We start from the raw sequence: 131,274 nt of genomic DNA on the forward strand, positions 1-131,274 counted from the left end.
TGGGTGGGCAGGCTTGACCTCTGGCCAGAGCTTGCCCAATTTGCAATCGAACTGTTGGCTTGCCCCTCATCCAGTGTCCTGTCCGAAAGGACGTTCAGCGCAGCAGGGGGGATTGTGACCGATAAGCGTACTCGCCTAGCTCACCACAGTGTTAACTACCTCACATTTCTAAAAATGAATGAGGCATGGATCTCGGAGGAATTCAACACATGTGATCAGTAGACCATGTATATGTCTATAAACAATTTTTGGAATCAAGCACACAGACCTTCTTAATTCATTTGGCTCACTTCCCTGACCCAAAAAAGCACACCGTACTATATGCCCCTACCCTCCTCTTTGAAGAGGTTGAGCGGTGTCATATTTCTACTGGGGCTGCTTATGATATCCCTGTGCTGTGCTGACTTCCTCCTGGGGGTTCTTATTATGAAGGGATCACACTATCCCTGTGCTGTGCTGACTTCCTCCTGGGGGTTCTTATTATGAGGGGATCACACCATCCCTGTGCTGTGCTGACTTCCTCCTGGGGCTGCTTACGGTGCTGCTGTCAGTGCTGTATGTCACGGTGCTGCTGTCAGCGCTGTATGTCACGGTGCTGCTGTCAGCGCTGTATGTCACGGTGCTGCTGTCAGCGCTGTATGTCACGGTGCTGCTGTCAGCGCTGTATGTCACGGTGCTGCTGTCAGCGCTGTATGTCACGGTGCTGCTGTCAGCGCTGTATGTCACGGTGCTGCTGTCAGCGCTGTATGTCACGGTGCTGCTGTCAGCGCTGTATGTCACGGTGCTGCTGTCAGCGCTGTATGTCACGGTGCTGCTGTCAGCGCTGTATGTCACGGTGCTGCTGTCAGTGCTCTGTATTACGGTGCTGCTGTCAGATGCCTCTATCACGGTGCATGTGTCATTCCGGTATGTCACGCTGCTGGTGATCATCTCCTGCACCCTCTTCTTTGCCTACCCTGGTCCCTGACCTTCCCTCTCCTCCATTGCCTTCATTAGCTCCATAGTCCTGAATTGTTAGAACAATTTCCCAAATAAAATAAAAATGCTTGTAGTTATCGATCCCAAATTCACCTCATACATGTATTATGTCATTGTCCAGATGGTGGGACTACGTTTTACCCCCTAATAATTACCACGTGGCCGCAAATTCGACATGAAGGTTTGCAAAGTTCGCCTCCCATTGAAGTCAATGGGGCCCGCGGCGAACGTTCGGTTTCGCGAACGTTTGGGTCCGTTCGCATTTCGCTTTCGCGAAACGTCCCGTCGGAAGTTCGTCCATCACTATTGGTAACTTGCTGGGCCATAAAAAGAAAAGGGGTTCATGAAGAGGCATTTACTGTCCCATTATCCTGGGGCCCATCGATGTTGATCAGACTCATCCCACTATTGCTACCTCAAAAATCCGCTGACAGGTTATCTTGCCAGAAAAAAGTACAGTATGACTTGTCTACAAGAGGCAAGAGGGAGGAGCCATGCCTCTAGTCCTTCTTTGTTAGATGCACTAGGTCTCTTGCACAAAAATGAATCAGCATTAAATCTGCTGAGCAATAATAAGGCTACATAGTGAGCACCTACTGATTTTATGCTAGTTACCCTAATAGTTGCCACCTTCAATGGAGCATGAACCATCATCACAGTAATTGAAGTGCACGTTTCTTAGCCCGCTTACCTCCCTTCATACTCAGAGACCTTTCACGCTTCAATGTTGTTAATTCCTCTTTCATAGAAATCTCTGACACCTCACCTGAAGAACTCTCACCCTCCTCCTTTAGAAATCACCTCAAACCTATCCACCCTCGCCAACTCTGGAACACTGACATGCAGGCCCAGACTGGCCATAGGGCACACGGGCACTTGGGGGAGCCCAGCTGCCTGGGGCACATGGCAGCTGGGCTGCTCTTTGAACCCATGCCGCTCACTTGGCCTCTCCGCCGCCTGCCAGCAGTTCAGTTCAGCCTTCGGGGTGGAAAGAGGAAGGGGCTGGAGGAAATGCATGACGGCTGCATATAGAAGAATCAATCTGTCCATTTTCCTCCTGCAGCCTCTGAAAGCCCACTTCTACTCTTCCCCCACCCACAGGCATTCAGAGGCTGCAAGAGGACAGATTGATTCTTCTAAATGCAGCCGCCCTTGCTGCTGCTTCTATCCAGCTTCCTTCTGCTGCCCTCCATGGGCTCTCTGGCCCCCTTGTGCACTGCGCCCCCCTTGTGCTTTCCAGCCCCCCCCCCCCCAGCACTCTCAGTTTCCCCTCAGTGCTCTCTGGCCTTCCAGGCTCTTCGGCCACCCCTGTGCTCTCCACCCCCCATGCTCTCCACCCCCCCAGTGCTCTCTGGCCCCCCCAGTGCTCTTCGCCCCTTGTGCTTTCCGGCCCCCCCACTGTGCTCTCAGGCTCCCCCCAGTGCTTTCTGGCCACCCCTGCGTGCTTCAGCCCCCCAGTGCTCTCAGACTCCCCCCTGTGCTCTCCACCCCCCAGTGCTCTTTGGACACCTTTGTGCTCTCTGCCCCCCCGTACTCTCCGCCCCCAGTGCTCTCCGGCCACAGGCTACCCACAGTGCTCTCCGGCCCCCTTAGTGCTCTCCGCCCACCTGTGCTCTCAGACCCCTTCATGGTCTCTTGTCCCCCCTGTTCTCTCTGGCCCCTCAGTGCTTTCCAGCCCCCCTGTGATCTTCAGTGACCCCTGTGCTCTCAGGCTCCCCCAATGCCCCCCCCCCCAGTGCTTTCTGCCACACCTGTGCTCTCTTTCCCCATGCTCTCCACCCCCCCGGACTCTCTGGTCTCTCTCGTACTCTCCGGCCACCCCTGTTCTTTCAGGCTCCCCCCAGTGCTCTCTGGCCCCCCTGTGCTCTCTGATCCCCCTGTGCTTTCCAGCCCCCCTGTGCTCTCCAGTCCTCCTGTTCTCTCAGGCTCTCCCTTGTGCTCTCCACCCACCCCCCATGCTCTCCGGCCACCCATGGGCTCTCTGCCTCCCCATGTTCTCTGTTCCCCCTAGTACTCTCCAGCCCTCCAGTGCTTTCTGGCCACTCCTGTTCTCTCAGGCTCCCCACAGTGCTTCCTGCCCCACAGTGCTTCACTCAACATGTGATATTCTAAGGGACTGCCTGTAATGGTCTGATACTGAACTGACAAGGAGCCTGTCAGGGAATTCCTGTGAGATGCTTTGCGCATAGATGTGCACAAGCGTATAGTCATTGCCATAGAAAGGCTAACAGGCGCGCACGTGCGCGGGGGTTGGCGTGCACGCGCACAAGAGCACGCACACGGCCCTAATTCCCCTTGGCGCCAGATGGCCTATTTGAAGGGGGTCTTGTCTCCAACATCTTGCTGACTGATCTTCAGCTGTTCTGTACCCATACCCTGTGACTTCTGCCTGCCTGATTGATACCCGTTGCTGAACCCCTGGCTTTCCTTGACCTTGCTCCTGGACTTCTTCATATCTCTGACTACTGGTTCCTGATTCCGGCTTCCTATTTGACTCTGCTGCTGTCTGATGATTTGGTGCCGCACTGCTGACGAACCTGGCTATCCCTGAGACTCTGCTCCTGTCTAAGTCCCTGGCTTCAGTTAAATCCCGGTTACCTGCCTGGCTGCCCTTTGTTACTGCTCTGCACACCGCAGCTTGTTCTAGACTGCTGGATCCTGGCAAGCAGTCCATCCGGGACCATCCTCTTCAGGCATTTATGTCCCTCTTGTCCTTCGGCTTCCCCTGTTTCACCTTCAGCAGAGCCAGGACAGGAGATATAAGAGAGGCCGACCTTGTCAACTCAGTGTCCTATCTGATCCCTGACAGTATCACTCAGCCAGCAATTGACTCTGAAAGGGAGGCCTCTCCACCTGAGGAATTTTTCCACCGATCACTGCACTAACACAGATCGTACAAAGACTGCAAGTGGATCTAAGTCGCATGGAACATCGATTGCCAGCCAGCACAGAGACTTTGCCATTTCCGGGTATTTCTGTTACTACAGACATTGCTACTCAGACAGAAGTCTACACATCCAGTGGAACCTGTCTCCCCCCTGAACCCCGAGTGCTTATCCCCGAACGCTTCTCCGGTGACCGCAGGAAGTTCAGGACTTTTCAAAACGCATGTGAACTTTATTTCTCGCTCTTGCCACAAACCTTTTCTATGCAAGATGTCAGGGTGGGATTCATTATCTCCCTCCTTCTTGATGAGCCCCAATCCTTTCAACTTCGTGAACAGCTTGACCCAGCCCTAGCCTCTATGGACTCTTTTTTTCTTTTCTGTCTTCTCAGTGACAAGACTAGGTCACCCGGGGTTCCTTGCCGGAAGTGTTTCTTGAGACCCTCTCTGTCTACAGCCGAACGCCTCCGTCGTCAGCACTCTGACCTCTGCCTCTACTGTGGTGACGCCGGTCACTATCTGCGAACCTGTCCTGTAAGGCCTTGTAAGTCTCCTAACTGGATCCACACAATGCACCCATCTGGGACTGATCGGGTTCACCTAACCCTTCCTTGTCACTTACAACTTGCTGGAAGAACCATCCTAGTTTCCGCAATCATAGACTCTGGTGCTTGCAGCTGCTTTGTGGACTCTAGTTTCGCAGGCCAGCACAACTTCCCTCTTTGTACTAAGAAGCAAGGGTTTGTGGTACATCTCGCTGATGGTTCTGGTATCAAGTCTGGCCCAGTAACACAGGAAATGGTTCCCATCCTTTGCCTTTCTTCTACTGGCCATCGAGAGTTCTTACGCCTAGATGTCATCTCATCACCCATGTTCCCCATCATCCTGGGTATGCCCTGGCTGAAGGCACACAACCCCAGCATCAATTGGCTTACGGGGGAGGTCCTTTTTTCTTCTCCCTACTGCCTGCCACATTGTGCTCCACAAGAGGTATGCCCCGCTACCCCTCTCCTGGCCATACAGTCTGATCCAGAAGTCTCAAAACTCGTTCCTGCGGTATATCACGAATTTCTTGATGTCTTCAATAAAAAGAATGCGGACTCTCTTCCCCCTCACCGGGCCTATGATTGCCCCATTGAATTGCTGCCCGGGGCTGAGATACCGTTTGGCCGTATCTATCCTCTTTCTGAACTGGAATTAGAAGCTCTCCATCACTCTATCGATGAAAGTTTGGAGAAGGGCTTCATCCGACCATCCACGTCCCCAGCAGGGGCCGGCATCTTCTTTGTCTAAAAAAAAAATCACACCCTCAGACCTTGTGTGGATTATCGAGATCTTAACAAAATAACGGTTAAGAACCGCTACCCACTCCCTCTGATTTTTCCAAAGGTTGCGAGGGGCACCAATTTCCTCTAAACATGATTTAAGGGGTGCATACAACTTAGTCAGAATTCATGATGGAGACGAATGGAAGACTGTATTCCAAACACGCATTGGTCATTATGAATATCTTTTCATGCCATTCAGCCTCTGCAACGCCCCTGCCACATTTCAGCATCTGGTCAATGATGTATTTCGGGACTATTTAGATTTATTTATTATCGTCTATATGGACGACATCCTTATATTCTCCAGTTCTCTTGATCTTCACAGAAAGCATGTAAAGAAAGTACTTGATAGACTTCGACAGCACCATCTCTACGCTAAGGCTGAAAAATGCGAATTCGAGAGATCATCTATCCAATTCTTGGGACTTATAATTTCTGCGTGGGGCATCTCTATGGATCCGCAGAAGGTCGCTGCTGTACTTTTTTTCAAGGTATCAGTACTTCAGGTATTTCTCCCATCTGTCCTGTAGCATTTCCATTTCCGGACACTAAGGGGTGTCATTGTAGCGGTTTGCATAATATGTACTTGTCTTTTATGTATTAGTATATATTCAGCTGGGCTGGTTTACACCCAAGCCTCGTTTTTAGACTACACCGGAAGTGGCGTTTGTTTACTTCTGGTTGTGGGTGTCTATGTGTCTTTACAGCCGCGCGGCGGGGGGCGTGGTCCTTGGCCGTCATCGACCCCATTGGAGTAGACACACTGTTTGGAGTGTGTAGATCACCGGGAATGACCAGCATTTACATACTTCCGGTTCCGGGTCTTCTTTATAACATCACCATGTAGGTTATACACGAGTTTCACAATTAGTGAGAGGAATTCGGTCATCACACCGGGCTGATTTCGCCTGTTTTCCATGCCCCATATTACTGTAGAATACATCACATTGGCCTTTATATCACATGGGCTTTTGTTATTATTGAGCCATATGGGTGGAACGCAATGGGACCGAGGCGTGGAGCGCACGCCGGGCCGCCATCTTGCCCATACCGGAAGTGGGCTTTTGCTGCTCATAGGAGATTTTTATGTTATCATTGTATTGTATGGGTGGAACGCAATGGGACTGAGGCGTGGAACGCACGCCGGTCCGCCATCTTGCCCATACCGGAAGTAGGTATGTGTGACACACAGGGGGGATTCTAATCACATTATTGTGTGTTATCTATATAAGGCAGTGTAGCAGTGGTTGGAGCCCACCCCAGATGATGACCTGTAGGTCGAAACGCGTCGGGAAGACTCCGCCACTGCCTATTTCCTTTGACATGTTTATTAATTACAATGCAAATGTGAGTTTGATATTTTATTTTTATTAAAGTAATTTTTTTAAACGTTATTACACTATGTCGGTTCTATCCTTCCACTTTCATGCCTGAATTGATGCCGGAGCTGTCTTTCTAAAAAAACGTGATTGTACGCAGTCCGCCATATTGAATGAACCACTTGCTTTGGGACCCTTTTAATGATGGAATGCTGAATCCAGAGTCGCAGTAGTTGGAATTACAAGCCATTACTGACCCCTTAGATATAAGTCTATTCGGGTCATTCCCATCTGGTAAGCCTGCGCTTCTTAAGGTGGTGGGAGCTACACTGCGGTGGAATTACTTTTTGTCACAGTAAAGTGGGACTCTCATTGTCACCGAAGTTTGCTGGGACTCACATCTGCACGTTTAGTTTCATTGATATATGGACTTTATTGCCTATATATTTACTATTTTGTTTTCTTTATATTTTGTGGTTATCCTCATATTTGGGGTCATGTCTTATTAATTTGTTATAGTTATATGTACACATTAGTTTTCTAAGTTTTGTCACTTTGAGCAACTTTCTTTTGAGTTACAGTCACATATGCTTGGCGCTTACACTTCACACTTTGACGCTGCTGTACTTGATTGGCCTGCTCCTGAAGACAAGGAAGCTGTACAATGCTTTGTGGGCTTTGCCAATTTCTATAGAAAATGTATTAAGATCTTTTCCGGTATCATTGCCCCTGTTACGCAGCTAACCAAACAACAAGTCTTTGTTCACTTCTGCCCGCATTCTAAAACACCCTGACCCTGCTCTGGCTTACGTACTCGAGGTGGACGCTTTCGAAGCGGCAGTTGGGGCTATACTATCCCAAAGACAAGGGGCTAAATCCTTACTCCACCCAATTGCCTTCTTCTCTAGGAAATTAAGTTCCTCTGAAAAGAATTATGACGTCGGAGACAGTGAACTATTAGCTATTAAAGCCGCCCTGGAGGAATGGCGCTATCTGTTGGAAGGGGCTGCACATCCTATCCTTATTTTTACCGATCATAAAAACCTGGAATATTTAAGAACTGCCAGACGCCTAAGACCCGACAGGTCAGATGGGCGCTATTCTTTTCACGCTTCACTTTTCATCTTACCTTCCTCCCTGAGTCCAAGAACGGTAAATCTGATGCTCTTTCATGTATGTTCTCTGAGTCGGCCCCACCTCCCGAACCTGACACTCTTCTACCTGACAAGAACTTTCTATTCCTACAAGTAGATGTGATGTCCCAATCAAGGAGGCAGTTGCTAATCATCCTCCTCCTCTGGATCTGCATCTCCAACCAAAGAATGAACTCTTCTTTCAAAAGGAACAAATCTTTATACCTGAGCAATGCAGAGTCCACATCCTTAAGGAATGCCATGATCATCCCTTTGCCGGGCACTTTGGGATCCACAAGACCTCTGACCTAGTGCCCCGTTCCTTTTGGTGACCTGATTTATTAAAGGATTGTAGAGATTATGTCAGGTCTTGTTCTGTATGCCTCGGAAACAAATCTGATCATGCCAAGACCTGGGGGTTATTAGAATCTCTTCCTGTACCCGAAAAACCTTGGAACATGATTTCCTTGGATTTTATTGTGGAACTTCCCCCATCTGAGGGGTTCACCACCATCTTTGTTATAGTGGATTGTTTTTCTAAAATGGCCCATTTTGTACAATTGAAAGGACCCCCATCTGCCTCTGAAACCGCGTCTGCATTTATCAAAGAGATCGTAAGGCTGCATGGCATCCCAGCAAGTATCACTTCAGATCGTGGAGTTCAGTTTGCCTCCAAATTTTGAAAGGCCCTCTGTATAGCATTAAAAATTGAACTCTGTCTTTCATCTGCATATCACCTGCAGACTAATGGTCAGACTGAAAGCACAAATCAGTCTCTTGAACAATATTTGAGATGCTTTTCGTCTTTCAGGATGATTGGGTGCCCCTCCTTCCCTTGGCAGAATTTGCGTATAATAATTCAGTTCATTCTGCCACCAAACAGTCACCCTTCTATGTCAATTACGGGTATCACCCTTCTTTTATACTCGATGTATCTATGGAATCTTCGGTACCAGCTGTACAAGAGAGACTGGACTTTTTCAAATCCAATAACCAAATCTTGCAAGAGACTATCCTGAAATCACAGGCAGCTAATAAGAAATTTGCTGATAGGAAGAGGAGGGGGAACTTGAATTTGAAACCAGGAGACAGGGTTTTACTGTCCACAGCTAATCTAAGATTGAAATGCCCTTCGAAGAAGCTTGGCCCAGAATTCCTGGGTCCTTTCTCCATTAAGAAACGTATCAACTCTGTGGCTTTTGAATTGTTCTTACCAAGCAGTTTAAAGATTCACCCTATGAGCCTACCTCCGCCTTCACCCCGAGAAATGGTCTCTTGTGGGCATACGAAGGCTTCCCTTTGGGTGGGGGGGGCAATGTCAGGGAATTCCTGTGAGACGCTTTGTGCATAGATTTGTGCAAGGGCATAGTCTTTGCCATAGAATGGCTAACAGGCGCGCGTGCACACGGGCGCACACGCCCCTAATTCCCCTTGGCGCCAGACAGCCTATTTAAAGGGGGTCTTGTCTCCAACATCTTGCTGACTGATCTTCAGCTGTCCTGTACCCGTACCCTGTGACGTCTGCCTGCCTGATTGATACCCGTTGCTGAACCTTTGGCTTTCCTTGACCTTGCTCCTGGACTTCTCCATATCTCCAACTACTGGTTCCTGATTCCAACTTCCTATTTGACCCTGCTGCTGTCTGATGATTTGGTGCCGCTCTGCCCGCCTGCTGACGAACCTGGCTATCCCTGGCTTCAGTTAACTCCTGGTTACCTGCCTGGCTGCCCTTTGTTCCTGCTCTGCACCCCGCAGCTTGTTCTAGACTGCTGGATCTCATCAATTCAGTCTCCAATCTGATCCCTGACAGAGGAGTGTTTCTCAACCTTTTTACCTTGGAGGAACCCCTGGCAAAAAGTTTGAGATCTCGAGAAACCCCTGAAATAAAGTTCACATCTACAGCTCACGGAACATTGGTATGATCAGCAAGCTGTTGATAACAAAACATATTTGTAGAAATAGTATTAAATAAAATAATAAATATTAAAAAGTACCTATTTAATGTGAAACTGGTGCTTTCTTTTCCTGCAGAGCTGATCCATTCAGAGCACATTACAGGGGACATTACATGGGACAGGGGACATTACATGGGGCAGAGCACATTACATGGGACAGGACAAATGACAGGGGACATTACATGCGGTAGAGCACATTACATGGGACAGGACACATGACAGGGGACATTACATGCGGTAGAGCACATTACATGGGACAGGACACATGACAGAGGACATTACATGGGGCAGAGCACATTTCATGGGACAGGGCACATGACAGGGCACATTACATGGGGCAGGGCACATGGCAGGGCACATTACACGGGGCAGGCCACATTACATGGGACAGGGCACATTACAGGGCACGTTACATGAGGCAGGACACATTACATGGGGCAGGGCACATTACATGGGGCAGGACACATGGCAGGACACATTACATTGGACAGGGCACATTACATGGGACATTACATGGGGCAGGGCACATGACAGGGCACATTACATGGGACAGGGCACTAGTGATGGACGAACGTTTCGCCCGGCGGTCGTTTCGCGGCGAATTTCCGACATTCGCGGTCCGCACGTTCGAACGCCTTTTTCCGTCGTTCGCCGCGGCGGACTTACGTGTTTAATGTATACAAGAACTTTAACCTTTGGTGACACGTTTATCATGTGATACAGGACAGCCAATTGAGACATGACAGCACATGGACACTTGTACATTCCCCCTAACCTATAAATACACCCGATCCGGTGGCCATTTTACATTCTTTCTTCTGTTACGATAGGGACAGGTTCCTGTGTGGAGTAGGGAGAGATAAACCACTAGCTATTTGGTACACAAAAGTTCTTTTCAGGACTGGTATAGGTGTTAGGTGTTGATAGGTTTGCTGTGCTGCTGATTCTTGCAGCAGCCTGAGTGTCTTTTGTTAGTTTAGAGAAAGGGAAAGGACGGTGTATGCTACAGGGACAGCCAGATTAGTCTTTCATCATCATCATCATCATCATCATCATTAGCTGTTACTATCAAGGTCCACAAAAGAGCTGTTCCAGTAACCACTAATCGTTCTCTTTTTTTGCCAATTTGTATAGGGACAGGAAGGAAGCAGTGTTGTCAGGCAGTGAGGGTAATTTTAAAGACTTGCTGTTATTATTAGTTCCACAAAGGTTCTTTTCAGGACTGGTATCAGTGGTACAGTAATAGGCTTGTACATGTATAATATTCTTTCTTCCAAATATAGAAAGGATATTATACTTGACTGCTGCCCTTCTGCTGCAGTCTGCTAAACATTCACAACTCACTTGTTCCACAAAAGTTCTTATAAGGACTGGTAACTTGGTATAGGGTGCTACGGTACATAGGCTTGAGTGCGGTACAGTCTGCTGTTCTGTAAGGACCGCTATCGGTCCACAATAGATAGGGTTGACGTGCACCACTGCTGACCGCTCACCTATACTGCAGCAGTCCTTCAGCGGTATAGGGACTGACGTACAGTCTGCTAATCACTAACACACAACCTGCTTGTTCCACAAAAGTTCTTATAAGGACTGGTAACTTGGTATAGGGTGCTACGGTACATAGGCTTGAGTGCGGTACAGTCTGCTGTTCTGTAAGGACCGCTATCGGTCCACAATAGATAGGGTTGACGTGCACCACTGCTGACCGCTGCCCTATACTGCAGCAGTCCTTCAGCGGTATAGGGACTGACGTACAGTCTGCTAAACACTAATACACAACCTGCTTGGTCCACAAAAGTTCTTATAAGGACTGGTAACTTGGTATAGGGTGCTACGGTACATAGGCTTGAGTGCGGTACAGTCTGCTGTTCTGTAAGGACCGCTATCGGTCCACAATAGATAGGGTTGACGTGCACCACTGCTGACCGCTGCCCTATACTGCAGCAGTCCTTCAGCGGTATAGGGACTGACGTACAGTCTGCTAAACACTAATACACAACCTGCTTGGTCCACAAAAGTTCTTATAAGGACTGGTAACTTGGTATAGGGTGCTACGGTACATAGGCTTGAGTGCGGTACAGTCTGCTGTTCTGTAAGGACCGCTATCGGTCCACAATAGATAGGGTTGACGTGCACCACTGCTGACCGCTGCCCTATACTGCAGCAGTCCTTCAGCGGTATAGGGACTGACGTACAGTCTGCTAAACACTAATACACAACCTGCTTGTTCCACAAAAGTTCTTATAAGGACTGGTAACTTGGTATAGGGTGCTACGGTACATAGGCTTGAGTGCGGTACAGTCTGCTGTTCTGTAAGGACCGCTATCGGTCCACAATAGATAGGGTTGACGTGCACCACTGCTGACCGCTCACCTATACTGCAGCAGTCCTTCAGCGGTATAGGGACTGACGTACAGTCTGCTAATCACTAACACACAACCTGCTTGTTCCACAAAAGTTCTTATAAGGACTGGTAACTTGGTATAGGGTGCTACGGTACATAGGCTTGAGTGCGGTACAGTCTGCTGTTCTGTAAGGACCGCTATCGGTCCACAATAGATAGGGTTGACGTGCACCACTGCTGACCGCTGCCCTATACTGCAGCAGTCCTTCAGCGGTATAGGGACTGACGTACAGTCTGCTAAACACTAATACACAACCTGCTTGGTCCACAAAAGTTCTTATAAGGACTGGTAACTTGGTATAGGGTGCTACGGTACATAGGCTTGAGTGCGGTACAGTCTGCTGTTCTGTAAGGACCGCTATCGGTCCACAATAGATAGGGTTGACGTGCACCACTGCTGACCGCTGCCCTATACTGCAGCAGTCCTTCAGCGGTATAGGGACTGACGTACAGTCTGCTAATCACTAACACACAACCTGCTTGTTCCACAAAAGTTCTTATAAGGACTGGTAACTTGGTATAGGGTGCTACGGTACATAGGCTTGAGTGCGGTACAGTCTGCTGTTCTGTAAGGACCGCTATCGGTCCACAATAGATAGGGTTGACGTGCACCACTGCTGACCGCTGCCCTATACTGCAGCAGTCCTTCAGCGGTATAGGGACTGACGTACAGTCTGCTAATCACTAACACACAACCTGCTTGTTCCACAAAAGTTCTTATAAGGACTGGTAACTTGGTATAGGGTGCTACGGTACATAGGCTTGAGTGCGGTACAGTCTGCTGTTCTGTAAGGACCGCTATCGGTCCACAATAGATAGGGTTGACGTGCACCACTGCTGACCGCTGCCCTATACTGCAGCAGTCCTTCAGCGGTATAGGGACTGACGTACAGTCTGCTAATCACTAACACACAACCTGCTTGTTCCACAAAAGTTCTTATAAGGACTGGTAACTTGGTATAGGGTGCTACGGTACATAGGCTTGAGTGCGGTACAGTCTGCTGTTCTGTAAGGACCGCTATCGGTCCACAATAGATAGGGTTGACGTGCACCACTGCTGACCGCTGCCCTATACTGCAGCAGTCCTTCAGCGGTATAGGGACTGACGTACAGTCTGCTAAACACTAATACACAACCTGCTTGGTCCACAAAAGTTCTTATAAGGACTGGTAACTTGGTATAGGGTGCTACGGTACATAGGCTTGAGTGCGGTACAGTCTGCTGTTCTGTAAGGACCGCTATCGGTCCACAATAGATAGGGTTGACGTGCACCACTGCTGACCGCTGCCCTATACTGCAGCAGTCCTTCATCGGTATAGGGACTAAGAGTTTTGTCACAGGGTCATTTAAAAAATGACAGGCAGAGGAAGAGGCAGGCCCTTCCGCAGGGGTGGTAGGGGTAGGGCAGGAGCAACAGGCTTGAGCCAAAGTGGGAAGTTGCAGAAGGTGCGTTCAATTACTTTAAAGGATGCACCAGACTTGGTTGAGTGGCTCGCTCAGCCTTACTCTTCTGCACCCTCCTCATCCTCTCGATCTGCACCCTCTTCTTCACTCTCTGCTATGTGCACCCCCAAAGACACTACCACCAACAACACGACCACCACCACCACCACCACATACCTTCCGCTTGAGTCACTGGAATTATTTTCCGATCCATATCAAGAGGACATTTCTGATGCGCAGCCACTCTTGGTATTGGATCAGGAAGAGGAGGTAGCAACAAGCGCTACTCAGCAGTCTGACGCCAGTACCCAGATCAGCCCAAGGAGGAGGTTGGTCCCCGGTGTTGCTGCCTACTCCGAGATCTCTACTTATAGCGGTGGGGAAGGTGACGTTGATGATGACGTGTCTAGTGATGTCACGTGGGTGCCCACAAGAGAGGAAGAGGAGGGGAGTTCAGAGGGAGATATGGACCAGCAGATAGGGAGGAGAAGCAGCAATGACTTACATTGCACAGCAGGGACAAAGCAGACTGCAAATGTATCAGGAGCGAGTCATCGACCATGTACGGTCACATCTGGCGCTCCCAGGACACCGGCACATGGCTCCGCAGTGTGGGCTTTTTTTAACGTGTCCGCTGCTGACAATAGCGTTGCCATCTGCAATCTTTGCAGTCAACGCGTTAGTCGCGGTAAGCCCAATACTCACCTAGGGACGACCGCCTTAAGAAGGCACATGAGCAGCCATCACCGAGCCCAGTGGGAGCAACGGAACACACAAAGCCACACTGCAGGCTCTCACCGTCCAGCCTCGTCTTCTACTTCTCCTTCTCCTCTCTCCTCACAATTGTCCTCCACTCCACCTTCCATCACGCCAAGCTCACATTTTTCTGCAAAAAGGCAGGCTTCCGTGGGCCTAATGTTTGAGCGTAAAAAAATGATGACGCCGGATAACCCTCTTGCCCAACGGTTGGCGGCTGGCTTGTCAGAACTCATAGCCCGCCAACTACTGCCATATAAACTGGTGGACTCGGAGGCCTTTCGCAAATTTGTGGCCATTGGAACACCACAATGGAAGGTCCCAGGAAGGAAGTATTTCTCAGAGAAGGGCATCCCAGAGCTATATGGCCATGTTCAGCGGCAAGTGAATGTATCTCTGGCACACAGTGTCGGTGCCAAGATACATCTGACCACAGACACGTGGTCTAGCAAACACGGGCAGGGAAGGTATATCAGTTTTACTGCCCACTGGGTGAACCTTCTGACGGCCGTCAAGCATGTAACCCGTGGCACCCGTGTAGATTTGGTTTTACCGCCACGGATTGCATGCAGGCCTGACTCTTCTTCTCCTCCTCCTACTCCATCCTCCTCCCTCTCCTCCTCAGCTGCCTCCTCCTTTTCCGCTGCTAGCGTCTCTTCCACTGCACCGCCCAAGCTCCCCAGAACCTATTCCACATGCCAGGTGAGACGTTGCCATGCCGTGCTGCGTCTGTTGTGCCTGGAAGCAAAGAGCCACACTGGCCCGGCACTCCTTTCAGCTTTGCGTTCACAGGCAGATGAGTGGCTAACACCGCTCAATTTGACAGTTGGTAAAGTGGTGTGTGACAACGGTGCCAATCTGCTTAGCGCATTGAAACAGGGCAAAATCACGCACGTGCCGTGCATGGCACACGTCTTAAACTTGGTCGTGCAGCGATTCCTTGTCAAATACCCTGGGGTCCAGGACATCTTGCGGCAGGCAAGGAAAATCTCGGCCCATTTCAGAAGATCTTACACGGCCATGGCTCGCCTTGCTGACATTCAGCGGCGACACCATCTGCCGGTCAGACGTCTTATTTGCGATTGCCCGACGCGATGGAACTCAACCTTCTATATGCTTGATAGGCTGCTCCAGCAGAAACGTGCAGTTAACGTCTACCTGTATGAACTCTGCGAAAGAAACGGTTCTGGGGAGCTGGGTTTTTTTTCACCGCGCCAGTGGCTGCTCATGCGCGACACATGCAGACTTCTGCGGCCATTTGAGGAGATCACCAAACTGGTCAGTCGCAGCCATGGCGCCATCAGTGACATGGTACCTTATGCCTTCTTTCTGGAGCGTGCATTGCGTCGTGTCATTGATCAGGCTGTGGAGGAGCAGGAGCGGGAAGATGAGGAAGTCGCAATGCTGGATGAATTCCCAGGGGGGGCTACTCTATCTGAGACAAGTCAACAACAGGAGTCTGATGAGGAGTCAGAGGAGGATGGTGCCGGGGCGGATGAGCAGGAGCAAGAAGAGCATGCTTTAAACCTTTCTGGGATCCCTGTTGTGCGAGGATGGGGAGAGGAGAATGAAGAGGACGACATTATCCTGGATGATGAGCAGGAGCCAGGCCACCACACCGCTTCCACTTTAGTGCAAATGGGGGCCTTCATGCTCCAGTGTTTTAATAGGGACCCCCGTATAAAAAGCATGAGGGTCAAGGACCAGTACTGGGTGGCAACGTACTTAGACCCCCGGTACAAACACAAAATGGCGTAAATGTTACCGCCGTCGCAGAGGGCTGTCAGAATGCAGCACTTCCAGGCCTTGCTTCGAGAAATGCTGCATTCTGCTTTTGCGTGCGCTGGCAGAGGAGCAATTCCCACTCCCAGAGAAGGATTTGCGGGTACCAATCCAACAGCGCCTGCAAGAAGAGGCCGGTTTGAAGATGTGTTGGTGACTTCGGATATGAGGTCATTCTTTCAGCCGACCCATCGACAGGTGTCATCCGGATCCAGCATCAGGGAACGCCTAGACCGTCAGGTGTCCGACTACATTGGGTTAACGGCCGATGTGGACGCTCTGAGGAGTGATGAACCCCTAGACTACTGGGTGGGCAGGCTTGACCTCTGGCCAGAGCTTGCCCAATTTGCAATCGAACTGTTGGCTTGCCCCTCATCCAGTGTCCTGTCCGAAAGGACGTTCAGCGCAGCAGGGGGGATTGTGACCGATAAGCGTACTCGCCTAGCTCACCACAGTGTTAACTACCTCACATTTCTAAAAATGAATGAGGCATGGATCTCGGAGGAATTCAACACATGTGACCAGTAGACCATGTATATGTCTATAAACTATTTTTTTAATCAAGCACACAGACCTTCTTAATTCATTTGGCTCACTTCCTTGACCCAAAAAAGCACACCGTACTATATGCCCCTACCCTCCTCTTTGAAGAGGTTGAGCGGTGTCATATTTCTACTGGGGCTGCTTATGATATCCCTGTGCTGTGCTGACTTCCTCCTGGGGGTTCTTATTATGAAGGGATCACACTATCCCTGTGCTGTGCTGACTTCCTCCTGGGGGTTCTTATTATGAGGGGATCACACCATCCCTGTGCTGTGCTGACTTCCTCCTGGGGCTGCTTACGGTGCTGCTGTCAGTGCTGTATGTCACGGTGCTGCTGTCAGCGCTGTATGTCACGGTGCTGCTGTCAGCGCTGTATGTCACGGTGCTGCTGTCAGCGCTGTATGTCACGGTGCTGCTGTCAGCGCTGTATGTCACGGTGCTGCTGTCAGCGCTGTATGTCACGGTGCTGCTGTCAGCGCTGTATGTCACGGTGCTGCTGTCAGCGCTGTATGTCACGGTGCTGCTGTCAGCGCTGTATGTCACGGTGCTGCTGTCAGCGCTGTATGTCACGGTGCTGCTGTCAGCGCTGTATGTCACGGTGCTGCTGTCAGTGCTCTGTATTACGGTGCTGCTGTCAGATGCCTCTATCACGGTGCATGTGTCATTCCGGTATGTCACGCTGCTGGTGATCATCTCCTGCACCCTCTTCTTTGCCTACCCTGGTCCCTGACCTTCCCTCTCCTCCATTGCCTTCATTAGCTCCATAGTCCTGAATTGTTAGAACAATTTCCCAAATAAAATAAAAATGCTTGTAGTTATCGATCCCAAATTCACCTCATACATGTATTATGTCATTGTCCAGATGGTGGGACTACGTTTTACCCCCTAATAATTACCACGTGGCCGCAAATTCGACATGAAGGTTTGCAAAGTTCGCCTCCCATTGAAGTCAATGGGGCCCGCGGCGAACGTTCGGTTTCGCGAACGTTTGGGTCCGTTCGCATTTCGCGTTCGCGAAACGTCCCGTCGGAAGTTCGTCCATCACTACAGGGCACATTACGTGGGACATTACATGGGGCAGGGCACATTATATGGGACAGGACACATTACATGGGGCAGGGCACATTACATGGGGCAGGGCACATTACATGGGGCAGGGCACATGGCAGGGCACATTACATGGGGCAGGGCACATGGCAGGGCACATTACATGAGACAGGGCACATGGCAGGGCACATTACATGAGACAGGGCACATGGCAGGGCACATTACATGAGACAGGGCACATGGCAGGGCACATTACATGGGACAGGGCACATGGCAGGGCACATTACATGGGACAGGGCACATGGCAGTGCACATTACATGGGGCAGGGCACATTACATGAGACAGGGCACATGGGGCAGGGCACATTACTTGAGACAGGGCACATGGCAGGGCACATTACATGGGACAGGGCACATGGCAGGGCTCATTACACGGGGCAGTGCACATTACATGGGACATTACATGGGGCAGGGCACATTTCATGGGACATTACATGGGGCAGGGCACATTACATGGGACATTACATGGGGCAGGGGACATTACAGAGGACATTACATGGGGCTTCAGAGCACATTTTTAATTTCTCCTTCAGTGGCGCACTGTTCCCCCTCAGCCCCTCCTCCTCCTATACTGTCCAGTGTCCACCTCAGATGATGTCACGTACTCAGGAAGGACAAGAGGGGAGGAGGTTCCTGCAGGGAACAGCGCGCTTCAGCCAATAGGTTGCCAGCTGCTTCCCTGACTATATCTGCCTGTATATGTGCGATCCTCCTGTCAGTTGCCTGACTGACAGTCAGATCGCCGCGGAACCCCTGGGGACCTCTTGCGGAACCCTAGGGTTCTGCGGAACCCCAGTTGAGAACCAATGATCTAGGACAATCAAGGTGTTAAATATGTGCCTAACAATGTTTAGTATGTTTACTGTTTTGCTATGCAAATTGCTGTTTTTTTACCCCCCCTTGTCAACATAGAAATGCTTTTGATAAAGGGCTACTAGTACCACAATTACCAGAAATGTTATCTTCAGGTAAAGTTCTTTCTTCAAGCAAACATCTAGCACCTATCTAGGAAGATGCTACAGGAATATATATTGCTCTGAGCACTAAAGGAAGTGAAAATGTGTGCACAGCCCCTGAATATTATTTGTAAGGGCAGAGTGTTGAATAGCACACCTCCCAACTTTTTGAGATGGGAATGAGGGACACCTATCAGCAAAAGTATCCAGGCATATGACACACCCCTTGCAACGCCCCTTAAAGGAGAATTGTACAAAAAAATAGATTGATTAAACCCACAAGTGTTTTTTTTTTTTTTACCACTAATATTTCTTTATATTGGCTTTTTGAATTTACAAATGCAGCAATTTAGAAATGAGATGAAAGGTTCAGGACTGGAAAACACTTTTTGAAAGATAAAAAGTGTGTTTTATATACAAATGTAGCACCCTCTACCAATAGGTAGGTGCTAGTAAGGTATTTTTACTTGGTTATCCAGCACAAGCAAATTTAGGCAGGCTTGTGCTACAATCTAGGCCTGTCTGTTTTGATCTGGGGGGCTGGGAGTGGTCAGAGTAGCAGTGGGTGTGACCACCTGCACTTCAGTTCTGAGGCACCTCCACTGCTTCCAGGGAGAAGATTTTGGAAGAAGGGCTGGGCCTGGAACTGGATTGGCAGGCAGCTTGTGTGTGAGCCATGACCAATCCCTAACTGGTATTGGCAGGGGGCAGGCCTCATATATAAGCTGAGGTGATATGCCATTGGGGGGGAGAAGTCAGCTGAGTGAAGTGAGGAATCACATTTTAAACAGTCACAGGAGGACATCCGTATCAGGTGGGGGGGTGGTGCACCAATAATAGGAGAAGGCCCGGGGAGAGTTGTGAGGGAACATTGCCTCTACACAGTCGGATGGTAGAGAACTCCTGGAGCAGAAGGGCAGATGAAGCTGTCGGTACGCATTGTCCAGTTAAAGTTCCTCATCAAGGACTCAGGGCTGTTGGAAGGTCGGTGAGGGTTACCACATTGGGGGGCTGGAGGTGCCAAGGAGTCTGTGAAGGAACTCTGCTATCACACGGTCATTAGCAGAGTCTTCATCAAACACACAGTGGATGATGGGGAGTCCTGAATAAGAAAAGAGACTGTGGATATCTGTGTCAAGTCGATGTGGCCTGCGGGTTCATGATTTGCACAGTTGGGCTGGCTAGGAACAGTAGTCCATTTATCTAGAAGACATGCTTTTAACCCACTAGGCCTCCGGAGAGAGGTTCTGCAGGCCTCATGTCTAGTGGCAGCGAGAAACCAGAGCCAGTAGATGGGTTTATTCAGAGTGAGCCCCCTACTACTTAATAGAAGAGGATGTGTCAAACTTCATGTAGTAACTATAAGTTTTGTGCAGGAGGAACAAAGTCTGTACAGGAGGAAACGAGTTTTGGCCATTAGGTGAAAGAGATCTAAGACCATCATTTGGACAAGGTCCCAAGTGATGTCTCCATCAAACACACGGTGATGGGTGGAGAACTCTTATGCCATGTACACACGATCGGAATTCCGGCAAGAAAAAGATAGATGAGAGCTTTTCATCGGAAAATGCGACCGTGTGTATGCTCCATCGGAATTTAGCTGTCCGAATTTCCGCCAGCCAAAAATTGATAGCATGTTCTCAATTTTCCCAACGGAAAAACTTTCTATCGGTAATTCCGATCGTGTGTATGCAATTCCGACACGCCAAAATTCACGCATGCTCAGATTCAACTACGAGACAGAAGCTATTGGCTACTGGCTATTGAACTTCCTTTTTCTAGTCCCGTCGTACGTGTGGTACGTCACCGCGTTATAAACGGTCGGAATTTGATGTGACCGTGGGTAGGCAAGACAGCTTGAGCCGAATTCCGTCGGGAAAACCATCAGAGCTTTTTGCAATGAGAATTCCGATTGTGTGTGCACGGCATTAGAGACAGTAGTCTGCGGGGGTTGAGCCACAGGAGGAGCTACAGTCTGCATGGAGATGCAGGAGGAGATTAATACCAAATTCAATATGCACATTAAATCTTCTGGCTCTAACTTTATTCAAAGTGTACTCAAATCTTTAAATATGATGGAAAAGAATTATCCTATGGGCATCCCATAATCTTATCCCTATGCAAGTTGTACCCACCAATAAAACAACAAAAACAAAGACTGTTTATTGTCTCTGAAAGTGATGTATGAAGTCTGGCAGTGGGTGATTTGGCAGATTGTTAGTAGCTGCAACACCATGGCTACACAACTATATAGATCAGACCAAAATGAGGGACAAATGAGGAGGAATGAGGGACAGAGGGACATTGCTCCAAATCAGGGACAGTCCCTCGAAATCAGGGACAGTTGGGAGCTATGGATAGGTCTTACCTTTGCAAGATACATGGGAAGGAACTACTCCAAATAGCTTATCAGGAGTCGTATTAATCATATTCATGGTAATGTGGAATTGTACCGGATTGACTTGTGGTTTTGGTTCTGCAGGGTACAGAAAAGAGGAATATAGTGATTAAAGTGGACCTTCACCCTCTATATGAACTTCCTCCATCTCCACCCGCCTCCCATCCTCATCACAAATCGAGTAGTTATATATTTTCATTAAATTTTTTTGTAAAAAAAAAAAAAAAGTGTGGCTCGCCCCTCAATGCATATCATTTGTCTATTATCATTCATTTGGAAATAGGAAGGGGGGTCGGGCTTAATGGTACAATATCGCGAGGCCCTGCTGCCTGAACCCGGAGGAGCATGAGGGTCTCTTGATCACGTCACAATTAATTAATTTTCATTCTATTACTAGGGTAGGACCCACTAATTCGGGGTACTTTGTCGCAGTAAGTGGGCTTAGCACTATATGACCATATAGTGTAACCAAACCCCCTGTATTTTTTGAATATGTTCAGGTGTTTTTAACTAGCCTTGCAGGATAAATGTCATTTTTGTATTTGTGCTCTGTAATAGAGATGGACGAACTTCCGGCGGGACGTTTCGCGAACTCGAACCGCGAACCAATAGTGCGCGAACCGCAAAGTTCGCGTCGGGCCCCATTGACTTCAATGGCAGGCGAACATTAAAAACCTACAGGTCATATTTTCAGCCACAAAATACTTACTAGCTGTGCACACATAGTCCCACCACATGGCCACTGACATAACAAAAGTATGAAGTGAATCTGAGATCGACAACGACAAGCATTCTTTTTTTATCTGTGAAATTTTGACAATTCAGGACTCAGGAGCGCATGAAGGCAATGGAGGAGAGGAAAGGTCAGGGTAGGCTATGAAGAGGGTGCAGGAGATGATCACCAGCACCGTGATAGAGAGCACTGACACCAGCACCATGATAGAGAGCACTGACACCAGCACCGCGATAGAGAGCACTGACACCAGCACCGCGATAGAGAGCACTGACACCAGCACCGCGATAGAGAGCACTGACACCAGCACCGTGATAAAGAGCACTGACACCAGCACCGAGATAAAGAGAGAGCACTGACACCAGCACCGAGACAGAGGGCACTGACACCATGTCAGGTCACCTAGAGCCCAGGTGACAGATGCACACCGTAGGGTTAGGGGTGCACCGCAAGGCTGTGGACCCTACGGCTGACTGCTGCTGACGGGGGACAGATCCCACTGGGGTAAGAGCGTAAGATTCCCCGGGGCACGGAGTCTAAGAGCCAGCTGGTGTTCACCAGAGCCTCGAGTGGTGAGGATGGTCTTGGCTGCAACTGGCTCCAGGTCGCGACCCCCAGGGTCCCCCAGCTCACACCCACAGTAGGCAACAGGAGGATAGGGATGGTGAGGGACAAAGCCAAGGTCGGGGCCACAAGCAGAACAGAATAGTCGGGTACACGCCAAAATGTCAGGGTCACAGGCAAGCAGGGATAGTCAGAACACGCCAAAGTCGGTAACGGAAATCAGTAGCAGAGCACACGACAGGAAACAGGAAGCTAATACACAAAGGCTACACAATGGTTGATCAGCACTGAGCCCTGCAGTGCACAGGTTTATATAGGGCTCCCTGATAGGGCCTGGGGTGGAGCCATGCTTAGAGGAGAGGTTATAAAAACCACCAGGTGGAAGTAGCTGGCTTCTTAGTCTGAAGACATGAGGGAAGGTAAGCAAACACAGGAAGATCACTGCATAACCATGACACACCAGTACTGTGATAGAGAGCACTGACACCAGCACCGAGATAGAGAGAAAGCACTGACACCAGCACCGAGATAGAGAGCACTGACACCAGCACCAGCACCGAGATAGAGAGAGAGCACTGACACCAGCACCAAGATAGAGAGCACTGACACCAGCACCGTGATAGAGAGAACTGACACCAGCACCGCAATAGAGAGAGAGCACTGACACCAGCACCGAGATAGAGAGAGAGCACTGACACCAGCACCAGCACCGAGATAGAGAGAGAGCACTGACACCAGCACCAAGATAGTGAGCACTGACACCAGCACCATGATAGAGAGCACTGACACCAGCACCGTAATAGACAGCACTGAAACCAGCACCAAGATAGAGGGCACTGACACCAGCACCAAGATAGAGAGCACTGACACCAGCACCAAGATAGAGAGCACTGACACCAGCACCGAGATAGAGAGAGAGCACTGACACCAGCACCAAGATAGAGAGCACTGACACCAGCACCGTAATAGACAGCACTGAAACCAGCACCAAGATAGAGAGCACTGACACCAGCACCAAGATAGAGAGCACTGACACCAGCACCAAGATAGAGAGCACTGACACCAGCACCGAGATAGAGAGAAAGCACTGACACCAGCACCGAGATAGAGAGCACTGACACCACACCAGCACCGAGATAGAGAGCACTGACACCAGCCCCAAGATAGAGAGAACTGACACCAGCACCAAGATAGAGAGCACTGACACCTGCACCATGATAGAGAGAGAGCACTGACACCAGCACTGTGATAGAGAGCACTGACACCAGCACCAGCACCGAGATAGAGAGAGAGCACTGACACCAGCACTGTGATAGAGAGCACTGACACCAGCACTGTGATAGAGAGCACTGACACCAGCACCAAGATAGAGAGCACTGACACCAGCACCGAGATAGAGAGAAAGCACTGACACCAGCACCGAGATAGAGAGCACTGACACCACACCAGCACCGAGATAGAGAGCACTGACACCAGCCCCAAGATAGAGAGAACTGACACCAGCACCAAGATAGAGAGCACTGACACCTGCACCATGATAGAGAGAGAGCACTGACACCAGCACTGTGATAGAGAGCACTGACACCAGCACCAGCACCGAGATAGAGAGAGAGCACTGACACCAGCACTGTGATAGAGAGCACTGACACCAGCACTGTGATAGAGAGCACTGACACCAGCACCGAGATAGAGAGCACTGACACCACACCAGCATTGAGATAGAGAGCACTGACAGCAGCACTGATACCAGCAACTCGCTGCGGGACCCAAAAATATGACACCGTTCAACCTCTTCAAACAGGAGGGTACGGGCATTTAGTACGGTGTGCTTTTTTGTACAAGGAAGTGAGCCAAAGGTAGAAAAAAGGTCCGTGTGCTCGATTAAATAAATTGTTTATAGAGTTATGCATATATATGGTCTACTGGTCAGATGTGTTGAATTCCTCCGAGATCCATGCCTCATTCATTTTCATAAAAAAATGGTGTAGGGGTCCAAAATCCATACCAGACATTTATCCGAGCATGCAACCTGGCAGGCCACAGGAAAAGGGGGGGTGAGAGAGCGCCCCCCCCCCCGAACCGTACTAGGCCACATGCCCTCAAAATGGGGAGGGTGCTTTAGGATCTGACCCCAAAGCACCCTGTCCCCATGTTGATAGGGACAAGGGCCTCATCCCCACAATCCTTGCCCGGTAGGGTTGTGGGGGTATGCGGGCGGAGGGGCCTATCGGAATATGGAAGCCCCCTTTAACAAGGGGACCCCCAGATCCCGGCTTCCCCCCTGTGTGAATTGGTAAATCGTACCCCAACTTTTGATGGACCGAAAAATAAAAAAATATTCACCATTCAAAACATACAGACTGGCTCCCCAAAGCGTTATTTCCAAAATAAAGAAAGCTTGCAGGGAAAATTTAATTTTTAATCATTAGTAGACATGTGCATTGTCCAATCGTATATTCACACCATAAGATGCAGGCACATTTTCCCCCATATTTCTGGGGGAAAAAAGTGCGTCTTATAGTCCGAAAAATACGGTACTCTATGCACACTCAAATCCCATCATTTATGGTCCATCTTGGGAGTGAGAAAGAGAGGGGCACATGAAAAACAAACATAGACAACCTCTAACAGAAAGTGGGATCACAGCAGCATAAAAAGGAGAAATTTGGAGGAGGCTGAGCACATTCAAAGGAACTTTAGTTTAGTGTCACTTGTGTATGTATAGACAAAGCTTTATTTTTCCATGCAAGTGTGGCACCCTCTAGTGTGTGCTAGAAGTAGTATGTAGACTAGGCAAACCATAATCTGACTCATGCTGTACATTTGTGAGCCTTTAATTGGGTCAGGGTTATTAGAGTTCAGGGCTGGGTGACTCATCCTGGCAGCTCTCTGGTGTCTCCCCCTGTTTACAGAATATTGGAGAATGTTCTGGAACTAGTGGGAGGGGTGAGCTATTTCCCAGAAGTGGGCTGGCAGGGCAGGGGAAATTTCCCATAAATAGACAAGGGCCATATCAGCAGGGCAGTCAGTTGGAAGATGGAGATGTAGTGCTGAGGAGGCTTCCACAGAAGCAGCTGGGAGGAGGCTTTCCTGGAGGCATGGGAACAAAAAGTGGACAGAGTGAGTAATTCAGCACTGTGTGGGGACTAACAAGGGGGGAGCCTGCCACATGTAGCCAGTCTCCCTTGAAGAGAGCGGTGAGCTTAAGTCTTTGTCCTTGTCCCGGGATATCTCCAAAGAGTCAGCCATGTGGGCTGGTGAAGTGTCAATCGGGAGGACTTGTGTTGCGAGTCAGCCGGGCAGGCTGGTGAAGAAGCAGCCAGGCGGGCTGGTGAAGAGGCAGCTGCAGCCAGGTGGGCTAGCACTGCCTGGAGAAGTTAAACCTGTACTTAGGAAGTTGTCCTGGAAGTTTCTTGTTGCAGTCAAGTGGGCATCCCATAAACTCCTATCCCCATTCAAGTTGCTAAACCCCCTAATAAAACAACAACAATAAAAAAAAACAAAGCTACAGACTTTTCTCTGACTTTGTGTTCAAGTGAATATTTGGTGTTTCTGGCTGTGTAAGAGAGGGGGATCCCTGTCATCTGCAGCTCCTATGTGGGGTGTTCTGCACAAGTCTGGGCCTAAAGGTCAGATATATGAGGCAGTCCAGGGGTTGAGTCTGTTTGTCTTGTGCTGCCATAATGTTGAGCTGCTATGGACTGGGTGTACAGCAATGGATTGGGTGTACAGCAATGGATTGGGTGTACAACAATGGACTGGGTGTAGAGCTATGGACTGGGTGTACAGCAATGGACTGGGTGTACAGCAAAGCCTCAAGGAAGGCAACCATGACAACCAAGACCTTCATGAAAACAAGTGTTGAGGGTTTCTTCTTGGTCTTGGGGAGCTTGAACTTTAAAATGAGGGACAGAAATTATAACCATGGCAGGAAGATCCTAGACAGAACTATGTCCAGCATCAGGCCCAAATACTCTAATCTGTAAGATGGGTCATGTGAACACTTCCTCAGACTGAGGATCCAACCAAAGTTCTGTAGAGTGTGTACTGTCTGTTGGATAATGGCTAACTAGGACAGGGAGGACTGGTCCTTTAATTGGTGGATGCACCATACAATCACAAAAGATAAGGATCTTCACTAGCATACCATGGTATTGTGATAATCTTGTCCTTTATTCACATAAAACAACAGGCATCACAGGCTGATGTTTTGGAACCTCACAGAATCCCATCACTGTGAATAGATCTAGGTAGCTGAACAAAAAGAGAAAACACCACTCCAGGTCCACCAGCCACACACTCCCGTAGTAGCACCGAACAGGTTCTGGCCCAGCTCACAGCTGATGGTGAAGGGAAAAGGAAGTCTGGATGGCTGCACTACTATACAAATCACCTTGATTTAGAAAATTGCCAAACAGGGTAAAAGTATCGAGGTAAAAGCAGCAGAGGAGCAGGATGACACGCTGACATGTTTCGCACTACAATAGCGCTTACTCATGGCAGCCTCAACTATTGCTGTCAGACACTCTCATATAAAATACTCTCATCCACAGGTGAAACCAACCAAGACAAAGGAAAAACAAAAATAATCCTCCCACGAAAGTTGCACATGTATGTGTTAGAAAGAAAACAAAAAGAAAAATATAATATCAACCATAATAAACATACAAAAACCCTCAGGCCCTGTTCGCACCAAAAAGGGTAGATAAAGGTTTGGAAATAAAATTTGTTAACGCATATCCCTATTGAGTATGGAACATTTTTTTTTACTTCCTTGTGTACGATAAATCTGGATAAAATAATGAATTAAAAAAAAAAGAGTATATACAGTTTTTCTATGCTAGATTAAAACTAACAAAAAAAATAATATAAACCATTGAACATAAACCTAATATATACAGTATCTCACAAAAGTGATTACACTCCTCACATTTTTTATTCTACCTTTTCATGTGACAACACTGAAGAAATGACACTTGTCTACAATGTAAAGTAGTGAGTGTACAGCTTGTATAACAGTGTAAATTTGCCGTCCCCTCAAAATAACTCAACACACAGCCATTAATGTCTAAACCGCTGGCAACAAAAGTGAGTACACCACTAAGTGTCATTATTTTGTGTGGCCACCATTATTTTCCAGCCTTAACCCTCTTGGGCATGGAGGTCACCAGAGCTTCACAGGTTGCCACTGGAGTCCTCTTCCCCTCCTCCATGATGACATCACAGAGCTGGTGGATGTTGGAGACCTTGTGCTCCTCCACCTTCCGTTTGAGGATGCCCCACAGATGCTCAATAGGGTTTAGGTCTGCAGACATGCTTGGCCAGTCCATCACCTTCACCCTCAGCTTCTTTAGCAAGGCAGTGGTCATCTTGGAGGTGTGTTTGGAGACGTTATCATGTTGGAATACTGCCCTGTGACCCAGTCCCCGAAGGGAGGGGATCATGCTCTGCTTCAGTATGTCACAGTACATGTTGGCATTCATGGTTCCCTCAATGATCTGTAGCCCCCCAGTGCCGGCAGCATTCATGCAGCCCAAGACAATGACACCCCCACCACCATGCCTGACTGTAGGCAAAACACACTTGTCTTTGTCCTCCTCACCTGGTTGCCACCACACACGCTTGTCACCATCTGACACCAAATAAGTTTGTCTTGCTTCCCATCAGACTACAGGACATGGTTCCAGGAATCCATGTCCTTAGTCTGCTTGTCTTCAGCAAACTGTTTGCAGGCTTTCTTGTACATCATCTTTAGAAGAGGCTTCCTTCTGGGATGACAACCATGCAGATTGATTTGATGCAGTGTGCAGCGTATGGTCTGAGCACTGACAGGCTGAGCAGCCCACCCCTTCAACCTCTGCAGCAATGCTGGCAGCACTCATACGTCTATTTCCCAAAGACAACCTCTGGATATGACACTGAGCACGTGACCTCAACTTCTTTGGTCGATCATGACGAGGGTTGTTCTGAGTGGAACCTGTACTGTTATACTGCTGTATGGTCTTGGCCACCGTGCTGCAGCTCAGTTTCAGGGTCTTGGCAATCTTCTATTAGCCTAGGCCATCTTTATGTAGAGCAACATTTCTTTTTTTTAGATCCTCAGAAAGTTCTTTGGCATGAGGTGCCATGTTGAACTTCCAATGACCAGTATGAGAGAGTGACAGCGATAACACCAACGTTAACACACCTGATCCCCATTCACACCTGAGACCTTGTAACACTAACGAGCCACATGAGACCGAGGAGGGAAAATGGCTAATTGGGCCCAGTTTGGACATTTTCACTGAGGGGTGTACTCACTTTTGTTGCCAGCGGTTTAGACATTAATGGCTGTGTGTTGAGTTATGTAGCAATACTGCGCCTATTTTTTGAGAAAAAAAGTCCTGCCAATATTTATCTGTTACCTTGGCTTAGTTGTTTCTGGATTGGTCTGGTCTTGATATTCACATTTGGTCCAGTGTTCTGCAACTTTCCTGGAACATCTCCATCTCGTCTTATCATTTTCTTTGCTGGGATTCCAGAGCTTGATACAGAATTATCATTCGGTGTCGCACCTTTGGGACCCATACTGTGCGCCAGCATATCTTTCTGGTCTTTGGAATCTTTAAAAATATGCGCAAAGACACATTACCACATGTCGAGTGACTTTTCAGCAACACCTAGATTCAAAAGATCTATCTCATTAAAACAGTATTAACCCCCCCCCCCCCCCCCAATAAAAATAGACAAAATGCAGCTTACCAATTATTGGATGTGAAGGCTGTATTCGTTTTTTTTTTTTTTTTTTTTTTTTTTTAGGCTTTTTTCCTTTTATTTTCACTTGGTGATGTGGCCAGAAGGTTTTGTTATTTTTATTTCCTTTGACAGACCAAGCTGTCCAGACAAAGTAGCAGTTAAAGGGATGAGACAAACCATTTACCATTGGCAGGGGTGCTTACAATTTTCACTTTTTATTTATGTAAAATCTTTATCCCAAAAGGAAAAAAACTGTTGCTGTAGCCATTTGACAACCGGTCAGGGATGGGTCCACCTGTCGTCATCACCTGGTGGCACCACCCCCATGTGACGTCACCCCTTACCTATTAAGGAAATGTCAGATGGCGGAGGAGACATGTGGTGGTTAGCCTTCATCGCAGGTGGAGCTTTTTTTTTTTATTTTTCTTTGTTTGGGTCTGGCGGTGGTGGACAACCTCAGCGTTGTGATTGATGATGGATCTGTATCAGTGGATAATTTATTTTTTTTCATTGAAGGAATTGTCAAAAACTTTCTCCGTATTTTAATTTTTTTGCACTTTTTTGTGAATGGTTAGGGATACTCATTCACATGGGGGATGAGACCCCCACAACCATAGCCCAGGGTTATTGAGAAGAGGCCCTTCTCCCAGTCCACAAGGACCATGCTCTGAAAAGGGTCTGGTATGAATTTTGGGGGGGAACCCATTTTTTATAGAGAAATAGGCATGGGGTCCCCCTCCAATCCATACCAGGCCCTTTGGGTCTGGTATGGATTTTAAGGTGAACCCCAAGCCAAAATTAAATAAAAAATGGTGTGCCCCCCCCCCCCCCCCCAAAAAAAAAATCCATACCAGATCCTTATAAGAGCGTGCAGCCCGGCAGTTTTCTTTTTTTTTTTTGTATTGCCAGCAATTTAAACGTCATTTATTTTTTCTTTATACATGTCAGGTTTGCTGCAGCAGATTCTATACAGGGTACAGATGCACTATTTTACAGGCAGACTAATGGGGCCCCGGCACTATATTTAAAGGAATTTATCATTTTTATTGCTTCACTTTAAGCATCATTAATCACTTCAGCCCCGGACGATTTTACCCCCTTCCTTACCAGAGCACTTATTTAAATGACAATTGCGCGGTCGTGCGACGCTGTACCCAAACAAAATTGACATATTTTTTTCCCCACAAATAGAGCTCTCTTTTGGTGGTATTTGGGCACCTCTACGGTTTTTATTTTTTGCGCTATAAACAAAAGAAAATCGACAATTTTGGAAAAAAAACACAATATTTTTTACTTTTTGCTATAATAAATATGCCATTTAAAAAAACAAAAACAAAAAAAAAGCTAATTTTTCCCTCAGTTTAGGCCGATATGTATTCTTCTACATATCTTTAACTTTTTGCTATAATAAATATCCCATTTAAAAAAAACAAAACAAAAAAAACAAATTTTTCCCTCAGTTTAGGCCGATATGTATTCTTCTACATATTTTTAGTAAAAAAAAAAAATCGCAATAAGCGTATATAGATGGTTTGCACAAAAGTTATAGCGTCTACAAAATAGGGGATATATTTATGGCATTTTTTTTTTTTACTAGTAATGGCAGTGATCTGTGATTTTTTTCATGACTGCGACATTATGGCAGACACATCGGACACTTTTCATACATTTTGGGGACCATTCACATTTACACAGCGATCGGTGCTATAAAATGCACTGATTACTGTGTAAATGTGACTGTCAGGGAAGGGGTTAACACCAGGGGGCGCTGCAGGGGTTAATATGTTCCCTATGGGAGTGATTCTAACTGTGGGGGGAGGGGGCTCACAAGGGGAGGAGACCGATCAGTGTTCCTCTGTACTGGGAACACACCATCGGTATCCTCTCCACTGACAGGATGTGGATCTGTGTGTTTACATACTGTACATACAAAGATCCATGGTCCTGCTGTGTTCCCGGTTAATCGTTGGTGCCTGGCGGACATCGCAGCCTAGTCGGGCACACGCAACGGGTCCTGAGCGACGCCGCGGGCACGCGCGTGCCCCCTAGGCAACCTGGAATGGGAGGACGTCATATGACGCCCACCCAGGATGGGAGATCCCATCTGTGGGCGTCATATGACTATGGGTGGGTAGGGAAGTGGTTAAAATCACTGCTCCTTCAAAAATGATCAAATGATGTTTGCATTAATACATCTCCCTCCCGGCAGTACCCAGGCCCTCTTTTTAGGGTCAATAAGTTGCATATAAGCCTTCAAAATGGAGACTTTAAATTTTTCATGTTCTGGTCACATAGACTTTAATAGGGTTCGCGGTTCGGATCCAAACTTTTGCAATGTTCAAGAGTTCTGGCACGAACCGAACCAGGGGGTATTCAGCCTATCTCTACTTGCAGCAGTAACTCAGTGTGTGCAGTATCACTGATATAATTTGTCCCGCAATAGAAGAGGAGAGGATAGGAGGTGCTCCTAGATGTGGTGGTGCTGGCTGCTGGGAGATCTAAGTTGCTAACAGGGGGTCTATTGTTGCTCAGGTGGATCTATTGTTGCTGGGGAGGTCTATGGTTGTTGGTGGGAATTACTGTTGAGGGAGAGGTCTATAGTTGCTGTGTGCTGGAGTCTCTATTGATAATGACTAATGGGAGAGTTACATTTCTGGCAGGGGTCTTTTGTTGCTCTGGTAGGTCTATTGTTGTTGGGATGGTCTATTGTTGTTGGGGTGGTCTATTGTTGTTGGGATGGTCTATTGTTGTTGGGATGGTCTATTGTTGTTGGGATGGTCTATTGTTGCTGGGGGCAATCGTTGCTAGGGGGGACTGCTGTCGAGGGAGAGATCTATTGTTGCTGTGTGCCGGAGACTCTATTGATGCTGGCTGTTGGGAGATCTAAATTGTTGGCAGGGGTCTTTTTTTGCTCAGGTGGGTCTATTATTGCTAGACACGAGCGCCGTCAATAAATTTGTTTTGTTTCATTTTGGATTAGCCGTTAATTAGTATTTCGTATCAATTTGGATTCGTACGAAATACGAATTTTCGTTTGGTTCATTAACTTTTCGTAACAATTATGAACGTTCATTATGATGAATTTATCATTATGAGGGGCTCCCACCATCCCTGTGCTGTGCTGTGCTCATTATGAGGGGCTCCCCCCATCCCTGCGCTGTGCTCATTATGAGGGGCTCCCACCATCCCTCCGCTGTGCTCATTATAAGGGGCTCCCACCATCCCTGCGCTGCGCTCATTATGAGGGGCTTCCACCATGCCTGCGCTGTGCTCATTATAAGGGGCTCCCCCCATCCCTGTGCTGTGCTGATTATGAGGGGCTTCCACCATCCCTGCACTGTGCTCATTATGAGGGGCTCCCCCCATCCCTGTGCTGTGCTCATTATGAGGGGCTCCCACCCTCTCTGTGCTGTGCTCATTATGAGAGGCTCCCCCCATCCCTGTGCTGTGCCCATTATGAGGGGCTCCCACCATCCCTGTGCTGTGCCCATTATGAGGGGCTCCCCCCATCCCTGTGCTGTGCCCATTATGAGGGGCTCCCCCCATCCCTGTGCTGTGCCCATTATGAGGGGCTCCCCCCATCCCTGTGCTGTGCCCATTATGAGGGGCTCCCCCCATCCCTGTGCTGTACTCATTATGAGGGGCTCCCCCCATCCCTGTACTGTGCCCATTATGAGGGGCTCCCCCCATCCCTGTGCTGTGCTGACCTCCTCGGTTTTTAACTTCATCATAATGAATAATCGTAATTAACGAACATTCTTATTTTGTCCGATTCTGAATCTCCCATCGACTACCAGTACCCGTCTCTCCCACTCCCATATTAAAAAAGATAATTTTCCCAACCCTGACTTTGGTCAACAAAACACCAGTCACGTTTCCGTTGTAAAGGAATTTGGATCCGACATTTTTTTAAAAACGAAATTTCGTATTTTGTACAAAATTCAGAAGCACAGCAATTCGTATTTCGGATCCTCCCGGATGTACGAATTTACGGAAATTTGGACGAATTTTCGATTCGTACGAAACAAATCGCACATGCCTAATTATTGCTGGGGGGTATTTTGCTGGAGGGGATCTATTATTGCTGGGGAAGTCTATTGTTGCTGGCTGCAGGGGATCTATTTTACTGCCTTTCTTGGTATCATCGACAAATTCCATACAAATTGCCTAGCAAAATGATACCTGGTTCTGTATGGGTTAGTCCTGAGAGGTGGGTAGGGGGTTGGGACCAAGGAACGGTGCTTAGAGGTGGGAAGGGGGCAGAGGCAAGGGGTGGTTCAGAAGGGGAGAGTACCTGCACCTATTTTCTGAGAAAAAAAGCCCTGCCGATATTTATCTGTTACCTTGGCTTGGTCGTTTCTGGATTGGTCTGGTCTTGGTATTCATATTTGGTCCAGTGTTCTGCAACTTTCCTGGAACATCTTGTCTTATCATTTTCTTCGCTGGGATTCCAGAGCTTGATACAGAAATATCATTCGGTGTCGCACCTTTGGGACCCATACTGTGCGCCAGCATATCTTTCTGGTCTTTAGAATCTTTAAAAATATGACACATTACCACATTGGAATGCCGAGTGACTTTTCAGCAACACCTAGATTCAAAAGATCTATCTCATTAAAACAGTATTACCCCCCCCCCCCCCAAAATATATAAATGAGAGATTTTTATTTCCTTTGACAGACCAAGCTGTCCCGACAAATTAGCAGTTAAAGGGTTGAGACAAACCATTTATCATTTGCAGGGGTGCTTACAATGTTCAGTTTTTATTTATTTATGTAAAATCTGTATCCCAAAAGGTAAAAAAAAAACGTTTGCTGTAAGGCTAGGTTCACATTGCTGCGATGCGGGAACGCTGCGAATCTACTGCGGGTGCCCGCATTGCATGTCTCCCGGCGGCAGTTCACACTGCCCTATGCGAACTGCTGGGAGTGTCAGTGTAAAGTTAATGACACCTCCAAAATCAGTTCGCAGATCGCCGTGCGATCTGCAAACTCGGACAGGAATCGGATCGCTTGGTGTGAACACCCATGCGATCCCATTCTGCTGCGGACCAAAAAAAAAAGGGTCCTGTATGAGCTTGGGCCGAATGCGATGCGAATTCAGCCATACTATCTGTATGGCTGAAATCGCATAGCACAAAGATCGCATGTGATTTGCACTGCAGTGCGGTGCGAATCACATCCGATTTCGTACACTGCAGCAGTGTGAACCCAGCCTAACTGCTTATAAAGGGTTTGATGCAGTTCAATTTTAGGGTAGGTTTAGAAATGCTCTTGGAGGCTCCTGACAGGCGGTGAGGAAGTGATGCAACACCTCGCCACCACACGTTTTAATCCCATTTTTGCTGACAAACGTGCTGCACCTGCATGCATTACACACAGTTGCGGAACATTTGTGGAGCGTCCCTCTTTACTTGAAAGTGTAGCGTTTGGCAGGTTTTCCGCCATATATTGGGTGAACATTGCCGCAGGCGCAAAGCATTGTGGCCACAGCATTTAATAATCCCCATCTGCTGTCTATTGCAGCATCTGGGTAGTGGCGAAAAAAAACAGCTAAGCCATGCATGTTTGACGTCCCCCCCCAAACCGCAAGTCTAAACAAGCCTTAAAGCGGTCGGCCAGCTGAACATTTTTTTTTTTTTAAAGTCAGCAGCTATAAACACTGTAGCTGTTGACTTTTACTAAGCGCACTTACCTGTCCAGGGTGCCCGCAATGTCGGCCGCCCGAGGCCAACCCGTCCCTCAGCTCTCGGGTTCCCGGCGCCGCCATTCGAACTAAGACACAGGCAGTGGAGCCTTTCGGCTTTGCTGCCTGTTTCCTACTGTGCATGCGCGAGTCGCACGGCGCTTTGTGAATGGCCGGCTGTGTTGTGGGACACACACAGTTCCCAGAACACAGCGCGCCCCATTCTCCAGAAGACAACGCGAGGAGGAGAAGACTGAATATCACCGCTGTGTAGGAAGTGGCAGATTAGGGCGATCTGCCTAGCAACAGCCATTTCTGGTAAGTAAAAAACATTTTTATGTATTTTTTTTTTTTTGGGTGGACTTCGGCTTTAACTTGTTAGTCCATTCCACCTAAACCTGCTAGTTTAACACTCCCCTCCCCCATTGACTGACAATGGAGCAAAAAAAAAAAATATTTTTTTTTGCAATTTAGTGCAAGGGGGGGGGGGGCAAGGGGGGTCAAGTGCCCCCCTGGAAGCGGGTATACAGAGTGCTATAAAGGCACAGCGAGCTGAGACAGAGGGGGGAAGCTGAAACTGTCAGTGCTGCCCGGCTCCTATCACAAGATCGGCACACACAGATCCTCTCGTGCCGCGTACACACGTAGCCGACTATCCGATGGATTTAGTCTGGCGGACTTCCCGCCAGACTGTCCGTCGGACTTTCCGAACGGGCTACTTGCCCACACACGGCACTTTTTCAGTGGACTAATACGGCGTACTAAGTCCGCCGTACTATCCGCCCTACTTTTGAAATGAACGATCTCGCCCACACACGCGGAGGAAAGTCCGCTCATTTCGAGCGGGTCTCCAGGTAAATCGGCGTGGGGGTTCCCCCCAGGTCCACATCAGACCCTTGTCCGAGCACGCTACTCGGCCGGCCAGGAAAGGGGGGGACGAGCAAGCGCCCCCCCCCCCCTCCGAGCCGTACCAAGCCGGAAGAAGAGGGCGGCGGCGAGGAAGAAAGCCGGTCTGGCGAGAAGACCCCCCCTAAGACGGAAGACCCCCGGAGCTGTGCAATAAACTATTTTATCTTGTGTGTTGTGGTTTTTTTTGTACTTTATTTTACAGGTGAATGGGTAGGGGTACATTGTACCCCATACTCATTCACATAGGGTGGGGGGCCGGTATCCGGGGGCCCCCTTATTAAAGGGGGCTCCCGGATTCCGATAAGCCCCCCGCCCACAGACCCCGACAACCAACGGCCAGGGTTGTTGGGAAGAGGCCCTTGTCCTCATCAACATGGGGACAACGTGCTTTGGGTTGGGGGGGCCGCGTGGCCCCCCCTTCCCCAAGGCACCCCCATGTTGAGGGCACGCGGCCTGGTACGGCTCAGGAGGGGGGGGGCGCTCGCTTGTCCCCCCTTTCCTGGCCGGCGGGGTAGCGTGCTCGGACAAGGGTCTGATGTGGACCTAGGGGGACCCCCACGCCGATTTTTTTCGGCGTTGGGTTTCCCCTTTCAGTCCATACCAGGTGGCGGGACCAGCGATGTCTCCTTCGCGGGCCCCGCCTATCTGGAGACCCGCTCGAAATGAGCGGACTTTTCTCCGAGCGGGAAAAGTCCGTTCATTTCAAAAGTACGGCGGACTGGCACACACATGGCCGGATTGTCCGCCGAAATGCGAGTCCGGCGGGAAGATTGGAGTGCAAAACTACTTTCTAAGTCCGCCGTACTTTCGGGTCAAAAAAGTATGCCGGAGGCTACACACGGGGGGAATGTCCGGCGGACTTGAGTTTGCCGGACTTTTCCATCCGATTGTTTGATCGTGTGTACGCGGCATCAGTCTCCGGGAGCTTCAGGCAGCTGTGTGGGGGAAGGCGCTGATGTCATCCTATGGAGCAGGAGCCTGGAAGGAAGGAATCTCTCATGCTGCTAAATTTAGGTCAGTAAACAGGGAGAATTTGACAGAAACTGACCTTTGAGGGTGAAATAATTGTATTGGGGGGCAAACTGCTGCTCAGCCCATGTGCAATGCTGTGCAGTGACCACAATGTGCAGTGCAGTGACAATCATGTGATGTATTGTGCCCACCATGTGCAGTGCAGTGACCATCATGTGATGTATTGTGCCCAACATGTGCAGTGACCATCATGTGATGTATTGTGCCCACCATGAAATAAGGTTGCAAGGGGGAGCGGGGGGTTTGGGCGACACCCAGCACAGCATTGGATTGAGAGAAGCACCGCGGCTCTCTCCTCCTTCCATTGTGCACTCAGGTATTTCTGCTCAGCGATGTTCGGGGAGGGAGGAGGAGAAAGAATTGTGAGGTAGACAGCTCTGGTTCCCATAGCCCAGTGCCCGGCGCCTGCATGTCCTCCGGGAATCGGCACAGCAATCCCCTATTATTGTGAAAGGCAGATGCCGGCTGCCCAGGAGGAGGGACATCCATGTAGACAGAGCCACACTGATCTGAGGTTTGTGCATGTAGGGAGGACAATGTCACAATGGGCAGATATACACCGGTGGGGGTGTACATTAGGGGGATACATTAGCAGGATTACACAGGGGGGTACATTAGGGGGATTACACAGGGGGTACATTGGGTGGATTACACAGGGGGGTACATTAGGGGGATTGCACAGGGGGGTACATTAGGGGGATTGCACAGGGGGGTACATTGGGGGGATTGCACAGAGGGGGTACATTGAGGGGATTGCACGGGGGGTACATTGAGGGGATTACACAGGGGGGTACATTGGGGGGATTACACAGGGGGGTACATTTGGGGGGATTACACAGGGGGGTACATTATGGGGATTACACAGGGGGATACATTGGGGGATTGCACAGGGGGGTACATTGGGGGGATTGCACAGGGGGATACATTGGGGGATTGCACAGGGGGGTACATTGGGGGGATTACACAGGGGGGTACATTGGGGGGATTACACAGGGGGGTACATTGGTGGATTGCACAGGGGGGTACATTAGGGGGATTACACAGGGGGTACATTATGGGGATTGTGCAGGGGGGTACATTAGGGGGATACATTAGCAGAATTACACAGGGGGTACATTAGGGGGATTACACAGGGGGTGGTTACATTAGGGGGATTACACGGGGGGTACCTTAGGGGGATTATACAGGGGTTACATTAGGGGGGATACATTAGTGGGCTTACACAGGGGGTGTTACATTAGGGGGATTGCACTGGAAGGGGCTTACACTGTTAAACTGGGGGAGATTTAGACTTAGGGATTACACTGGGTTGCCTGGATCTAGGGTGACACCATTAAGAAGGAAGTCATATCCGACCGTGATGGTGTCACCCCCATCTGTGGCAGTTCATGGATTGGCGCACTGGCATAAACCACGACATTTACAGGGGCCGATTTGGAGTGCGCACTATAATCGCTGCCGTCCAAAACTAGCCTGCCCAGCACCCTGCAGAGCACTGTGGCAGGCTAGGCAGATGAGAGCCCGATGTACCAGCCTGCCCAGTGTCTACTGCTCTGTCCTGCTCCTGTGTCACTCTGCAGCGGCAGGACAGAACACTGTGGCAGGCTAGGGGGGAAAGCTGTGCTTATGTGCTAGCCTGCTCAGTGCCCCGGATTGCTCAGTGACCGGGGGGGGGGGGGTGACACCACATTTTACCGCACCGGGTGACACCAACCCTAGTGTTGCCACTGCCACCATGTGCAGTGACCATCATGTGATGTATTGTGCCCACCATGTGCAGTGCAGTGACCACCATGTGCAGTGCAGTGACCATAGCTCCCAACTGTCCCTGATTTTGTGGGACTGTCCCTGATTTGGAGCAACATCCCTCTGTCCATCATTCCTCCTCATTTGTCCCTCATGTTGGTCTGATCTATAAAGTTGTGAATAAAATGACTTTTTATCTATCAAAAAGTGTTTCCCAGTGCTAAACCTTTCATCTCATTTCTAAACTGTTGCATTTGTAAATTCCAAAAGCCAATATAAAGGAATAGTAGTGGTAAAAAAGCACTTGGGTTTAACCAATCTTGTTTTATTTTTGTTTTTTTGTACAATTCTCCTTCAAGGGGGCATGGCAAGGGGTGTGTCCTATGCCTGCATACTTTTGCTGATAGGCGTTCCTTATTTCCATCTCAAAAAGTTGGGAGGTATGGCAGTGACTACTATGTGATGTATTGTGCCCACCATGTGCAGTGAAGTGACCACCATGTGATGTATTGTCCCCACCATGTGCAGTGCAGTGACCACCATGTGATGTATTGTGCCCACCATGTGCAGTGCAGTGACCACCATGTGATGTATAGTGCCCACCATGTGCAGTGCAGCAAAGTGACCACCATGTGATGTATTGTGCCCACAATGTAATGTGGTTTGGTGTACCCATATGTAATATGGTGTGGTGTACCCACATGTGGTGTGGTGTACCCATATGTGGTGAAGTGTGGTGTGTGCACTGTGTAATGTACAGTGCCCACTGTGTAATTTAGTGGTGAAAAAAAGATAAGAGTAAGAAGACTAAGTAAAGGGGGATCTATTCTATGGGGGACCAGCCCTGGCCTGCTCTAAAGGGGGATCTATATGAGGGACCCTGGCCTGGCCAGCACTTTATGTGATAATGACTAAGCCCCTCCCCTTCATGACATTGTTGAAAAGTGGCTGAGTATGGGTGACCTTGAAATGATGCCCCCCCCCCCCCCCCCAAAAAAAAAAGATTCACACATGCAGTCATCCATCTGTCAATGGTGCCTCTTCTGTGAGTGGAGACAGCTTATCCAGCACTGCAATCTATGCTTGCCGATGACCAATCCCCTCATTGTGACGTCAACCTGGTGCTGCAGTCTTCAGGACCAGAGAGGGCCCTGCTACTTGATAACCAATAGGAAGTATCCACATCACAGGCAGGCGCTTGCAGGGCTGGATTAATAGCATCATGTGCTTGGTGCTGAGGATTTTGGTGGGCCTTTTATTGGGCACCCTTCTGCTTTCCAAGAGCCTGTGCTGGCATGCGCCCAAACTCAAAAGTGCGCAGCCACACAGGCATAACACTAGGGAAGCCTGGCATTTGACTTGCCAAGTTTCTGCATTGGCGTGCACTCTGAGCTGAAAGAGTGCAGCTGCGCAGGCCTAACACTATGGAAGCCCCAGACTTCTGTAAGAGCCCTGCAGTGGCATGCCCCAGGCTTCTGTTAGGACTGCTCATGCAGTGCCCATTAACAATCCCACCACTCTGCCCAGGCGGTGCATGTGGAATGCAGGCCTCGTCAAGGGTGATCTCTTCCCGTTGACCCATTGCTTTCCATGTCCTTTTTGGGCGGTTGGGCCTATATTAAGGTAGGGGCCTGGAGCTGCAGCTTTTTCTTTTCCTTTTTTTTGAAGTTGTGCATTAGGGTCAATATTGAATTTACAAGTAATTTTGTATGCCTTAGTATAATTGTGGCATCACACCATATGCACCTTTCTTTTCTTATTATTTAATTTGTGGGATAACAAAACCCTGCCCTTTTTCCCCCATCCCCCTGTCCAGTTCCCTCCCCTTCTCTTCCTTTTTTGTTTTTTTCTCTCCTCTTTTCCCCCCCCCAGTATGGCAGCTTTTTGTGGGAGTGCCTGGGAGGGTCTCATGACAAAGGTTCAGGCTTCTAGAAAAGATGCAAACATTACAGACGCTGAATTAGATGGATCTTTCATGAGATTACAACGTCTTCTAGAACGAAAAGCCAGAACTTATTGGCATAAAACCTACTTTGAAAAATATTCAGAACATCAAGTTGTTCCTTGGGTGTTCCTTGGGGTTTAATCTTTCCCAATATGAACAAAATTAGTGACCCCCTGAAAAACTCTTGGGAGAGTAATCTCCAATCTTGTTCTTTCCAAATGATTTCACTTATAGTTGAGCAATATGAAGCAGAGCTGGAACAGTTGGATCTTCAAATCACTTCTTGGTATGACGACAATAGTATTGTGGAAAATCCTATCCATTTTACACAACGTGAAAATAACCTACGTACGTATCTCGAGCAATACACACGGGATATTATTAATGTTAAGGAAGGCAAATTTCTTCGGGACAAATTAGCCTATGAAAATCATTTTGCCTACAAATGGCAAAATATGAATCAGACCTCCCCAAAAAGAAGACCACCTACCTCAAATGTACCTCAGACAGACATTATTATTCCTAATGTTGTTTCTTTTTCTTCTAGTACCTCTAAGTCTTACAGAGATCTAACTCAAGAGAGGATTCCCAAGAAGAGAAAGGGAGACCGTTTGGACACGTCCACGACCTCTTCACCTAGAACCACGGTAACGGCACACCAACTCACTGCAGCTCACTCCAAAGCACATCGTACACAGGCCTCCACTCCCATGCCCCCAGCCAATTCACCTCCCAGCACACTAGTAGAACCCCCTGTACACCTCGCACCGGACACTCCAGCACCAATTCCACATCCCTTAAACACTCACCCTGGATCTTTAGCTCGGAGAGTAAGTGAACCTACACTTCCCTCCATGTTTCCTTCCAATTCACAATTCACTGATCCTCGTATAGCACCGATTTTTTTAAGTTCAAACTCCGGAACTCAAATGACATCCACCCTCACTACCCCAACCACAAATGCACTAGGTTTAGAGGTGGTGAACTTGTCCTCGGTCTCTCTAACCAGGGAACAGATCGAGATACTTAAATTAGGTCTCACGTTTTGTCCATCAGCAAATTTAGACAAATTTCAATTTGTCAAGGATATACACCTTTTTGCTAGACGCCTTTTGTTTAAGGTAATTTATGATAAACCTCAAGAAAAGAACAACCCTGTTCTCCCTTCTATGGAACTTTCGTCCAGTGAACTTCAGGCCATGGATGACCTGATGTCACTGTGGGATGAAGGAGACACTGGAGATGAACAGCTATCTGGAATCAATACATCTCTAGTTTCAGTTCCGGGAGTATCTTTCCCTCCCTCAGCAACATTTAAATTGAAATCAAAATCCTTTCCTTTGCTTCAAAGTAACCCCAATATATGGGCCTTTGTGAGTCAAATTACTTCAGAAATCAGGAATCTCGTACCTGATGAACAGGAACCCCAAAATCTTTCTCGTAAACATCGTCAGGCACTTCAAAATCTCCAGAGGAATTTGGACCTGATCATAAAACCTCCAGATACAGGGGGCAATGTCTGTGTTATGGATGCCCAGGCATACAAAAATATGTGCCTCGACATCCTGGACAACAGAGATTGGTACCGTCCGATTTCTAAACTATTAATTGACAACTTCAATACTGAATATTATCAACTTATTTTTAAAGCCTATCGTCAGGGTATCATTGACTTGAACACTTGGAAATACCTTAATGTAAAAAACCCCAAAATCCGCACCTTTTACTCATTGCCAAAACTGCACAAATCACTCGTTAACCCCCTGGGCCGACCTATAGTGTCGGGATGCCAGGGATTGACTGAAAATGCCAGCGTTTTAGTGGATAAACATCTATTTCCACACGTACTATCCTTACCCTCTTATGTCAAGGACACCATTGATTTGTTAAGAATATTGGATGGTAAACAGCTTCCCTTGAATACCTGGTTGGTAGCCCTAGATGTGGAATGCCTGTATAATTCCATTCCACATACCAAAGGCATTCAAGTCATACAGTCATTTTTGAGAGAGAGAGGTTCATCTTCTGAAGCATATGATAAATTTGTGCTCCAACTTTTGGAGTTTATCCTTACACATAACATCTTCATGTTTGATCATACCCTCCAGGTACAGGGTGTAGCTATGGGCACAAAGTGTGCCCCTTCCTATGCCAATCTGTACCTGGGAAGTGGGAACGAGAAATCTTTGCCTGCGACCAACCCCGGGATTTGAGTTAGTCTATCCTGGGTTGGCATCGCTACATTGATGACATCCTGATCCTTTGGCCAGGCACCTGTGACGAATTGCAATAGTTTTTTGCTGGATTGGCCATTAATCACTTCAATTTAAAGTTTACAATGGATTATAGCCAGACTCAGGTCAATTTTCTTGACTTATGCATTAAAATTGACGATAGGGGAGTGATTAGTTCATCCCTTTTTCACAAACCCTCATCGGGTAACACCATTCTGCACGCTGCAAGTGCACATCCCCGACCACTACTTAATAGCATCCCTTACAGCCAATACTTACATCTTCGTCGAAATTGTACCCAAGATCAGGATTTTCAACAAGCCGCAGGAGATCTATCCATTAGACTAAATCAGCGGGGCTATAGTAAATCATTACTTAAACGTACCTTCAATAGAGTAATTAAACTCAATAGAAACGATTTAATTTATTCTAAACCAAAATCTACTACCAATTCACCTATACGTATAATTACTTAGTACTCCTGGCAACACAATCAGATGAAGGACATTCTCACCAAGTATTGGCCCCTACTCTTGGGCGACCAGACAATTCAAAAATACATCAAACCATACCCCCAACTTACCTACTGAAGATCACAATCTATGAAAGATAGATTAGTCACCAGCCATTTTGACATGCGACAACCTACTAAATCTATACGCAATGGCACATATCCTTGTGGCCACTGCGATGTATGCCACTTTGTGTCTAATTCATCACATACTACATTACCCAATGGTCTTTGTCATACCATCAAATACAATGTAACGTGCAAAACGGTAGGAATAGTCTACTTTGCAAGCTGCTCCTGCGGCTGTTTCTATATCGGAAAAACTAAACGTCCGTTCTTTAAACGGATCATGGACCATATGTTACCACTATCTAAACAGTTATGCACCACAGCTTTGAATAGACATATAGGTCAGTTTCATAACTTTGACCCTAATGTTGTGCACTTTTCTGCTCTTGAACATGTACCTCTTCATGTTCGAGGGGGTGAAATTGACACTCGTCTTTTACAACTTGAAACCAGATGGATATACACCTTGGATGCCATTAAGTATCCAGGATTAAATGAATACATAACCTATAAACATTTCCTTTAGGGCCGGTTCACACTGCAGGCGAGGCGAGGCGACTCCGACTTGCCTCGCCGCGACCTGCAGCGGCCTCGGCGGCGACTTGCAAATGACTTCTGTATAGAAGTCAATGCAAGTCGCCCCGAGGTCGCCCGAAAGTAGTACAGGAACCTTTTTTCTGAGTCGGAGCGACTCGAGTCGCTCCTCTCAGAACGGTTCCATTGTACAGAACGGGGGCGACTTGCGGGAGCGAGGCGAGGCGAGTCGTGTCGCCTCGCATCGCCCGCTGTGTGAACCGGCCCTGAACGTGACTTTGGCACATAAACCTGTAATTTGTATCCAGCAGTACATGAATACATAACTTGTAAACATTTTTCTCTAAGCAACTTTGAATTAAGACCTGCATTCCTTAGAATTCATAACTAGCTCCCCCTATTGACTGCCATATGGTTTTTCCATCTTTTTTACCCAATATCCACACCAGTCCCTTTCCCCCACTCCTCTTCTCCTTTTCTCTCTGGTATTTCCCTCAATTTCCCATTCCCTATGTTTCTTTGTTCAGGTTAATTTATCACAACATATTGTGATACAGCACCACACTGATGTTTAGAATGTTGTAGATCTTGTTTGCGTTTCAATTTCATTCGCTACAATCAGGCTTTATATGTGGATCATATTCGTGCTGTATCGTTGTCTCTGTATTTGATTGTATAAAGATAACATATGTCCAATTATCCTTTTCACTAGAACATATTAAATTATGTATAATTTTTATATTTCTACTTTGTAATCATGCTGTAAATTCTTCTTACAATTGTTTCTGTAACTGTGTAGGTGTTGATAAGCAAGTGCAGCCCATTGCCTCTCTTGTTGGCTTGAATGATCAATTCTATCCACTCGCATAACTTGATTATAATATCTCTTATCTATCTACACCAGCATTAATTAGTATTATCAACTATCCCCGAGTGCCCAGCCCCTCGATAGGGAGTTCTTCAGGAGCGGACCTTCTCTTTCCCCATGATGAGTGTCTGTATGGACACACTGGTCGGGCTATGTGGAAACCTGACCCATTAGTATGCAGGCTGCCATAATTACCAACATGTTCCGTATGGTTAGCTACTTGCAGCAGTTTGCTGCTTTACAGCAAACATCTTTTGCTGCTACCTTCGCAATCCCCGTCAATGCCCGCAGCGGCGTGGAGGTTGCCACGTAAACTGAGCCTCCGCCGTAGGGCATTATGGGGATTGTAGGCTCTACCACTCGGTGCGCATGCGCAGCGCTGCTTTCCTGTCCGCTTTTACTCTCCGTACGTGACATGACGCCGAGTGAATGGGGGATAAAAGGAACACTCATGCTGTGAGCCTGTGCTGGCTCCGTCGGACACTGTCGCCTGGATAACACTATTCTAAGGTCAGTTCAAGGGTTTTAGTCTGGACTGCTCCACACTATCCATATCTTTTTCCCCACAACTTGGTCACTCTAGTTTTTAACCTCGCTCAATTACATTTGTATCTAATAGGATCGGTCTGTGCTTGCTGCATGACTTCTCACGCACCTGATCTATTGATAGACCCTCCAGCTGCAGTGCTTCTCAGACTGGATCACAGTGGAGCATTTGTATCTTTAATATCTGTTAGTACCGGGTAAGCCCTCTTGATATTTACCCAAGCAAGTAGAGGATTATGCCATATTATAACCTAAACATTAATTTAGCTCTAATCTGTTAATTTAAAGTTTAATTTCTATTTGAACACCTGAGGACCAATGGGAAAAAATATTTAAAAACATTTTTTTTCATTAATATATTTTAGGTTTTCATGTTCCCAGTCTATCGCTAATAGGGAACTATCCATCCCCTATTTGGGCACTTTGTCTCATTCATGAGGTATACTACAGACCCACTTATTCAGGTAGGTTCTTACAAACCATTTATAAAATGTAGCTTAAAAATGGGAGCCAATGGGCCCTATACATTTTTACATTAGTGGGTTTTTGTCTATTCTATTTATCCCCTGCAGCCACCACCTGGGGATTTTTTAATTGGTCCGCTCTCCATGTCCCAAAGGCTCCTCTAATCCATCGTTGTGGCAGGGCCCTTGGTCGGGGGTATGTATATATATATATATACTATAATTACACATAAGCCTTTTCAATTCATTTCATTCTCAATATATAGTGTCTTAATTTTTATATTTATGCTAATTTGAGAAGTTTTGGGTTGCATTGATTCTTGAGACCTATTTTACAGTTTCTGCTGTGTTTTATCCTTAGTGAATTTCTCATTTCTTGTAACCACTTCACGTCAATTACTGGCTCCCCTGAAGAAGCCTATGTTTAGGCGAAACATGTTGGGACTCCATCAGAACAGCCAAGTGTAATCCCAATTGAATTAATTGACTAAATGTGGATATCTTACTGCTAATTATCATATTGGTTCATTCGTAACCTTGAATATTCGCTTTGGATTTTAAACTATTATATATAAATAAACAAAATGTTTTTTTCAATTTTAAAAACTATATATCATTTGTGTCTCTGTACCCCCTATCTGGGTCCTTTTTTCAAACTAAGTGACTGGCACCGCAATAGTCCCGTTCTGTCCTCCTCTATTTCTTTCATTTAAACTTGTTGGGATGAGGTGCCTTGATAATTTTTTGCCCTGCCTGGGTTTTCTCCTCTCCTGGCTTTCTCCAATAGCCCCTACGTTAATCCAGCCCTGGGTGCTTGATGAAGAACCCTCCCACTTTGCAATCTAGAAAATAGACAATTCAGAACCTGGTGCATCATGTGACCAAAAGTTTGGGTCATTAAAAGGGGCTTTTAGATTTGGATTTTTTAAACACTAATAAGGTAGTTAATTTGGGTGGGGGGGTTGGAGTTGAGGTAAAGCCATGAGTTCCCGATTTAGGCTGGGTTCACACTGCTGCGGGGGGAGATCCGGATGTGATTCGCACCGCACTGCAGTGCAAATCACATCGGATCTCTGTAGCGATGCGAGTTCAGCCATACAGATAGTATGGCTGAATTCGCATCGCTCCCGCCGCAAACTCGCACGGGACCCTTTTTTTGGTCCGCAGCAGAATCGGATCGCATGGGTGTTCACACCATACGATCCGATTCCTGTGCGAGTGTGCAGATCGCACTGCGATATGCGAACTGATCTGGGGGTGTCATTAAGATTTCATTGACACTCCCAGCAGTCCGCATAGGGCAGTGTGAACTGCCGGCGGGAGTCATGCGATGCGGGAAAACGCTGCGGATTCGCGGCGTTCCCGCATCGCTATAGTGTGAACCTAGCCTTAAACAGCAAAATGTTTGCTAAGCAATACACTCATCGTGGCTACCATCATCCTTGTACAGACTATATCCTTAGACGTGTACACAATATACTGTGGAATTTCATGCTACCCACCTTTCCTAAGGTCTCTCTGGATCAATATCCTTATCTCATTTTCATTTAGATCTCTAAGAATCTTCATAATGGTTCCCGGTCCGCATCGTTCAGTGAAACACCTGAAGATCGACTCAACAACGTACTCCACAGATTTAGCATTAAGGCTTCCCATCTTAATTCCTTCAGCTTTACCTGGAGGCTTTCTGCTGCAAAGAGCCTTCTTAAAGTTTTTCCATCTCAACTCTGTAAGCCCTTTAAGATGTTTTGCACATATTGTTTGCTTGTTCATATTTAGGCTGGGAGGTGCTGAACTCTGCCAAATGAAAAAAAAAAAAGAATAAAAAAAATATATGGAGTATAAATTAAAAAAAAAAAATATCTAGAATTGTCACCATAAAAAGATAATATTAGACAAAAGTTCTTCACAATATAAATTTTTATGAATACTTATTTTTACACAAGCTTCTAGGGTAGGGTTTCCACATTTTGTTCAAGTCAAACCCGAACACTCCTGCGGTGCACAGTAATATTTTTTTATAGTATAAACTATACATATATTTTGCTATTAAATAACATTTCTAATCATATAGATGATTAGGTCTAATCATATAAGTTAATAACAAGAGTCCCCCCTTTACATCAGAGTCCACAGAGTTCCCCTTTTTACATCTGAATCCACAGATTTCCCATTCACTGTAAGAGGGGACTCTGCAGACTCTGATGTAAGGGAGAACTCTTGGGCTTCTAACATAAGTGATGCTCTGGGAACCTGGATTTAAGGGGGAACACTGGGAACTCTGATTTAAGAGGGAACACTGGGAGCTCTGATGTATGGAGAGGACTCTGATGTAAGAGGAAACACTGTGGCCCCTGGTGTAAAGGGGAACTCTGGTGTAAGGAGTGCTCTGAGAACCCTGATTTACCTTTGTGTACTCACTTAGAGGGAAGAGAGAGAAGGGGGGGGGGGGGGTGAGACTTCAATCACAGACAAGGATGGATGGTGAGCTCACTCACCCTTTGGCAGCACCTCTCATCCAGATGTATCTGAGTCTGCTCGACACTTTCCTTTTCTGAGGCACATCGCCAGGGATTGGAGTGTGGGCAGACAAAGAGGGGTAAGGCTGGGGTAAGAGGTGCAGATCAGGCCCTCTCTCCTCTCCCATCTGTGTGTTTTTTTGTTTTTGTTTTTTTGGGGGGGGGGGGGTTGTTAGTGCTGGCTTTGGGCAGTGTGAGAGGGTGTAACAGACATTCTCAGCTGATACAACTGCAGCCAGCACCCCTGCTGGGAAGCCACAGTCCAGTCTAAATAATGTGTCTGGGTCTCAGACAGTCTGAAACCTGGACACATGATTCCAAACCCGAACTGTCCGGGTTAATCCTGGACAGGTGGCAACCCTATTCTAGGGCTCATTTTCAGTAGCGGCAGACTTTGTCCCATCTTCCTAGTGCTGTCTAAGGCTAGCTGTGAGATTGGATGGGGCTCATCCTCCTCCCTCCATGGCCATCCGACAATGCAGCTAGCAAGGAGTTTGCTGCTTTTACAGACAGCATAAGAGCATGGTGCATCGTGGTATGGAGGGTTGTAATATACATGTAACACACCTCCCGACTTTCTAAGATGGGAATGAGGGACACCTATTAGCAAAAGTATGCAGGCATAGGACACACCCCTTGTCACGCCCCCTTAAAGGCGAATTGTACAAAAAAAAGATTGATTAAACGCATAAGTGCTTTTTTACCACTACTATTCCTTTATATTGGCTGTTGGAATTTACAAATGCAGCAATTTAGAAACTGGATAAAAGGTTTAGTGCTGGGAAACACATTTTTAATAGATAAAAAGTGCATTTTATATACAACTATATAGATAAGACCAAAATGAGGGACAAAGGAGGAGAAAAGAGGGACAGAGGGACATTGCTCCAAAACAGGGACAGTCCCTTGAAATCTGGGACAGTTGGGAGCTATGCATGTAAGGCAGTGGCGGAACTGCCGCCATAGCGACCCACTTAGGCGCTTTGGGGCCCGCAGCCAAAAGGGACCCGGCGAGTCCGTGTGCAGTGCGGGCGCTCGCACAGTCACACTGACTGGCACAAGAGGCAGAACACGGAAGTGTGTGTGTAGATACACAAATCCCTGTTCTGTTCTGTGAGGAGTAACAGATCACGAGTTCCTAATAGATAGGAACCACAATCTGTCATTTCCTCCAGGTCAGTCCTCTCCCCCCACAGTTAGAAACACACACAGGGAACACAGTTAACCCCTTCCCTGCCAGTGACATTTTTACAGTAATCAATGCATTTTTATAGCACTGATCACTGCATAAATGGCAATGGTCCCAAAAAGGTGTCAAAAGTGTCCGATGTGTCCGCCATAATGTCGCAGTCCCGATAAAAATCGCAGATCGCCGCCATTACTAGTAAAAAATAAAGAAATAATAAAAATGCTATAAATCTATCACCTATTTTGTAGACGCTATAACTTTTGCGCAAACCAATCAATATACGCTTATTGCGATTTTTTTATTTATTTTTTACCAAAAATTATTATTATTATTATTCACGATTTATATAGTGCCAACAGTTTACGCAGCGCTTTACAATGTATAGGGGGGACAACACAATTACAGTACAATACAAAAAGTACAGGAGGGCCCGGCTCGTAGAGCTTACATTCTAAAGGGAGGGGGTGGTGTACAAAAGGTAATAGCTGCAGAGAATGATTTGATGGGGGTAGCTCGGGGGACAGTTGTTAGGTGGGTGTGGGATAGGCTTCCCTGAATAAATGAGTTCTCAGGGAACTCCTAAAAGGTGGACTGGGTAGGGGCTGAGCGGACAGACTGGGGCAGGGAGTTCCAGAGGATGGGAGAGGCTCTGTAGAAGTCCTGAAGGCGAGCATGAGAGGAGGTAACAAGGTAGCTAGAAAGCAGGAGGTCCTGGGAGGAGTGGAGGGGACGCTTTGGGTGATATCTGCAGATGAGGTTGGTGATGTATATGGGGGCGATGTTGTGGATGGCTTTGTATGTTATGGTTAGCATTTTGAATTTTACACAGTGGGGTAGGGGAAGCCAGTGAAGGGATTGGCAGAGAGGGGCAGCTATATGTAGAAAAATATGTAGAAGAATACATATCGGGCCTAAACTGAGGAAAAAAGTAGCTTTTCAAAAAAAAAAAATGGGGATATTTATTACAGCAAAAAGTACAAAATATTGTGGTTTATTTTTAAAATTGTCGCTCTATTTTCGTGTATAGCGCAAAAAATAAAATACCATGATCAAATACCACCAAAAGAAAGCTCTATTTGTGGGGAAAAAAAAGGACATTAATTTTGTTTGGGTACAGCATCGCATGGCCGCGCAATTGTCAGTTAAAGCAACGCAATGCTGAATCGCAAAACATGGTCTGCCCATTCAGCAGCCAAATCTTCCGGGGCTGAAGCGGTTAAAGAAGAAGAGAATTGTGCGCTGCATTTGGAGATTTCATAATTTGCAGTGTCATGAGTGTTAGACTTTTGTCTGATGGACTTGTGTACACACGCTCTGAAAATCCGACAACACACATTTGTCTGTGGAAAATTTTAAAGCCCGCCATCCAACATCTGTCCACGGAAAATCCGACAACAATTGTCCGATGGAGCGTACACACGGACGGATTTTCCAACACCAGCCCATCATCACACAATTCCGATCGCGTGTACGCGGTTTTAGATTTGGCCAGGGGCTGAAGTGTTTAGAGAAGCACACAGACCCGATAATGACATCACTGGGTCTAAAATAAGGTATATAATGAGAATGGAAAAGGTTTATTTAACATTTCATTATGATGTTGATGAAGAGGAAGGAAGGAATCATGAAAGACAAAATGTTAAAAGAAGAAGCTTCTGATTTAAAGGGGAGTTTCCCCTAAAAAATAAATAAATAAATAAAAGTCAGCAGCTACAAAAACCTATCCCAGGGTCCAGCGATGTGGGGGAACGAAGCCCCGCTCATCCCCCCCTCCTCTTGGCAGCGCCCACTGCGAATGCGCGACTGGCGCCGCGCGCCGTGATTGGCCACGCAGTCATCTGGAACCTGTCACGTGTCCCAGATGACTGACAGGAAGGAGGGGGCGGAGCTGAGCCCTTCCTGCGCCGAGGGGAAGTGACATCAGGAGCCCAGGCACTGAAGGAGGCAGACTACGAGGGACCCCCTAGCAACAGCCATTTAGAGGTGAGTTAAAAACAAAATTCCAGAAGTTTTTAATTTTTTTTTTTTAAGAATTTTAAGCATTTTTTTGTGGGTGGAACACCACATTAAGTAAGTTTGAAAGATTGACATTTAAAAGATTGACATTTGATCTTGACCGGTGTTGACATTTTAGTACATGAAGCCTGAATGAGGAAAAACTAGTCCTTGTCTGCAGACAGCGAGCAAAAAACATGTTATAAAACAAGTTTCATCTGTCATGTCTTTTTTTTATTTATTTTTTTCCTCTATAGAACTTTATTTCCTGGTGCATCATGACAGCATACATATGGGTTGTGACTCCGCCCCCACAACCTGATAGGACTGGTTAACTATAAATCAAAGACAGACCCGACTCACAGCATTCTCCTTTTTTTTTTTCCCCCCCTCACCTGATCAGGACTGGAATCGCGAGGTATCCCTTATCGTTTATCGCCCCAGCCAGGTTCAGCCTCTCCTGGGTGGAAGTCCTTCCTGTACAGCCTCTAAATGAGCTAGATGGTTGGAGCCCCATTCTGGTGATGCAGGCTTCTCAAAGAAAGCTTTAAACGAGCTTTGACGTAAGCGAAAGCATTTCCTTTTTTTCTTTCCATGTGCTTCTTACTACTTTTCTCTGTGTTATGGGCGTTTGCCATTCCCAAGATGGCTGCAACAGTGCAAGTATACTCTGAGCACGAGTGGCAGGAAGTGATGCGGCCTCGGTGTTTCCTGGATAGAGCTTTTCCAGGATGGTGATCTGAACAGGCTCAGGCACTGATATCATCAATAATGGCAAATGTGAGTTTTAAATGGTTTTATGGCATTTTTGGGCAACAATGGTGCAGCTCTCTACTCATGCATGCTGGATGCTTATGTGGTCATTGTTTGCACGTATGTTTTCCCTTTTTTATGGCTTTCACCTGTGTTTTTCCCCATCTCCTCTCAGTGTTGCTCTCGGTTCATTGTGCTCTTTATGGCATTCACCTGGGCTCTTCCTATCCCCTTTTTCAAAGCTTGCTCTGGGATAAAGTGACCAGATTTTTAAAATGAAATCCTTGGACGTTTTTTTTTTTTTTTTTACTGGTAATGGCGCCAATCAGTGACTCTCTGCCCATCGCCGACGCCGCCCGCCTCACAGCATGTCAAGTCTTACTCTCCGGGCCTCGGCTACTACTGGGTGGGAAGCAGAGGAAGATCACTCCACCAGGGAAGGCAAGGAGATGAGCAAGCATGTGGCTGGCCGGGACTTGAGCCAAGTCAGAAGAACATGTGAGCGGAGCTGAATGGGCATGCGCCCGAAACTGAAGAAATAGTCCCTCCGCTCCGACCAGCAAATCATCATCAGAAATGGCCACAGAATGGAAAAAAATACACCCCCCTAAGCTAGTAAGAGTGGCGGAGTGGCGATGTGTAATTCTGATTTTTATTTTTATTTTTTATTCTGCACTGACTGTCTTATAAATTGCCCCAGTCCGTGTTTAATTCCAATCTGGGGACAAAACTAGGGATAGACGTGGTCTGGGGACTGTCCCCGGAAACCGGGGTTGCCTGGTCATCCTACTCTGGGATCTCTGTGTTGGGCTCAGTTTCCACTAGTGCGACTGGTCACTGCAAAGTCACATGACAAGCCGTACCCCATGATTTCCAATGAGTACCGTTCATATACCTTAAGAATACAACAGGCATTGCTTCAAGTCGCATCAAATTTGCGCCAAAATAATGCGACTTTCTGGTCGCAATAGTGGAGACTTATCATTAAGCTGTTTTTAATTTCAGTCTGCTGCTTTGCTCTGTTTCTATGGGAAACGCTGTCCAGTCAGACCACCCATTGCATTTAAGGTATAGAGATTAGGTAAGTAGTGAAGTTTGAGAAAAAGAGAGCCAATATCTATAGTCCTGTAAGGACTACAAGATGGAGGGAGCCTTCTGATGATCAAGACAAGTCACCATCTAAGAACAGACATCGAGGCAATGTTGATTTAATCTCATCACCTCACCCCTCATTATCATTGCTCCCCGTTTACAAACATCACAAGTTACCAGCCCTAATGGTTGCCCTGCATTCGTGGTGGAAAGTCATTGCTTGACAAGCTACAGTGCATAAATGGCCTAGCATTTTCAACCAGAACCAGTAGGTGGTGTCCAAACAGGAAAGCTTGCCATGAGAAGAAAGCGTTAAAGCGGGAGTCCACCGGGACTCCGCGTTTTTTTTTTTTTTTAAAGCCAGCAGCTACAAATACTGCAGCTGCTGACTTTTAAATAGTGACACTTACCTGTCCAGCGCGCCCGCGATGTCGGCACCCGAAGCCGATTGCTCGCTCGGCTGCCGGGTCCCGCCGCCATCTTGGGTATGGGAATCAGGAAATGGAGCCTTTCGGCTTCATTTCCCGGTTCCCTACTGCGCATGCGCGAGCCGCGCGGCGCAATCCGGACGGTCCCCGCTGCCTCTGGGAGCTGTGTGTTTCCCAGCAGGCAGCAGGGCACTTGCTGAAGGGGGCGGGCACTTGCGGAACGGGGCGTAACGTATGCCCCGTTCCGCAGAGAGCTAGCCCGGAAGTGGGTGCAGTTACCTGGATTATCCAGGTAACTGCACCCCCCTCCCCCCTGAAAGGTGCCGATTGTGGCGCCGGAGGGGGGGGGATTCTGATGAGCGGAGGTCCATTTTAGGGTGGACCTCCGCTTTAAAGGGGCCCCAAGCTTTGAAGATAGTGAGGCCCGGAATGGAAAAGAGAGAAAAGAAAAAGTAGTGCAGGGCCGGGCATGACCATGTGTTTAGGGGAGACAATGCATGGGTTAATATGAAGAGATTAGAAGGGAGGGGACAGTGAGAAAAGTCCAAGGGGGAGTGGTAATATATAAGGAGGAGGCGGGGCTGGGCTGGGAAACAGAAAGTTGTGGAGAAAGAAATGAGGAGGCAGTTTTTTGCTCTGCTCCTCCAACATGGCTGAGATGTCACTCGGATGAGGGCCTTTATGGATGACCAGGTGAGCGGATCGAGGCTGGGATGTGAGGGTTGCTGTGCATGCAGAGTTTGCAGCCTCTGGCACTCTGTTTTCACCAGGGCCCTCATCTGGGACCATGCGCCAGGCGAGGAGCCCTCTGGGGGGAACAATCCGGTCCCCCAGCAAAGAATAGCCAGCCGTCTGCCTGAGCAGGGTCTGGGAGGACTCCACGCCACCTGCCCAGCTCGGTGGGTGGGGCCAGGGGCCGTTATGGTGCCGCTTCCCCGCCCATGAATCGCAGAACTACTACCTCCTTTGCCTGCATCGCTGCGAGGGAGACTTATTAGTATGGCCATCAGGCTGCTTATACAAAAAAAAAAAAAGTTTTTTTTAAAGGGGGCGGGGCTCCGCGGGTGGGCGTGGCCTATACCGGCGGCTCGAGATGGCACAAGATGGCGGTGGAAGGGCGAGGTTGATCTTCCAGGTCACAGTATGTGAGGGCATGTGTGGAACCGTGGCAGGAGGCGGAGCTTTGGGGGTGAGACGGGCAGTACAACGGAGGGACTCCACGGCCCCCAGGACCTCTTTGCCTGGGGGGCTGATGACACCACCGGTCCTGGTCTGGGACCACAGGTCGGAAGGCGAGCTGACAGTGTGCGAGGAGGAGGAGCCGCAGGAATGCGAGCCAGCAGTGGAGGCAAGCGAGGCGGCTGTTCGGGTTCCAGTCAGCCTGGTAAGTCAAATAATGTCTAAATGTTTTTCATTTAAGTTGCATTGCAGGATTTGTTGAGGGGTTGGAAAGGGGGGTGCAATGTCGGCAGTAGTTGCTCCTCCTTGAACAGAGGTGGTGGATGCTGGCCCACAAGTGGCGGGCGGTGCACCTGCCAGTTTGGGGACAGTGGTGGGGTTGTCAGGTAATGGTAGGATGGAGATGGTAAGGATTGCAGATACAAAAAATAAATAAATAAATAAATAAATAAATAAATAAAAACAAAATAAATAATAAAAAAAATAAAAATAAATGTGAGATGTACGGGTGCTTTGAGGGTCCCCTGGGAACACAATTAAATAGGGGGTCCAGGATACGATTTGAAAGGGCAAGTGTGTGGAGATCTTCTCGTTATGGCCACCTAAAAAAAATTGGGGACCAATCCATTGTATTGTGGCTTCATGTGAGGACAATGTACAGGCGAGCCTAGTCACACAAGGGATGACTTTTGGAAGGGGGTGAAAAGGTTGCAGCCTTTCATAAGTAGATACAGAAATAGCGAGGCTGCTTGCCTCCGGGGTTTTTAATGGGGTCTACAGCGGGGGTGGTGCCTGAGAAGGAACCAAACAAGTTTTGCCTCGTTTCCCCACTTATCTATCAAAAAAAAAAAAAAAGAGTTCTGTTATAATCCGATGCGGTGCACTGTGTCCGATACTTCACGTACACAGCTATAAGGTGGGTTAGGTGTGACGGAAAAGGGGCGCCTATGGCAAACTAGGAATCCGTGTTCCACTTGCTTCCAGTTTATTCGGAGAGCTTTGGCTGCTAGATAGATGCTGGCAAGAGGAGTTTTTTACTTGGAACGATGCCTGCCCATGGGTTTCTCAATTTAGTGGGTCATGGTTAGATGTTTAGTTCTTTACCGGAGTGGGGGGGTAGAGACATGTCGGTCCCTGATTCAATCATACATGGCTTGGACGTTTGTGGGTTGTGCCGCCTTCCTCCTATGTGTGTGCGATTATACTTTATACATTGCAGTACATTGCAGGTAGGTTCATTAGTGCCATTGGCTGCAACACACAGGGGGCCGACGAGGGATATTGTACTATTTTGTTCTGGCATTGTGATTGTTTCGGGGGTTACAGAGGGTCATCTGTCGGTGACCAAGTTGGAGGTACTATAGAAGGGGGTGTGAGAGGCCCAGAGACGGCGTGAGGTACAAGTGAGGACTTTGCATTCATTGCTGGGCAATTTCGCGGGTGTGGTTACGTGGTCAACCACATGTCCGCATTGTCACAACTGGTCATACGGCGGCTACGCCATTTTGTGTTGCGTTAGGTGCAGTTGAACATTTTCTATATGCTATTCATCTTGCAGGCTTTGGAAACACGGGGGGCTTACTCGTGCATCTATTTTCGGTGGGATAGGTTCAGAGAGTTAGCCGGACACAGAGGGGGAGGAGTTCCCTACTCGGGCTGGATAGGGGAGATGGCATTGGAGTCACCACGGGAGGTAACAGGGCAGTCAGCCAGTGAGTCCACATGGGCGGCTTATGTGAAGGTATGAAAAGAAGGGTGGGTTGTTCGGTGCAGGAGTCTGAGGTTGAACATGGCTGTGTGGGGGGTAAGGTTGGTGGTGGTACTGTGGTTCCAGGAACTTGGTAAACGGGGTCGGTATCTGCCATTGAGCGGAAACTGGTGGGTTTTTGGCTTTTGTTTAACCTGCTGTGCAGGGTGGATTGAAAAAAGGAGTTTGGGTTGGACAATAAAAAAAAAAAAAAAAAATGATCAAAGGGTTAGAGGGGTGGTGGTGCTGCTGTTTGTGTTACCAGGATTCAGAGTAATAAAAAATAAATAAAAATTAAATCATAAAATAAGGGGAAAAAAAAGGGATAAAACGGTTAGGGAGTTTCTAGGGTTTGGAACAGATGGCATGGGGGGGCAGTTCATGTGGCACAAGGCTGAGAAGTATCGGTTGAGGTTCCAGATCAGGTGGATGTTCTGAAAATGCCACTGGGACGCAAGGTTGGATGGTGCAGAATACGCTTTACACTCCTTCCACATCGGGGCAGCTTTAGAAGCTGCCAGATGTGGGTTGGATGAGGCGGCGGTAAGGAGGAATGGTAGGTGGGAAGCAAAGCGATTACGCACTTACCTATGCCTTCATGTGGTGGTGGAATAAATAATAATAATAATAATAATAAAAAAAAAAACACACGAGTGGGGGAGTAGTCTGTACATACAAGCTGTGTTGTTTATGGTATGGGGTTACATTGGTTTACTTTAAAGTTGGTGCTGCCTTTGTTTGCCGTTTTTTTTTTTTTTTTTTTCCAGATGGAGGACTTATACGCCTTGTCTGGATTTTCTTTGTTATCTGTATGTTCGTTGGGCGGCCAGGAGAGCAGATGTGAGATCGGTTGGCAGACAGTTGGGTAGTTAGAGGAGGGAGGCATGTGTTCACTGGCTAGGTGTATGGGGGTTGAGGTGCAGCAAGGTGATATGGGAAGTGGAACGTTAGGCGCGGCGGGATAAACCGCCGGCCGTTTGGGTTATGCATGCAAGGGGTAATGCTTTTGGGTTCGAATGATCAGGGAGCTCATCTCGGACGTTAAGTCAGATATTTTACGACTTCGTACAGTTGTCAGGTGGTGGGGAGGTTGTGGCTCAGAATGGGGGACCTGGTGATCAGGAAAGTAGAGGTGGAAACTAATGTGGGCCTGTAATTGAGGGTGTTAGAATACACCTCTAGGTAGTGGGGATCGTTTTCTGGGCTCTGGGACTCCAAGATGGGATCCAGCGGGCCCCGGGGGTGTGTGAGGGAGCCCTTAAGGGTAGGGTGTCATCCTTGCGGGCTGTGGCGGTGTTTTGTTGGTCTTTGACGGTGGCAGTAAACATATGTGATGGAAAGGGGTGGGGGGCTCATCGGTAGTATGTGCCCCTCCGGTGTATTCCAGTGAAAGGTTAGCTGGAATACTGTAATGGTTGCACTGCGGGAAGGGGGTTGTCTCCGAGCTGATTATCCGCTGGAGGCCTATCGTGTGGAAAAAGGTCCCGCAGTGTATTGGTGGAATATGTGTTGGAGTTCGGGGGTGCCATCAAAGACCAACAGACTGGAGTTGAACAAGTTGTTACGGAGGTGATATTTTGGTATATATTTGATATTGGAGTTATTTATATGGTGTGAATAATAAATAGGCTGCTATGGCCATTTATACTCCAAAATTAAGGTGTGGTCTCATCATTTTAGAAGGGTAAGAAATGGGGATGTTGGAGTACAAGTGGTATAGCAGTAAGAGGCAAGTTGGGTACCTCTGAACTACACTGGTCATGCCTTATAGAGACGTTTTGCAAGGGCAGCTAAGGACGCATTTACCTGGGTTGAAGTGGTAATAAGTACTAATTTTCCTCACTAAACAACTGGAAGAGTTAATCCAGGAAGAATTGAAGGGGTCAGAGGTCAACCTGCTGCAGTCTCCTCTGATGATGGATGCATCATGACTGTAGCTGGCAAGACATGTCAAATTCAAGGAGGCTCTAGCCCGAAAATGAGATCTAGCTCTGAAGTGCTCCTACATACTGGAAAACCACCAATCAATTATATTATTCATAAATCTGGGAAACTGGATTCTCCCGTAGGTTTATCAGACACCTACTTGTTCCAATTCTTCCTCAATTCCTCTACCAGTTGAGTTCCTCCCCTTCGGTCTGTATCGTACCTGTATACTTCCTTCCTGGGACCTTCCATTGTGGTGTTCCAATGGGCACAAATTTGCGAAAGGCCTCCGAGTCCACCAGTTTATATGGCAGAAGTTGGCGGGCTATGAGTTCTGACAAACCAGCCGTCAACCGTTGGGCAAGAGGGTTATCCGGCGTCATCATTTTTGGCGTGATGGAAGGTGGAGTGGAGGACAATTGTGAGGAGAGAGGAGAAGGAGAAGTAGAAGACGAGGCTGAACGGTGAGAGCCTGCAGTGTGGCTTTGTGTGTTCCGTTGCTCCCACTCGGCTCGGTGATGGCTGCTCATGTGCCTTCTTAAGGCGGTTGTCCCTAGGTGAGTGTTGGGCTTACCGCGACTAATGCGTTGACTGCAAAGATTGCAGATGGCAACACTATTGTCAGCAGCGGACACGTTAAAAAAAGCCCACACTGCGGAGCCATGTGCCGGTGTCCTGGGAGCGCCAGATGTGACCGTACATGGTCCATGACTCGCTCCTGATACATTTGCAGTCTGCTTTGTCCCTCCTGTGCAATGTAAGTTATTCCTGCTTCTCCTCCCTATCTTCTGGTCCATATCTCCCTCTGAACTCCCCTCCTCTTCCTCTCTTGTGGGCACCCACGTGACATCACTAGACACGTCATCAACGTCACCTTCCCCACCGCTATAAGTAGAGATCTCGGAGTAGGCAGTAACTCCGGGGACCAACCTCCTCCTTGGGCTGATCTGGGTACTGTCATCAGACTGCTGAGTAGCGGTAGTTGCTGCCTCCTCTTCCTGATCCAATACCAAGAGTGGCTGCGCATGAGAAATGTCTTGATATGGATCGGAAAATAATTCCTGTGACTCAAGTGGAAGGTATGTGGTGGTGGTGTTGGTGGTAGTGTCTTTGGGGGTGCACATAGCAGAGAGTGAAGAAGAGGGTGCAGATCAAGAGGATGAGGAGGGTGCAGAAGAGTAAGGCTGAGCGAGCCACTCAACCAAGTCTGGTGCGTCCTTTAAAGTAATTGAATGCACCTTCTGCAACTTCCCACTTTGGCTCAAGCCTGTTGCTCCTGCCCTACCCCTACCACCCCTGCGGAAGGGCCTGCCTCTTCCTCTGCTTGTCATTTTTTAAATGACCCTGTGACAAAACTCTCAGTCCCTATACCGATGGACTGCTGCAGTATAGGGCAGCGGTCAGCAGTAGTGCACCTCAACCCTATGTATTGTGGACCGATACCAGTCCTTATAGAATGGCAGACTGTACCTCACTCAACCCTATGTACTGTAGCACCCTAGACAGACCAAGTTACCAGTCCTTATAAGGACTTTTGTGGACCAAGTAGGTTGTGTGTGAGTGATTAGCAGACTGTACGTCAGTCCCTATACCGATGAAAGACTGCTGCAGTATAGGGCAGCGGTCAGCAGTAGTGCACCTCAACCCTATGTATTGTGGACCGATACCAGTCCTTATAGAATGGCAGACTGTACCTCACTCAACCCTATGTACTGTAGCACTCTAGACAGACCAAGTTACCAGTCCTTATAAGGAGCTTTGTGGAACAAGTGAGTTGTGAATGATTAGCAGACTGCAGCAGAAGGGTAGCAGTCAAGTATAATATTCTTTCTATATTTGGAAGAAAGAATATTATACGTGTACAAGCCTATTACCATACCAGTCCTGAAAAGAACCTTTGTGGACCTAATGGTAACAGCTACTGATTAAACTGACTGTCCCTCACTGCCTCACACACACCTTCCTGCCTGTCCCTATTTAAACTGACAAAACAGAGGCTGCTGGAACAATAACTTGAATAGCACTTTTGTGGACCTAATAGTAACAGCTAATGATTAAACTGACTGTCCCTGCAGCACACAGCGTCCTGTCCCTCTCTCTACACTGACAAAAGACAGGCTGCTGCAAAAATCAGTAGCACAGCAGTGCCTCAAACCTATATCCTGAACTACACCTAACACCTATACAAGTCCTGAAAATAACTTTTATGGACCAAATAGCTAGCGATTTGGGTCACTGCAGTCTCTCCCTGCTCCACACAGCAACCTTTCCTTATAGTGACAGAAGAAAGAATGTAAAATGGCCGCCGGATCGGGTCTATTTATAAGTTAGGGGGAATGTCCAAGTGTCCATGTGCTGTAATGTCTCAATTGGCTGTCCTGTACCCCATGATGGATGTGTCATCATAGGTCAAAGTTCTTTTACACAGTAAACGCGGAAGTCCGCCGGGCGAACGGCGCCAATAGTCCGCCGAACGGGCAGACCGCGAACAGCCGAAATTCGCCGCGAAACGACCGCCGGGCGAGCCGTTCGGGCATCACTAGTGGTGTTGGTGGAAGTGTCTTTGGGGGTGCACATAGCAGAGAGTGAAGAAGAGGGTGCAGATCGAGAGGATGAGGAGGGTGCAGAAGAGTAAGGCTGAGTGAGCCACTCAACCAAGTCTGGTGCGTCCTTTAAAGTAATTGAATGCACCTTCTGCAACTTCCCACTTTGGCTCAACCCTGTTGCTCCTGCCCTACCCCTACCACCCCTGCGGAAGGGCCTGCCTCTTCCTCTGCCTGTCATTTTTTAAATGACCCTGTGACAAAACTCAGTCCCTATACCGATGGACTGCTGCAGTATAGGGCAGCGGTCAGCAGTAGTGCACCTCAACCCTATGTATTGTGGACCTATACCAGTCCTTATAGAGTAGCAGACTGTACCTCACTCAACCCTATGTACTGTAGCACCCTAGACCTTACCAGTCCTTTATAAGGACCTTTGTGGAACAAGTAGGTTGTGTGTGACTGATTAGCAGACTGTAAGTCAGTCCCTATACTGATGGACTGCTGCAGTATAGGGCTGAGTGATTAGCAGACTGCAGCAGAAGGGCAGCAGTCAAGTATAATAATCTTTCTATATTTGGAAGAAAGAATATTATACGTGTACAAGCCTATTACCATACCACTGATACCAGTCCTGAAAAGAACCTTTTGTGGACCTAATATAGTAACAGCTACTGATTAAACTGACCCTCACTGCCTCACACACAGCTTCCTGCCTGTCCCTATATAAACTGACAAAACAGAGGCTGCTGGAACAATAACTAGAATAGCACTTTTGTGGACCTGATATTAACAGCTAATGACTAAACTGCCTGTCCCTGCAGCACACACCGTCCTGTCCCTTTCTCTAAACTGACAAGACACTCAGGCTGCTGCAACAATCACTAGCACAGCACTGCCTCAAACCTATATCCTGAACTACACCGAACACCTATACCAGTCCTGAAAAGAACTTTTGTGTACCAAATAGCTAGCGATTTGGGTCACTGCAATCTCTCCCTGCTCCACACAGCAACCTCTCCCTATAGTGACAGAAGAAAGAATGTAAAATGGCCGCCGGATCGGGTGTATTTATAAGTTAGGGGGAATGTCCAAGTGTCCATGTGCTGTAATGTCTCAATTGGCTGTCCTGTACCCCATGATGGATGTGTCATCATAGGTCAAAGTTCTTTTACACAGTAAACACGGAAGTCCGCCGGGCGAACGGCGGCAATAGTCCGCCGATCAGGCGGACCGCAAACAGCCGAAATTCGCCGCAAAACGACCGCCAGGCGAGCCGTTCGGCCATCCCTACTCAAAACCACCCACATCCCCTCCATCTGTTTACACTAAATGTTCTTTTGAACAATTTTTACAACAACTATAATAACTTTCCATTTCAAAACAAGTTTTTTTTTCCAGTCCCTTAACTCAACAAAAAGTTAAAGTGATACTAAAGTCTCAGTTTTTTTCATTTAAAAATAATAAACATGTTATACATACTGTACCTGCTCTGTGTAATGGTTTTGCACAGAGCAGCCAAGATCCTCCTCTTCTCGGGTTCCCCTGCCAGTGATCCTGCTCCCTCCCCCCTGCCGAGTGATCCCCACAGCAAGCAGCTTGCTATGGGGGTGCCCGAGCCGAGCCGCTGCTCTGTGTGTCCATTTAGACATGGAGCCATGATTCAGTCCCTCTCCCCTCTCTCTCATTGGCTCACTGACTTTGATTGACAGCAGTGGGAACCAATGGCACCGCGCTGCCATCTCAGCCAATGAGGAGGGAGAGTCCCGGGCAGCTGAGACTCTGCTGCAAGATGGCTGGATCGAGATGGGGCTCAGGTAAGTGTTAGGGGGGCTGCTGCACACAGAAGGCTTTTTACCCTAATAAATAGAATGCATTAGGATGAAAAACCTTCTGACTCTACAACCACTTTCATGAAAAACGGACAACCACCCTCCGATGATATTGGATCTTTCATCCAACTTAGATGAACCAGATAAAGTGCACTGTAACCTTTCCCACTATACTTAAGAGGGATTTCACTGTGAAAAAAAATATTAAAAGCCAGCAGCTACAAATACTGCAGTGGCTGACTTTTAATAAATGGACACTTACCTGTCCCAGGATCCAGCGATGTCGGCAGCCGAGGCCGATCGATCTCTCGGCTGCTGCCGCCACCATTCTAGGTGAGGGAATCAGGAAGTGAAGCGTTGCGGCTTCACTTCCCGGTTCCCTTCTGCGCATGCGCAAGTCGCGCAGCACATTGGGAATGGTCTGCGCTGTCTCTGGGACCCGTGTGTGTCCCAGCAGGCAGCGCGACGGGACAGGAAGAGGCGTAGACTCCCGTGGGAGTCTATGCCTGGAAGTGGGTGTAAATACCTGTCTTTGACTGGTATCTGCACCCCCCCTCCCCCCTGAAAGGTGCCAATTGTGACACCGGAGGGGGGGAGGGTTCCGATCAGCGGAAGTTCCACTTTAGGGTGGAACCCCGCTTTAACACCTTTTACACTTGAGTGGGTTTAATCATCACTTATATAAAAGAGAATTTTTCTTTTGCAAAAAAACAAATGCCTTTATTATTAGGATGGACTATTACTCACAAAGATGGAAGATAATATTGGTTAAAGAATAATCTTCCAAATGGCAAAAATCCACTTGAGGCCAACACTCAAACATGGAGCTCACTGAGTTAATGGTCCGATATGACACCGCTGTCAAGAACTATTCCTCAATGTGTTTCAATGGTCTGTGGGAGCTAGACAGTGGTGCCATATTGGACCAATAACTCGGTGTGCTCCATGGTAAATTGTTGGCTTCCAGAGGATTTTGGTATTTGGGAGCTTTTTGATATTTGGTGTTCTTTTTTTTTTTTGTATTTGAAGGGACAATTAGGCCCGCACAAGGGTAAAACTCATTGGTTAGATCGGTCCCGAGCAAGTTACAATGAACTTTGTCTAGTAAATCTAAGTTGGATGAAAGACCCAATATCATTGGAGTGCGGTTCTTTGTTTTTCATTAACCATTATTACCCTCCATTAGGGATGAGCTTCATGTTCGAGTCGAACATACGTTCGACTCGAACATTGGCTGTTCGTCCGTTCGGCGAAGTCCGAACATTTTGGTCCGTTCGCGCCAAATTCATGTGGCGCTCACGGCCCACAATGCACTGCGATGGCGCAGTGCATTGCTGGCTCATGATTGGCCAAGCATGCACTGTGACCCCGCATGCTTGGCCAATCGCAGCGTCAGCAGCGAGGAGAGCCATGATTGGCCACAGGCAGGATGCCTGTGGCCAATCATAGCTCAGGCTGTGTAGTGCACGCCCCACACTATATAAGGCCGCCAGCGCGGCGGCCTTGTGTAGTGTGTTGGCGTCTGAAGCAGTGGGTGTTCTGTGTACCTTCAACACAGTACACACCGATCATTTTCGGCCGATTTTCGATCTTGCTGTTGTGTATTATTGTGTGGTTATTGTCTGCGTGCCCTGACCGCAGTATACACCGCTATATTCACCTCACCTATATAGCTAGTGATCTATCTTTTATAATAGAGCTTGCAGTCAGTAGTGTTAGGAGCTAGTGCGTGCTGTCTGCGTGCTCTGTACCCAGTACATACCGCTATATCCACCTACATAGCTGTTCTCTAATTGAGCCCACTTGCCATCTGTAGGAGTTATTGGAAGTTGTGTGTGCCTCCAGCACAGCACAGTATACATCTGTATATACCCCTTTATCTCTGGTGTTCTATAATAAAGGCATCTGCAGGAGTTAGTGGGTGTTGTGTGCCTCTAGCACAATATACACTACCCAACTGCTTTTTTACCCAACTCCCTTCAGGCCATTACCATGTCTGGAAGGCCAGCAAGGAGAGGCAGACAGGCGCGAGCCGATAAAAGAGGGCAAGCAGGCTCGGTGTCTAGAGACAACAGTGCTGGTCGTGGACGGGGTGCATTGTCATCAGCACGTGGCCATGGGACACGCTTGTCCTTCTTTTCGGCAGCTGGACATGTTGAACCGCAACATGCCAACGACTTGGTAGAGTGGATGACCAAGCCCTCTTCATCCTCCTCATCCTCTCTCACCCAGTCTCAGGGTACTAGCAAAGCAGCTGCCAACGCATCGTCTTCCCTCCTCTCAATGTCCTCATCAGTGACTCCTTCCCTAGACCCACCACGTCCTCCTGAGGAGTCTCCTGAACTCTTTGAGCACAGTGTTGGGTACATGCTCCAGGAGGATGTCCAGTGTTTTGTGGGCTCTGATGACACTCAGCTAGAGGAAGGCAGTAGCGTGAGCGCAGAGAGAGGATGCTCAAGAAGGACAGCAATCTGGCAGTCATGTTCCACAAGCTGCAGCATACTGCCAGGTTTGCTACAGCGATGAAGAGGGAGGGGATGATGAGGGCACTGACTCCACGTGGGTGCCTGGAAGGAGAGAGGAGGAGGAGGAGGAGGCACATGTCCAACGAGGCAGGATGCCCTCCGGGGGCCAGCTTGGGGGCAGCACACCGACTGAATCACACCGCAGAGCTCCGCCTGTGGAGAGCGCTGCCTCTGCGCGTTATTCTAAAAGTTCTTTGGTGTGGGCCTTTTTTGAGACGAGTGCATCAGATCGCACCGCTGCTATTTGCAACATATGTCTCAAGCGTATCTCACGTGGCCAAAACATCAGCCGCTTGGGCACCACATGCTTGACCAGACATATGTTGACCTGCCATGCAGCTCGTTGGCAAGCGTACCTCAAAGACCCACACCAAAGAACAAAGCGGACCTCTCCTTGCTCCTCATCAGCTGGCATCTCCAACCCCACTAGACCTTCAGTCCTCTCTGAAACCTGCTCTGAGAGGAATGAAGGTGTAGAATTAGGTGTGTCACAGCCAAGTGCTTTCGGGCAATCTGCTAGCAGTACACCCACATCCAATTATAGCAGGCAAATGTCCCTGCCCCAGCTGCTGGACCGGCAAAAGAAGTTCACTCCCAGCCATCCACATGCCCAGCGGTTGAATGCTAGCTTGGCTAAATTTCTAGCACTTCAACTGCTGCTTTTTCAGTTGGTAGACTCAGCCCCCTTCCGTGAGTTTGTACAATGTGCGGTTCCTCAGTGGCAGGTCCCCAAACGGCACTTTTTCTCACGGAAGGCGATTCCGGCTCTCTACCGGCATGTGGAAGGCAATGTCCTTGCCTCGCTGGACAGGGCGGTCAGCGGTAAGGTGCATATTCCTGCTGACTCATGGTCCAGCAGGCATGGACAGGGACGTTACCTGTCTTTCACGGCCCATTGGGTCACTCTTCTGGCAGCTGGGAAGGATGCAGGACAAGGTGCAGTAGTGTTGGAGGTTGTTCCGCCACCACACCTCCAAAATGCTACTATTGGTTGTGACACACCTCTCTCCTCCACCCCCTCCTCTTCTTCTTCTTCCTCCATGGCCTCTTCCAGTGCTCTGTCCTCAAAACCAGTGGTGCTTCGTAGGCGTTCCAGGGGCTACGCAAGTACGCAGGCAAAATGATACCATGCCGTGCTTGCGCTGGTTTGTTTGGGGGACAGGATCCACACTGGGGCGGATGTTTTGTCAGCTCTGCAGGGGCAGGCCGAGAGGTGGTTGACGCCACGCCAGCTTAAGCCAGGAATGGTGGTTTGTGACAATGGCACCAACCTCCTCTCCGCCCTCCGACAGGGACAACTGACCCATGTGCCCTGTGTAGCTCATGTCCTTAACCTGGTGGTGCAGCGGTCCTTGGGCAGGTACCCCGGCTTACAGGATGTCCTGAAGCAGGCCAGGAAAGTCTGTGTGCATTTCCGCCGATCATTTAATGCCTGTGCTCGGCTGGCTGAGCTCCAAAAGGAGTTGAACCTGCCCAAGAACCGCCTTATATGTGACATGCCCACCAGATGGAACTCAACATTGGCCATGCTGCAGCGGCTGCACACGCAGCAGAGGGCCATCAATGAGTACCTGTGCGACTACGGCACCAGGACAGGGTCAGGGGAGCTTGGTATTTTCTCACCACGCCAGTGGGGCATGATCAGGGATGCATGCACTGTCCTGTCACCGTTTGAGGAGGCCACAAGGATGGTGAGCAGTGACAGTGCATGCATCAGTCACACTGTACCTCTTGTCCACCTCTTGGAGCATATGCTGCGTGGAATAATGGACAGGGCACTTGAGGCAGAACAGAGGCAGGAAGAGGAGGACTTCCTTGCCTCTCAAGGCCCCCTTTATCCAGACAGTGTTCCTGCTGTGCCACCCATCACATCACACAGGAAGAGGATGAGGAGGAGGAAGAGGAGGAGGAGGATGATTGTGTCAGCATGGAGGTGGAGGCTGGCACTCAGCATCAGCATCAGCAGCAGCAGTCTTGTAGGGATGATTTACAGTCCCAAGAAACACGTGGACTTGTAGGTGGCTGGGAGGAGGTAGCTGCGGATCATGTTGTCCTTAGTGACCCAGAGGACTCCGGACCGAATGCCTCAGCTAACCTACGCTGCATGGCCTCCCTGATCCTGCAAAGCCTGCGGAAGGATCCTCGTATTCTTCGGATCAAGGAGAGGGACCATTACTGGCTGGCCACTCTCCTTGATCCACGGTACAAGGGTAAGGTTGCCGACCTTATCTTGCCATCACAGAGGGAGCAGAGGATGAGACGTCTCCGGGAGGCCTTGCAGAAAGGTCTGTGCAACGCGTTCCCAGAGACTGGGAGGTTACAAACTCCTGGTCCTGGACAACGTGTTGCTGAGGCATCGGTCAGAAGGAGCGGTGGAGAAGGTGGCCATCTGACTGATGCTTTCAGACAATTTTTTAGTCTGCAGCCCCAAGGTATGATCGGTTCCAGCACCCATCGCCAGCGTCTGATTTACATGGTGCAGGAATACCTAGGGGCAAGGTCAGACTTGGACACCTTTCCCACCGAAAATCCTCTGGCTTACTGGGTCTTGAGGAAGGATCACTGGCCAGAGCTTGCACAGTATGCAATTGAGCTACTGGCCTGTCCTGCATCCAGCGTTCTTTCGGAACGCACCTTCAGTGCTGCTGGTGGCTTTGTTACCGATCACAGGGTGCGCCTGTCTACCGAATCAGTTGATCGACTGACCTTCATCAAGATGAATCAGTCTTGGATCACCCACAGCTACCAAGCACCTGAAGCTGATGTAACAGAATAATTTTTTTTGAAATATCAAATCCCTTCAAGACTGCCTATGCTGATGCTGAGTGACTGTCCTGTTATGTTGATTATGTATCCTCTTCCTCCTCCGCTGATATGTTGGAAGAACATTTCTGGTTCTGGTTGATGCCATCAGCCCAATTTTTCTGCCCCTGTTTAACAGGGGCGTTTAAGTACAATTTTTGATGCAATGCTTTGCAGCAGGGCTAATTCCTGCAATAAAACTAGAGTATATGGCAGAGGTTGCAGTGTGGTGGCACCAGCACCAGTGCCTAAGGCCAAATTTTTCTGCCCCTGTTTAACAGGGACATGTAATTACAATTCTTGATATAATATTTCACAGGAGGGCCCCTTCCTGTGCCCACTCAGAGTAACGGTGAGGACTTATAGTGTTGTGGCACCAGCACCACAACCACCAAAGGTCAATTTTTCTACCACTGTTCAACAATGGCATGTAATTCCAATTCTTGATATAATCGTTCACAGCAGGAGCGCTCCAGCGCCCACCAAGAGTCACTTTCAGGGCTTACAATGTTGTGGCAAAACCAACACCTTGTTCCGCCATTTCTGCAGAGCATATAGGGCAGGCCCCTACTTTCAAACATCCAATTTACAAACATCTCCTACTTTCAAACGCAAGGAGACAGCAGCAAGTGAGATGAAAAAAGATGGACGACAAAACTAATTATACAGGGGTGATAACCCTTCCCTATGTTTTCCGAAAAGCTTAAAAATAGTTTTTTTGACTGGAGCTACACTTTAAAAATGTACCAGTTGAAAATTACAAACAGATTCAACTTAACACAACAAACCTACACAGTCCCTGTCTTGTTTGCACCGCCTGTATACTGCTGTTCTGAGTATATAGGGCCTGGGGGCCACACGCATTTCCTTTTTTTTAATATGGGTACGGGGTTCCCCTTAATATGCGTACAAGATTTAAAGGGACTGGTAATGGGCAGGGAGGGCTACCCATGCTATTTTTCTCAATGATTTTCAACCATATTGCAGGAACCAGATGTAACATTAAAACCGCAAGCAGTTTTAAATGGTGTTATTTCTGTTTAATGTCATTTTGTGTGGGGACTGTTCTAAACACAGGAAACACGTGGCACTTCACAGGCATACTACAGACACCCCCCAGGCACCATATTTAAAGGAATATTTCACTTTTTTTTTTCACTTTAATCGTCATTAAAATCAGTGCTCCCGCCAAAACGGCCATTTTTAAAAACATTTTAGGCATTGACCCATGTCCCCTGGGGCAGGAGCCAGGTCCCCAAACCCTTTTTAGGACAGTATCTTGCATGTTAGCCGTTAAAATGAGCACTTTTCATTTCGAACGTTCGAGTCCCATAGACTTCAATGGGGTTCTAAAGTTCATTCGAATTTGGGATCCGTTCGAAAGTTCTGGTGCGAACCGAACCGGGGGGGTGTTCGGCTCATCCCTACCCTCCATCCTTCGGAGATGCTACTTGCTATTTGAGAGATTGTCCTTTTAATGCCTATTACATATATATTGGGGTAATATTGCCTACCTTGTGTAGACATCCAAAAGCCCTGAGACTGCTTCTGGGAGATGAGTGATGTCAGCAGGCCCAGCAGACTCAAGTATTTCCCTCCATTATTTCCCTTTGCTCCTCCCAGAGCAGCTACAGAGAAGGTCATGTAGGTAGGAGAAGCAAGGGGATTGGCCAGCACAGACAGTATTTACCGTATTTATCGGCGTATAACACACACCTTCATTTTAGGAGGGAAGTTTCATGAATAAAACTTACATTTTTGAAGCAAAATAAGGCCCATCTGCAACCTCACCATTCTATTGCCATCAATGCAACCTAATCAATGCCCAATTGCAGCCTCACAAGTGCCATCAATGCAGCCTCATCAGTCCACATAAATGCAGCCTCACCATTGTCATCAATGTGGCAGCCTCGCCATTGCCATCAATGTGGCAGCCTCGCCATTGCCATCAATGCGGCAGCCTCGCCATTGCCATCAATGCGGCAGCCTCGCCATTGCCTTCAATGCGGCAGCCTCGCCATTGCCTTCAATGCGGCAGCCTCGCCATTGCCTTCAATGCGGCAGCCTCGCCATTGCCTTCAATGCGGCAGCCTCGCCATTGCCTTCAATGCGGCAGCCTCGCCATTGCCTTCAATGCGGCAGCCTCGCCATTGCCTTCAGTGCGGCAGCCTCGCCATTGCCTTCAATGCGGCAGCCTCGCCATTGCCTTCAATGCGGCAGCCTCGCCATTGCCTTCAATGCGGCAGCCTCGCCATTGCCTTCAATGCGGCAGCCTCGCCATTGCCTTCAATGCGGCAGCCTCGCCATTGCCTTCAATGCGGCAGCCTCGCCATTGCCTTCAATGCGGCAGCCGCGCCACTGCCTTCAATGCGGCAGCCTCGCCACTGCCATCAATGCGGCAGCCTCGCCACTGCCATCAATGCGGCAGCCTCGCCACTGCCATCAATGCGGCAGCCTCGCCACTGCCATCAATGCGGCAGCCTCGCCACTGCCATCAGTACAGCCTGATCGATGTCCATCTGCAGCCTAGAGGGGACAAGGAGGAGGCGGGACGAGCGCCGACAGATTACATACAGTAAGAATCTCCTATGATTGACAGAACAGTGGTCCAATGGTGGCATAGGAGACAGTATTTCCTATTACAGAGGCCGCCCAGTAAACAGGAGATTCTCCTGTATGTAATCTGACGGCGCTCGTCCCGCCCCCTCCCTGTCCCCTCCAAGGCAGCTAAAATTGAAGTATCGGTGTATAACACGCACACGCTATTTGCACCCGATTTTCATGGTGAAAAAGTGAGTGTTATACGCCAATGAATACAGTATATACTTGCAAAAGAGAGATGGGGGCTATGCTGAGGAATTGACCCTCCTTAAGTTATGAAATGTGTTAGCATAGTCAGAGGCACATTAGAAGTGGATAAAAAAACTTTACGGAAACATTTTAAAAAATGCAGCAAGTATATTCAGTACTTGTTTTTTGTGTTTTTATCGGCACAGTTTTTAAGCTGGTGATAGGGTCTCTTTACAGCAACCTTTTTTTTTTATTATTATATTTTTTTTTTTCAGTTTTGGATGGAGTAAAAAATAATTAAGACCCCTGCCATATGTTTTTTTGTTTCTATCGGCCTCTAATTTCATATCCCAGAGACAAATACAGTAGACTGTGCCCTCTGCCAGAGCAGTTGCCCCAGAGCTTAGTAAATTAGCAGAAGCTCTGCCGACTTCCATCATCCAATCACGTGCAAGTAAAAATGCTGTTTCTTTTATTTTCCTTGCACGTGATTGAATATTCTTTGCAAAGGGAAGTCTTACCTCATTTACTAAGCTTTGGAGCAACTGCACTTTACAAAGCACACATTCTATTTGCCTTTAATAAATCAACCCCTTCTTCCCTTAGACTATTGTCATTAGAACATGTTTAACCACTTACGGACCGCCCGTCACAGTTTTACATCTGTACTTTGAAGAGAGATATCATTGTTATGGCAGCAGATAGCTGCCATAACCCAGGTAGCCTCTTCTTCAGCGGGCAGTCCGCATTCAGATAAAAGTGGTCTCTGCAGCAGATTCACAGCAAGATCACTTTTATCGGTGGCGGGAGAGGCCCACCCCCCCGCCGCACTCCGGTGCCGTCCACCACTTACCGGAGCCGTCGTAGCGGAGGAGGCGATCAGATCCTTCTCCTGGCTAGACATGGAGACAAGTGAGGGGAGCATGGCCCCCATCTGTCTCCATATCATTGCAGGGCGGAAGCGGTGTCAAAACGTCACTTCCGCCCATAGCTCTTAACCACTTGAGACCCGCGCTATAGCCGAATGACGGCTACAGCGCGGACCTCCTTTGCCGGGACTACGTCTATTGACGTCGTCCCGTGCACGAGCGGCCTGCGTGCCCGGCGCGCTCTGTGATCGGCGAGTCTACGAGACTCACCTGATCACCGATCCGAGCAAGGGGTCGATCCCCACCCCTTACCACGTGATCAGCTGTCAGCCAATGACAGCTGATCATGTGATACAACAGAGCCGGTAATCGACTATTATTCCTCCTCGCGCTGACAGCGCGAGGAGAAAAAAAAAGAGCCGATCACCGGCGGCCGTGATCGGGACATCAGTCCCGATCATGGCAGCTTACCAGTGCCCACCTGCCCCCTCTCAGGAATAAATTAGTGCCCCCCGTAAGTGCCACCCAGCAGTGCCCACAGTGCCACCCATCAGTGCCCACAGTGCCACCCACAATCTGCCTCAGCAACGGTGCTGCACCCCAGTGCCACATATCCGTGCCCATCAGTGTCATCTACCAGTGCCCATCAGTGCCGCCCAGCAGTGCCACCTATCAGAGCCACCTATCGGTGCCCATCAGTCCCATCTATCAGTGCTCCTTGGTGCCACCCATCTGTGCCATCTTATCTGTGCCCATCTTTGCCCATCAGTACTGCCTTATCTGTGCCTATCAGTGCCCACCAGTGCAGCCTATCAGTGCGCCTCATCCGCGCACTTCAATGAAGGAGAAAAATGACCTGTTTGCAAAATTGTATAACAAACTATTAAACATGATTTTTTATTTTTTTTTTATTTTGCATCTTTTTTTGTTTAGCAAAAAATAAAACTCCCAGCTGTAATTAAATACCACCAAAAGAGAGCTCTATTTGTGGGAAAAAAATGATAAAAATTTCATTTGGGTACAGCGTTGTATGCCCACGCAATTGTCATTCAAAGTGCATCAGCGCTGAAAGCTGAAAATTGGTCTGGGCAGGAGGGGGGTTTAAGTGCCCAGTAAGCAACTGGTTAAAGGGCTATTTATTTTTCACATTTTTTCAAATTACAACATTTTTTTTTCTTATTGCATTTTAGTGTAAATATGAGATCTGAGGACTTTTTGACCCCCAGATCTCATATTTAAAAACTTACAACCCACTTTGACCTACAGGTAAGCCTAGATTAAGGCTTACCTGTAGGTCCAAGAAATATCTCCTAAACCTATATGGTTTAGGAGATATTTACCAAAAGACAGGCACTGCTGTCTACAGGTGCACTGAGCACGCCGCTGTTAACGTCGATATGCCGAGAGTGGCGGCTCCCGTGCGCATGCGTGGGAGTGACGTCATCGTGGCTCAGTCGAATGACAGCGCCGGAGCAGTGAGACCCACCAAGAAGATGGAGGCTCCGTACACAAGAGGACAGCGGTGACTTCGCTGGCTCCTGTGTCAGGTAAGTGACAAATAATGGAATACTATGCGATGCGATGTGATGCATAGTAGTCCATTATGCTTTACCTTTGCAGGGAATCAAAGAGGAAGTAACCCCATCAGGGTTTACCTCCTCTTTAAGAGGTCCTGCCATGCTTTTTTTCTATTACATGGGATGTTTACATTCCTTGCAATAGGAATAAAAGTGACATATTTTTTTTTTTTTTTTTTTAATAGTTTTTATTGAAAGGCTGAACCATTACAAATTTCCATACATAGTAGTGGCAGAAAAAATAACATGTGTATATCATACAAGATCATCTTCAAAGGTAGAGTAAAGAGACAAGGAGTTTTCATCATGCAAATACTGGATTTTTATATTCATGGAAAATAAATGAAAAATACAGAAAGAAAAAGAAATATAAGGTAAAGTCATAACTTTATATAATATTCCTAGTACCGATCCAAGGTGCCCATTGAAAATATAAACCAGAGGATTTCCCTCCTGATGTGGAAAGAATCTGTTCGTATTTAAAGGTTTCATCTATTTTTTTGGTCAGTTCACTAATGTTAGGGGGGTCGGGGGATTTCCATTTTTTGGCTATCAAGAGTCTAGCTGTTGTCAAAATTTGAACCACTATAAATCTAAGAGATGGCGGAAACTGATCTATGCGGATGTTTAGGATTGCTAGCTCTGGGGTTGCAACACTACTAATACCAATGGTTCTGGAAATCAGGGTAAATACTCTTCTCCAAAAGCTCCTGACGCAGGGGCACTCCCACATCATATGTAATAACATGCCCACTTTTCCGCAACCTCGCCAACATACATTCGAGGTATTTTCTGCAAATTTCGCGGTAATATAAGGAGTGTAGTACCACCTAAGAAGAAGTTTCTGGGGGCGTGGCTTGGAGCCGATGCGAATGGACGCCTGAACGCTGAGCTCCGTCCTCGGGAGTCCTCCACAGACGAAACAGCGGCACCCTACGAGCCATCTCTCCCTCTCGCTATGGGGAGAAGTAAGGGTAAGGGATCGCCACCTCGCTCACGGTCCCCGAGGGGACCTGTACCGCAATCCGGACGCAGCATCCCGGAACTCTTCAGGCCCCGCTCACGCGAGGCCGAGGCCTCACCACAGGCCTGCACGAGGCCTCGCTCCTCCAGCAGGAGCCCGCCGGGAGACAATCCAAGGCGAGACGCTGACCACCAGCGCGAAACACATGCGCTCACGATGGCTGACCTTCGGGCAGTAGCAACAGATATTAAATGTTCTGTCACCACCGCAATCTCAGAGCTTAGGAGAGACATTCACTCAATGCATGTGAGAATGTCTGACCTAGAGGAAACAGCAGACCGCCATGACACTGCCATCCAACAGCTGCACCATACAGCTCAGGCCCACAACTCTCTGCTCAGAGATATACACAGGCACTTAGAAGACCTCAATAATAGGGGTCGCCGCCACAATTTACGGATCAGAGGCATCCCTGAAAGTGTGGAGCAAGCAAACCTGTCACAAGTCACGACACAGATCTGCAATGATGTTCTGGGCAGACCACCTGAGACACCAGTGGAATTTGAGAGGCTGCACAGGGCTCTTAAACCCAGGGGGAGAGACACAGACCCCCAGAGAGACGTTATCTGTTGCATCGTTAATTTTAAACTTAAAGAGGACATTCTGAGAGGGGCCAGGGACCGCCATAACTTGATTTTCCAGGGATCGGAAATTAAAATATTTCAAGATCTGTCCCCCTTAACCCTCCAGCATAGACGCGATCTGCGACCACTACTTGAGGTCCTGCGCCGCAAAGGCATTCAATATAGATGGCGATTTCCTTTCTGCCTGTCAGCATCTGTGGGAGGGAGAACCGCAAACCTGAGGGTCCCGGAGGACCTCAGGGAATTCTGCGCTACACTTCAAATAGCACCTGTGGAGCTTCCAGACTGGTACAAAGCCTTCCGTCCAGCTCACCTACAAAGGACCGCCTCGATGGACACTATACCTGAAAGAGACGATTTCCACATCAGGCGGCGCAGATCCCCATCACCAAGACCACTCACGCAGAGAGGCACTGGGAATAGAGTGTTTCCAAGTCCTACGGCCTCCCCCGCCCATAAGAGGCCCAGGCCTGACAACTCCTAAGCAGGCATCCGCTGAAACATTGAGGAAGAAGATAGGAGACACACAGATCAACGTGCAATGCGAATCCCTCCAGGTAATCCACAACTACTCCTGATTCTCAGAAGACCTCACGACGGCTGGTGAATCCTCGCCATGTGCAGCATCACCCTCCAACAGAAGGAAGACTCACCAACTCGCACCATAGCCGACCACAGCTCTTCTGCACTCCTTGCAGGGTCACACCAAACCCTTGAAGCTTTTCACCACCCATGGAGACTCGACCATGCGTAACACAGGCTTCCTCCCAACCATGGATAACTACCTTCGGAGCCCTAATCCCCAAGGAACTGATTGCCCTCCTCACCTGGAAGCACCCCACCGTGTACAATTCAAGATCCATCTTACACTTCAAGGACCGCCCACCCCCCTCCTCTTCCCTCCCCCCTCCCCTCCCCTTTTTTTTTTTTTTTTTTGTGTGTGCTTGTTCTTTCTTTCTCTTCTCATCATGCAGCCATCCTCAAAGTCCACCATTCACCTCTGCTTGGACTACACCAGGCCTGTCACACAAAGGATTGGCTCACGCGCTTAATGAGGTATCTGTGAACTGCCATTGCTGCTCAGGGACTTCCATATCTAACATGATCCCTTGGTGACTCTCTCCTTATTGGGGGGGGGGGGGGATTGCAGGGGGGTTTTTGCTCATTGGGGGGGTGGGGGGGTGGAAAAAGGGAAATATGTTCCGCGTCAAGGGCACGCGCTAGATTGCACATGAAGGAGGGGTATTCGAAGGGGCGATTCACCATCCCCCTACACTCTGAAACCCACTCTCCATTGCTTACGTAGGCAGACAACGGATCCGCATCTCACACTTGGTGAGGGTCTCGCTGTCTTTGGAGCTACTGTGAATACTCCGTGTCTATGATGTCGGCTGATGCCCCGATCAATGGAGCAGACCCAAGCTTCCATTTGTCGGGCCATCATCATCTCTTCTCCGCATTGTTGCCACTACAACTGGCTTTGTTGTACAACCTGCCGCCCTGACTTTTTGGTCTGACCGATTACCTGGAGGAGAGGACCGGACCCATGAGTAGACTCGCTCCCCCCTTCTTCCTCTCCATAGCCTTTAGGATACCTGCCTCTATCAACATGCTGCAACAAAAAGGTCTTTTATATTGTTAGTAGTTCGTTAAAACTGCTCTGTATTACCTTTAGGCCCCTGTTGTTAGCTGATACCTGGTTAACGTTTTCTTGTTTCTATTGTTTGTTTTGTTTTCAAAAATAGATTTTAAGATTTCTGCCTGACTGTAACAATGGCCTCCCCACCTTTTTGCTGTTTTTTTTTCTTAGCAGGCTCTTCCCTTATATCTAACTTAAGTCTGTGAGGACTCCCGCAGGACCGGACATCGCACCCATTCGACCCGGACTACCCTCCTCGCCTCCACGCAGCGGGAGACTTGACTCGACCGCTGACCCACCCCGACCTTTCATCCTGACTAAGGGTAAGGTAGCAGTGCTACACACCCCGCCGGTTACTCCCCCCCCCCCCCTCACTGACTGTCCTTTTCCTTTCATACTCTACCCTTGACCCTTCCCTTTAGTTCCCCCCCTCTCTCCCATCCCTCCTCCTTTCCGGCCCCCCAAACACCGGGATCTGATCCCTCTGACTCCTGCCGAGACATCTCAAGCTCCCTTCTCAGGGCATACCCCTACTTTGCCTGTTTACCCTTGGATCACTCTGCTCCCGGACGCGTAAAACCACTACAACCCAGAATTCTGGTAACTTCAAGTACTTATCCATAGCTGACCAGAAAACAATGGCCCCGGCCCACTTACAGGCTCAATCAACCACTCTCAAAGTGGGATCGCAAAACGTAAAAGGGTTAAATATACCCGAAAAACGCAGTCAGATCCTATCTATGATGCATGCCTTGAGGGCAGATGTTATATTCCTACAGGAAACCCACTTCTGCTCGAAAAATGTCCCCAAAATGACGAATCCTAGATACCCTGTAGCCTTCCATGCCACTAACCCCTTAGCAAAAACTAAGGGAGTCTCAATTCTAATCTCCAAATCCACCCCATGGCAACTGCTTGACTCTTTCATAGACCCAGACGGCCGGTGTATATATTCCTTAAAGGCACCATTCACAACCGGCCCGTCACGCTGGCAAACATTTACAGCCCTAACACGGCCCAACTCAGCTTCTTTCGCTCGACCTTCGAACACCTAACAAGCTTTCAGTCTGGTATCACTGTTTTGGGAGACGATTTTTAATGTGACACTCCAACCCCTTTTGGACTCATCCTCTGGCTCCTCCTCTCTCCCCTATAAAACACTGAAACAGATTAAGACACTCTTGCATAATCTCACACTACATGATTCCTGGCGCACGCTACACCCACACGATAAAGATTTTACGTTTTTCTCAGCACCACATAATCGGTACTCCAGGCTCGACTATTTATTCCTATCCCAAAAAGACCTCCCCTTGTTGAAGGCAGCCACGATCGAACCTCTTCTCATAGCAGACCACCACCCCGTTACTCTCCTTCTCTCATTTGCGGAGAAAAACTGGTCCACTAAAACATGGAGACTTGATACCTCACTCCTCACTTCGGAGGCTGATATCAACTCGATCCATCGCAGTTTAACTAACTACTTCCAGGAGAATGACACCCCGGAGGTTACTCCCCTGACGATTTGGGAAGCACATAAGTGCACCATCCGTGGGAAATTTATCGAACTCGCAGCTATTAGAAAAAAAGCGCACCAAGCGTGCTTGAACACACTAATTACTAAAATTAAGGGATTGGAAGCTTCCCATAAATGTTCTCAGGCGCAGAACACCCTTCAGGATCTGATAGACACCAGGAAGCAACTCCTGGAAATACTCGATCGCAAAACACGCCGTAAAATTACCCTTACTCACAAACTGTTCTATGAACAAGGCAACAAATGTGGGAGACTACTAGCGAGAGCAATCCAGGCCCAAAGAGCTAGTACAAACATTCATACCATCAAAGACTCCCACGGTATTGCGTATAATTCCCCTAAAGATATAGCGACCCAGTTCGAGAACTATTACAAAGGGCTCTATAATCTCCCCCCCGTCCATGCCAATGATAAGGAACGCAAACAAAGAGAGACGCTCATCACAGTTTTTGCATAAATATGGCCCCACCAAGCTGTCTAGAGAGGTTGCCCAAGACATAGACCATCCACTTACCGAAGCAGAATTCAAAGAGGCCATTAAGCTACTTAAGCCAGGCAAAAGCCCTGGACCGGACGGCCTCACGGCCCCCTATTACAAAACCTTCTCTGATGTATTGGCGAAACCCTACCTCAAAGCATTTAACTCACTAAACACAACAACGCCACCCTTTCACAGGCTATTGGAAGCCCACATCACAGTGATCCCAAAAGCGGCAAGGACACAACAGCAGTCACCAACTACAGACCGATTTCACTACTAGACGTTGACCTTAAACTATTCGCTAGAATCCTGGCGAACCGCCTCCTTCCTTTTCTCCCCACATTGATTGGCAATCATCAGGTAGGCTTTGTCCCTGGTCGAGAGGCCAGAGATAACACCATAAAAGCGATCAACCTTCATCACTGGTTAACATCTAACAAACAAAGAGGATTCTTTTTATCCCTGGATGCGGAGAAGGCGTTCGACAGACTGGCCTGGGACTACCTAGGGGCGGTATTGCGCCACCTGGGCTTGCCAAGCAGGCTATATAATATGATTATGTCTCTATACACCACCCCTACGGCAAGAATCAGGGTCAACGGCCAGCTGTCGGACGCCTTCCCCATCCGAAATGGAACGAGGCAGGGTTGCCCCCTCTCCCCTATTCTTTTCAATTATTATAATTGTTATTCTGACACTTGAACCGCTACTAAGACGCCTCCAAGCCAACGACGATATCAAGGGAATCCATGTAGCGGGACACACATACAAACTAGCGGCATTTGCCGATGATATCCTCCTATTCCTTAGGGACCCACTCACATCTATCCCCAACTTACTGAAAGATTTTGACTTGTTCAACCGACTGTCTAACCTTAAAATAAACTTCTCCAAATCCAACGCCCTGAATACCTCCCTCCCTCCAGACACAGTCATGCAATGTCAAGAGAACTTCCCATTTTCCTGGCAGAGGGAATCAATTACCTATTTAGGTATCCAGCTCCCCGCCCACTTATCGGATTTATTCTCGATAAATTTTCTCCCTCTAGTTCAAACGATAGAAGACCTACGCAGGTGGGACAAACCTCAATTTTCGTGGTTTGGTCGCACGGCCATTTTAAAGATGAACGTTCTCCCACGTTTTCTTTACTTGCTACAGACAATCCCTATCGTGATCCCCGACTCGTTCTTCCAACGCGTCAAACGTATCTCCCAACAATTCCTTTGGAAGCATAAACAACCAAGGATAAGCTTTTCCCAACTCACAAAGCCCAAACACCTAGGGGGCATCGGCCTCCCAAACCTGCGATGCTACTCCCTTGCTTGCCATTTGGGTAGAATCGTAGATTGGGCTACCCATGAGAAGTCCAAGGGTTGGGTCCATCTTGAGAGCCTAGCCTCAAACCTACCCTTTAAAACTTTACCGTGAATTCTCCCTCCTCACACACCTAAGGGAGCCAAAGAACATCCCCTAGTAGCTGCCACCCTGAAGAGCTTCAAGATAGCCTGCAAACAATTTCAACTATCATCTAACCCAGGTCCGCTCACGCCAATTCGCATGAACCTGGCTTTTGCTCCTGGCATGAATGATTGCTTTTTGCAGCCGGGTTGGCCTCTCGAAGACCTACAAGCACATCACTTCTACCAGGATGGTCGGCTACTAGACTACGATGGCCTCCCCGTCAGACCTGACGGAGAGCCCCTCCTGCTCTGGGCGTACTTTCAGATCCGTCACTTTCTTAGAGCGTCCAACCGCGCGGGGGCTCTATCACGGAATCGAACCCCGTTTGAAACTCTCTGCTCCCAAGCTACTCCACAACAGCACCTGATATCAACTATACACACTATGCTTTTCTGGCAGAGTTCTCCGAAACACAGTGGGGCCTGCCCTGCCTGGGAGAGGGAGTTGCAAACTGACTTTTCAGAAGCTGAATGGGAAAGCATTTTGACCACCGCACACAAGGGTTCCTTAAATGTACATACACAGGAAAATAATTACAAAATTCTATCCAGGTGGTATCGTACACCGACACGCCTATATAAGTTTAACGCAACGATCTCGGAGACCTGCTGGAGATGCCAGTCGGAACTGGGGTCTTTCATTCACATCTGGTGGTCTTGCCCCAAAATCCAGACCTTTTGGACTCAGGTCCACGCATTAACCTCCCGAATCACAAACCAGCAAATTGACTTTACACCGGCCACGCTCCTTCTCCACTTCTCGTCCACATCTAACTCCTCTTACAGAAAGTCTTTAGGCTTACATATGCTTAACGCGGCCAAGCTGTGCATACCGGTACATTGGGGATCTACAGAGATTCCGACTATCTTAGAATGACTAAATAGAGTGGGAAAGATAGCGGAAATGGAGGAACTTATCCATATTGCCCGAGACTCGCCCCACAAATATGCCCATACCTGGGACCGCTGGACCCAGTTTCGTTCATCTGCTGAATTCGGGACCCTTACAAACCCGATCACACATGACTCCAGGAATACTCTTACCTCTGAGCAAAATTGATCCTATACTCCTTCCCGAAGGTGGTACGTCCGGGATCAGATAGGTCCTCTCACACCAGCCCCGAAAACACGAGGGGTTCCCACCTTTGTAGATGGGGCCACCATACCTAGCCCCTGTTAGCGGTCTGTCTCGGGGGAGTCAGTGGGCGGATTGGTAAGGTCCTTGCCCCCCCCCTCACCTTCCTCTCCCTGCCCTTCCTTAGGTACCCCTCCTCTCCCTTCCCCCCTCCCCATCCCCTACATCGCCCCCCGACTATCACCCACATACCTGATGACTTGACACCAGACGCATACCCCCCGCGACCCCACATTGAAGACCGTAGTAGATGTGACTCTTACTAGGAAAATTCTATTGATACCATTGGAGCACGACGCCCAGGAGAGACCGTCTTGTGTCACAGGACGGACCAACTTGACCCTACTCAGATCGAGCGCCACAGCGTTTTTTCCCTCCACTAATGAACCGACTCAGTGCTAACGCGAAGGCAGACACATAGGGCAATCCCTCCTTATGCCCCCCATGTGATTTTTATATCTCCCATTTCTCCAATTGAGTTTTTTGGGGTAAGGAGATATTTCTAGTTAAGGTGGTCTAATTGTTCAATAGATCACACACCTAGTAACATGTATGCTTTATCTTTATTATTATTTCTCAATGTTTGGGATATTTGTTCGTTACCTATCTGAATGTAAATCTGATATACTCTGATATGCATTGTGTACTTTCTCTTTTCTTTTCTGAAAAAAATAAATAAAAACTTTTATGGAAAAAAAATAAAAATAAAGAAGTTTCTGTGTTGTTTCCCAATGTGTTATGGATCTGATGTAACGACCACTACTCTTTACAGCTACTTTCCATTGCTCATCTGAAAATGAAGTATCCAAATCCTTCTCCCATTTCTGAAGAGGATGTGTTTTCTTAAATTGACTTTTAGCTTGCAAGAGATCGTAAAAAAGGGAGATACCCCCTTTGACTTTCGCTACATCAGAGCAGAACGCCCATGCTTGGTGGGGAATTAGAACAGTGTAGCCCCTATGTTTTAGGAAAGAAGCAATTCGTAAATATGTGAAATAGGCTGTAGATGGAATATCGTATTTAGTTGCTAAACTTTCGAAAGGGATCAGCTAACTACTTTGGAATAGTTCCGAGACCAAAGTCAGACCCTTTTGCTCCCAAAGTGACAAATCTATGTCCGCCAAACACGCACTCAGAGAAGAGATGGGAGTCGGTATCTCTGTCAAATTCTGGTGACTGGTCACATTGAGAACAAAGTGTCTCCAAGTTTCTATTGCCAACTTGATTATGGGATGTTGTGGTTTAATATTTGTATTAAGAAGTAACGAAGCCAGCAATGTAGAATACAATGAGTTGGGGAGTAGCCAAACACTTTCTATATAGGCCCATTGTTTGTCCGGTTCGGATAGAATCCAGTACTTGATTTGATCGAGCACACACGCCCTATAGTAGTCTCTTAGTATAGGGAACCCCATACCTCCCGAGTCTTTCCTGTGACATAAGATAGTACTATAACTTCTGGATTTCCTTCCTTGCCACATGAATGAGGAAAGCTGCGCTTGGGCCGATGTGAAGAAAGACTGAGGAATTTGAATAGGTAGAGCCCTAAAAAGATATAAAAGTTTTGGGAGTACCAACATTTTGTATGCCGCTAATCTTCCCATCCAGGATAGGTAATATTTCTTAAGATTGGTCAGCTCGTGGTGAAGGGCGGAAAGTAAAGGTAAAAAATTGACTTTAAATAGGTCAGAACTAGGCGATATTAACTTAATGCCTAAATATGGAATCGGTTGGTTCGACCACGGGTAGGGAAATCTATTGGCTAGGTCTTTACGGGTTTTCCCCTTAATGTTAATTGCTAACAAATTGGACTTAGATGCATTAACCTTATAGTAGGAAATTTTATTAAACTGTTCTAAAGTGTCATGTACAGCTGGTAGTGAGACGGATGGCCGCGACAGGGATAAAATTACATCATCAGCAAATAGCGTGATCGAATGAGAAAGTTTCGCAATTGGGATACCTACGATGTCTGGGTGTGTGCAAATTGTTTCTGCTAGGGGTTCCATAATAAGGGCAAAAATTAGCGGGGACAACGGACACCCTTGCCTTGTTCCATTCGTAATGTTAAAACTTTCAGAGAACATCCCTTCCGTGAATACCATCGCCGAAGGGTTCGTGTATAGGGCCGAGATGGCAGAATATATGTTCCCCTCCATTCCAAATTTGATGAGTACTTGACTTAGATATCCCCAGTGGACCCTATCGAAGGCCTTCTCTGCATCTAAGGTAAGAAGCAGAGAAGGATCCCTCGAGGTCTCAGCCGCATGAATCAAGTTAATAATTTTCCTGGTTGCATCGGGGGCTTGGCGGCCTCTAATGAATCCCACCTGGTCGTTTTTAATTAGGGAAGGTAAAATTGTGGACAACCTATTTGCCAGAATTTTTGCGAAAATTTTTAGGTCTACATTTAGTAAGGATATCGGTCTGAAGTTTTGAGTGGACTCTGTTGGTTTCCCTGGTTTGGGTATTGTTGTTATTGTGGCGGCTAACATTTCCTGGGGGAATGAGTTGGTTGAAGTAGCTTTCTCAAATGTGTTTAATAGGTGAGTGTCAATAATGGGGTAGAATGCACGATAGTACTCAGACGAAAAGCCATCTGGGCCTGGGGATTTATTTAATGGTAATGCTAGTATTGTTTTGTGAAATTCGTTCAGTGTTATGGGCTCGTTCAAAGCATTTAGTTGGTCTTGATTGATTCATGGGAGTAGTATCTTGTCAAGGAAACGTTCAATCGATTCTGTAGTCGGTTGGGGGGTGGAGTTGTCGTCTCTCAAATTGTACAAAGCACTATAATAGTCCCAAAAAGCATTGGCTATGTCTTTTGGGTTGGATAGTTTGACACCGATAGTCGGATGGAAGATAAAAGGTATTTTTTGTTTAATGGTTCTTTCTCTGGTTTGTCTAGCCAACAATTTCCCTGCTCGATTCCCTTGCTGATAGAAACGGGCTTTCCATTTCTTCAGAACATGTTCATGCTGTGATATCAACAATAATCTGAGTTCGTGTCTAAGACCGTCTAGTTGGGAACCTACAATAGGTTGGGGCGTCCGTTTGTTTTGAGATTCTAGTTTTTCGATCTGGGAAAGGAGACTATAGATTTTTAGATTCCTCTGCTTAACGACTGTACATCTGAATTTGAGTAATACCCCTCGCATAAACGCCTTGTGAGCGTTCCATACAGTGAAGGGGTCCGACACAGACTGGGCATTGTTTGTAAAAAACTCCCGTAGTTCCGAAGCAATCTGCTGCTTAAATTTGGGATGTGAGAAAAGGGAGGTATCGTTTCTCCATCTATTAGCCCTAGTCTCTGCCGGACGTCCCTCCACCACTACGGAAACTGGGGCATGGTCAGACCACGAAATATTATGTATTGCAGACAAAGTAACCTTCTGGAGTAGAAATTTGTCAACTAGAAATGGGTCTATTCTAGAATAGTAGGAGTAATCCCTTTCTGAGGAATGTTGGCATCTCCATACATCGTACAAACCGTATGTTGCCATGAAATGCGCAAGGGTAATCCTGTTCCTGGATTTGTGAGGTCTCGAGGACACATCACAGGCTTGGTTTGGTACTGTGTTGAAGTCACCACAGAGTATGAGATAACCCCTGCGCATTGAAGCTACTTTTTTACCTAGTTTGTGCAGAAGAGACAGTTGTTTAGAATTTGGTACATACACATTAACAATAGTATAAACCACATTATCGATTTCCCCTATTAGAACAATATATCTACCCGCAGTATCTATTTCAACCGGTAGACATTTAAATTGTAAGCTGTTACGTAGCAGTATAGCTACTCCTCTCTGTTTCTTCTGAGCATTAGCTAAAAATACCGTTGGAAAATGTCTATTAGTAAGTTGCGGGTGTTTGGAGTCCAAAAAATGGGTTTCCTGAAGGCAAAGTACGTCACTTTGTAGTTTCAGGGCTTCCTTCCACAGTAAGCTTCTTTTGTGAGGACTATTAAGCCCTCTCACATTAAATGATGAAATCCTAAAGCCCATCTTGAGGGAGTGTAGAGTGTAGGATGAACAGGTTCCTGAATCGGTTCCAGTAGTAGCGTGAGTAGGTCCAATCCGACTTACGTTTGCGGTGGACACTAAAGATTCAACAAAAATAAGAATAGAAAAAAAACAAAAATGCTGAAATACTAAGTAGGGCACTTAGCTAGATAAAAAAAGAGAAGTAGTTGGAGCCAAGTGGTGGCAAAAACAACTCGAACTTGTAAGGTCCCGAAGGATCCAGGTACAGCAGACTGCAAGGGAGCGTGCAGCATTGATTGAACAATGTAATGTTTAAAGGAAAAAAATAAAAAGGAAAAAAAAGATAAAAAGGACGATTACAACGAATCTGTAGGGAAATAACCCTTTCAAACAACGGAGGGCAAAAGAGAACTACAAAGTTATCCACCGAGCACCAGAGCTCTAATGATTGTTAATGATGTAGATAAATACCTGGGTGGTTAGTCCGATAGACGTCTCGGCCAGGCAGGGGATTCGGCACGGGAGATGGTGTCCCATACGGCGATCTCTCTTCCTTATCTAAAATGTGCCATTCCCTGAGGAGTCGAATGCCTTCTTCAACCGACTTGATAGCCGTAGTGGATCCATCTTTGGATACTAGGAGTTTCGCTGGGTATGCCCATTTGTACGGGATTCGATGATTCCGCAGGGGTTTCGTTATCGTCGCCATGTTCCGTCGTCTTTGCATCGTAAATCCGGAAAAAAAGACCAGGCTTGTGCGGACAGAGGAATAGTGTCCGGGTTGCGGATACAAAGAAGGAATTTTTCCTTAGTTTGGAAAAAATGGATCCGTGCGATCGTGTCTCTCGGTAGGTGGTCTGGAATGTGTCTGGGCTTGGGGAGCCTATGTATTCTATCAACGGCGAGATCTGTCAACGATGCTTCCGGTAGCGCTTCTCGCAAGATCGTTTGGAAAAATGGAAGTAGGTCAGGAGGCTTCACCGATTCTGGTATGCCTCGGATTTTTATGTTATTTCTTCTCGATCGGTCTTCGAGGTCGGCCATTTTTTCTTTCATGATGAGCATATCGTCTTCCCGCTCGTTATGAGCATCTATTACCTCATTAATAGTGCCCGCAAAATCGCTAATTTTGCGTTCTATGTGGGTAACTCTGTTATCCACAGCTCTGACTTCCTCTTTAAAGTGACTGGTAAGGGATAAAATGTCCGCATGTATAGTGCTACGAAGTGACACCAGCATATCTTTCAGGGTGGTGTCGATAACTGGCTGGTTCTTGGTAGGGAATTCTAGTATAGAGTCATGTAGCTCTCTCGTATCATTCAGAGAGACATTACACACACCCTCCTCCATGTCTCCCTGCATGTGGGGCTGTTTAGCTTTGATGGGGCTAGGCGTAGATGAAGCTGGTGGAGAGATGTGTATATCTCCCTGCGGTGAATCGTTCTGGGTTCTGGCTTGGTAAGCTGCAGAGACTCTGCCGCTCACATGTCCGCCTCTTTCCTCATCCCCTTTCTTACCGGCGCCATCTTGGGTCTGTAAAGTGCGGGGATGCCGATAGAAATCTGTCATTCGGCTTAGGCGTTTCGCCTCCTTTCTCCTGTGGGACATGATCTATGATGTTGCCCGAGCCCCGCTATCTGATTACCGCCGAGTTTGACCACCCAGGTCCGTCGGGATAAGCTCCGGTGTGTAAGCGGTGGACGGAGCTCTCTCACACTGCGGCCATACTCCTCGGCTGCTGGCCACACCCCGACATATTTTTTTTTTTTAAAGAACAGTGTAAAAATAAAAAATAAAAGGTAAAATAAATAAGAAATAAAAAAAAAAATTTAAACGCACCCCATTCTGCCAAGCTCGCACGCAGAAGCGAACGTGAGTAGCTCCTGCATATGAAAACAGTGTTCAAACCACACATGTGAGGTATCTCCATGATCGGTAGAGCGAGAGCAATAATTCTAGCCCTAGATGCCTCTAACTCAAAACATGCAACCTGTAGAATTTTTTAAACGGTGCCTATGGAGATTTTTAAGGGAAAAAGTTTGTTGCCATTCCACGAGCGGACGCAATTTTGAAGCGTGACACGTTGGGTATTTACTTGGCATAACGTTATCTTTCACAATATAAAAATAAAATCAAAAATTGGGCTAATTTTACTGTTGTCTTTTTTTTTATTATTCAAAAAGTGTATTTTTTTCCCCAAAAAGTGCGCTTGTAAGACCGCTGCGCAAATACGGTGTGACAGAAAGTATTGCAACGACCGCCATTTTATTCTCTAGGGTGTTAGAAAAAAAATATATAATGTTTTGGGTGAATCATTTTCTAGCAAAAAATAAAAAATGTTTTTAACTTGTAACCAACAAATCACAGAAAGAGGCCCGGGGGCTTAAGGCTGGATTCACACAAATCTGCAAAATGCACCAAATGCAAAACGCACTAAAAATGCATAGGTGTGAATCCAGCCTAAGTGGTTAATGGGAGATTTCCCTTCACCTCTTCTTTTGAAGACAACTCAAAAACTTTAGTCTTGCCTACAATTCTTACCAAGACAATAAGGCTGGATTCACACCTATGCAGTCTTATGCCGCGTACACACGAGCGGACTTTTCAACATCCAAAGTCCGAAGGACTGAGTCCGTCAGACTATCCGATCGTGTGTGGGCTGCAACGGACTTTTGACTCGCCAAAGTCCGAAGGATTTTAGAATATGGAACATGCTTCAAATTTTTCCGAAGGAACTCCGCCGGACCCGGTCCCCTTCGAAAAATCCGCTCGTGTGTATGCTACTCCGACGGACTAAAACCGACGCTAGGGCAGCTATTGGCTACTGGTTATGAACTTCCTTATTCGAGCCGAGTCGTACGTCATCACGTTCGAATCCGTCGGAGTTTAGTGTGATCGTGTGTGGCCAAGTCCGCTCAGCCGAAAAGTCTGTCAGAACTCCGTCGGAATTCCAGCAGAACTCCGACGGAACTCCTTCGGAAGTCTGTCGGACATAAGTCCTCTCGTGTGTACGGGGCTTTAGTGCTTTTTGCATTTTGCAGGTTTGCACTACAGAACGTGTTTCCATAGGAAACCATGATATATGGACTGTAGAGCAAATCTGCAAAATGCAAAAAGCACTAAAACTGCCATAGGTGTGAATCCAGCAGGGACACAAACAGCAGTGAAAACTTTAGTCCTTTTATGCTCCATCCAAAACAACAGTTTTGGCTTACACTTTAAATATACTTTAAATTATAGCTGTGAAAAGCAAAGTGTGTACTCGCGTTCCTCCGAGAGTTATCACGGCTTCTGTACTGTTACTTTCACTTTGACTTAGTTATAAACACGGAGCTCTTTAAATTATGCTGCTAATAGTTTCGATTTCCTACTCAACCAACAGGAAATCAACTCTATTGCACAATGCAGCCAGAAGAAACAAATGAATCCCAGAAGTGGTATTACATGTATTCGGTAACGCGAGTTCTTGGCTTCCATATTAGTCTGTTGGCACTGGTAACAACATTTAACCACTTACAGACCGGACCATTTTGCTGGTTAAAGACCAGACCACTTTTCGTGATTCGGCGCTGCGTCTCTTTAACTGACAATTGCGCGGTCGTGCGACATGGCTCCCAAACAAAATTGACGTCCTTTTTTCCCCCACAAATAGAGCTTTCTTGGTGGTATTTGATCACCCCTGTGGTTTTTATTTTTTGCGCTATAAACAAAAATAGAGCGACAATTTTGAAAAAAAAAACGCATTATTTTCTACATTTTGTTATAATAAGTATCCCCTAAAAATATATAAAAAAAACATTTTTTCCCTCAGTTTAGGCTGATACGTATTCTTCTACATATTTTTGGTAAAAAAATCGCAATAAACGATTGATTGGTTTGCGCAAAAGTTATAGCGTTTACAAAATAGGGGATAGTTTTATGGCATTTTTATTAATATATTTTTTTTACTAGTAATGGCGGCGATCAGCGATTTTTATTGTGACTGCGACATTATGGCGGACACATCAGACATTTTTGACACATTTTTGGGACCATTGTCATTTATACAGCAATCAGTGCTATATAAATGCAGTGATTCCTGTGTAAATGACACTGGCAGTGAAGGGGTTAACCAGTGGGTGGCAGTGTAGGGGTTAAGTGTTCCTAATCACATGGAGCAGAGATCAGCGTCACTTGTTGCTAGGCAGAATGGAGAAATGCTATTTACAACGGCATTTCTTCATTCGGCTGCCCCATGAGGCGATCGCGGGTATGCCCGCGGCGATCGAGTCCGCGGGACCCGCGACCAGACTCACGGGGGTCCCAACCAGCATGGGAGCACGCCGCCGGCGGCGCGCTCCCGATGGCAGGGTGGCAAATTTAAAGGGACGTACAGGTACGCCCATTTGCCTGCCCGTGCCATTCTGCCGACGTACATCGGCGTGCGCTGCTCAGGAACTGGTTAAGCTGCGTTCAAAACGTTTTTTTTTTTTTTGTTTATTAAAACTAAGCAGGTACAAAAAGTGTGTCTGCTGACTTTTAATTAGGGATGAACCAAACACCCCCAGGTTCGGTGCGCACCAGAACTTGCGAACAGACGAAAAATTGGTGCGAACACCATCAAAGTCTATGGGACATGAACGTGAAAAATCAAAAGTGCTAATTTTAAAGGCTCATATGCGAGTTATTTAGGGTTGCCACCTTTTCTTCAAGCCAAACCCGAACACTTTAGCGGCGTAAGGCATGGCACCCCAACCGCGGCGCGATTTTGCCACGATTGTCACCCGACAAATCGCTGCAAAATAACGCAAACGGAATTGTGGGATGCCTGTCACCCAAAAGAAGTTTTGCTTTGTGATTGGGGTGCCATTATCCCCCATCCCCTCCTATTACAAATCTTCTTCCCCTACCAGCACAAATCATCCTCCCACCAATACCCCCCATGGTAGCTGACAGGGTGTACCACAGGGGCCCCAGCACACAGGGGGACCCGGACAGCAGGGGGATCAGAGCAGCGGGCGGGAGGGGGGCAATTTAAGAGGAGAGGGGCAATTACAGAGGAGTCAAAACATAGGGGAGAGAGAGAGAGGCGACAGGCAGCTGTTGGTGCGGAGGTTTTTAATAAATTAAATGTTGAAAAAACAATCCACTTACTCTTCATGTCAGAGCTTATATATCAGTCTGTGAAGTCCGCTGTCCCATTCTCCCCTCAGATCCATGCTGATGTTATCACTGAATCTCAGGAGGAAACAGAGAGCTGCAGGAAACTCATGTGAACTGTCAGCCTCTGATGATGGAGGTGTGGCTAAGCCTCTGGTACCCTCTGATTGGTTACAGCGTCCCATCAGACACAGCCACTGTGCCCATCACACGCAGCCACTGTATCCATCAAACGCAGCCACTGTGCCCATCAAGCGCAGACACTGTGCCATCAAACACAGCTACTGCACCCATTAATTGCTGCCAGTGTGCCCATCAATTACCGCTACTGTGCCCCATCAAATGCTACCATTGTGCTCATTAGGGTTCACGCCATATTCGTGTGGCGCTCACGGCCCACAATGCACTGCGCCATCGCAGTGCATTGCTGGCTCATGATTGGCCAAGCATGCACTGTGACCCCGCATGCTTGGCCAATCACAGCACCGGCAGCGAGGAGAGCCATAATTGGCCACAGGCAGGATGCCTGTGGCTAATTATAGCTCACGGGAGTTTAGTACACGCCCCACACTATATAAGGCCGCGAGCGTGGCGGCCTTGTGTAGTGTATTGCGGCGGTTAGGGAAAGAGCAGAATAGGCAGGGACAGTGTCTTTGTTGCTTGGGAACCTAATGCTTGTTCAGTGGGTGTTGTGTGCCTCCAGCACAGTATACACCTGAAAATACCCCTTATAGCTGGTGTTCTGTAATACAGGCATCTGCAGCAGTTAAAGTGGGTGTTGTGTGCCTCCAGCACAGTATACACCTGAAAATACCCCTTATAGCTGGTGTTCTGTAATACAGGCATCTGCAGCAGTTAAAGTGGGTGTTGTGTGCCTCCCGCACAGTATACACCTGAAGCTACCCTTTATTACTGGTGTTCTGTTTCTGTAATACAGGCATCTGCAGAAGTTAGAGTGGGTGGTGTGTGCCTCCAGCACAGTATACACCTGAAGATACCATTATTGCTGGTGTTCTGTTTCTGTAATACAGGCATCTGCTGCATTTACAGTGGGTGTTGTGTGCCTCCTGCACAGTATACACCTGAAGCTACCCCTTATTGCTGGTGCTGGTGTTGTTCTGTTTCTGTAACACAGGCAGGCAGCTGCAGTAATTACAGTCAGTGTACTGTGTCATCTGCTCAGTTTGCACCTAAAGCTACCCAATTGCTGGTTTTTCCATCTCCCTGCAGGCCATTACTATGTCTGGAAGGCCAACAAGGAGAGGCAGACAATCACGAGCTAATAAAAGAGGGCAAGCAGGTTCTGTGTCTAGAGACAACAGTGCTGGTCGTGGATGCGGTGCATCGTCATCAGCACATGGCCATGGGACACTCTTGTCCTTATTTTCGGCAGCCGGCCGTGTTGAGCCGCATCATGCCGAAGACTTGGTAGAGTGGATGACCAAGCCCTCCTCATCCTCCTCATCCTCTCTCACCCAGGCTCAGGGTACTAGCAAAGCAGCTGCCAAGGCGTCCTCTAACCCTCGTTTCAATGTTATCAGTCACTCCTTCCCTAGACCCACCATGTCCTCCTGAGGAGTCCCCCAAACTGTTTGAGCCCAGTGTTGGGTACATGCTCCAGGAGGATGCCCAGCATTTTGAAGGCTCTGATGATGATACCCAACTAGAGGAAGGCAGTACTGGGAGCGCAGAGAGAGGGGATGCTCAAGAAGGAGAGCAATATGGCAGTCATGTTCCATCAGCTGCAGCATACTGCCAGGTTTGCTCCAGTGATGAAGAGGGAGGGGATGATGAGGTCACTGACTCCACGTGGGTGCCTGATAGGAGAGAGGAGGAGGAGGAGGCACATTTCCAATGAGGCAGGATGCCCTCCGGGGGCCAGCTTAAGGGCAGCACACCGACTGAATCACACCGCAGAGCTCTGCCTGTGCAGGGCGCTGCCTCTGTGCGTTATTCCAAAAGTTCTTTGGTGTGGGCCTTTTTTGAGACGAGTGCATCAGATCGCACCGCTGTTATTTGCAACATATAAGCATATCGCGCGTGGCCAAAAAAAATCAGCCGCTTGGGCACCACATGCTTGACCAGACATATGTTGACCTGCCATGTAGCTCGTTGGCAAGCATACCTTAAAGACCCACACCAAAGAACAAAGCGGACCTCTCCTTGCTCCTCATCAGCTGGGATCTCCAACCCCACTAGACCTTCAGTCCTCTCTGAAACCTGCTCTGAGAGGAATGAAGGTGTAGAATTAGGTGTGTCACAGCCAAGTACTTGCGGGCACTCTGCTAGTAGTACAGAGATGTCCGATTGTAGCAGGAACATTTCCCTGCCCCACCTGCTGGACCATCAAAAGAAGTTCACTCCCAGCCATCCACATGCCCAGCGGTTGAATGCTAGCTTGGCTAAATTGCTAGCACTTCAACTGCTACCTTTTCAGTTGGTAGACTCGGCCCCCTTCCGTGAGTTTGTACAATGTGCGGTTTCTCAGTGGTAGGTATCCAAACACCACTTTTTCTCACGGAAGGCGATTCCGGCATGTGGAAGGCAATGTCCTTACCTCGATGGACAGGGCGGTCAGTGGTAAGGTTCATATTACTGCTGACTCATGGTCCAGCAGGCATGGACAGGGACGTTACCTATCTTTCACGGCCCATTGGGTCACTCTTCTGGCAGCTGGGAAGGATGCAGGACAAGGTGCAGTAGTGTTGGAGGTTGTTCTGCCATCACGCCTCCAAAATTCTACTACTGGTTGTGACACACCTCTCTCCTCCACCCCCTCCTCTTCTTCCTCCATGGCCTCTTCTTGTGCTTTGTCCTCGGAACCAGCAGTGCTCCATAGGCGTTCAAGGGGCTACGCAAGTATGCAGGCAAAAAGATCCCATGCCGTGCTTGCGCTGGTTTGTTTTGGGGGACAGGAGCCACACTGGGGCAGATATTTTGTCAGCTCTGCAGGGGCAGGCCGAGAGGTGGTTGACGCCATGCCAGCTTAAGCCAGGACTGGTGGTTTATGACTGGCACCAACCTCCTCTCCGCCCTCCGACAGGGACAACTGACCCATGTGCCCTGTTTGGCTCACGTCCTTAACCTGGTGGTGCAGCGGTTCTTGGGCAGGTACCCGGGATTACAGGAGGTCCTGAGGCAGGCCAGGAAAGTCTGTGTGCATTTCTGCCAATCATATAATGCCAGTGCTCGGCTGGTTGAGCTCCAAAAGGAGTTGAACCTGCCCAAGAACCGCCTTATATGTGACATGCCCACCAGGTGGAACTCAACATTGGCCATGCTGCAGTGGCTGCACACGCAGCAGAGGGCTATCAATGAGTACCTGTGCGACTACGGCACCAGGACAGAGTCAGGAGAGCCCGTTTTTTTTTCACCACGCCAGTGGGGCATGATCAGGGATGCATGCACTGTCCTGTCACCATTTGAGGAGGCCACGAGGATGGTGAGCAGTGACAGTGCATGCATCAGTGACACTGTACCTCTTGTCCACCTGTTGGAGCAATAGGAAGGAGGGAGCATCCACAATGCCACATCCGTATTGTGTATTTGTGACATCACCTCGTGCTGGTTGTCAGAGGATCCAGGAAGGACGGGTTTGTCCGTGTGTGTGCCGGCCGGCACACCAGACTTGAGGCTTCTGTTTTTCTTCGCATATTTGAGTTTATATTTATTGTCTAATGCCGCGTACACACGACCGGACTTTTCGACATCAAAGGTCCGACAGAACGATTCCAGCGGACCATTCGATCAAGTGTGGGCTGCAGCGGACTTTTGATTTGCAAAAATCCGACAGACTTTAGAAATGGAACATGTTTCTAATTTTTCCGCCGGAACTCCGCCGGATCCAGTTCCTACCGAGTCGGACTTTGGTGTGATTGTGTGTGGTCAAGTCCGTTCATTCGGAAAGTCCTTCAGAACTCCGTCAGAACTCCGCCGAAAGTCCGTCGGACCTAGTCCCTTCGAAAAGTCCAGTCGTGTGTACGCGGCATAACACATATATGGGTTTACCACAGAGTGATTACTGTGGCATTTGCACTGCTCTGGCCATTTGATGTTGGCCAGTGCGGTGTAGCACATAGGTGAATTTTAACACTTATCTATCCAATTTGTATGTTACTGATGTAGCGCAGCTTATTTATTTTTCTTTCTATTTTTTCTGTAGCTATGTGGTACAGTTAAGCTGCAGCTCCCAATAGGTCCTCATATAGACCATTTTCCACACATTTGCGTATATTTAGTATATTTGCATACCGTAGCGCAGTTTCTTTTTCAGCATCATGTGTAGCTGCTGTCCAGGGCAGTCTAAATGCAAATATTGCCTGCCTAGGAACACAGATTAACAAAAGATAGTTGGAAAGGAAAATGTTTACTCCATCAGTTCAGTGTGCAAGAAGTGACAAGGACACAACATTTCTGACAGGATCAACTGCTACTTATTGTACTCACCGCCATTTAGATGAGGGAAGTGACAATATAAATTTCCCTACTTTTCCAGCAGTATCATGGAATTCTGGTTGTCCTGCAGTCAATAGGAACAAGAAAAAGTAGACAAAAAATGAATGAACTTTTTTGGAAGGTGATTCATGCACTATATTAAACTGGTGCGATAATTTTTCCTTAACCACTTAATAACCGGCCTATAGCCGAATGACGGCTACAGGGCGGTTTCTTAACTCTGGGAGGCCGTCACATGACGTCCTCCCAGAATTCCGCTCTCGCGCGCCCCCTGGGGCGCGCACTCGAGAGCATCCGTGACCGCCGGGTCCGCATGACGGATCACGGTAAACGGCCGCTCATAGCGGCCGTTTACCACGTGATCGCTCCGTCAAATGACAGAGTGATCACTTGTAAACAAACCGGTGTCATGTTATGACGCGGTTCCTCCCTCCCCCTCTCTGTACCGATCGGAACAGCGGAGGGGGAAGAGATCAGTGTCAGCAGTGATGTGGGCTGCATCTGCAGTGCCCACATCGCTGCTCACCGAAAATTAACCCCTCAATTCCCTGCAAATACTCTGCAATACCCTGCCATTACTCTGCAATACCCTGCATTACTCTGCATTACTCTGCATTACTCTGCATTACTCTGCATTACTCTGCAATACCCTGCATTACTCTGCAATACTCTGCATTACCCTGCAATACCCTGCAATACTCTGCAATACTCTGCATTACTCTGCATTACTCTGCAATACTCTGCAATACTCTGCATTACTCTGCATTACTCTGCAATACCCTGCATTACTCTGCAATACCCTGCATTACTCTGCAATACTCTGCATTACCCTGCAATACCCTGCAATACTCTGCATTACTCTGCAATACCCTGCATTACTCTGCAATACTCTGCATTACCCTGCAATACCCTGCAACACTCTGCAACACTCTGCAACACTCTGCAATACCCTGCAACGCACTGCAACACTCTGCAATGCTCTGCAACACTCTGCAATGCTCTGCAACACCCACCAATACCCTGCAACACTCTGCAATGCTCTGCAACACCCTCCAATATCCTGCAATGCTCTGCAACGCAATACTCTGCAACGCCATACTCTGAGATACCCAGCCATAGTCGGTGATACCCTGCAATACCCAGCCATAGACACCGCCCCCCTCCCGCCGCCCTCCGGTGCTTCTACCGGCTCGCCAATACGATCAAATCCAGAATTTTTTTTTTTTTTTCAGGCTTCCCAGCTTATAGGTGAGATGTGGGGTCTTATTGACCCCATATCTCACTGTAAAGAGGACCTGTCATGCCATATTCCTATTACAAGGGATGTTTACATTCCTTGTAATAGGAATAAAAGTGATCAAAACATTTATTTTTGGGAAAAAAATGTCAAACTAAAATAAATAAAGTAAAATGAACAATAAAATATATATATATTTTTTTTAAAGCGCCCCTGTCCCCATGTGCTCGCATGCAGAAGCGAACGCATATATAAGTCCCGCCCACATATGAAAACGGTGTTCAAACCACACATGTGAGGTATCGCTGCGAACGTTGGAGCGAGAGAAATAATTCTAGCCCTAGACCTCCTCTGTAACTCAAAACATATAACCAGTAAAAAAAAAATTTAATCGTCGCCTATGGGGATTTTTAAGTAGCGACGTTTGGCGCCATTCCACGAGCCTGTGCAATTTTGAAGAGTGACATGTTGGGTATCGATTTACTCGGTGTAACTTCATCTTTCATATTATGCAAAAATTGGGCTAACTTTACTGTGTTTTTTTTTTTTTTAAGCACAAAACTGTTTTTTTTCCAAAAAAAAGCATTCAAAAAATTGCTGCGCAAATACCGTGCGAGATAAAAAGTTACAACCACCACCATTGTATTCTCCAGGGTGTTTGCTAAAAAAACATATATAATGTTTTGGGATTCTATGTAATTTTCTAGCAAATAAATGATGATTTTTACATGTAGGAGAGAAATGTCAGAATTGTCCTGGGTGCTCCAGAACGCCTGATGGCGCTCCCTGCATGTTGGGCCTCTGTATGTGGCCACGCTGTGTAAAAGTCTCACACATGTGGTATCACCGTACTCAGGAGTAATAGCAGAATGTGTTTTGGGGTGTAATTTGTGGTATGCATATGCTGTGTGAGAAATAAACTGATAATATGACAATTTTGTGAAAAAAAAAAAAAAAGTAAAAAAAATCTTGATTTTGCAAAGAATTGTGGGAAAAAATGACAACTTCAAAAAACTCATCATGCCTCTTACTAAATACCTTGGAATGTCTTCTTTCCAAAAAGGGGTCATTTGGGGGGTATTTGTACTTTTCTGGCATGTTAGGGTCTCAAGAATTGAAATAGGCCGTCAGTACTTCAGGTGTGATCAATTTTCAGATATTGGCACCATAGCTTGTGGACTCTATAACTTTCACAAAGACCAAATAATATCCACCAATTTGTACTTATTTTTACCAAAGATATGTAGTGGTATAAATTTTGGCCAAAATTTATGAAGAAAAAATTACTAATCTGCTAAATTTTATAACAGAAACGAAGAAAAATTCTTTTTTTTACAGAATTTTCTGTATTTTTTCTTTTATAGCACAAAAAATAAAAAACCCAGCGGTGATTAAATACCACAAGCTCCATTTGTGTGAAAAAAAGGACAAAAATTTCATATAGGTCCAGTGTTGCATGACTGAGTAATTGTCATTCAAAATGTGAGAGCACCGAAAGCTGAAAATTGGTCTGGTTATTAAGGGTGTTTAAGTGCCCAGTGGTCAAGTGGTTAAACAGAAAAAAATGTGACACGTAGCGCTAAATGTGTAAATAACTCAACTTACACCACCTACTTAATCAAATCAAACACAAAAAATGATGACAGTAAAGGTCAATATATACACTCGCATGTACATGTGAATCTAAATATAAAGTGCTAAATGTGCAGTCAATATACTGTAAAATTAAACTTTTCAGTTCAATTTGCATCAGATAAGAAAAAAATATATATGTGAAAAAAAAAATATAAGTGATAAAAAATTATTATTAAAAAAATTATTATTATCCAGTAATGCCGCATACACACGATCGAATTGTCTGGCGTACTTAGTCCGATGAAATGCATTTCACCAGACAATTCGATCGTGTGTGGGCTTCAGCGGACTTTTCCAGCGTAAAGTCCGGCGGACTAAGAAAGTAGTTTTGCAGTCCAATCTTTCCGCCAGACTTGGGTTTCAGCGGACAATACATTCCTCAGTATGCTAGTCCAGCGGACTAAGAATGACGCATGCTCAGAAGCAAGTACGAAAAAGGAAGCTATTGGCTACTGGCAATTGAACTTCCTTTTTCTAGTCCCGTCGTACGCGCTGTACGTCATCGCGCTAGCAAACGCCAGACTTTCTGTGTGTCCGTGTGTGGCCAAGTCCGTTCGGTAGAAAGTCCGCCGGACTATCCGCCGGATTCTTTGCCGGACTAAGTACGCCAGACAATTTGCTCGTGTGTATGCGGCATAAGATATAGTGTGAAAAATAAGTCCAACACAGGTAATCCACATAAAAGTAGTAATCAGTGTCAAAACAAATGAATTGCTCCTTCACCACACCTTCTGTGACCGTGAATCCCCTGTTGTGAGCACACTCACCAGCTAGTAAGCCTCACGCTCACGTGCTTGGCTAATAGAGCTTTAAATCCTCTAGATAAGACGATAATTGTAGAATCATCAAAATTGCGGAGCCCATACACATTGGTCCCTCCTTGGTAATCTACATGTGTATATACCTTGCAAAGAAATATAAAGGAAGTCTCCAATAGCGTAATGCAGTCTCAACACTTTAATAAAATGAAAACCAATCTCAGTGCACTCACATGAACAATATAAAAGAAAAGCCAAATCATAAATCACTCCACATCACGCTTGAACTTCTTAGATGCATAAGTATACTGGGGCATTGGTGGTGACGGCAGGCCTCAGATTGGGTAAGTGATTTGATTTCTATCTCACTCCTCCTTATACGCCACGCTTGATCTCTTTCAGCGGATCCGTGGTGTATTACAGCGCCTAAGACACCTCCCTTCGTTCTCTCCGTCCAGCAACCACCTCACGCCGCCCAGTTCTCTAACTCACTAATAGACTGTGTTAGCCAGATAGCCACGCCCGACATGTTTTGTCATCAATATGACTTCTTCATGGGATTGCAATCCCAATTAATTTGTTTGGACACTGATTACTACTTTCACGTGGATTACCTGTGTTGTGTAATTTTTGTATAAGTAGCAGCTGAGCTTATAGGTTGGAAGTGTTTCTAGCGCAGTGGTGATACACGTTTTGATAGGAATTGGGTGTGGTGTATCTATATATGTATCTATATAGTCATGCACGATACCTACAGTGAAGTCACTCACTCCACCAGATACACAAAAAAAATAAAAAAATAGAAGAGATGTTGAAACCTGCATTGCTCAAGAAGACCACATCCTCTGCATTTGTTTCCTCACACTGTTCGCACCTAAATGTTCTTTTGCCCAATTTTAAGACAACATTAATAACTTTTAATAGCAAATCATGCTTCTCCTTAACTGAATAAAAAGCCAAACAACCACACTACAATTATGTCAAGTCTTTTATCCAACTTTATTGAACCAAACGAAGCACACTTCAGCCCCATCTAGGACCGCCATACTCTAACATGTTTCACCCTTGTGTTGGCCTAATCATCCCTAAGAGATGGGGGCGCTTTAAAAAAAAATTTTTTTCTTATTTATTATTAAATTGTGTTTTAAAAAAATAAATAAAATTTGATCACTTTTATTGCTGACACAAGGAATGTAAACATCCCTTGTGACAGTAATAGGTGGTGACGGGTACTCTTTATGGAGGGATTGGGGGTCTAAAAGACCTCTAATTCCCTCCTCTGCACTTCAAAGTATTTAGATCACCGAAAAATGGTGATTCTGAATACTGTATATATTTTTTTTTTAATCCGGCGCCATTGGCAGCAGAGTAAACCGGAAGCAATGTTGTGACGTCGCTTCCGTGTTTACATTCAGGAGACTGGAACTAAGACGTTTATGGCTTCGTTCCAGTCTGTGGCTAGACGCCGGAAGTGCCGGATCGTGGATTGGGTCTCCCGGTGGGACAGGAGGCCCGGTCAGAGCGGCAGGGGGGGAATGTCCCCTCCCGCTCCTCCAGGATAACAATCAAACGGCTTTTAGCCGCATTGATTGTAATCCCTGGAAAGCCAATCGCCCGCTCTAAAAAAACAGTACAGGGATGATGCCTGCAACTGCGGGCATCATTCCGGTATAACCCCCGAAAGCCTAGTCCACATATGTGTGTACACTCGGCGCGAAGGGGTTAAAAATAGGTGTGAAATGCAAGACTCCAGTGGTTGTAATAAGATGTCCGCTTGCCCCCTTCTTACTGTATCCTTACTGTGGATGAGTGCGGGGTGTAGCAAGATGGCGGCGAGGGAATGTCACTTTCGCTACAAATTCTGACGGGACTCCTAATCTGACGAAACATCTGCATGCATGCTTGAGCTAAGGGTGGATGGATCCCAGGAAGTGAATGCTACGTGAATCATTTGCCCTTACTCAAGGTGGCCACGACCAGAAATGCCACAGGGGTGTTTTTGAAAGTGAACAATTTTTTTCTTCACTATTGATTAATTGTTAGCTTTGGCTCTTATTTCCGGTGTCCTTATATTGAGACCTAAATATTTTTGATATTTCTGAGGTTTCCATCTTCTCTGTCCGATTTATAGTATATATCAATCCCCATCATACAGGAGGCGTATTTACGTTGGATTCCCCCCCCCCCCCCCCCTCTTTTATATTGTTTTTTTTACCTGATTTTATGAATAAAAATGTATCTTACATTTAATACACGGCAATTGTGGATTTCGTTTGGAAAGATTCTTTCCTTATTTAAATTTAATTTTTAATTTTAATTGGATTTAAATATTGGATGTATATGATTGGAAATTGATCTTATATTTAATGCACGCGAATTATGGATTGAGTCTAGCCTTCTGGGCTATGCCTTGCATATGATTTAATCCCTAGTTGATTTTTGGATCTATTTGAGGTTTACTGTATCTGGAGTTCCGACTCCAGTTTGATGGCCGCGCATATATTGAGGCGTTCTTATTTATTTTAGCATGATCACCCATAAGTATTAGTGATTTTTGTATTTAATTTTCTGTTTTCTCTTCCGTTATTATTTTGATACCCTCAGTTTGTTTTTTTGTGCCCCTGTATTAGTTTGGCTTGCTGTTGATGAGCTGCTGCGATGCCCAAACATAGGGAGGATTTTTAAAAATACGGCCGTGGCTGGAGTCTATTGTGAATGTTTTAAGAATTTGATTGCCGCAATATTATTGCATATATGACCTCAAGAAAATGGCCCCTGTTCACTTTCCCTGCCACTGTTGACCTTTCGTGGTGTTTTGAGTTTGAGCTCCAAAAAACATGGCCGCGGGTGTATTCAGTATAAAAAAATGGCCACCGCAATGTTATCCTGAAAATGGCCGCCAATCATTACACTACTTAAGACACCTCCGTAGTCCATTTTCTATTCCCTGGTGAAGTCATGTGACCTGTGACAATACGCGTAGGGATAAAAAAAAAAAAACATTTGGACACCGCAAGTGACGTCTAGAGCATGAGCGCGGTGCTCGTTTTATTTTACATGTCATTTTATTGCCCTATGTGAGTACCCTGATATGTTTAATACATTTTAGTAACTGCTTTTACATACTTCACTATTGGAGCCCCTTTGTTCTCTCTATGGTACTTTGAATTATATTGCTGGAGCGTTGAGGAAAGAATTTGCCTGCAGAGCCATAAAACCCCCTACAGAGTACAGTGTACTGGTTTGAATATTTTGTCCATCCACGTGTAAGGCACTGTTACACTTTATTCATTTATACGGTTCTTTAGATAATATCTATGTGATTTAATTTGCTTTCCACTATTGTGTGTCTCTATTTAGTGTGACAATTTAAAATTTCCTAGCTAGCAGCTTCCTATATTTGCACATTTTGTACATTTGCTCATCTTTTATATACCGATGCAATAAAAAGTATGTGAACCCTTTTGGAACGATATGGATTTCTGCACAAATTGGTCATAAAATGTGATCTGATCTTCATCTAAGTCACAACAATAGACAATCACAGTCTGCTTAAACTAATAACTCACAAAGAATTAAATGTCACCATGTTTTTATTGAACACACCATGTACAGGTATACCCCATTTTTTTTTTTTGTACAAAGAGTTTCTTGAAAATTCACATCTTTAAGAAAGTACAGATACAACAATAAACATAACATACACAAGCAAGTGAACAAGTGTAGGATACCAAAAGTTCAGTTTAAGGTTCCAACGATTCAAGCCCCTCCATACGAGGCCAAGGAAAGGTATAGGTGGGCTGCACCAGGTGACTACACCCCGTAGGGCTTGGTGAGTGGGCACACAGTCAATCAGGGGTTGTGTACCCATTGTCGCCCCATTACAAACGTAAATCATATAACAGGAAAACTTTATACTGAATCTTTTATAGGAGAAGATCAACCTGAGCTGCTTACTTAGGGGGGTATGAGATTCCACATTACGGCCAATAGACTGCAACTCCAATAGACTGCAACTGGTATACCCCACTTTTAAGCACACAATGGGGTTTATTTACTAAAGCTGAAAAGTGTAAAATCAGGCTCACTTCTGCATAGAAACCAATGAGCTTCTAACCCCAGCTTGTTCAATTTAGCTTTTGAGATAAAACCTGGAAGCTCGTTGGTTTCTATGCAGAAGTGAGCCTGATTTTACACTTTTCAGTAAACATTCACAGTGCGGTGGCAGCAATAACTTCAACCAAACGTTTCCCGTAGTTGCAGATCAGACGTGCACAACGGTCAGGAGTAATTCTTGACCATTCCTCTTTACAGAACTGTTTCAGTTCAGCAATATTCTTGGGATGTCTGGTGTGAATCGCTTTCTTGAGGTCATGCCACGGCATCTCAATCGGGTTGAGTTCAGGACTCTGACTGGGCCACTCCAGAAGGCGTATTTTCTTCTGTTTAAGCCATTCTGTTGTTGATTTACTTCTATGCTTTGGGTAGTTGTCCTGTTGCAGCACCATCTTCTGTTGAGCTTCAGCTGGTGGACAGATGGCCTTAAGTTCTCTTGCAAAATGTCTTGATAAACTTGGGAATTCATTTTTCCTTCGATGATAGCAATCCATCCAGGCCCTGACGCAGCAAAGCAGCCCCAAACCATGATGCCCCACCACCATACTTAACAGTTGGGATGAGGTTTTGATGTTGGTGTGCTGTGCCTCTTTTTCTCCACACATAGTATTGTGTGTTTCTTCCAAACAACTTGACTTTGGTTTCATCTGTCCACAGAATATTTTGCCAGTACTGCTGTGGAACATCCAGGTGCTCTTGTGCAAACTGTAAACGTGCAGCAATGTTTTTTTTTTTGGACAGCAGTGGCTTCCTCTGTGGTATCCTCATATGAAATCCATTCTTGTTTAGTGTTTTCTGTATCGTAGATTTGCTAACAGGGATGTTATCATATGCCAGAGACTTTTGTAAGTCTTTAGCTGACACTCTAGGATTCTTCTTCACCTCATTGAGCAGTCTGCGCTGTGCTCTTGCATTCATCTTTACAGGACGCCCACTCCTAGGGAGAGCATCAGCAGTGCTGAACTTTCTCCATTTATAGACAATTTGTCTTACCGTGGACTGATGAACAGCAAGGCTTTTGGAGATACTTTAATAACCCTTTCCAGCTTTATGCAAGTTAACAATTCTTAATCGTAGGTCTTCTGAGAGCTCTTTTGTGCGAGGCATCATTCACATCAGGCAATGCTTCTTGTGAACAGCAAATCCAGAACTGGTGTGTGTTTTTTATAGGGCAGGGTAGCTGTAACAAACACCTCCAATCTCATCTCATTGATTGGACTCCAGTTGGCTGACACCTCACTCCAATTAGCTCTTGGTGATCTCATTAGTCTAGGGAATCGCATACTTTTTCCACCTGCACTGTGAATGTTTACATGGTGCGTTCAATAAAAACAAGGTAACATTTAATTATTTGTGTTAGTTTAAGCAGACTGTGATTGTCTATTGTTGTGACATAGATGAAGATCAGATCACATTTTATGACCAATTTGTGCAGAAATCCATATCATTCCAAAAGGGTTTACATACATTTTATTGCAACTGTATGCACTATATATATTAATTATTGATATGAATTTTATTTTATGTGGATATAGCACTTTGAAGAGGAACATTAGTTATTGATTTTTCTTATTTTATTTAAGAGGGGTTTGCACCCCTGTCGTTGCTTTTGCACTGCACTGATGCACTTTATTTAAATGACTTTAAAGATGATATGTATGTGATCTAGTTGTTTTCCACTATTGGAACTCAGTGTGTTTCTACTTAGTGTGTCACTTTACTATTCAGACAGAGGTGTCCTATATTCGTATACTTTCTAACATAGGCACTTTACAAATTAATTAGATCCAATGTGGATATATAGTATTTAATACTTTGGAGTGCAACACCACTTATTGATTTTTTTTTTCACTATACATGGCTTGTATTTCAGCCAAAGGAGCAGGGTGAGAAATTGTCAGCCCAACAGTGACTGCATAGTGCAATCAACCACGGCGATTATCAAAATTCCTCAATTCACACACCCATCTTGTGCCCTTACTGGGGGTGTGTGGAACACTTTTCTCAGCATGTAATTGTTTGGAGCACTATTGCACTTTAGTATAATTTATACACAGAGCACCTTGGATGAAGAATGGCAATTATTATGGATTAAATGTTTTTGGGGGATTTTTAATATTGCACACACTTTCTATTTATTTTTATTTTATTTATTATAAGAAATATATATATGAAATTATTTTTGCACATGGAATAATTGAATTTAGAAATGTGAATTGAGGAATATTGATAATCACTGCTATGTGCTGTGGTTGGTTTTTTCGAAGATTTATATACTTTGAACAGCGGCAACAGGAATATTGGCACAATTAGTTTAACCACTTTCCTCCCGTGCTATAGCCGAAAGACAGCTACAGTGTGGGCTTCCAGTGCCGGGAGGGCGTCCATACACATCCTCCCATGATCGCGCTGCTTGTGGTTCCCCCCTGCGGGGCTTGGGCAACGTGGTCTGTGATCTTAGAGTCCTTCCTTAAACCCCACATTCCCCTATGCCCAATAAGGGGTGACTCCTTGCAAGTTGTGTGGATTCGGGGGGGGGGGGGGGTCTCTGCCTCTATTGAGAGCGAGGGAATGTTTTCAGGAACATACTGGGATCTCCTGTGCTGGAGATGCTTTTAGAATAGCGGCAATTTATCTGACTATGAAATGTTGTCTTCCCGTCAAGAAGTGGTAAATATGCACACTTAACTCTGCTATAACCGATATAAAATGATTATGTTAATTAAATTATATATTTATAGATAATACAATTCAAACTTTTTCTTTCTCACATAGAATAAACTCCCCTGAAGAAGGCCGTTACATATATAGGTTGAAACGCGTAGGGATATATCATGTGAAACGCTTGTTAAGTTGTTTGTTTCTATACATAGAATGAATTCATATGTGTGTTTTTTTTCAATATTGACGAGATATGTGTTTTTTTATGTCAAGACCAGAATTGCCTTTTATGACTCCTGTGCATCAATGCATTATATTTCCTTTTTGATACTACAGCCGTAATAAAGAAATACTACTTTAAAAAAATCATTGTTGGCCTTAATACCTCTTTGCTGCTAAAAAAAACTCTGAGGGAACTTCTATTCAATAAAATGACTGGAATTTCATTCCTTCTTCACTCCGTCCAAAACAACAAAAAAACTTTTGTCTTACACTTCCATACACTAACTTCTACATGTGAAAAGCAAAAGATGTACTCACCTTCCTCTGAGAGTGGACACGGCTTCTGTACTGTTACTTTCACTTCTCCAAAGATAGATCTTGTAATTGTTCTGTTAATAGTTTCACTTTCCCAACCCTCAGGATAATAATATTAACCCCTTGCCGACCGCCCACATGCATATACTGCGTGACGGTGGCTCCTCTGCGCAGAATCATGTACAGGTAAACGCTTCTGCACTTTCCGGTGCGAGGCACGCACGGCGATTGGACACAGCAGGAGCCAATCAGCGGGTTCGGTGAGCACGATGTCCACCAGGCACAGGAACAGGCACAATGGTGATCTGCCTATGTAAACAAGGCAGATTGGCGTTCTATGGTCTTGTGTTTCTGCTAAGCAGAAACACGGATCTCTGCCTTCCCTCAGGACAAGCACCTCCCCTTACACAGTTAGCAAGCACTCCCTTGGCACACAATTAACACTTTGATTGCCCCTGATGTTGAGTTGAGAGGAATCTCAGTACAGCGTGATCTTACCCGGAAGGGTCCCGGCGCGCATGTTAACCCCTTCCCTGTCAGTGTCATTACTACAGTGACAGTGCATATTTTTTGCACTGATTACATAGTCAGGTTGAAAAAAGACACAAATCCATCTAGTTCAACCAAAAAAATAAATAAAAATACAATCCCATATACACAATCCTATACCCACAGTTGATCCAGAGGAAGGCGAAAAACCCAGCAAAAGTATGATCCAATTTGCTACAGCAGGGGAAAAAATTCCTTCCCGATTCCCCAAGAAGCAATCGGATTTTCCCCGGATCAACTTTACCTATAAATGTTAGTACCCAGTTATATTATGTACATCACTGTAAAGGCCCGTACACACGATCGGACTTTTTGACAACAAACATGCAAATTAGCTGTTTTAAGGCAACATCCGACCGCGTGTACGCTCCACTGGAAAAACTTTTTCGGTTTCCATCTGACTTTTGTTGGCTATGCGAACAGACAAACTTTCCGGCAACAAAAGATGGATGGAGCAAAGTCCGATCGTGTGTACAGAAGACCATAGGACTTTTGTACAAAGTACAAACACAAAAATGAAGAGAACAATAGGGGGCTTATGGACTTTTTAGGCACCATAGACAACACAAAATCAATAATGTAAAATATATACTTTATTGTTTTAGAACATAACCTAAAACCACATTTTCACAATAATATTCATGAAAGAATACTCGGATCTGTCAGATCACAGACCGCGCTACAGAGGCTATGATGAGATACAGGCGTAGATGGAAGGACCCACACTCAGTGTCGTCACCCCTAGAAATCACAACCCCTAAGGGTGCGATCAGTATCAGAAAAGTTTTTATTTTAGTAAGGGGTCCGGCGCCACTGTTAGTTGGCTCCAGTGGGGTGTGTACATAAGTTGAAAGTACACGCACACCACTAGCCTAAAAAACACAGTGATTGTCAGGTAGATCTCAAATCCTCTACAGCGGAGTGTATATGTAAGTTACAGAGGAAGGGGGTGTGTGCAAACCAGCCCTCAAGCAGGCCTCTACTATTATAAGAAGATGATCTCTATCACCATTAGTTCCTATAGCCGTCCAATAGGGTGCCACCAATACTAGTTATGCATACACTGTTTGGACACATGCCCGAGCATCAGAAAGTAATACTATAATACATAACTTACAGTGATTACGTGTAGGAGTGATAATAATAAATAACAATAATATTCATACTTATTTTAAATAACATACAGCAATAACCGCTAACTGAATTCAATGCATTTACAAAAAAGGCTCTACACATAGTAGTAAACCATATACATTGGTTCAAATGTTATTCTTATGCAGAAATAGTATAGTATGCATAATTTGGAGAAGAGGCTCAACATGTTTCGCGTGGATTACACGCTTCTTCTGGAGCTTATGTTATTGTGACTAGTAAAAACAATGAAAAAGCAAACATTATTATATGGATATAAATATATACAAATAACAATCATAATGAGGTAATATAAGAAAAAAGACAACACATGGGTGTGCGATGTCTAGGACCCTTAAAGGTGTGTCAGGGGTACACCAGCCACAGGAGGGAGGCAAGGAGCAAAAGGTCACCATGGGGGTGTGCATAACATGATAACAGAAAGTGCTCAAGTATTTGAAAGCATGTACTATCAAAAAACTCACTCAAGGAGCTGCTTTTAATGGAATATATTAAAAATCCGGACTACACCCCATATGGAAGACGCTGCATATCCACCACTTGATGACAATAAAGTAAGGGAGGAGGCTTGAAAGGACCGTGGATCAAACCTCAGCCCAGGACTATTATATTCTACAGACACCTAAAAGTAAAAGGGTTAAACAAGGCATCATAAACCATTAATCTGTGTGAAGAAAGATCACACACATTATGTTAATGAATTGATAATGAAAATTGTATTTACATTGTAGATGTGAAAAGCAGATTGTGGACTCACCTTCCTCTGGGAGTGGACACGGCTTCTGTACCGATACTTTCACTTCTCCTGAGTTATAATTACGGAGCTCTTACCTGTTCTGCTGATAGTTTGAATTTCCCGCTCACCCAGCAATGTCAGGGAAATTCCCCGCCTATTGCAGCCAATACGAGTGTAGAAGAAAACGATGAGACATAAAGAAGTTACAGCTGCAGGCGGTTTATTTAGTAACACAATGTAAGAAATGAAGGTCGAAGCCCCTGTACACACGGGTCGGAGATTTCGACAACCAAATCCGTCGGATTTTGTCCTTCGGTCGGACAAAGTTGTCGAAAAATCAGATCTTTCAGAACGTGATGATGTAATTTAGTTACGATGGGACTACGTTCAGGCTAGTAGCCAATAGCTTTGATGTAAGAATTTGATCTGAGCATGCGTGGCACTTGGTCCGATCAAAATTCTCTACACATGATCGGAGTATGTCCGATCGGCCCAGTTGGTCGGGAAATATTTCCAACATGTTGGAAAATTGGGTCCGACGGATATTCCGACGGAATCAGTCCGATACATACCACACACAGTCGGATTTTCCAACAACACGGTCCGATAGGACACATTTCGACGGATTCTCCGACCGTGTGTACAAGGGCGAAGAGCGAGCTCACCCATCCCATAATATACCAGTCTGGCTTCAGTAAAGTGCATTACTGTATGGGACACTGTTAATAATATCAAATGACCAGTATAAACCAGTTTCGTGGGTTTAATGATACTTTAACGAGAGACATGACAAAAAAGACAGAAATGGAAGGCGCACATGCCTAGTGCCTTACCAATGACATTTAATGAATGATAAAATAAGTGGGTACTCACAAAAGACAACTCTTATGCCACGTACACACGACCGGTCTTTCCGTCAGAATGAACTCTGAAGGACTTTCCAACGGAGTTCCGCTGAAACTGTCTTGCCTACACACGATCGCACCAAAGTCCGACCGTCTAGAATGTGGTGACATACAACCAGGGGCAGACTGACAACTCATGGGGCCCCCGGGGCAATCGGAGATTATGGGGCCCCCAGACAATCAGAGATTATGGGGCCACACAATATACGCACACACAGTATACAATCACACAGTATACACAGTATAAACAGACATGTTTCTATTGGCTGAGAAGGTACTGGAGAGGTGGGGCAGCTATACTCTCGGGATTTTTAGACCAAAAGGATGTCGGTAAGGGACATTTCAGAGGCAGATGTAAAAAAAAAAACACACATTTTTACATACTGTCCCTGGTTTTACTGAGGCTGGCAACCCTGATGGGGCCCCCTAGTGGCCCGGGGCCCTCGGGCAGGGCCCCGAGTGACCAAATGGTCAGTCCACCCCTGCATACAACACGTACGACGGGACTAGAAAAAGGAAGTTCAATAGCCAGTAGCCAATAGCTACCGTCTCGTACTTCGTGCTTCAGAGCATGCGTCTGATTCGTCAGAAAGATTTGAAACATGTTCTATTTCTAGGTCCGTCAGAATTTTAGAAAGAAAAAGTCCGATGAGGCCCACACATGATCGGAATATTACCCTGAAACGATTCCATCTGACTTTTCCTGGTGGAAAGTCCAACCGTGTGTATGCTGCATTAATGAGCCATAAAGTCACACAGTGTAGAAACATGCGCTAAGATGACATCACGGGGTAAATGCTGATGCGTTTCGGGGGCACTCCCTCCTTCCTCAGAGCTAGTTTATGGATTTTCTCATTCAATAAATGCCATTGGTAATGTGCGCGCCTTCCATTTTTTGTCGTTTTCCATCAGATCACCCCACTGAGGAAGGTAGCATCCACCCAGTCTTGGAATACTGATGTTCCTGTTGCCCTTCACTTTAGAAGACCCCTTAGCGCTGGAAGTGACTATCTTTTTTTCGTGTATGTACTTTAACCACATCCCATCCCAGCCATCGTCAAATGACATCCACATGAGGGATCTTCCATCCTGGGCGGGCGTCATATGATGTCCTCGGCTTCCTGGCTGTCTAGGGAGCGTGCGCCCACGGCGTCACTCGGGTGCCGATGCGCGTGCCTGGTGGCCGCGATGTCCGCCGGGCACCCATGATTTCCCGATAACAGAGCAGGACCGTGGATCTGTGTGTGTCCCCTCCCCCTACAGTTAGAATCACTCCTTAGGTAACACATTTAACCCCTTGATCGCCCCCTAGTGTTAACCCCTTTCCCTGCCAGTGACATTTAAACAGTAATCAGTGCATTTTTATAGCACTGGTCGCTGAATAAATGTGAATGGTCCCAAAATAGTGTCAAAAGTGTCCGATATGTCCGCCACAATGTCACAGTCACGATAAAAATCGCAGATCACTGCCATTACTAGTAAAAACATAATAATAATAAAAAATCTAATTAATCTATCCCCTATTTTGTAGACGCTATAACTTTTGCGCAAACCAATCAATATACGCTTATTGCGATTTTATTTATTTATTTATTTTATTTTATTTTTTACCAAAAATATGTAGAAGAATACATATCAGCCTAAACTGAGGGAAAAAAAATTGATTTTTATTTTTTTAAATTGGGATATTTAATATAGCAAAAAGTAAAAAATATTGTGTTTTCAAACGTGTCACTCTTCTTTTGTTTATAGTGCAAGAAATAAAAAACGAGGTGATCAAATATCACCAAAAGAAAGCTCTATTTGTGGGGAAAAAAATGATAAAATTTAAATTTCTGTACAGTGTTGCATGACCGCGCAATTGTCATTCAAAACATTACATCGATGAAAATTGGCCTGGGCAGGAAGGGGGTGAAAATGCCCAGTATTGAAATGGTTAAAGAGACTCTGTCACCAGACCATTTATTTCAACAACAATATTCCCATAAGATTTTATGTACAGTTAAAGGATAAGTTCATCCTTAGAACATGTTACACCTTTATTTAGTGTGTAACATGTAAGATGATTTAGCATTTTCCCACTCATCCCATTAGGTCCCCTCCCTGTGACAGTGAAAGAGATTTCTCTCCCCCACAGCTGCTCTCACATTCAAAATCAGAACGGCTGTGCGGGACTCCACCCCCACCCCCATTCATTCATTCATTCATTCATTCACAGGGATCCACAAATGAATAAACTACAAGTCCTGTCTTCCACTGCAGCAGATGGACTTGTAGTTCTCAATGAACTATGAGTGCTTTGATCAGCACTGTCCACTGACATTTCCTGCAGCTTTATAACAGAAAGCCCTCTGAAGATCCTGGCAGAAACCTGGAGGATGTGTCTGCAGGAGCCTGACATTGCACCTGTCATCCACTGATTGCAGGCACGTGTGGAACAGTGGCGGCTGGTGTATTTTTTTTTTTGGGTGAGTAGCAAACAACCACCCCCCCTACCAGTTGGTCAGTCCGCGGCACTTACCCCATCGATTGCGGGCGAGCTCCTAGGGGCAGCAAGCAACGACCGGGGTTTTGGGCTCCTATGGGTGGATTTTGGGCTCTTACGGGCAGGTTGTGGGCTCCTATTGGCAGGTTTTGGGCTCCTACAGGCAGGTTTTGTGCTCCTACGGGTGGGTTTTGAGCTCCTATGGGCGGGTTTTGGGCTCCTACTGGTGGGTTGCGGGCTCCTACTGGTGGGTTGCGGGTTTTGGGCTCCTACGGGTGGGTTTTGGGCTCCTATGGGCGGGTTTTGGGCTCCTATTGGTGGGTTGCGGGCTCCTACTGGTGGGTTGCGGGTTTTGGGCTCCTACGGGCGGGTTATGGGCTCCTATGAGTGGGTTTGCGGGCTCCTACAGGCGGATTTCAGGCTCCTACGGGTGGGTTACGGGCTCCTACGGGTGGGTTTGCGGGCTCCTACAGGCAGGTTTCGGGCTCCTACGGCTGAGTTTACGGGTTCCTACGGGCCAGTTTCGGGCTCTTATGGGCAGCGGGCAGCGGCTCCTGTGTCCTCTCTGCATCACAGTGGCTTCCGTCATGCGGCTCCTCCCTCCTCCTCCTAGGTGTCCAATAGGATCACCTGTCCTTTCAGTAAATCGGGTGATGGGTCTCAAGACCCGCTTCCTGATTGGCCAGGAGGAGGATCAGTGTGGTGATAGCGAATATTAATTTGCTATTGTCACACCACTGCGCCCTGAGCCCAACCTTTTTTGAAGCCTATTAAAGCCTCTGGCTCTAATCACGTGCTTCATAAAAACACCCCCATCTTCGGGAAATCCCTGTGCCCGTTGCCCTGTATCTAGATCATGGGGGCCGGAAGCATGGATAGGGGGGGAAGGCGACAGCTGTGGACACAAATAATACATGCATACAGCATTTGTTTCCTGCAAAAATAAGTACAATTATTATATTTCCCTATCGATGAACTTTTATTTTAAGCTTATTACTTTATTCCTATTACTTTAAATTGTAGATGTGAAAAGCAAATTGTGTACTCACCTTCCTCTGAGAGCGGACTCAGCGTTTGATGCCGTCGGTTTTACTTCTCCAGAGTTATAAACATCGAGTTCTTAATTATTCTGTTGATAGGGAAATATAATAATTGTACTTATCAACTATCAACAGAATAATTAAGAACTTGATGTTTATAACTCTGGAGAAGTAAAACTGACGGCATCAAACGCCGAGTCCGCTCTCAGAGGAAGGTGAGTACACAATTTGCTTTTCAAATCTACAATTTAAAGTAATAGGAATGAAGTAATAAGCTTAAAATAAAAGTTCATCGATAGTTGATAGGAAAATATAATAATTATACTTATCGATGAACTTTTATTTTAAGCTTATTACTTCATTCCTATTACTTTAAATTGTAAAAGCAAATTGTGTACTCGCCTTCCTCTGAGAGCGGACACGGCGTTTGATGCCATCAGTTTTACTTCCCAGGAGTTATAAACATCGAGTTCTTAATTATTCCGTTGATAGTTTCGATTTCCTACTCAACCCCCAGGAAATCAAAGCATTTGTTGTAATGCAGCCAAAAGAGTACAGAAGGAAACAAGTCGTGTATTACTATATGTGGCACTGATAATAATATTGCAGTAGACGTAAAAGTCAATTTTGTTTGGTAATGCACCATGCTTCAAAAATAATTGTCTTAAATTTTTTTTTAAAAAGAAGCCCTTGTGTCCACCTTTATTTTTCATAAACATTGTTACATTGGGTATCAAAAGCAGGTCATGCCTACAGTGCATATTGTGCGCCGGAATGGCCACTGATTATAGGATGACCAGACAACGTCCTTGATTTTAGGGGACAGCCCCCCCCCCATTTCAGGAAGCTGTCCCCAGAAAAAGTGTCCCCCAGATGTGTCTCTATTTTTGAAGATTTAACCGCTTAACCCCCCGGACCATTTGGCTGGCCAAAGACCAGACCACTTTTTGCGATTCAGCACTGTGCCGCTTTAACTGACAATTGTGCGGATATGCGTCGTGGCTCCCAAACAAAATTGACATCCTTTTTTTCCCACAAATAGAGCTTTCTTTTGGTGGTATTTGATCACCTCTGCGTTATTTATTTTTTGCACTATAAACAAAAAAAGAGCGACAATTTAGAAAAAAAAAAAAAAAACGCAATATTTTTTACTTTTTGCTATAATAAATATCCCCCAAAAATATATAAAAAAATATTTTTTTTCCTCAGTTTAGGCCGATATGTATTCTTCTACATACTTTTGGTAAAAAATAATCGCAATAAGCGTTTATTGATTGGTTTGCGCAAATGTTATAGCGTCTACAAAATAGGGGATAGTTTTACGGCATTTTTATTAATATTTTTTTTTTACTAGTTTCATGGCTGCGACATTATGGCGGACACATCGGACATTTTTGACTAATTTTTGGGACCATTGTCATTTATACAGCAATCAGTGCTATACAAATGCATTGATTCCTGTGTAAATGACACAGGCAGTGAAGGGGTTAACCACTAGGGGCAGTTAAAGAGGGAGTCCACTGGAAAAAAAGAAATATTAAAAGCCAGCAGCTATAAATACTACAGCTGCTGACTTTTAATAACGTCCCAGCGATGTCGGCAGCCGAGGCCGATCGATCACTCGGCTCTCGGCTGCTGCCGCCGCTATTCTCGGAGAGGGAATCGGGAAGTGAAGCGTGGTGGTTTTCACTTCCCGGTTCAATACTGCGCATGCGCGAGTTGCTCAGCGCAATGGGAATGGTCCACGCTGTCTCCGGGACCCGTGTGTGTCCCAGCAGACAGTGCACCGGGACAGGAAGAGCCATAGACTCCCATGGGAGTCTATGCCCGTAAGTGGGTGTAAATACCTGTCTTAGACAGATATCTGCACCCCCCTCCCCCCTGAAAGGTGACAACTGTGACACCGGAGGGGGGGGGGGGTTCCGATGAGCAGAAGTTCCACTTTAGGGTGGAACCCCGCTTTAAGAGGTTGAGTGTGTCCTAGGGATTGATTCTAACTGTGGAAGGTGTTGCTGCATGTGGCACGTCACTGATCACCGATCCCGATCACATCTCCGTGAGATGATCGCGGGTATCCCCACAGCGATCGAGTCCACGGGACCCGCAAGCCAACTCACGGAGCTTGGCGCGTGCCCGCAGGCCGCCTCTTAAAGGGCAACGTACAGGTACGTTAGTTTGCCTGTACGTGCCATTCTGCCGCAGTATATCTGCGTTAGGCAGTCGGCAAGCAGTTAAAAAAAAAACTAAAAAAAGGACTTGTTTCCATCTTTTTTTTCACAACCTTTGTTACATTGGGTAATGACAGTGGGTCATGCCTACAGTACATATAGTTTGCTGAAATGGCCACTGATTATAGAATGACCAGACAGCCCCGATTTTAGGAGACAGCTGTCCCCAGGAAAAGTGTCCCCCAGATGTGTTTCTATTTTTGAAGGTTTAGTCCAGCCTGGCTGCCATAAAGCTATAGTCAGGTCACCTGAGACCAGGTGACAGATGCACTCCGTAGGAGTCAGAAGTGCACCGCTCAGTAGTGGACCTTAGGACTGACTGCTGCAGGTTGTACCCAGGGAGATTCAGGACACAGGTCTACAGGATCACTAACACAGATCCCAATGGGAGCTGAAGCATAGATTCCCCAGGGCGCGGAGTCTAAGAGCCAGCGGGTGTTTACCAGAGCCTCCAGTGGTGAGAATGGACTTCGCTGCAGTCTGGCTCCAGGTCGTGACCCTTAGGGTCTCACAGCTTACAGCAGACTACAGGAGAAAGAAGCAGCAGGCTGGAACAACAAGGATAGTAAGGGGATACAGCAGAGGTCAGGGCAACTAGCAGACAGGAACAACAGAGTACACGCCAAAGGTTCAGGGTCACAGGCAGACAGGGATGGTCGGAAGACATGCAAAAGGTCAAGGTCGCAAGAAGACAGGAATCACAGGGAACACGCCAAGGTCAGTAACAGAGACAAACAGAGCACACGGCAAGCAGGAAACAGGAAGCCAAACACACAATGATACACAATGGTTGATCAGCACCGCTGGCTTGCAGTGCACAGGTTAATATAGGGTTCCCTGATAGGGCCTGGGGTGGAGCCACGCTTAGAGGGGAGGTTAGAGAAACCACCAGGTGGAAGTGGCTGGCCTCTTAGTCAGAACACATGAGGGGAGGTAAGCAAACAGGAAGATCACTGCATAACCATGACAGCTATAGCTCTGGCAATGACACAGACCTCCCAACTTTCTGAGATGGGAATGAGGGACACCTATCAGCAAAAGTATGCAGGCATAGGACACGCCCCTTGCCACACCCCTTAAAGGAGAATTGTACAGAAAAATAAGAGTGGTTAAACCCACAAGTGTTTTTTTACCACTACTATTCCTTTATATTGGCTTTTGGAATTTACAAATGCAGCAATTTAGAAATCAGATGAAAGGTTTAGCTCTGGGAAACACTTTTTGAAAGATAAAAAGTGCACTTTATATACAACTATATAGATCAGACCAAACTGAGGGACAAATGAGGAGGAAAGAGGGACAGAGGGACATTGGTCCAAATCAGGGATAATCCCTCGAAATCGGGGACAGTTGGGAGCTATGAATGACAGCTGGTTCTAATGCTTCGTACACACGATCGGACTTTCTGCCAACAAAACCGTGGATTTTTTCCCAAAGGTTGTTGGCTCAAACTTGTCTTGCATACACACAGTCACACAAATGTTGGCCCAAAATTCCAAACGTGAGAACGCGGTGACGTACAAGACGTATGACGAGCCGAGGAAAAAGGAAGTTCAATAGCCATCGTTGCTCCTTCTGCTTGATTCCGAGCATGCGTGAACTTTTGTGCACCGGACTTGTGTACACACCATCGGACTTTCCGACAACAACGTGAAGTTGGCTGAAAATTTGAGAACCAGCTCTCAAACATTTGGGGGGCGAAAATTCCGACATCAAATGTTCGATGGAGCATACACACAATCAGACTTTCTGACAACAAGCTCAGATCGAATATTTCCCGTCGGAAAGTCCGACCGTGTGTACACGGCATAACACGCAGGGATCCAGTGTCATTGGTAGCTGGAGCCAGATCACCTGCACCATAGAAAGGCATGATGCTGTGCAGCTCAGCCACATGGTGACATTCATTGCTATGGTGTTGGCTACACATGCACATTATGTGAGCCGGCTTCAGGCCTGGGAAGAGGGGGGCTCAATGTTTTCATGTATGTATGTGTGTGTGTGTGGAGGGGGTCACTGCAAAGCAATAGCTCATAGAGTATATTGAACTGACCGGCCTTCTGAGTTGTCCTATGTCATAGTCCAGCCCTAACCCCTCCCTCCTCTATAAACTCATTCTGCTGACGTAACTGAAAAAGTGGATCTTCAAAAGACAAGGGGATTCCTGCAGAATCAGTGACCACAGCTGTACACTGTCATCTATATCTCAATTCAATGCTAATCTCATTTACACAGGAATCAGTGCATTTAAATAGCACTGATTGCTGCATAAATGACAATGGTCTCAAAAATGCACGCCGGCGGCGCGCTCCCGACCCGGTCCTGAGCTCCGTGACCATGGCCGCGGGACCAGCGGACCGACCGCCGCTGGTGTCCCGCGATCGGGTCATAGAGCTGAAGAACGAGGAGAGGTCTGTGTAAACAAACCTCTCCCCGTGCTTCCTACTGAGCCTGTCACCGATCGCCTGTTCCCTGATATAGGGAAAGACGATCAGTGACGTCACATGCCAGGCCACGCCCCCTACAATAAAAAACTCATAACATCATACATAACCCCTCCCCACCCCTAGTGGTTAACTCCTTCACTGCCAATGTCATTTACACAGGAATCAGTGCATTTATATAGCACTGATTGCTGTGTAAATGACAACGGTCCCAAAAATGTGTCAAAAATTTCCGATGTGTCCGCCATAATGTCGCAGTCACAATAAAAATTGCTGATCGCCGCCATTACTAGTAAAAAAAAAAAATATTAATAAAAATGCTATAAAGCTATCACCTATTTTGTAAACCCTATAATTTTTGCGCAAACCAATCAATAATCGCTAATTGCGATTTTTTTTTTAACCAAAAATATGTAGAAGAATACGTATCAAACTAAAATGAGGAAAAAATAGTTTTTTTTATATATTTTCTGGGGATATTTATTTATTTATTTTATTTTTTTTTCCAAATTGTCGCTCTATTTTTGTTTATAGCGCAAAAAATAAAAACCGCAGGGGTGATCAAATGCCAGAAAGTTCTATTTGTGGGGAAAAAAGGACATCAATTTTGTTTGGGAGCCGCATCTCACGAGCGCGCAATTGTCAGTTAAAGCGACGAAGTGCCGAATGGCAAAAAGGGGCTTGGTCCTTTGGCTGCAAATTGGTTCTGGGGCTTAAGTGGTTAAAGAAGAAAACATAACATTACAAAATAAACTGGAAGATTTTGAGAACCATGCAAGAAGGTCTAATTTGCGTTTCAGAGGCATACCCGAAACGATCACTGACATATCTTCCACAATAACAGCATTAGTGATGGACGAACTTCCGACGGGACGTTTCGCGAAAGCGAAATGCGAACGGACCCAAACGTTCGCGAAACCGAACGTTCGCCGCGGGCCCCATTGACTTCAATGGGAGGCGAACTTTGCAAACCTTCATGTCGAATTTGCGGCCACGTGGTAATTATTAGGGGGTAAAACGTAGTCCCACCATCTGGACAATGACATAATACATGTATGAGGTGAATTTGGGATCGATAACTACAAGCATTTTTATTTTATTTGGGAAATTGTTCTAACAATTCAGGACTATGGAGCTAATGAAGGCAATGGAGGAGAGGGAAGGTCAGGGACCAGGGTAGGCAAAGAAGAGGGTGCAGGAGATGATCACCAGCAGCGTGACATACCGGAATGACACATGCACCGTGATAGAGGCATCTGACAGCAGCACCGTAATACAGAGCACTGACAGCAGCACCGTGACATACAGCGCTGACAGCAGCACCGTGACATACAGCGCTGACAGCAGCACCGTGACATACAGCGCTGACAGCAGCACCGTGACATACAGCGCTGACAGCAGCACCGTGACATACAGCGCTGACAGCAGCACCGTGACATACAGCGCTGACAGCAGCACCGTGACATACAGCGCTGACAGCAGCACCGTGACATACAGCGCTGACAGCAGCACCGTGACATACAGCGCTGACAGCAGCACCGTGACATACAGCGCTGACAGCAGCACCGTGACATACAGCGCTGACAGCAGCACCGTGACATACAGCGCTGACAGCAGCACCGTGACATACAGCACTGACAGCAGCACCGTAAGCAGCCCCAGGAGGAAGTCAGCACAGCACAGGGATGGTGTGATCCCCTCATAATAAGAACCCCCAGGAGGAAGTCAGCACAGCACAGGGATAGTGTGATCCCTTCATAATAAGAACCCCCAGGAGGAAGTCAGCACAGCACAGGGATATCATAAGCAGCCCCAGTAGAAATATGACACCGCTCAACCTCTTCAAAGAGGAGGGTAGGGGCATATAGTACGGTGTGCTTTTTTGGGTCAAGGAAGTGAGCCAAATGAATTAAGAAGGTCTGTGTGCTTGATTAAAAAAATAGTTTATAGACATATACATGGTCTACTGGTCACATGTGTTGAATTCCTCCGAGATCCATGCCTCATTCATTTTTAGAAATGTGAGGTAGTTAACACTGTGGTGAGCTAGGCGAGTACGCTTATCGGTCACAATCCCCCCTGCTGCGCTGAACGTCCTTTCGGACAGGACACTGGATGAGGGGCAAGCCAACAGTTCGATTGCAAATTGGGCAAGCTCTGGCCAGAGGTCAAGCCTGCCCACCCAGTAGTCTAGGGGTTCATCACTCCTCAGAGCGTCCACATCGGCCGTTAACCCAATGTAGTCGGACACCTGACGGTCTAGGCGTTCCCTGATGCTGGATCCGGATGACACCTGTCGATGGGTCGGCTGAAAGAATGACCTCATATCCGAAGTCACCAACACATCTTCAAACCGGCCTCTTCTTGCAGGCGCTGTTGGATTGGTACCCGCAAATCCTTCTCTGGGAGTGGGAATTGCTCCTCTGCCAGCGCACGCAAAAGCAGAATGCAGCATTTCTCGAAGCAAGGCCTGGAAGTGCTGCATTCTGACAGCCCTCTGCGACGGCGGTAACATTTCCGCCATTTTGTGTTTGTACCGGGGGTCTAAGTACGTTGCCACCCAGTACTGGTCCTTGACCCTCATGCTTTTTATACGGGGGTCCCTATTAAAACACTGGAGCATGAAGGCCCCCATTTGCACTAAAGTGGAAGCGGTGTGGTGGCCTGGCTCCTGCTCATCATCCAGGATAATGTCGTCCTCTTCATTCTCCTCTCCCCATCCTCGCACAACAGGGATCCCAGAAAGGTTTAAAGCATGCTCTTCTTGCTCCTGCTCATCCGCCCCGGCACCATCCTCCTCTGACTCCTCATCAGACTCCTGTTGTTGACTTGTCTCAGATAGAGTAGCCCCCCCTGGGAATTCATCCAGCATTGCGACTTCCTCATCTTCCCGCTCCTGCTCCTCCACAGCCTGATCAATGACACGACGCAATGCACGCTCCAGAAAGAAGGCATAAGGTACCATGTCACTGATGGCGCCATGGCTGCGACTGACCAGTTTGGTGATCTCCTCAAATGGCCGCAGAAGTCTGCATGTGTCGCGCATGAGCAGCCACTGGCGCGGTGAAAAAAAACCCAGCTCCCCAGAACCGTTTCTTTCGCAGAGTTCATACAGGTAGACGTTAACTGCACGTTTCTGCTGGAGCAGCCTATCAAGCATATAGAAGGTTGAGTTCCATCGCGTCGGGCAATCGCAAATAAGACGTCTGACCGGCAGATGGTGTCGCCGCTGAATGTCAGCAAGGCGAGCCATGGCCGTGTAAGATCTTCTGAAATGGGCCGAGATTTTCCTTGCCTGCCGCAAGATGTCCTGGACCCCAGGGTATTTGACAAGGAATCGCTGCACGACCAAGTTTAAGACGTGTGCCATGCACGGCACGTGCGTGATTTTGCCCTGTTTCAATGCGCTAAGCAGATTGGCACCGTTGTCACACACCACTTTACCAACTGTCAAATTGAGCGGTGTTAGCCACTCATCTGCCTGTGAACGCAAAGCTGAAAGGAGTGCCGGGCCAGTGTGGCTCTTTGCTTCCAGGCACAACAGACGCAGCACGGCATGGCAACGTCTCACCTGGCATGTGGAATAGGTTCTGGGGAGCTTGGGCGGTGCAGTGGAAGAGACGCTAGCAGCGGAAAAGGAGGAGGCAGCTGAGGAGGAGAGGGAGGAGGATGGAGTAGGAGGAGGAGAAGAAGAGTCAGGCCTGCATGCAATCCGTGGCGGTAAAACCAAATCTACACGGGTGCCACGGGTTACATGCTTGACGGCCGTCAGAAGGTTCACCCAGTGGGCAGTAAAACTGATATACCTTCCCTGCCCGTGTTTGCTAGACCACGTGTCTGTGGTCAGATGTATCTTGGCACCGACACTGTGTGCCAGAGATACATTCACTTGCCGCTGAACATGGCCATATAGCTCTGGGATGCCCTTCTCTGAGAAATACTTCCTTCCTGGGACCTTCCATTGTGGTGTTCCAATGGCCACAAATTTGCGAAAGGCCTCCGAGTCCACCAGTTTATATGGCAGTAGTTGGCGGGCTATGAGTTCTGACAAGCCAGCCGCCAACCGTTGGGCAAGAGGGTTATCCGGCATCATCATTTTTTTACGCTCAAACATTAGGCCCACGGAAGCCTGCCTTTTTGCAGAAAAATGTGAGCTTGGCGTGATGGAAGGTGGAGTGGAGGACAATTGTGAGGAGAGAGGAGAAGGAGAAGTAGAAGACGAGGCTGGACGGTGAGAGCCTGCAGTGTGGCTTTGTGTGTTCCGTTGCTCCCACTGGGCTCGGTGATGGCTGCTCATGTGCCTTCTTAAGGCGGTCGTCCCTAGGTGAGTATTGGGCTTACCGCGACTAACGCGTTGACTGCAAAGATTGCAGATGGCAACGCTATTGTCAGCAGCGGACACGTTAAAAAAAGCCCACACTGCGGAGCCATGTGCCGGTGTCCTGGGAGCGCCAGATGTGACCGTACATGGTCGATGACTCGCTCCTGATACATTTGCAGTCTGCTTTGTCCCTGCTGTGCAATGTAAGTCATTGCTGCTTCTCCTCCCTATCTGCTGGTCCATATCTCCCTCTGAACTCCCCTCCTCTTCCTCTCTTGTGGGCACCCACGTGACATCACTAGACACGTCATCATCAACGTCACCTTCCCCACCGCTATAAGTAGAGATCTCGGAGTAGGCAGCAACACCGGGGACCAACCTCCTCCTTGGGCTGATCTGGGTACTGGCGTCAGACTGCTGAGTAGCGCTTGTTGCTACCTCCTCTTCCTGATCCAATACCAAGAGTGGCTGCGCATCAGAAATGTCCTCTTGATATGGATCGGAAAATAATTCCAGTGACTCAAGCGGAAGGTATGTGGTGGTGGTGGTGGTGGTCGTGTTGTTGGTGGTAGTGTCTTTGGGGGTGCACATAGCAGAGAGTGAAGAAGAGGGTGCAGATCGAGAGGATGAGGAGGGTGCAGAAGAGTAAGGCTGAGCGAGCCACTCAACCAAGTCTGGTGCATCCTTTAAAGTAATTGAACGCACCTTCTGCAACTTCCCACTTTGGCTCAAGCCTGTTGCTCCTGCCCTACCCCTACCACCCCTGCGGAAGGGCCTGCCTCTTCCTCTGCCTGTCATTTTTTAAATGACCCTGTGACAAAACTCTTAGTCCCTATACCGCTGAAGGACTGCTGCAGTATAGGTGAGCGGTCAGCAGTGGTGCACGTCAACCCTATCTATTGTGGACCTATAGCGGTCCTTACAGAACAGCAGACTGTACCGCACTCAAGCCTATGTACCGTAGCACCCTATACCAAGTTACCAGTCCTTATAAGAACTTTTGTGGACCAAGCAGGTTGTGTATTAGTGTTTAGCAGACTGTACGTCAGTCCCTATACCGCTGAAGGACTGCTGCAGTATAGGGCAGCGGTCAGCAGTGGTGCACGTCAACCCTATCTATTGTGGACCGATAGCGGTCCTTACAGAACAGCAGACTGTACCGCACTCAAGCCTATGTACCGTAGCACCCTATACCAAGTTACCAGTCCTTATAAGAACTTTTGTGGACCAAGCAGGTTGTGTATTAGTGATTAGCAGACTGTACGTCAGTCCCTATACCGCTGAAGGACTGCTGCAGTATAGGGCAGCGGTCAGCAGTGGTGCACGTCAACCCTATCTATTGTGGACCGATAGCGGTCCTTACAGAACAGCAGACTGTACCGCACTCAAGCCTATGTACCGTAGCACCCTATACCAAGTTACCAGTCCTTATAAGAACTTTTGTGGACCAAGCAGGTTGTGTATTAGTGTTTAGCAGACTGTACGTCAGTCCCTATACCGCTGAAGGACTGCTGCAGTATAGGGCAGCGGTCAGCAGTGGTGCACGTCAACCCTATCTATTGTGGACCGATAGCGGTCCTTACAGAACAGCAGACTGTACCGCACTCAAGCCTATGTACCGTAGCACCCTATACCAAGTTACCAGTCCTTATAAGAACTTTTGTGGAACAAGCAGGTTGTGTGTTAGTGATTAGCAGACTGTACGTCAGTCCCTATACCGCTGAAGGACTGCTGCAGTATAGGTGAGCGGTCAGCAGTGGTGCACGTCAACCCTATCTATTGTGGACCGATAGCGGTCCTTACAGAACAGCAGACTGTACCGCACTCAAGCCTATGTACCGTAGCACCCTATACCAAGTTACCAGTCCTTATAAGAACTTTTGTGGACCAAGCAGGTTGTGTATTAGTGTTTAGCAGACTGTACGTCAGTCCCTATACCGCTGAAGGACTGCTGCAGTATAGGGCAGCGGTCAGCAGTGGTGCACGTCAACCCTATCTATTGTGGACCGATAGCGGTCCTTACAGAACAGCAGACTGTACCGCACTCAAGCCTATGTACCGTAGCACCCTATACCAAGTTACCAGTCCTTATAAGAACTTTTGTGGACCAAGCAGGTTGTGTATTAGTGTTTAGCAGACTGTACGTCAGTCCCTATACCGCTGAAGGACTGCTGCAGTATAGGGCAGCGGTCAGCAGTGGTGCACGTCAACCCTATCTATTGTGGACCGATAGCGGTCCTTACAGAACAGCAGACTGTACCGCACTCAAGCCTATGTACCGTAGCACCCTATACCAAGTTACCAGTCCTTATAAGAACTTTTGTGGACCAAGCAGGTTGTGTATTAGTGTTTAGCAGACTGTACGTCAGTCCCTATACCGCTGAAGGACTGCTGCAGTATAGGGCAGCGGTCAGCAGTGGTGCACGTCAACCCTATCTATTGTGGACCGATAGCGGTCCTTACAGAACAGCAGACTGTACCGCACTCAAGCCTATGTACCGTAGCACCCTATACCAAGTTACCAGTCCTTATAAGAACTTTTGTGGACCAAGCAGGTTGTGTATTAGTGTTTAGCAGACTGTACGTCAGTCCCTATACCGCTGAAGGACTGCTGCAGTATAGGGCAGCGGTCAGCAGTGGTGCACATCAACCCTATCTATTGTGGACCGATAGCGGTCCTTACAGAACAGCAGACTGTACCGCACTCAAGCCTATGTACCGTAGCACCCTATACCAAGTTACCAGTCCTTATAAGAACTTTTGTGGAACAAGCAGGTTGTGTGTTAGTGATTAGCAGACTGTACGTCAGTCCCTATACCGCTGAAGGACTGCTGCAGTATAGGTGAGCGGTCAGCAGTGGTACACGTCAACCCTATCTATTGTGGACCGATAGCGGTCCTTACAGAACAGCAGACTGTACCGCACTCAAGCCTATGTACCGTAGCACCCTATACCAAGTTACCAGTCCTTATAAGAACTTTTGTGGACCAAGCAGGTTGTGTATTAGTGTTTAGCAGACTGTACGTCAGTCCCTATACCGCTGAAGGACTGCTGCAGTATAGGGCAGCGGTCAGCAGTGGTGCACGTCAACCCTATCTATTGTGGACCGATAGCGGTCCTTACAGAACAGCAGACTGTACCGCACTCAAGCCTATGTACCGTAGCACCCTATACCAAGTTACCAGTCCTTATAAGAACTTTTGTGGAACAAGCAGGTTGTGTGTTAGTGATTAGCAGACTGTACGTCAGTCCCTATACCGCTGAAGGACTGCTGCAGTATAGGTGAGCGGTCAGCAGTGGTGCACGTCAACCCTATCTATTGTGGACCGATAGCGGTCCTTACAGAACAGCAGACTGTACCGCACTCAAGCCTATGTACCGTAGCACCCTATACCAAGTTACCAGTCCTTATAAGAACTTTTGTGGACCAAGCAGGTTGTGTATTAGTGTTTAGCAGACTGTACGTCAGTCCCTATACCGCTGAAGGACTGCTGCAGTATAGGGCAGCGGTCAGCAGTGGTGCACGTCAACCCTATCTATTGTGGACCGATAGCGGTCCTTACAGAACAGCAGACTGTACCGCACTCAAGCCTATGTACCGTAGCACCCTATACCAAGTTACCAGTCCTTATAAGAACTTTTGTGGAACAAGCAGGTTGTGTGTTAGTGATTAGCAGACTGTACGTCAGTCCCTATACCGCTGAAGGACTGCTGCAGTATAGGTGAGCGGTCAGCAGTGGTGCACGTCAACCCTATCTATTGTGGACCGATAGCGGTCCTTACAGAACAGCAGACTGTACCGCACTCAAGCCTATGTACCGTAGCACCCTATACCAAGTTACCAGTCCTTATAAGAACTTTTGTGGACCAAGCAGGTTGTGTATTAGTGTTTAGCAGACTGTACGTCAGTCCCTATACCGCTGAAGGACTGCTGCAGTATAGGGCAGCGGTCAGCAGTGGTGCACGTCAACCCTATCTATTGTGGACCGATAGCGGTCCTTACAGAACAGCAGACTGTACCGCACTCAAGCCTATGTACCGTAGCACCCTATACCAAGTTACCAGTCCTTATAAGAACTTTTGTGGACCAAGCAGGTTGTGTATTAGTGTTTAGCAGACTGTACGTCAGTCCCTATACCGCTGAAGGACTGCTGCAGTATAGGGCAGCGGTCAGCAGTGGTGCACGTCAACCCTATCTATTGTGGACCGATAGCGGTCCTTACAGAACAGCAGACTGTACCGCACTCAAGCCTATGTACCGTAGCACCCTATACCAAGTTACCAGTCCTTATAAGAACTTTTGTGGAACAAGCAGGTTGTGTGTTAGTGATTAGCAGACTGTACGTCAGTCCCTATACCGCTGAAGGACTGCTGCAGTATAGGGCAGCGGTCAGCAGTGGTGCACGTCAACCCTATCTATTGTGGACCGATAGCGGTCCTTACAGAACAGCAGACTGTACCGCACTCAAGCCTATGTACCGTAGCACCCTATACCAAGTTACCAGTCCTTATAAGAACTTTTGTGGAACAAGTGAGTTGTGAATGTTTAGCAGACTGCAGCAGAAGGGCAGCAGTCAAGTATAATATCCTTTCTATATTTGGAAGAAAGAATATTATACATGTACAAGCCTATTACTGTACCACTGATACCAGTCCTGAAAAGAACCTTTGTGGAACTAATAATAACAGCAAGTCTTTAAAATTACCCTCACTGCCTGACAACACTGCTTCCTTCCTGTCCCTATACAAATTGGCAAAAAAAGAGAACGATTAGTGGTTACTGGAACAGCTCTTTTGTGGACCTTGATAGTAACAGCTAATGATGATGATGATGATGATGATGATGAAAGACTAATCTGGCTGTCCCTGTAGCATACACCGTCCTTTCCCTTTCTCTAAACTAACAAAAGACACTCAGGCTGCTGCAAGAATCAGCAGCACAGCAAACCTATCAACACCTAACACCTATACCAGTCCTGAAAAGAACTTTTGTGTACCAAATAGCTAGTGGTTTATCTCTCCCTACTCCACACAGGAACCTGTCCCTATCGTAACAGAAGAAAGAATGTAAAATGGCCACCGGATCGGGTGTATTTATAGGTTAGGGGGAATGTCCAAGTGTCCATGTGCTGTCATGTCTCAATTGGCTGTCCTGTATCACATGATAAACGTGTCACCAAAGGTTAAAGTTCTTGTATACATTAAACACGTAAGTCCGCCGCGGCGAACGACGGAAAAAGGCGTTCGAACGTGCGGACCGCGAATGTCGGAAATTCGCCGCGAAACGACCGCCGGGCGAAACGTTCGTCCATCACTAAACAGCATTGTGCCAAGAATCGCAACCAGGAATGCCCATCAAAAGGTTGGAAATGGACAGGGTGCACAGAACCCTCATGCCTAAAAAAAACAGATGGCCCACCACACGACATCATAGCAAAGTTCAATTTTTATGGAATGAAGGAGCAAATCTTAATTGCGGCCAGAGAGAAAAACGACGTAACCTTCCAAGGTCACAATTTTCAGATTTTTGCAGATCTCTCTCAAGTAACCATTTCTAAAACGTCACAACGTCACATACCAATGGGTTTTCCCATTCTCCATACGCTTTCATTACCAAGGAACCAGGCACATCTGTAAATCACCGAACGAACTTCAACAAGCCCTACAAGACCTTAAATTGGTTGATGGAACATCTGCAGCTACAACCGTCTACAACCAGACGAACAGCAACTACTTCTTCCATGCCAAACTCATCCCCTGCAGTGGGGAAAAATGGAAACCATCACGTACATAAGAGGGGCCGCTATATATCCCCTCCACAGGACCAAGAAGATCCTATGGACTGAAAGGCAATTCTTCAAGGAACACAATTATAATTCAACGATGAAAATATGTTCCCAGAGAAACCACAGCATATTGGACTCATTAACTATGCTCATTTGACCCAAATTTACATCCTATACTTGTATCCTAATGAATAGAATACAAATATGGGTAGGGTAAATCCTCTACTCAGGTGACATTTGAGTATGCTGAACTCAACCATATGGAAACATCATTCTTACCAGTTCTGTACATATTTCCAAAACTTGGAACCAAGTCTCTTTTTCTTCTTTCCTAAACAGAAAGTATCTCTCCTTATTTATTACATGTGACCTCGAGTCGTATAATAATATCATCAAACAAATAGATGTAGTTGGCACCTGCTTCCGAGACGCATGCAATACTTTTTTTCACAAAAAGGAATACACATGTAGTCCTCTGTGGTCACATGTTTCAGCCCTCAGTAGGCCTTAGATACCATCAGTGGAATGATTAAAGCCCACTGAGGACTACACGGTGTATCCTTTTTACGAAATAACGTATTGCAAGCGTCTTGGAAGCTGGACTCAGACTATATCTACTTGTCAATCTTTGGCTTTGGAGACATTTTATATTAATTTCACACTGGTGATATGGCAGAGATTTACCATTATAGTCGGGTATTATGGCATAGGCTACCAAAAGCTAAAGAAGGATCACTCACCAACTACAATGCATACATAGCAACGGTTTCATCTGCCTTTTGACCAGCAGTCTATTTGAGGTTTGCTGTTCTTCTATTCTGGTCAATAAGTCATTCAATTTGCACTCGTTCAACGTATGCCACCTTGATTACTGAGCAACTCTGTTTTGTATTTAAAAATTTAGTGTTTTGCACACACAGGCCATTTTCTAATGCGTTCCGCCACCACCACGTAGCCCATTGCACAGTCAGGACAGCTGTCGTAAATTCACCACTACTACAGTTAACTGTTCTGGTGCTGTCCTGTCATCCACCACTTCATAAATGTGGTGTAGATGCAATTAATGCATTTGCCATCAAGCAAGGCTCTGGTGAATTTGTGATTCTATTACTAATTAAGCCCCATTACGTTTTTTAAGACTGTAAAGATCCATATGACAGGGCTTTCACCAAGGAGGCTTCACACACCATTATATATCGGAGATGAAAATTGGTGTTTGAGGAGGAAAATGTGGGCAGCTTGTTTCAGGAAAGGCAATATCTCGGTTTCATCACCCCTCAGGAATATGAAGATCTGTACAAGATTCAGGAACCTAGAGAGAGAGAGATTGGACAAAGTGGTCGACTTCATACTACAGGGGGTTGGAAAGAAGATCTTGGATTATCTGGGCAACGCGGTTTTCAAGCTTCCAGCCTTGAATGATATATCTTAATACTTCTTGAAGGTTAAATGATCTCTGTCCAATAACTTTATACCTATCATGATTTATAATTATTTCCCCTAATTTAGAGGATTTTCACTATCAGAAAAGATGGTGGTGAATCCTCCAGCAGTTCCCCAACTTTCTGTGCTTTGATAAGTATTTAAATGTCCTCCATTTTCTAAAGAGGCTGTATGGGAAACAACACCACAGAAACGAGTATTGCAGCCCAAACAGTGTTTTTTTAGATTGTTTCTTCATATTTATCAAGTAATCCTACATTTTGTTTTCTGTAGCATCAATAGTTTCAGTCCAAGGTTGTAGTTTGACCGAATGTTAGGAGGAGAATCCAAATATCCATCTCTATATGAATATGTATCTTTAACCCCTCTGGTGGTATTCCCGAGTCTGGCTCGGGGTGGAGATTTTGTACCAAAAGCGGTAACCGCAAGCCAGACTCGGGACCGCATCGCTGAATGCAGGGAGAGTTTACTTACCTTCTCCCCTGGATCCAGCGATGTTCCCCCCCCTCCCCTGCACTGTAAGCGGCTCGTCCTCCGCTCAATGTAGCACGGAGCCGATCTCTGTTCCCTGCGAGCGTTGCGATGCACGGGGACGGAGAACGGCGCCAAATTCAAAAAGTGAAACACACAGTAAACATACAGTATATTGTAATCTTACAGATTACATTGCTGTATGTAAATATTTCACATCCCCTTTGTCCCTAGTGGTCTGTCCAGTGTCCTGCATGCAGTTTTATCTTATAAAAACTGTTCTTTCTGCCAGGAAACTGGAGATTGTCCATAGCAACCAAAACTGTCCCTTTTATATCAAAAATGGTTTTAGACCAGCTAGAAAACAGCGATAATAAATTAGAATCACTCGCAGAATTGAGCGATATCGATTTGTGGGGAGATCCGTCATCAAATACTGAAAAGTAATGACAGCGACAATTCTGCAACTGAGCAAATTTCTGTGTTTTTGATTTGATTACATTATGGAATAATTTTTTATTATTGTTATATTATGTGGTATAATTATTTATAGTTATTTATTATATTATAATTTATGATTTCATTTTTCAAACTTTATCATACCCAGGATGTCTGCTAGACTCTGGTTTGGATGGATTTAAGTGAGTTATTCTTAAGAATTACAGGACTACAATATAAAACACCAAATTTTCATGCAAAATAATTGTACCGCTTTCAGCACCTAAAATCTGAAATAATCGTACTGTCAGGAAGGTTAAACCTCCTGGGGAATCATTAAAGTCCCATTCACACTGCAGTGTTTTGCAGTTTGAAGCTCAAAGTTCCAAAACTCTCAATAAACAAAATCCCATATAACTAAATGGTGGCCATTCGTGTTCCCTCACACTCCAAAACACTTTAGCTTGTTAGCAGTGGGGTAACTAGAACCTTCAGGGCCCCGATGCAAGAAACCATGAAGGGCCCCTTTGAACCCCAGCCAGGGCCCTTCCCTCCGAGTCCGGCGGTGGAACTCCAGGGCGTGGTCACAGGTATGACCTTTGTGAGCCCTGTAGTTCCACCACTGGTATCAGTAGTTTTTTTTTATTATTATTTTTTTTACATTTTTAGGTGCCCCATTGGGGGACTGTCCCTAGGCAGGATGGGGTCCCCGACCCCAGAAGAGATGAGGTCCTTTTCTCCAGGGCAGATTAAGTTACTGACCCCCAGGTGAGAAGGGGTCCCTGTCCCCAGGGGGAGATGGAGGAGGTATGTAATAGTGTGTGGGGGATGGGGTCCTCTCACTCACCATGACCAAGCTGTAGGCCACGCACTCATCCATGTTGGCCTGGGCTCCATCCAGTGTGCTGGATGGGCGATCAGCATATCTCCCAGAAAGACCTTTCATCATCTGTGTATGACGGGGGAGGAGGGGGGCTGGCAGACAAGCCTGCAGTGTCCTCTGGGGAGCCGGCTCTCATAGGGCTGCACTGCATCTGTGTGCTTAAAGTTTGTTTACCCAGGAGAAGTATGCAGTGCAGTGTGGGCCGGACTCAGGGGGGCTTTACTCTGGCTGGGGAGAACAGACATCGGACTGAGCAGCAATGCATGGAGCAGGAGAGGGGTACTCTGAAGAGCTGGCCGAGGACACAGGTCATGCGGGGAATGCACAACTAAAGAGCAGCCAGTGCGATAGTCGAGCACGGAGCTCTGCTAGTCACCCTCAACCTCCAGCCACCCATGTGCATGGTGCACTGGTACCCCTAGCTGCCTATGCTGCTGCCGGCCATATGTAGAGGGGGCTGCATGGGCCCCCTGCATCACAGGGCCCAGTTGCGGTCGCGACTGCTGCATCCCCTATAGTTACGCCCCTGTTTGTTAGGTAAATCAAAGCATGCAGGAATAAATTATTATACTCTTTTGTATTGCAGGAATTGCGCCACCTTATCTCTGGCAGGTTCTCAGGGAAGGCTAAAAACCTAAAATCTCAAGAAGATGTGCCACAGGGCAGAAGTTTCTTCTTCTGAGA

The 131,274-nt window shown here is 46.9% G+C and overlaps 1 protein-coding gene across 1 annotated transcript; it reads right to left on the bottom strand.

The window, feature by feature from the left end:
• Window positions 1–5,453: 5,453 nt before the first annotated feature.
• On the bottom strand, window positions 5,454–112,667 carry LOC143925647 (uncharacterized). The gene is made up of 7 exons (XM_077450113.1): window positions 112,586–112,667; window positions 47,064–47,358; window positions 33,362–33,553; window positions 28,688–28,885; window positions 20,957–21,064; window positions 7,639–7,750; window positions 5,454–5,571 (listed from the first exon to the last, which is right to left on the bottom strand). Exons 2-7 carry the CDS (start codon window positions 47,332–47,334, stop codon window positions 5,454–5,456), a joined length of 999 nt encoding a protein of 332 aa, XP_077306239.1. The 5' UTR covers window positions 47,335–47,358; window positions 112,586–112,667.
• Window positions 112,668–131,274: the final 18,607 nt, after the last annotated feature.

This window comes from Lithobates pipiens, unplaced genomic scaffold (genome assembly GCF_037356315.1).
Source record: "Lithobates pipiens isolate NorthernLeopardFrog02 unplaced genomic scaffold, aLitPip1_a1.2 Scaffold_22, whole genome shotgun sequence".
Classification (NCBI taxonomy): Eukaryota; Metazoa; Chordata; class Amphibia; order Anura; family Ranidae; genus Lithobates; species Lithobates pipiens.

Excerpts from the sequence above, each read along its gene's own strand:
- LOC143925647 (XM_077450113.1), bottom strand. The coding sequence starts at position 47,334 with ATGAACAAGCAAACAATATGTGCAAAACATCTTAAAGGGCTTACAGAG. Across the intron at positions 28,886-33,361 it reads CCAGAAACGACCAAGCCAAG|ATTCCAAAGACCAGAAAGAT; the intron begins GTAACAGATAAA and ends ATATTTTTAAAG. Across the intron at positions 5,572-7,638 it reads TCTTGGACTCAGGGAGGAAG|CCTTAGCGTAGAGATGGTGC; the intron begins GTAAGATGAAAA and ends CGCATTTTTCAG.